Genomic DNA, 144,179 nt, shown 5'->3' on the forward strand with positions numbered 1-144,179 from the left:
TAAGTTTGGTTTAAAATCTTTCAATTTATTTAAGAATGACTATCTTATTGGAAGTAAAACTTTATGTGATGGTTTCTACAAGTTTAAACTCAATAATACTTTTGTTAAAACCTTAATGATCTTACATCATCATGTAGGCACTAAATGAGATTTAGTGGATGCGAATTCTGCTTACTTGTGGCATAAACGTTTAAGTCATATACCAAGGAAAGAATGCAAAAATTAGTGAAGAATGAAATTATTTCGAACTTGGATTTTACTGATTTTGGAGTGGTTATTGATTGTATTTTATGTAAAGAAACAAAACACACTAAGAGTGGTACCACAAGAAATATAGAATTTCTTGAAATTATACACATTGATATATATGATCCTTTTGATATTTTATCTTTTGGTGGAAAAAGTTATTTAATCACATTTATGAATGATTTTTCACATTATGGTTACATTTATCTATTGCATGATAAATCTCGATCCGTGAATGCACTTGAGATGTATATTAAAGAAATTATGAGACAAATAGATAAAAATGTGAAAATTATAAAGTCAAATAGAGGTAGTGAATATTATAGAAAGTCTGATGAATAGAGATGATGTCTAAGTTCATTTGCTAAATTCCTTGAAAGAGATGGCATTTGTGCTCAATATGTGATGTTGGATACACTGCAATAAAATAGTGTAGTGAAAAGGTGTAATCGTACTTTAATAGAAATAGGTATGAGTATAATAAGTTATTCATCTTTACCATTATCTTTGCGGATGTATACATTAAATATTTCTATGTATTTATTAAAAATGATTCCTAAAAGGTAGTTTTAAAGATTCCCTTTGAACTGTGGATAAGAAGGAAATCTAGTGCACGATACCTGTATCTTTGGGGTTGTACAATAGAAGTAAGAATTTACAATCCACATAAAAAAAATGGATTTAAGAACGACTAGTGGTTATTACATTGGTTATGCAGAGAAATCCAAAATGTGGCACCCCCAAAACGACCCCCGATTCGTTAGGGTCACCACAGTTACATTCCCTTGTAGCATACTACTTTGAGACCAAAGAAATTTTAACATAACTTATAATATTTGGGGGTTTTCATTTGTTTTCTTTACCGGTCCCTGCGCAAATAATACGGCGGAAGCATAATTCGACTACCCTTCATCAAAATATAAAGTGATGCACACCATACTAAAACTTTCATAATTTAGGCCGAACACTTTTATTTATATAAGGGATGGACTGTGATAGTTGGTACAACAAAACACCGAGGTCTTTTTGTGCCTGGCGATTACCCAAAAGAAAACCAACTTCTATCCTTGGATATCCTCTGCATCCATCCATCACCCATGTGTCGGCGTCCCAAAAATGCATCTCTTGCTACCCTCGACTCTAGGTCATATCCAGTCAGGTCTGTTGGCCGGTGGTGGTGGCAGCACCCTTAGAAGGCGGCCATCCATACGGACGAGAACTAATATGTACTCCTGGTGAATAGGCCCGGCAGAGAGGCCTACCTCAAAAGTCAGCAAAATCCTCACGCACTCGAATACCAACCCCTGTACCCAGGATGACGGTGCTCTGACCACTCCCACTGTAGGTCAATCAGGAGTCCATAAAACATACAAGGAGTCGCAGGCAGCAGTGGCATTTTTCTTTTAGTCTGAAATGTTAGTCTCCAAGAGGGGTGAGTACAACCACTCAGCAATAAAAGATCCATTAAACTATATTATGTAGAAACTCTAACCATCCAGATGCATGCAAAACACATATGTCATTTTTATATATATACATGCCATCAAGAGTTTATTTACTTGCACCACATTCATAAAAACAATTCAATGCCATAACGGACGCATTTTCAATACCATATGAAGCCACTCAATTTCATAAACAAATTCTCATATCATGCCACATGCACACACATGCACTCCTTTAATGTACCGGATTTTAGCATTCAAAGAAAGGTTTCATTCCCCGGGGACTAGTGTTTGCATCCCTCCAGGCTTTCTCACCCAACTTGGCATCGCGAGACCCTCCAACACAAACCTCCGGGCATCCAGAGCGTGTTCCGTCACACCCCTGGGCATCTCGCACCCCACCTGGCATCACGAGGTATATCTAGGGCTCGCCATGAAATTGGTTGCCCCTTCCCTCCGGATTTACGTACAATCCCTACAACCGGGCATCCCGAAACTCCCGAGGACCCTCCGGCACAAACCTCCAGGCATCCGACGGCGTCGACTCACTCGACCCTTGGGAATCCCGACACTCTCGGGGCATCGTCGGCTCACACCTCCGACGGTAACATCCACATCATAATATACATCTCATTACAAAAATACATTTTGATGCAATGACGTCATGGATTCCATGGATCTATAAGACCTTATCAAATTTTCCAATGTCTTGTGATATGCTGAATGCCACTGCATCTATCAAGTGAATAACAACTCAAGATACAATGACTCGTAGAACAAAATGAACAGTTTCATAGTAAAACGGTGTAAAGGCCAGAATGCACGCTTTCAATAGAGATTTCGAAACAACCAGCAAATGACCATGAAAAATTCTGAAATTTTAACACGTTATAATTGAGATCTAGAGGAAAAAGTTTCATTAAGGACACTAAGCCAGGTTCGTTATGTATAATGAGTAGTAGTTCACACAACTCAGTTCAGGTTTCTTTTATCACAGAATAAAATTCAACAGAAAGCATTGCATATTAAAAGAGGTTTAAGCCATCGTATTGATTCCGAGAAGTTCTGATAAAAATATATACTCTAGCTCATGCAATTCCTCGCAACTTCCGTGAAGAAATCGGGATCAAATTCATATTAGAACTCTTCATAAAATTTCACAAAGTTACAGGGTTACACATGAAATTGCACTGGATCAAGCGAATCCCATAAAATCCCACTCCCACCGTGACTATCTTACTTCCACAAGTCTACTAAAAGTCATTCTTTCATCAACAAATCAACAGGATCAAAATGTACACAAAACCAAAGTAATTCCTCAATCTCATGGTCCCGCTCTACTTTGATTACCCACAATTTAACATTCTACTTTCAGAACTCAATTGTTTCCAAGTATATTGCACCATACTGGACAATAACAACATCACATTATATAGATTAATGGACTTTCACTTGCCTCGATGTCCTACGATTCCATGGCGTGTGGTGAGACGGTGAGGAGTGTGCGGCTCGACGGCGGCGGCAACGTGCACGGACGGCAGGGACTAATTTCCTTCCTTCCCTTGCCGACTCACTCTCTCGCTGCTCACTCACAACCTTTCTCGCTCACTCTCTCTCGATTACTCCTGGTTTTGCTCAATCTCTCGATTACCCACTTTCACGAGCACAAGATCATTGGTTTTGCTAAAACCAGTTAACAAAAGAGAGGCATGTTTCGGTGGTTGCAAGGGGAACGGACAGCTGGAATGGACATGTCTTCAGCAGGCCTCCTCGTGCATTTCGCTGGCTATCCATACGCCAGCAACGTGGCATCATCCAGCCAAGCTTCAGTCAACATCTCTTCCAATTAGTTGACTTGAATGTCGACTATTAAGGGGTCTTCGGGTTGTTTTGGGCTAGTAGATTAGTGGACATGCGGTCCTTCAATAACAAGGCCCAAATTTAAAAAAAAAAAAAAAAACTGATCCTTAAACTTGCACAAATATGGAGCATTCTCGGTCCCATGGTCTTGGTGGTTCAATAATAATTTATCAAGTGTACTTATTCATGACTCAAATCCTTGTATAGAGGAAGAACGAGATTGCACGGTGTTTCAATTTCTTTTCTTATCTCATGTGCACTCAAGTGGTATAATTGTGTCGAGTCATCAAAAGGAATATATATCAATAGTCTATTCAACGATCGGACCCTTAATAAACATAAGATATTGGTCCGTTGATGGAATCAAACAATGCTCATGCAAAATACTAATGATACCATTCAGCGATACTTTTATTGATCAGTCACTGCCGTTGCACATCATGGTTTGCGAAATTCTCGGGTGCCACAATCCTCCCCTCCTTAGAGGATTTCGTCCTCGAAATTAGGCATTACTCACGTGTTTTCAAATAGGTGAGGGTATTTCTCCTTTATCTCGTTCTCACTCTCCCATGTGGCTTCCTCCACATCGTGATGTCGCCATAATATCTTAACCAATGGAATTTTCTTGGTCCTGAGAATTTGCTCCTTTTGATCCAGTACTTGTACGGGTTCTTCAATGTACCTCACTTTCTCATCCACTTTGATGGTTTCATGATCGAGTATATGTCCTGGATCGGGCTGATACTTCCTCAGCATCGACACATGGAATACATCATGTAGGTTTTCCAGCTTAGGGGGTAACGCTAGTCGATAGGCCACGTCTCCTATCCTTTCAAGTATCTCAAAAGGTCCAACAAATCTAGGGCTCAGCTTGCCTTTCACTCCAAACCGTAATATTCCTTTCATAGGGGATACTTTAAGAAATACATAATCTCCCACATTAAATTCCAGAGGTCTTCTATGCTTATCTGCGTAGTCCTTCTGTCGACTCTGGGCAGTTTTAAGTCTTTTCTTGATAATTTCAACAACTTCAGTAGTTACTTGTACTAGCTCAGGTTCTGTCAATTTCCTTTCACCTACTTCACTCCAACATACAAGGGTCCTACATCTTCTCCCATATAGTGCTTCATAGGGAGCCATGTCTATACTTTTCTGAAAGCTATTATTGTAGGCAAATTCTACTAGATGCAACTCTTCATCCCAGTTTCCTCTAAAATCAATGACACAAGCTCTCAACATGTCCTCTAATGTCTGAATTACTCTTTCTGTTTGTCCGTCCGTCTGTGGATGAAAAGCAGTACTAAATTGGAGTTTAGTTCCTAAGGCGATTTGAGACTTCGCCAAAAATTTGAAGTAAATCTTAGGTCTCGATCAGATGTGATCATTACAAGAACACCATGTAAGCGTACTACCTGATTTACATATATCTCAGCGAGTTTATCCATCGAGTATTCCATGCGAACGGCTAGAAAATGGGCAAACTTAGTCAAGCGATCTACTATCACCCAAATAGAGTCGTGACCACTTGATGTCCTTGGTAGTCCTTGTACAAAGTCCATCGTCACATGTTCCCATTTCCACTCGGGCACTTCCAATGGTCTCAATAATCTTGCGGGTTTGCGATGTTCCACTTTCACTTGCTGGCATGTTAAACATTGGGAAACGTGTTTAGCTACATCCATCTTCATGCCATTCCACCAAAATTGTTGGCGTAAATTTCTGTACATCTTTGTACTACCCGGATGAATACTATAATTACTCCTATGTGCTTCCAACAGGATTTCTCTCTTCACTTCTTTATTGTCGGGAACACAGAGTCGTCCCTGGCATCTTACTACTCCATCCTCAGAGATTTGAAATTCTGGTCTTTTTCCTAAAGACACAGCATTTCTTATTTCCACAATTTCCGGGTCAGACTCTTGCAGCATCTTAACTTTATGAATAATTTCGGGTTCAATCCTTAATGCAGTAAGCATACCGGTAAGGCGATCTATTTTCAACTGAAATTTGAGTCTGCTACAGACTTTAACAGATTCCATTCTGTCATTCTTAGACTGGCCATATCCATAGCTGACTTACGACTAAGAGCATTCGCCACCTTATTCGCCTTTCCTGGATGGTACCGTATCTCACAATCAAAATCTTTCAACAATTCCATCCACCTCCTTTGTCTCATGTTCAATCATTGAATCTGTTAAAGTCTGTAGCAAACTCAAATTTCAACAATTCCATCCACCTCCTTTGTCTCATGTTCAATTACTCCTATGTTCAACTATAATTACTCCTATGTGCTTCCAACATGATTTCTCTCTTCACTTCTTTATTGTCGGGAACACAGAGTCGTCCCTGGCATCTTACTACTCAATCCTCAGAGATTTGAAATTCTAGTCTTTTTCCTAAAGACACAGCATTTCTTATTTCCACAATTTCCGGGTCAGACTCTTGCAGCATCTTAACTTTCTGAATAATTTCGGGTTCAATCCTTAATGCAGTAAGCATACCGGTAAGGCGATCTATTTTCAACTAAAATTTGAGTCTGCTACAGACTTTAGCAGATTCCATTCTGTCATTCTTAGACTGGCCATATCCATAGGCGACTTACGACTAAGAGCATTTGCCACCTTATTCGCCTTTCTGGATGGTACCGTATCTCACAATCAAAATCTTTCAACAATTCCATCCACCTCCTTTGTCTCATGTTCAATTCCTTTTGTGAAAACAAATACTTTAAGCTCTTATGATCTATATAGATTTCGAACTTTTCTCCATACAAATAATGTCTCCATATTTTCAAAGAAAAAATTATAGCTGCCAATTCTAAATCATGGGTTGGGTAGTTTAATTCATGGGGTTTCAACTGCCTTGATGCGTAGGCTATGACCTTGCCATACTGCATCAAAACACATCCCAGTCCCTTGTGAGACGCATCATTATATACCGTGAATCCACCAGATCCAGATGGTATAGTTAGAATTGGAGCTGTGGTTAAATTCTTTTTAAGTTCCTGAAAGCTCCTTTCACATTCTCCATTCCATTCAAACCTGACATTTTTCCTAGTTAATTTCGTCAATGGGCCTGCAAGTCGCGAGAATCCTTCAATAAATCTCCTATAATAGCCGGCCAACCCTAAGAAACTCCGTATTTCAGTCGGCGTTGTCGGCTTCGGCCAATTTATTACCATCTCAACTTTTGTAGGGTCTACTACAATTCCACTTCCTGATACCACATGTCCGAAAAATGTTATTTGGTCCAACCAAAATTCACACTTGTTGAATTTGGCATACAACTTATGATCTCTCAAGATTTGCAATACTATCCTCAGGTGTCGCTCATGCTCTTCAGGTCCTTTAGAATATATCAAGATATCATCAATGAAGACAATCACAAATTGATCCAAATATGGCTTAAATATCCTATTCATTAAATCCATGAATGCTGCTGGTGCATTCGTTAATCCAAATGGCATAACTAGGAACTCATAGTATCCATAACGAGTCCTAAATGCAGTCTTAGGAATGTCTTCTTTCCTTATCCTTAGCTGATGGTATCCTGACCTTAAGTCAATTTTAGAAAAGACTGAACTTCCTTGCAGTTGGTCAAATAAGTCATCAATTCTAGGCAAGTGATACTTATTCTTTACAGTCACCTGGTTCAGCTGTCTATAGTCAATACATAAACGCATCGACCTGTCCTTCTTTTTCACAAAGAGGACTGGTGCACCGCAAGGTGAAGCACTTGACCTAATAAATCCCTTATCAAGCAACTCTTGTAGTTGCACCTTCAACTCCTTCAGTTCCATTAAGGCCATCCTATACGGAGCTTTCGATATTGGTCCTGTTCTAGGCATTAACTCGATCTCAAACTCAATTTCTCGTTCCGGTGGTAACCCAAGCAATTCTTCAGGAAATAGATCCTGGAATTCTCCGACCACTCGAATTTCGTCGAGTTTAGTCTCTTCCTGAGTAAGATTCCTTACTACTGCCAGGTATCCTTGACATCCTTTGTCAAGTAATTTATGAGCTTCTATCACCGAGATAATGGCTATAGAGGGGTCTGTTCGATCTCCAAGAAATTCAAAACTAGACTAATCCGGAAACATGAACTGAATCACTTTCCTGTAGCAATCTACTTTTTTAGCCTGATATTTATGGAGCCAATCCATACCTATAATTACGTCAAAGTCATACATAGCCATCACCACTAGGTCTATTTCCATATCCCTTCCTCCTATTGTTATCTTACATTTTATACACACCAGTGTAGACAACACCATATTCTTTAAAGGCGTAGAAACACAAAGAGGCATCTCAAGAGATGTTGTTTCAATTTTACTCAACTGTCTATATCTTTCAGAAATAAATGAATGCATAGCACCCGTATCAAATAAAGCATATGCCTTCTTGCCATTTATAAAAATCGTACCTGAGATAACATTTTTGGAAGCTTCCGCTTCCTCTTGGGTGACCGCATATACCCTTCCTTGCGCTGGTGGCCTCTGTGGATTCCTTTGTGGATATGGTCCAGCAGTACGCTGTTGCACTCGTCGCACCAAGTTGACATTCGGCTGCAACCCAACTTGTGGACAATCCCTCTTAAGGTGTCCTACCTGTCCACAACCATAACATTTCGGTTGTCCATTGCAAGGCCCTAGCCCATGTTGCCCATCACACCTTCGACAATCATCACTCCGATAAGGTGCTTTTCCTAGATTCAGGCCATCCCTAGCTTTTCCAAAGTTTCCAAAATTCCCTTTTTTCTTAGATTCCCAGGTCTGACTTTGACCTGTATAGGGTCTCTTACCCCCGTCGGATATCACTAAAGGTCAACTGTCTCTTCGACTCTGATTGCTCCCTTACCAATTCTTGCTCCACCAACTGTGCTCTTTCATAAATCTCATTATAATCTCTTATATTCAAAGGCACCAGTTGTTTCCTGATATCAGTCCTCAGCCCTTTCAAGAATCTCTTAGCTTTTTCCTCATGATCCTTAATCAATCGGGGAGCATATCTGAACAATTCAGAAAATTTTGCCTTATACTAGTCCACTGTCAACTCCCTTTGTTCTAGCTGAACAAATTCAATGATCTTCTTATCCCTGGCACAGTCAAAAAAATGCTTTCTATTGAAAGCTCTAACAAACTCGCCCCAATTTATATCAGTACCTGGTGGAAAGATCATATCTCTTGAAGCTCTCCACCAAAACTTTGCATTTCCCTCCAGTTGGTACTCTGCCAAAGTTATTTTCTCAGCATCATTATAGTCCAACAACCGGAAAATTCGTTCCATTCCATCTATCCATTGTTCTGCCTCCTCAGGACTTCCTATTCCACTAAACTTAGGTGGTTTCAGCTTCAAAAATTGTTCCACCAATCCTTGAGGGCGACGTTCCACTCCGGGTTGTTGTTGCGCTTGTCTTTCCATCAGATTCCTTATATTGGCTAATGCCTGCAGGATGTCTTCCATTCGGGGTTCAGCCCTTGCAGCAGAGGCTTCAGCCCTCGATGGATGAGCACTTCCAATTCGTACCATGATTTTCTTGCAGTTTCCAAGCATTTGCCTCAGGAATAATTTGAGACTCCCTGTCTCCATTTAAAAGCAACTACTACTATATAAGTAACATAAAAATGTTACTGGCACATAAAAGCAACTCACAATCGTTATCGGTATTTTACGAGTGAACTCAATCACTCGTTATTCAAAGTTAGTCAACCATTATTGGTTAGTATCCTAAGGTGTGCATCATCCTCATATTCCTCATTTCCATCTGAGGCTCCTTATCACTCCATATAAACCATTGCTCAGATACCAACTGCTGTGGCACCCCTGAAACGGCCCCCAATCCATTAGGGTTGCCACAGTTACATTCCCTCGTAGCATACTACTTTGAGACCAAAGAAATTTTACCATAACTTATAATATCTGGGGGGTTTTCATTTGTTTTCTTTACCGGTCCCTGCGCAAATAATATGCTTGAAGCATAATTCGACTACCCTTCATCAAAATATAAAGTGATGCACACCATACTAAAACTTTCATAATTTAGGCCAAACACTTTTATTTATATAAGGGATGGACTGTGATAGTTGGTACAACAAAACGCCGAGGTCTTTTTGTGCCTGGCGCTTACCCAAAAGAAAACCAACTTCTATCCTTGGATATCATCTGCATTCGTCCATCACCCATGTGTCGGCGTCCCAAAAATGCATCTCCTGCTACCCTCGACTCTAGGTCATATCCAGTCAAGTCCGTTGGCCAGTGGTGGTGGCAGCACCCTCAAAAGGCGGCCATCCATACGGACGAGAACTGATATGTACTCTTGGTGAATAGGCCCGGCAGAGAGGCCTACCTCAAAAGTCAGCAAAATCCTCACGCGCTCGAATACCAACCCGTGCACCCCGGGATGACAGTGCTCTGACCACTCCCACTGTAGGTCAATCAGGAGTCCATAAAACATACAAGGAGTCACAGGCAGCAGTGGCATTTTTCTTTTAGTCTGAAATGTTAGTCCCCAAGAGGGGTGAGTACAACCACTCAGCAATAAAAGATCCATTAAACTATATTATGTAGAAACTCTAACCATCCAGATGCATGCAAAACACATATGTCATTTTTATATATATATACATGCCATCAAGAGTTTATTTACTTGCACCACATTCATAAAAACAATTCAATGCCATAACGGACGCATTTTCAATACCATATGAAGCCCACTCAATTTCATAAACAAATTCTCATATCATGCCACATGCACACACATGCACTCCTTTAATGTACCGGATTTTAGCATTCAAAGAAAGGTTTCATTCCCCGGGGACTAGTGTTTGCATCCCTCCGGGCTTTCTCACCCAACTTGGCATCGCGAGACCCTCCGGCACAAACCTCCGGGCATCCAGAGCGTGTTCCGTCACACCCCTGGGCATCTCGCACCCCACCTGGCATCACGAGGTATATCTAGGGCTCGCCATGAAAATGGTTGCCCCTTCCCTCCGGATTTACGTACAATCCCTACAACCGGGCATCCCGAAACTCCCGAGGACCCTCCGGCACAAACCTCCAGGCATCCGACGGCGTCGACTCACTCGACCCTTGGGAATCCCGACACTCTCGGGGCATCGTCGGCTCACACCTCCGACGGTAACATCCACATCATAATATACATCTCATTACAAAAATACATTTTGATGCAATGACGTCATGGATTCCATGGATCTATAAGACCTTATCAAATTTTCCAATGTCTTGTGATATGCTGAATGCCACTGCATCTATCAAGTGAATAACAACTCAAGATACAATGACTCGTAGAACAAAATGAACAGTTTCATAGTAAAACGGTGTAAAGGCCAGAATGCACACTTTCAGTAGAGATTTCGAAACAACCAGCAAATGACCATGAAAAATTCTGAAATTTTAACACGTTATAATTGAGATCTAGAGGAAAAAGTTTCATTAAGGACACTAAGCCAGGTTCGTTATGTATAATGAGTAGTAGTTCACACAACTCAGTTCAGGTTTCTTTTATCACAGAATAAAATTCAACAGAAAGCATTGCATATTAAAAGAGGTTTAAGCCATCGTATTGATTCCGAGAATTTCTGATAAAAATATATACTCTAGCTCATGCAATTCCTAACAACTTCCGTGAAGAAATCGGGATCAAATTCATATTAGAACTCTTCATAAAATTTCACAAAGTTACAGGGTTACACATGAAATTGCACTGGATCAAGCGAATCCCATAAAATCCCACTCCCACCGTGACTATCTTACTTCCACAAGTCTACTAAAAGTCATTCTTTCATCAACAAATCAACAGGATCAAAATGTACACAAAACCAAAGTAATTCCTCAATCTCATGGTCCCGCTCTACTTCGATTACCCACAATTTAACATTCTACTTTCAGAACTCAATTGTTTCCAAGTATATTGCACCATACTGGACAATAACAACATCACATTATATAGATTAATGGACTTTCACTTGCCTCGATGTCCTACGATTCCACGGCGTGTGGTGAGACGGTGAGGAGTGTGCGGCTCGACGGTGGCGGCAATGTGCACGGACGGCAGGGACTAATTTCCTTCCTTCCCTTGCCAACTCACTCTCTCGCTGCTCCTTCACAACCTTTCTCGCTCACTCTCTCTCGATTACTCCTGGTTTTGCTCAATCTCTCGATTACCCACTTTCACGAGCACAAGATCACTGGTTTTGCTAAGACCAGTTAACAAAAGAGAGGCATGTTTCGGTGGTTGCAAGGGGAACGGACAGCTGGAATGGACGTGTCTTCAGCAGGCCTCCCTGTGCATTTCGCTGGCTATCCATACGCCAGCAACGTGGCATCATCCAGCCAAGCTTCAGTCAACATCTCTTCTAATTAGTTGACTTGAATGTCGACTATTAAGGGGTCTTCGGGTTGTTTGGGCTAGTAGATTAGTGGACATGCGGTCCTTCAATAACAAGGCCCAAATTAAAAAAAAAAAACTGATCCTTAAACTTGCACAAATATGGAGCATTCTCGGTCCCATGGTCTTGGTGGTTCAATAATTTATCAAGTGTACTTATTCATGACTCAAATCCTTGTATAGAGGAAGAACGAGATTGCACGGTGTTTCAATTTCTTTTCTTATCTCATGTGCACTCAAGTGGTATAATTGTGTCGAGTCATCAAAAGGAATATATATCGATAGTCTATTCAATGATCGGACCCTTAATAAACATAAGATATTGGTCCGTTGATGGAAACAAACAATGCTCATGCAAAATACTAATGATACCATTCGGCGATACTTTTATTGATTAGTCACTGCTGTTGCACATCATGGTTTGCGAAATTCTCGGGTGCCACACAAAATGTATAGATTTTATTGTTCTAATTATAGTATGAGATTTGTTGAATTTGAAAATATTACGTTAATTGAAAATGGCGACATCATGCGAGTGAAAGAATGCATGATGCTTACATTCAAGAAGTAAGGGTGAAATTTCCTATATCCAAAATTTATAAAGTTCTTGTTTCTAATATTATTGTTCAACCCAATAATAATCAAGAATAACAAATAAATGATCAAACATTCCATAATTAATATGTCAGCATTGAACCAACAATAGTTGAGTCACAAGAAAGAGTATTGAGAAGATTTCAATGAGAAACGAGGTCGACTATTTCTGATAATTATGTGATTTATTTACAAGAGTTAGAAATTGACTTAGGAATTAAAAATGATCCAAGTTCATTTCCATAAGTCATGAAATGTGAAGATTCTAATTAGTGGTTTAATGTCATGAAAAAAGAGTTTGAATCTATGCATCAAAATTACGTCTAGGACCTTATTGAATTACCTAAAGGATGTGAAAAGGTTGGGTGTAAATAGGTTTTTAAGACTAAGCGTGATTCAAGAAATATGTTATTGGAGGCAAAAGTTCCTCGTCTCTCCTCAACGATTCCACCATACCCTGGAAAGTCAATGAACCTTTTGTAGCCTTCCCAGTGACTAACCCGTCAAGTAAGTAGGGTTATTGGCACCCTTGGGCAGGCTGAGGAGCTCCGTTGTGTGATTGCTGTCATTCGTTAGTAAGTCGTGCTCCACCACTACAATTACTTGGGGCATTAGGCTCCTTTTTGGTATCATATTTATCTGTAAGACGTGCAGCAGTGATAGAACTCCCAAACAGAAAGTAAAGTTGCAAATTAACTGAGGAAAAACTTCTAAACTAGATGCTCAAACACAATGGGGGAAGGCCTAGATCTGAGGTGATATTTTCTCCTTAATGTTTCTAATTACAGTTTATCGTTTACCTATTTTGTCATTGGAACACTTTTTGGTTCACTTGCTAGTAGACAAAACTCAGAAGTGCTGTCCATTTGCAAATTTGGTTAGATGCAACAAGGAAGCTAGTTCCTCACCCAGGTATTACTTTCAAGGATGGTTCTCATGTGTGGAAGATATGAGTGTGAAAGTCGTCTGTTTTTTTTCCCTTTGGAGAAGGATAAGTTATAGACTCATCTCATTTATATGTGAGGAAAACTACTGACCTTGCATCAGAAATATGGCCTACAGACGTATTATTGGACCAAGCATGAGTATGGGTTCATGGCAATCATTTTTTAATGGTGGTGTGGTTCTGGTCCTTACTGATTATGCTGGGAGAATAATGGCGGCTTTGTTTTTAGTGTTCTTTTTTTTTTTTTTTTGAGCAAATGTTTTTAGTGTTGTTTGGGCACTAGCTTTTTGGCTGTCATTCTTTTGGCTCTTTTTTAGTTTAACTAAAAAAGAAAAATAAAATTGACCGGTTCCTAAGTAAACCGTAGAACCCATGACTAGGTGAGTTCCTAGTTCTAAGTATACAAGATAGGTTTTAGGTTTCAAAAAATGAAGAACCGGTTTTGACAAGTAGATTACGGTTCTAGGTAAAACCTAGATGAAACTTGAACCTGCTCACTCCTAATATATATTATGTCTTGTGGCTTCTCCGGTTAGATACCATGCTTGGAGCTCACTGAGTTTTGTTTGGGGCAGCTCAGACTTGTGGATGGTGATGAGGCTTAATTAGTTTTCTCTATGTTTATAAGATGTACAATGTTCGCTTTTCCCATGATGATGGTATGGTACATTTTATATATATATATTAGATACGGTGAAATTTGAGTATAATTTTTCAAACTTTATTACTTAATCTTCAAGTATGTAAACAACTTGAAATAATAAAAAAAAAAAATGCGATGAATCTCCAATTTAAAAGCAGGAAAGACAAAAGAAATCGTGTTATCTAAGGAGGCAATCAAAAAAAAAAAAAAAATTGCTCTAATTGGCCTAAAAAGTTATCCTGAGGTCATGCAAAATTTACGAAAGTGACAATTTTTCATCGCCTTTATCCCAATTTTTCAAAGATCTGACCCAAGGCATTAAAATTTTATCGCAAGAAACCAAGTTGCCGCCGTTTCCAAGGCTGCGATAGCTTTCAACCGGTGAGTGGAAGACATACATTACACAAATATGGACGGTATAAGTACGTTTGATAACTACATAAAATTTATTTTCCTAAAATAAAAATAAAAAGAATACGAATGCATTTAATGTGACCCATAAAATTTTTTGTGACATGGAATTTCTTCTAATTTTTTGATAATGTTTTTACATTTTTTTTTCCTTTCTTCTTCTTCTTCCTTCTCTAGCCGATTGTTGCGGCAGCAAGCAATGGCAACCAGCAGGGGCATACAACGACAACCGGCAACAACGGACGACAAGGACCGGCAAACGACTACAAGTGGCAAAGCACGGCGGGACCAGCGACAAGCGGCGGCGACGAGTGACAATGCTTCAGCGGTCAGTTAGAAGAGAAAGAAGAAGAAAAAACAAAAAGAAAAAAAAAACTTATTCCTAGAATTTATTCCCGAAAACAAGAAGCTTTTTTTTTTTTTTTCTACTTCTTGTTCCTATTCTAAATCTATTCCCTAACAACTTTTCTATTACAAGGAATAGAAAAACTAACTAATGTTATCATTCGGACGACAATAATAGACGTTATTTGCATGGCAACAACAATTGTTCTCGAGGAATAGAAAAATTAATTGAAGTGTAGAGTCTGCATGGCAACATTTCTATTTTTCTATTTTTCTATTTTTTTGTTCCTTGAATAGACTTATCACACTTTTGAGAAGTCTCACCACCTTTATAAGCCTCTGCGAATAATGATAGACACAATGGTAGAAATAATATGGGAAAATTACCGAAAATGTCCTAAAATTTTAACACGTGTGCCAATTTCAATTGAATCCTAAAATTTTTTAGATTTACCAATCTCAAACCTTTCAATTGTGCTAATTTAATTTTAAACATTTTGACGATTTCCTAATTTAATCATTCCAACTAATTTTGGTCAAAATCATTGACGTTGATGATAGTTGTGTCACATTAGACGATCGACGTTAACAAAGATAATATTTTGCATTTAAAAAAAAATCTAATTTTTTCTTTTCTTTTATTTTCTTTTCCTTCTTTTCTTTCCTTTTCTTTTTTTTTTTTCTCCATTTTGCTCCGACAATCACTGAGCCTCAATGATAACCAATGACTGGCCACAGGTGAGGGCTAGTGGGGTCAACTTCGTCAGCTTTCACTAGGGATGACCTCATCAGCCACTATTGAGGCGAGACCTCATCGGATATGGCAAGAGTTGAGCCTCGCCTTCCCTAGTGGCTAGGCGAGGCTCAACCTCGCCGGATGTTGCAAGAGCAACCGTTGCCCAAGGCTAGCAACCTCTGTCGGCCTTGGTTGAGGCTCAATGATGGCTAATGGAGGGAATATGAGAAAAAAGAAAAAGGAAAAAAAGAAAAAAAAAAAACTGAAAATTAAAAAGATTTGCAAAAAGTATCAACATCAGTCTTGGCTGTGTCAGACTACAACGTTAGCAATTTCTGACCAAAGTTAGTTAGAATAACTAGATTGGCAAATTGTCAAAAGTTGAGGACTCAATTAATACAATTGAAATGTTTATGATTAAATTGGTATAAGTGCAATAAGTCTAAATATTTTGTTGGTCATTTCCCTAAAATTCTAGGTATCAAACCAGCCTCGAGTTTGACAATACTAATAGAAGACTAGAGCCGTAAGCTAATTTGGTTGAGTAATTATGTTTGTCTGGGTGTGATGTACTTTGGCAAACGTCCTCGTGCATATGATTACTTTGTTAACCTATCCTCTGCAACCTATATCAATCGGGAAAAATTAGATTTTATGCACTAAATAAGTGTCAAGCTTGCTAATTTTGAAGGTATTCCCCGCTGGCCGAAAGCCATGGAGCATAGATTCAACTTCATTAAAATAACACGTCAACTTAGAGTTAGAGTAATGTTAATCTCAATCACCACGTTAAGATTACTACTCCCTTTCATTTTATAGTCGCCACCGAATATATCTCCAACAGAAGTGTTTTCCCTTCTTTTTGCCAAGTTGCGACGATGTTTGTATAGTTGCAACAGCTTTCTCGCCAAGAACTCGATGGACAGATTAATGAACAAATCCCCAGCAGTCATGCAAACGTTGACACCAAAACCCAGCAGTTTTTCAAACAAACGATCACACTAAATGCTTAGAGCTATCTCAGAAACATTAGCTCAATCCTCACTGATCAAACGGAGACAACAATATCACCTCAACAACCCTGCTATTCTAACATCTATGAGATGGTAGTGTTATAAAGAAACAGATTAAGAGTGCCTGATAATGAATCGAAGTCAAACTCAGCGTCGGCAATGAGCTTTGCACATATACCTACAGTCATATAAGCAAGGTCCACCACAGTGGAGAGGGCAATCCAATCTCATTCCTTTGCACCTTCCTTTAACCATGCACTGAGCAAACTCGCCCATCACGTACTCTTCCTTGTCATGCATCCATTTCCGGTGACTTCTGTGTCTGCTCGATTTCGGCTGCCTGCTGCAACCCCACTTCCACCAACTGCCACCACCACCTCCTCCTCCCCAACCCCATCCAGTGCCTCCACCACCACCACCTCCGCCGCCCCCGCCACCACCGGCCCCATATCCCCACGAGAAACCTCCTCCACCACCGCCACCACCTCCTCCTCCACCCCCCCCACCAGTGCCACCTCGGTAATATACTGAGTCCCCATTTTTTACCACTCCTTCATTGTATGTCTTGTTATGATCTACTTGCCCACGGCCCAAAGAGAGTTGAGTGATTGCTGAAGAAGTGGCGTTTTGTGCTGCTTCATCAGATGCCGTGATGTGAATGATAGCAATGGCAAGAAAAAATAGCAGAGAGCAGGACATTTTGGCAAGGGTCAACATCCTTTTTGGTGAGTCCAATTGTGCAGATCCACTGGACATGCATATTCCTAGTTGACATATATAAGGACTACAGGGAAAATGGTGACAGCTAGATTACCCCCAACCGTATCCCAGATCTCTAAGAAAGCACGAGTGCGAGAGAGGGAGGTAACTTATGGTGCACTTTTGTCCCCACCTGCCATTACAGTGACCAGCGCACGCTTCAAGGTACATAGATGCTATGCATATTTTACAGTTACACCAATTTAAGGAGTATGATTGGTGCCAATAGCCACCACCATATTGGGGTTACATAAAATATCCTTTTAATCACAGTTATGTGCCCATGCCATCATACTACCAACCTATCTTCAGTAAACAAACTAGACAACAACCAATATGTTATGTTAACTACAAAGTATATAATTCCCAGCGTGTAGCTCGACGTATTGAATGAGAAGCTAGTGACAGGACACGTGACTCTGAAGACATGTATTATAGTTATCAGAAAGAAAGCTAGACCAGGGACCACTGATAATCATTTTCCAACAATATGAGTACAGTAAACTTGAAGAAGAAGCCAACCAATCAAATGACAAGAAGATCAAACATTAGATCGAGCCTATGGAGAGATATATGCACCTTTTACTCCTACATCGTCCCCCCTCTAAGACGCATTAAAATGCAATTATTAATAGAAAAAGCTATTTTTAGAGCGATTAAGATCCCCAAGGAAAGATCCGATTGTAGAAGTGCTCGCCTTTTCCAGCAACAGAAATTATAGCGGAGAAACCAATAACTTGGACGATTCTTTATTAGATTTGCATTACCGCCAACTTGATAAACATGACCACTTTTAATATAACGAAAAGTATAATCACCATCTTTAAACTTTTGACTCCTTGATGAAGAAGCTGAAAAGTCTTTATCTCCCCTCTCTCCTGTGTCCATCATATTCTTCAACTTTCAGTCATGGGAGAGGGTTTGAATTTGTTTCACCCTCTCCTCCATCTGTTGTTGATTTTATTTTTCTTATTATTATTTTTCTTTTTTCTTCTTACCTAATCTAAATATGTGAGTTCTCTTTTCTCTATCTAATTCTAGAATTGAGAGTTTGAACTTTCCTAATCTAGTTCTAGACCTAGGAGTTCTTCTCTCCCAATTTAGATAGGCGAGTCTAATAATATTTCAGGGAATTCAATATTCCCATGCTCTGTCCAGGTACACAGTATTCCACCTCCAATTTAGATTAGGTGAGTCTAATAATGTTTTAGGTGTAGTATTCTAGGTACATTTTTGTTTCGCACCATACCTAAAGTAAAATTTTTAACTTCGCATAAAGAATTCAATGCCTCACGCGGTAATCTATGTGAAAATTGTGGAGTACGGTTTTTCGTCTAGTCAGCAAGATTAATACAAATATAAAAAGAAGAAAAAAAATACGGATCAGGCAACATTACGTGAGACCCTCGTCAACAAAAAGCGTTGAAAAATTTATGTAAAGAAAAGAGCAAAATCTTACAAGTCTGGGATCATCATCGTCTACAGCTAAATAAATAGCAAATTCAACAAATTCAAAGTTCAATAGAGTACCAGCTACCTGCTAGAGGGAGTTCAACTCCAACCAATATTGCCACAAAACGGCCACATCAACCGTAAATATCCGACGGTTGAGGATAGCCCGACAGGGGCGACCTGAGAACACATCCGGCACGATGCCAAGTTGCAGCACATCAGAAGTCGATGAACATGCTCGATGTGATCTCATATCGCTCCTGTGGGGCTCCTCAGCCAAATTATGCACTCAAAATTCCATGGCACCGCGGTTTTTCATCTGTGTATCCTTTGGACTTTAAATAGGATGGAGATGGAGCTGACGATCTAGTACTACACCAAAATGTACTTGAAATTTGAGTACCTGCGATTCCCACGCTCCTAGTGAGCGAGCGTGGACTGTGAGTACAAGTTTGTACTTTGAACACTATTGTACTGGAAAATCATCTAGCTCTCTTATGGGAAAAATTGCACTATTGCAGTACTCTGTTGAAAATTTCTTTCTTTGTTTGAATCCCGAGTGGATTTTTCCATTTTATAAGATGTGGGTAGTGCCTCCATGAAAAATCAGAAGAAACATTGTCCAAAAGAATCCTAAATTTATTACATCTTTATTGTCAATTAAGTTCATTAATTTTGTCAAAAATTACTAACATGAATAATAATAATAATAATAATAATATCACATAAGATAACTCACACAAATGAGAACATTTTTAATATTTTTTATTTTATTTTTTTCTTTCTTCTTTATTTTGTTAGTGGCCGGCCATCAACCACAAGCGATGGCCGGGCTAGGTGGCCTTGCTTGGGCGAGGGTCGCCTTTGCTTGCCATGAGGGAGCCATAACTAAGCCTCACTAGGCCTCGTCCTCACCCAGCTAAGCCTTGCTTGTGGCGAGCGAGGGTAGTGGTCTGCCACACAAAAGGAAGAAGGAGGGAAAAGAAAAATTCTCACGGCCCAAAGAAAGAGGTCTTCTCTAGAGATACAAACCAGTAGGAGTCGCATAAGCCCCATGATCCAAGATAGTCTCAATCAGCTGAACCCTTCTATCCTACAAGACTTGTCAATATCTATTTTTGCCTTTTACCAATATATATATCCCTTTTCGCCAAAGAAACAAATTGAAGTCAATTTTCAAGAGATGACCATGAGCATCTTAGGCTCCCTTTGATAACATTTTTATTTCTCTCAATTTATATTATTTTGTTTTTTGGAATTAAAAAAAATACAAATCCGTTTAATAACGTTAATTAATATTTGTACTCTTCGAATAGAAAAGTGGCTGGGGAATAAATTTGGAACAGAAACAATAAGTAAAAAAAAGGTAGCTTTTTATTCATAGGAACAATTTCTACAAATAAGTTATTTTCACTTTTTCTTTTCTTTTTCTTTTTCTTCTTTTCTTCTTACGTGCAGGCCGCCACCCCCACTACCACCTACCGTCGGCTGACTTGCAGATTGCCAACCACCAACGATTGCGACTACCATTGCCGTCGCCCACAACTGATGACTGTCGATGGCACCACCTGCCGGTTGGCCACCATCCACCATCGATGACCGCCAACGCCGTCGTTGGCAACCAACCATTACCGCCGACCACCACAACCTGCCGTCGATGATCACCAATGATGCCGCTCACCGCCTGCCACCAACCGTTGCTGCCAACGCTGCCACTAACCAACAATCAACCTCGGCGATCGATGGCGGCTAGCGGCGGGTGATGGTCGACAGCGATGGTGGTGGTAAGGAAGAACAAGAAAAAAATTATAAAAATTCTACATTACAAAAGACTTCGTAAATCATACCAAACGCATTCATATTCTTTTTCCATTCCGAGAATAGAAATTTTGTGTAGTTACCAAACACGTTCTTTTACTGAGAAATTGTTTTGGGGAATAGAAATAGAAATATAATATTTTTGAAAAGAAATTGTTCCTTGAAATGGAAACATTACCAAATGCACCATTACATTTTCAATGGAAAACAGAGACCGTATTATCAACAAGATCAATAGATGTAATGGCTATTTTTATCAAGAAGGGAGGATTTGCGATCTTTGCGTAAGATAACACATACATAACACAATAAAAAATGATTAAACATGTTGATTCATAGAGAAGAACGTCGAAGAAGAATCTCAAAATACTGCAGTCTGCTGCAATACTTCCTAAGTATAGCAATCCTTCATTCCTCCACCTTACTTAGATAGTCTTAATACATTTAATGTAAGGAAGTTAGCAACATTGATGTCGTGCAGCTAATATCCAACGTGTTCTCCTAGTTATGCAATTCAAATTTCCTTCTGTTCACATACAGCCACTTTTCATGCTCCCCAGTTAAAACATTGTCCCAAACGGATACATGCTGCGTATGGCATGACATCAGCCATATTACAAAGTACATTATGGAAACATGATGGCAAGAGTGCTCTTCTCCGAGAGTACAAAATTCAGATAAGCCAACGCAAACGGGAAAGAATGATGAATAATGCTGGTCAACAGCAATGCTCGTTCAAAAATTCGGCTATAGCTGGCCACCACAATGGCCGCCCTCGCCAGATCTACGTGAGGGTGTGCTGCCCTCGCCAGATCTTCATGTGGGTGTCACGGCTCTTGCAAGCCCAGCCAAAAGCAAAAAGGGAAAGAAAAAAAGAAAAAAAATTCAAAATTAAAAAAAAAAATGCAAAAATGGTATACATCAATACTGCCCATACCATGTAGAACAATCAACGTCTACATCAATAATTTCCGACCAAATCTACTAATGAGACTATATTGAAAAATCGTCAAAAGATTTATAATTAAATTAGCCAATTAGAAAGTTTTGAACTAAAATGGCAAATATACAATATGTTTAAGAATTTTTAAACAATTTTCCTCTCCAAAACAAATGCTGGAAAAATGATGGGAACAATCGGAACTTTTGAAGCAACTCAGCCGGTCCTAGGCCGAGGCCCTGTTTTGCTTACTACAATTAGTGTAGCACCATTTTTTTTTTCAGGGCTGACTTCGGAGAGTATCGCTGATATTACCAGAGGTTGGTTGGTGCATTCGGTAAAGTATTCCAATAACTGGCGCATAGCAATAGCATGCAAGATCAAATAAGCATTGATTACTGGAATCTTATAGAAGTCGATAATTTTGTTTGGCAATAGGTAATTCTATATGTTAGTAAGTTGCATAAATAACTATTTGTAGATTATTGAAAGAGTCGGCAATTTTGAAACAGTTAAATTTATGTTGATAACTAACTTAAATCAATGACAATGAGGAGCCACAAAAAAATCTTCTTAAAAAGCAGTGCAGCTTCGAAGGTAACATAATTTTATCAAGAGTAGTCAATTGTACAATATCCAAATTCCTACTGAAACTGATGCCTCCAAATTATCATGGTCAATATCAGCCTGTTTGGCATGGGTATATTTTGCTACTATTGCTGCACAGAAGATAATAATAAATAGAAAGAAAAACATTGCCCTTAGGAAATTGAGGCTGAAAATTGGGAAAACTTCAATGGAGGAGTCAACAGTAAGAAAATTAACACGAGCGTACTCTCGGCCAAAGTAAGTATGTATGATTACATGGACTCTGGTCGCCATAATCGACTTACACGGATCAGTGGAGCAACTAATATCAAAAACAAAATTGTTGCGGCCACTGCAGTGGAAACTTACAATGAGTTCTGTACAATTATGTCAACAAGCAACATTGCCATTAGAAGACCACCATATTTCCTGCATGGAGGGTGGAAGAGCCAAAATTCCGATGCTTGCCATCAGCCACATTACTCAAGCGAAATCCACGATTTGGAAGCTGGTTTATAAGGAGAGTTTCCAGCTGGCAAGCCACGCTCTTCCCTGGAACTACGAAATAAATGAAAGACGCATTCTGCATTCCTTCCTTTGACCGATGTGCACGTATCCTGCCCTCAAGATCATCCGTCTAGGCAAAAAGCAAACATGTTATTGAGCTAAGATTGACAATATTGTCGTATAGAGAAAACTCCCAAGTACCAATGAGAAACTATAATCACTAACAGTTGTGGTCCGCAAGACAAAATGATATAACATGCCCATCCCCATTACGTTTTTGCAGAAAAACCAATACATTGGGAAGTAATCAAATGGAATGAAAATATGATTATTCATCATAAAGAAAAAGTTTTAGATAAAAAGGTCACTAAACTCCTTGGTGCACTCACTATGTTGTGAAATTCAAAAAACAAAAAAAAAAAAGTTACATACAACACAGTAGTAAGCATAATCAAATTCAGAATCTTTCCATGCAAAAAGAGATTCGAACTAGAGGTGGAAATGGGGAAATGGAGAAGGCAGAAGAAAGGTAATCGCCAGCTAAAAACATGGAATGTGCGAAGATAATTGTAAGAGGTTTGGTAACTTTACCATATATGGACAAATTTGGGACATTCCTAAAAGTGAGATCAATCTACCATTTTTCAGTTATATATTAGATTAGTGCTGGAAACAAATTACCTCTCCGACATATATCCTGTTGTCAGGTCTAAACATGACATAGACAACAGAAGCACCTATTGCAGATGGAGGTGGTTGTTCCCTAGCAGCCACGGACACACAGTGTAGTTCAGGAACTTCCAGTGGGTTCTTCAGCTTTTGGAGCTCCATCAACTTCTTTTGAACTATTGTTGTAACAGCTTTCTTGACATCTTGCTGCAGGGCTTCCATTTGCTTTGTTGATTCAATCTCATGATGGAGGGTGTCTGCTCCAATGCGACTTAACTGAGGATGGGCCTTATCAGAACCTTTTACAACTTGTGCAGACAAACTATTTCCTTTCAAGCCATCCATCCCACAAGATACTTCTTTCTTGTGTTGCACATAAAGTTCTTCCGCTCTTTGTATTATTGTTTCAGGAATTCCTTCTTTCTTAGCTGTCTCAAATGCAAGGCTTTCTTGACAAATTCCATCTACCAATTTCCAAGTTGGCTTTGTCTGCCCATCAACATACGTTGTACCCATGGCTTTGTGCACTGTGTTCTTCGTATTCAAAGGCAAACTAAATATTCCATGCAAATGAGTGGATATAATACCCAGACAACCAATCCTATCAAGAGTTTCAACAATACTGCCAGCAATACAAGTCCCTTTTGCTGTTTCAGTTCCTCGACAGATTTCATCCACAAGCACAAGGCTTCTTGAAGTTGCTCTGGTAATAATAGATCGAATCTCAGACATCTCCACCTAAGACAATTGAAATATGAATGGACTTATCAATAAGCTCATGTGAACATGCACATTGGTGCCCATACATAAAGATACATGTGCACAAATGCTATTTGTCAGGATCATCAAACAAGCACATGGTAGTCCCCGCCCTAATAATAAATCACTATTTTTAGTTTTAATCATTTTGGTTTTGGCCAGACAAGAGGCACTTCTCCATTGTTCTTGCCTCAACTGACTGATTGCCAAATTCCTTTCCCCATTCAGGAGCACCTTCATCACCACTGGTAAAATGAATAATATGGGATTTATTTGTCCTTGGCAAGTTATGAAAAATTCCTCCTAGAAAGAAAAAAGTTCCAAAAATTCCTGGCATCAAAATGAACGTGTGAATGCACTACATAACAATGATATCACGCCAAAGAAAGATACGGTAAATGGCACAGGCATGATACGGTATGTGTCAAATTGGCACTACACAACAATAATATCACGCTAAAGAATGATATGGTATGTGTCAATTTGGCACGGGCGTGTGGTGAGCACAAAGAATTCTTTAACCATAACTAAAGAGAGAGAGAAGTGTTAGCCCAAGAAGTGAACACCTGAAACGAGCTTTTTCCATCAGCAGGACTATCATAAGATTTCATATGAAGCATAATAGAATCAACATGTGGAATAAGAGCCGACTCTGCTGGGACCATCAGTCCACAAATTCCAAGTAGAGCAGCTGCACAAATTGATCGCAGCAAACTTGATTTACCACCACCGTTAGGTCCTGTCAAGAGAAACAATGACTGCATATCAACTGTATTGTGTACTGCACTGCCTTGCGCTACATCAAACCAATAAGGAGACAGGCCAACTATTTTCAGCCTATTTGATCCATCTGAAACTTCCACATCCTGCATTCAACAAATGTAAATGTGATTCAATGCTTAGGAACCAGGGACAACAAAAAAAAATTATGCACAGGGCCTCCATTAGGACTTTCCTTGACAAAAACAAGCCAGTAGAAGAGCCAAATGAATACAGGTGACATCATGGAGTAGAAAAGCATACAACATCTCGTGTTTCTCATCTCCATCAAAAGAAGAAAGAAAACAAAACCCATGTCTTTATATATAGACCAATCAAACAAGTGAGGTTATGGCATAGAAAGCATTCAGTTAGATTGGGTCACTTAAAGAGGAAAGGCAAAAAGCAAGACACATTCATAAGGGAAAATTTGACCCAATTAGGCAGTATTAAGTGTCAAAAAATACTTAAGGTAGAAATCGAAATCCATCTTCTTCCCTTAGAACATAAACAAGTCATGCTCCAAGTTTAACCTCACAGCAAAGCGAGCCGACCCAACCCTCAATGTTCACTTTAACAACATGCTGGCTTAATAAATGGACATATTTCACCTTGCATATGGAAATAGCACCAAATGGACCCAATTATAAATGATACTATACTCATTCTAACACAGAAGCATAACGCAGATTGCAGACTTACTTCTGGTGTTACCTTAGACTTAGAGAAGCTGGCAAGGGTGGGGAAAACCCATTTCCTCCTCCTCCCTTCACTGAAATACAAGAATCATTACAAGCCAAATCAGTATGTAGCAGAGTGAATATATTAATTCTTAAATACCCAAGCATGAGCCTAGTTATAAATATTAGTTAGATGTACGTCAGATTATGAGAGAAATTAAGGAAAAGAACCATTTAGTACCCTTTCAGTACCTAATCTTGTTCATTTTAAGAAAGATTTTTTTTTTTTTTAGGCAATGTGTATTGATTTTATACCTATCCGCTAACATGTACATGGCACCCTAAAGCAGGAAACATGTGTAGCTCAAAATAGTTAAGTAAGTTCATTGACAAGACAGTCTGCTTTTCCCTGTATTCTTCTCTACCGAGAAATGCAGGGATAAAAGAAAGAAATCGTCCAACTTTAACCCTTTATGCAGAAGTGCTATCAATCTGTCATCGCGTGTTATTATTGGAGTTGCCACAGAGCACAAGCCTTGTAGACAATAGTTACAGATTGTATATAGATGTCCATTCCAACCTCACGTGGGCAAACAATGCTTTTGCAATAACAAGCAACATGGAAGCAAAGACAAGAACATTTGTCTTTATCTGCAGCTCAGCAGAGAGTCCCCGCAATAATTCCAAAACCCTTGCTTTAGCCTTGTCACCAGCCTCATGGTATCTAAAGAAGAAACATTTTGAATATTTTTGCGGTTAAAAAGGCTTAAAAAAGAAAGAACACAAAAAAGAAAAATGTTCTCCTGGATAAAAAGGAACAGCTACCTAGCCAAGGCCTGCTCCACCTTCAATGTAGTAAACCATTCCTCTCCAACCTTTCTACCTCTTGAATCTGCGGCAGGCTTAAGCTGCTTAATTTGATCTTCCCCTGGAGTACCAGCCCAAACTGTTGGTGCAAACCGTTTTCCCTTAAACCAAACTGCTTCATGTTCTCGAGAATATGTAATTTCTCCCTTTGGACCCCCAAGTGGAGCCGTCATAGACTTTATTCGTAAAGTGATCGGGACGAAATCTTCTTCAATCTGCAATCATCTTAAGCATCTGAATATTAAAATTGGAAAGGCTAAAAGAAGTCTGCAAAAGTTCTGGAAGAAAGTCACAAGTCATGGAAAAAGGGGAAAATTACATTAATCACGCTTGGAGGTTAAAGAGGTTCTAATGATCTCACTGCTAGTATCAAAATTAGGTTTGCCTACTTTAGAATTAAATTGACCCCTTTTAGTACAAAAGGATCCACTTATCAATGTTATCCACTCTACATGGTGAAATTAATGGCTATGACATCCAACTCTCTCTGTAGTAGGGCCACTACTGCTCCCTGCTTCACTCCCCAGTTTGGAATGCCTTCTCAAAGGTTTAAGGACTTGGGCTGGGATAGATAGGTTGACCAGCCACCACCACAAAACTGAGGTAAATATGGCTTTTCAGGTAACACTAACTGAAGGCTATATATCACAAAGGTGCCTGCAGTCAAAATGACAAAGGATCTGCTGGAGAGGTGAAAGAGATCTGCTCTCTCATTCTCTCATTCCCGTGTCCATCCTCATTCCCAGAAAAAGGAAAGGGGTGTACTCATGTCTAAGCAGTTGAGTTGATGGAAGACAAAATATCCTTCAGGGATTATTTAATATAAGCAAGACAAAATATCGTTCAGGGATTATTTAATATAAGTTTAATATCTCGGGTGTTCATTTGTTTCTACTGGTATCAATTTGCAAAACCAAAATCCAACAAATGGATGAAGACTGACTATGGCTGGAGTTTGCATAAGATGCACTTACTCCACTTTGAAGTTGCTAATAATGCACCATAGTCGAAAAGCTAAATGCTAGGAGAGGCACAGGTAAACTCACAATCAAATATTGCCTGCATAATAGTCTGGTCAAGGCTGTATAACAGGGAACATGTGACTGCAAAGTAAGAATTGGTTTCCACCTAAAGAAAACTAACTTCATAACAAATAACTTTTATCTGACCAAATTCACATCATCAAGGCCTGAATTACCAAACAAATGTTGAGTAGCCGTGCACATAGAAGAAGCACTTACGTGTATGTAAGGCACATACAGCCTAAATACTTACAGCTTTGGACAAGGCCCCTGCTGCCCGTTCAACCTCTGCAAAAGCTTCTTCTACATGTATCATTTTAATGCGCCCTTTCCATGAAGACTCCATGTCCTCGAAAAATTCAGCGGGAACAAAGGAACAGGAACTAATCTTTTGATCACTTTCACCATCTAGAGAGATCATGCCACCAATTTTACTTGATGCCCATTCACATTCAGAAACCTGGAAAACATCCATCCAATTAATGCATAAATAACCAACATGCGATCATTATAAATCCCAGCTATCCATGAACTGGAATGAGAGAAAGAAAGAAGTCTGAGATCAGCTGCATGAATTATTCAGTCATAAATGCACTTATAACCCTTGAGTGTTGCACGTTGTATATCTTAAGTCTAATTATTTTTTCCGCTGGAGTGAAATAAGCATACAAGGTTAACTTTCATACGTGAAGTGTCACCTTTGTTTGATTTAGAGATAAAAGTACAACAATATAAGCATCGACCAATATATTTCACAAATCTTGAAGGGGAAATTTCAACATATCATGAATTTCACAAGAAAGAATATTTCACAAATCTTGAATATGTTTGCAGCGCCACTTGATTAATTATTTGACTATGCAAGGAACAGAAAATGAGATAGCCACATAACCGGTGAAGCAGAGAGCAAATCACAACCTTCTTGAGTTAAAGGGTCTCGATTTGATAGTCATTAACACAGACTAAGGCCATAGAAAGGTCGAGTGAAAGCTTAAAATCAGTTCAGAAAAGGAAAACAATTAAAAATGATAGAAAAATAAGAAAAAGAGCGAAAGCAAACGACGCAAAACAGTTTAAAAAGGACAAATTACATCAATAGCCCAGAAGCTGAAGGGCACATAAGAGTAGCAGAGATAAAGCAACACCAGGAGATGGGCTATAAAGCACTAATGCCCGTCTCTTTTTCCACATTTACTGGCTAAACAGCTAGAGATATTAAGACACAATTTTTGCAGCGGATAAAAGGGATGCCATAAAGTTTTGCTTTAACCAAGCTGGAAACAGTTAATAATATACCATCAAGCAGGTGTGGATTGGAAAATACTTTGCTATGCTTAAGCTTCAGTAGAGAAATAAGTACGCCCTTTGACTGCTGAAATAAATCTTCTACAGATTAGTCAGTGAGGATTTTAGTTTTCATTTATATTATCCAATTTATAAGGAAATAGAATTCTGAAGGCTGCAATTTGAGCAAGATCTATAAGATCGCAATGACCCTAAAGTTTATCGAGTAGGATCCAAGTTAAGGACTAGTTGGTTCATCACGTCTTTCATCACAAGCACAGTTCGAAAATAGCCATGTCTTTGTCTTATCCTCCAAAATAACTAAACAGTGTATCCATATCATAATTAGAACCTAAGACTCATTAACAACAAGATGATAAATTAGAAACTAAGACTAGTTCTCTGGTACACGGAAGGCAGAGAAAGACCAGATAAATGGACTTCACTTTCTTCTCTGTTCTACTTTTTAATCCCCCTCCTCCGGGCAAAAAACCAGCTAGAGGGGCTCAGCTCCTATGAAAGAATGAAATGTCTCATCAAAGAGTCATTAAAATGCACATCTAGAAGTCCTGAATAAGAAAGAGCTACACATTTGAAATGTCTCATCGAAGAATTGTTAGTTTGAGGTCGGACCTCTTAAAGGGTTAATCGAATAATTTATAGAGACCTTGACATAGAATATAATGAAAAATGCATTGGCTTCTTCCCATGCAAGGTGCAGGCTGTCTACATACTAAAGCCTCAGATCAACCACAAAATATACTGTGCACATGTCTTAAACTTGTTTATTTGCATATATTGTAATGTGTAAGGAACACCAAGTTTCTTCCAATAACATAGTCATACAGATAAATAGACATGAATATCCACAGATTGAGAGCTTCATAGAACTCACTAATGTCTGAAAGTCGACTTTTAACCCTGTTGCAACCCATGTTGGATCCATTAATAGCTTTAAAATTTCTCTGAGCTCACAATTTCTGTACATGTGCATTACTTCATCAAGAACATTTTTAATTCTACAAAACTCAATATGATTGGCCTCCCTCAGTTCAAGTAGCTTCACAAGCTGCATAACAATGAAGAAAACTTTCATTAGGTCCTCCAGGCCTACCCTAGCATATGTGAGGTATATAAACAAACATATCAAGTAATTAATTTGAATTATGAAAAATCGAAATTGCAACTTGCAATTACTTAAATTATAAAATTAAAAAAAAAAAAAAAAAAAAAAATCAAGCAACACATGTCTACAAATTAATGCTTCAATGCTCCACATCTTCATCCGGCCACCTAAAACAAGTAGATAACTAAATACAGCTTTTAACTGCACACCAGCATAAAGCATGACTGCAGCGACCTTAGTTATCATGATGCTTCTTTAGAAAGACACAAGTAAAACACACAGAATTAGCAGACCTCAATCATAGAAGAAGAAACTTGAAGGGCAACACATTAAATGGAGGGATGGAACTCGAATACTCAGACTGATAAAAGCAGAAACGACAATTATGAACATATCACCTGTACACAATCAAACAAATAAACTAGAATCTAGCAACCTAGCATTGAATAAATAATTATTGTGAGAAAGATGGGGATGAAAAGTTTATTATATGCATGCAGAAGTTCCAATAAGCACAAGAACTTTGTAGAAAAGGAGATGAATAAAGACATACTGCCAAACTACTAAGAAGCCTGATAAAAATGAGAATTGACCTTTGCAGATGAGATGCAAGTAAAGTCAGGAATTGAGCAATTTATCTCGTTCATTAGTTTGCAAGTAGCTGCCCAAACAGTAGAAACAGCAGGACTTAGCACAGAATCTTAAACAACAATATAAAGAAAACATTATTATTGAAATGCTAGTAAATGTTGACAAATGCAAGATAATATTGGAAGAGAGCTGGTCTCCACATTCCCCATTAATTATCACCCTGAGAATAGAATTGTTACAAGATGGCACAAACTTTCTTGCCAAATGTAATGCTACACCATGAAATCCATGCACAGAACTAATATGCACCTATATTCCGTAGTTATCGCACATATAGTCTGTTTGGTATAGCATTGGTTGTTCTGTGCTGTGTTGATAAACATACATTTAGCGACACATCTTTTCAAGGTGTTGTGCTGAGGCTATGAACAACTAATGCTTTGGCAAAAGCCACTGCAAGATTACTATGGTTATCAAATGATGAGAAGACCTATAACATTGTTGTAGAGTTGTTACCAATGATTATATTTATATTGTTAGAACGTTTGCAATAAACCTTTTTAACCTTGTACTAGTAGGAGGAGGAGTAATAGCAGTAACAATAACAACAATAATAATAATGACAAAGTTGTTGTTGTTAGTATTATTATTTTATATGTCTTATTATTCTTATGATTGCTGTTATAAATTAACATAAACATGCTATATTATTTCATATTTCTAAAAAAGTTGCTATAACTTTCCTTCCCTTCTAGGGAAAGATATTAATGAAAATTTGAAATTTATAGAACTATGATCATTGATAGTCTTGATCCTTGTAGAGTGGAAAAGGGACTCTACTGGATCTGCACGAACCCCCTGAATATTAATATAATTAATACTTGCTTTTATTATTTTAGAGTTAACATATTTATATTATTATTTTGTTTTTAATTTCAAATTTCTAGAAATGCATTTGATGACCAGAAAATAGTAGGATTTTCATAAGGGTACCTAATAGAATCTTCTTTGTAAAGTTTAAAATTTATAGCAATCAAAGCCACTAGAGGCAGCTTTTGGAAGTTGCTGTGAAAGTACTACAGTTGCAAAGGTGCTGCAGCTATGAGATATATACCAAATGCCTCAAAAAGCAAAGCACCCCATTTTATAATTGTGGTAGCTAAGGAAAACCTAAAATAAGATCTATTGGTCTATCTTTGAGTTGTCACCCAAGAGATAGTGGCGGTTTCTAGTGTGATCAGGTGATGGCCACTGATATTGGATCACCGGCGGCTGGACAGTCATGATCTGGCCATGTTTTTTTTATTTTATTTAAATAATGACTTAATTTATGTAAACTATGTTTTCATTTAAGCTAGTCATTTAATGAACACCAAACATCCAACAAGATGCTACATGCCAATGTTTAATCTTACATGTAGGAAGTAGAAAAACAAGGTTAAAGATAGAAAAGAACCAAGTATTTGTCTTCATAAAATATCTATCCTATTTAATAAATCCCAAAGACGGAACATAGCCTTAGATCTTCTATTATCTTTCCTATCATAAAATTAAATTCCACTCATTTGATTATCAAAAAATTGTTGAAAATGTCAAAACCACCTCAAGTACTTTTTCTCAAGTACAATTGATTCTTGAGCATTTACAATGTACAAGTATTCTAATATGCACCGCTCTCACTCTAAGTTGATAGATAACCCGAAGAAAAGCAATTGGCCTAATATCTAACGAAAAAAAAGAGTTGGTCTTTCAACGAAAAAAGAATGTCCAACAGGGCATGAGAGTAAAATTCGCATAGACTAAGAATGAGGTCTTCTTGAGATACCACACCAGGAATAAAAGTGAAATCATTCATGTAGTTTCTCATCACTCCAAGATAAGGCCATGAAAATGTATAAGGATAAAACAAAAATTTGAAAAGTACATATATTTACACAGGCATGTCCAATACCATACTCTATAGATTTACATAGTGGGGGACAGATTGCTGGAGGATGGAAGTTTGAGAAAGGGATAGAGAAAAGCACATTTAAATGTTCTGTTAAAGTGAAAGGACCATCAACCTAGATCCACCATTGTTCAAGAGACCACTTTCTATGAGTTGATAGCACTCATCCAACTAGTAGGAATCACAATAAGCCCCCTGATCCAAGATAGTAACAAGCATCTGTATCCAATCCTTCTATCCTATGAGACATACAATATCCATTTCCGCCAGGGATACAAAATGAATTTTTTTTTTTTTTTTTTTGAATAACGAAGTGAAGATGTCACAAAGCTTAGGAGGACATTTTCAAGTGATCCCATTTTCGCCAAGAGAAGGGGACTATACAACTCTAACTGCCAATTCTTGATTAAATCAACAGTAAAAAGTATCACTATTCCCATTAATTTTCAAGAGATGACCACAAGCATCTACCTTTTCCTAGGAAAAAGAGATCTAATGATCCATAAGTTTAATACAAAGGATGCAAACCATCAAGCAAGGGACTTAGAGTACATCACAGCACCTTGAATTGTGATTGCAATCTCATATGCAGGAGGATTAAGAAGAAGATCTCTAACATACCTGGCAATCAACAACAAAGGGGGCAAAAAGAAAACACGTGCATTAGGAGAATTTATCCTTACTTGCTTCATAACAGACACTAGCAAAAATATTAAATGGACTTCCATGAATTATGACTTGCACTAAAACAGGTTAATTGGATCTGCTTCTTTATTTAGATGAAGTCTCGATGAAGAAGAATCTCTTTTGCAAGCTTCATATCTAATACAAACATAAATGTAAGTAGTTAAGCAAGCAAAGGCTCAATTAAAATGGGTCCATTCATCACATCTTTATAAACCACTTCTAAAGTCAGCTAGTCAAAATAACTGCAGTAGCTTTTAATCATAGTGGGTGTTACCATTGAAAATCAAACTACAGGCCATGTCTTAACCATCACTAGTACTTAAATAGACTTTAACGCTTATTAGTAACTGACCGTTCCTTATCTGACTACCATAAAAGTAATATCATCTGATTAATCAAACAGACACCGACTCACCACCTCTTAATCAATGCTACAGCTACAGAAGGACTTCAGTGTCATGTAAGACAGTAATATTAAAGAATCATTTCAAATTCAAATTTGTAAACCAAATGGACCTTGCGAGCTATATGTCACTGAATCCATGTTAGTCCAACAAGATACACTTGTCAAACATTAGAAAGTTTGTAGATCCAAATAATCCTTTTGTCACACTTATCTAAAATGATTACCAATGAATCAATCCATACTCCATAAGGCCAAGCTTAAATCCTTCACTTTCCTGTAGTGTTGTATAGAAGAAAGCATGATAAACTGTGCATGCTCTGCTGACAGCTGACAAGGCCCACTGAGGGATTATTCTGGGATGATTATACTAAAGTGTAAATTGGCCAACTTACAGTGCAGACAGACCAGTGCAATTTGATGGGAGCAAAACCTTCAACAAGCAAGGTATGCCTTCTGTTGGTATGGCACCTGTAAGATGCAGTTGCATAATCATTACACACAGTACAACTCAAATGTGCAAAACCTTCACAGCATCAAAATATCCAGACCAAATTAAACCAACCAATTTGTGTTGCTGTCCCCAAATGCAAAGGCTGAGGTCTGTTTTCTGAAGACACGGTAACATTTCTAAATTTAACTTCGTTGTCAAGTCCATAAAGCTCCTTTACCTAAAAACAGAAAGAAACTGAAATGAAATAGAACAGTTTCTCATTAACTTTTGGATATTAGCCCAACGTGAATGTAGCACTGAAGAAAACCTTAAACAGAAGCTCAGGCACCAGATCGCCTTCCATCCATTCAAAGTTTCTGGAATTACATTCCCCCCACAATAAGCCTCCCTCGCCATATTCTCCCCAGCGGAAAGTGCCTAAAAACTTCCACATGTCAAATTATTGCAATAAATAATGGCTATTGTTGTCAAGAAGATAACAACTGTCTATTACAACAACAAAAATGAATAAACATGTACATACATAGAGAAGAATGTCAGAATAATCTCAAAATACTGTAGTCTACTGCAATATTTCCTGAGTATAGCAATCCTTCATTCCTCCACCTTAGATTCTCTAAAACATTTTATGTAAGGAAGATTAGCAACACCGCTATCACGCAGCTAATATCCAATGTGTTCTCCTGATTATGCAACTCAAGTTTTTTCTGTTCTGTTTATGTACAGCAACTTTTCACTGAGCCGACAATCTGATCTTAAAACCACCCTCCTGATGCTTGCTGCCAGCAATATTGTCACAAACAAATACATCCTACATGTGACATGAAATCTGTCATATTGCAGAATATGGTACAGAAACATAGGGCAAGATTGTTCCTCTCCAGCAGTACAAAATTCAGATAACCAACACAAACGGGAAAAACTGATGAATATCCCAAAAGGGAGGGATGCTGGTCAACAGTTTTATAAAATTAGGCAGTTTTTAAACAACAAAGTTGTAGTACTCAGCAGTTCTGTCAAGAAACTACTTAGGGATATAAGGGAAAATAAAAATATTCGGCCAAAACAGTAAAGGCTAGTGCTACGTTAATTCAAGGGGCTTTTGCTTGTTTAAGTACTGTCCAGATGCCTTTTATCATCTTTGGAAGGAACAACTGAATAGTATACCAGTTCACTCTTAGGCTTTGATTTTGTTGTGTTTTTTTTTTTTTTTTTTTTTTTTTGGGGGGGGGTAATGGGTAAGAGAAGGGGCAGAAAATTCATAGAAATTTTAAATTTCTACCCCAAAAGAATTTCAAATTGTCATCCATTATCTCCCCCACTTCCCATCACCCCCTCTCCCGAAACAAACCAATAGAGTAGTCAATATTGACTGGATGCTCGAATAGAGGCATCAAACGCATGAAAACCAAAAACATTCTGTTAGATATGTATATTCCAAACAATTCTTTAACAGATTTTCTCATACCCTAAGGAAATAAGCTATGCCACTTGACACTAGCATACCTTCATATATGTCATCATTTTCTCTTCATCCTTTTGTGATAGGCACATGATAGTGTGCACAGATTCCCATCTCTTTGTAAGATTATTAGACAAGCTATTTGGCACACGATAGTGTAGGACCTGTTTGTTTATGTTTCTTCCAAAACCAAATAATTTTTTTTTTTTTGCTTTCCCACCAGAATTTCAAACACTATCTGAGTTTTGAAAAATTATGAAGAAACTGCATGTAAATCTACATGTCAACATTTGTATACTGAAGTTTCAGGTGTTTTAGGTTAGAAAAAAAAAAGTTGAAAGTACATCAGCCACAAGATTTAGATTAAGCAAAAAGCAGAAGTCTATCCAGACATGCCCATATGCTTCTGCTAACGACATGGCTTGCTGAATGAAACCACAAAACAAACACATGTGAAACTCAAGTTATGAAGAAAAGAATTCGGACCAAGCAATGCATCATTGTAAAGGACAAAAAATTTCATTGACAAAACAAACAGGGACCCTGAAGATGCACATAGCTCAATGAGTGCTTTTAAAATTATATTCTTCAATAAGTTAAGAACAAGGTCTAACCAGATGAATTCTGCCTCAAGGATGTATGCAGAAATAAATGGTGGTACTGGCAAGTTCGCAGTTTTGTAACCAGGGCCTCTTCAGTTAGACCGTCCTCCAGCGAATATGTCTTCATAGTCTCTAAAACTAGAATCATGGAATATCCTCTAGCTGACCGAGATAAACCTGAATTTTTAAATATAAGGAAAAGTGAGAACTACATTACCTTTCATGCCAATTGCTGTGCATAATGCCAAAGCAAAAAGCATTCATCCAAGAGAGAAGTCACACCACAAAGGGAGGACAAAGGAAAGAGAAAGAACATGCAGGTTATACATACAAACAGCATTGCATCATAATTGCCACTCATTCCAGGATGTGAAGAAATCACTGCCTTAAAAACATGATTTTTCTGTACATTTACCAGTATCTCAAATTATGGGCCTCTCAAGGAGAACCCCAACATCTATGAGATAAATTGCTATAAAGATGGGTAGAAAAGCACTTAATGGCACAATCCCACATTATCCAAACAATATGGCCTCTGGATCCAGTAACTAACGCATTTTTTTCAACACAAATAAACTTATGAATCTGATGAATACTTACATTCTTCTTAACGAACCAAACTTTTATTAAATGGAAAAAGTTTGTTCAGGATTAAAAAATTATTGGTCAATTTATCAAATGGTGGTATTCCAGTTTTTGAGAGAATTATTGTGCTGGCTTATATGACTTAGGGGTTGCAGAACAGGCTCCCAATGAGATATGAGATCATAAGTTCTTCATCCAAAATCTTCATATGCTACTTATGAAGATAGTGATAGTCGTTCATTTCTTCAGTCTTGCTGTTTTTAAGCAGTATAGGAGTCATGCTCTGTCTCACTTAGCAGTAGTAGTGAAGTATGTCTTCTTCATCTCTTCTGATATTGCATATTTCAATGGACCAAAACAGTTTCTCTTTTAATAATGCAGAATAATAGATACGTAGGTTATGTGCTTATTGACCATCTATAAAAAAAGTAGCTTAAGAAACCATGGAAAATTGAGGCTTTATGCTGCAATAAAGGCTAAAGGTACCCAAGAATCGTAGAAATTGTAACAATTGACTTTATGGAAGGACAAGTAACACGCGCTTACCAATAACTGGCATTGGCTCTGGAAACTCCAAATCATGATCAATACCAACAAGCCCATATACATAGGGACTACCAGGATGAGCATGCCTAAAGACAGAAAAAGAGTGAGGAGAAGAATTTGCACATTGAACATTGAGAGACCAAGAATAGATGATGAGATAGCAAAGGATACTATTGTATACATGGATGGGCCCACTCATAAAGGCTTCATTAAATTTCAAATTGTAAAATACTTTTACTCAACAACACGTATCAAACAATATATGACTATATCCTTTGCTCGCTCTGGGGATTACTCAACATCATAAGGAAAAGGAGAAGCCCCACTCTCTCCCATCCATCAGCAAACTCTTTTTTTACAGCAAATCATCAGCTTTGACATAATATCAGCCTATGGTATGGACAGCAGAATGTGAGTACTTATCTCAAGTATAAAATGGTGTAACAAATTTTGTTCAGCTGGCTTCAATCAGTCAGTTAGACATTTGATCAGCAGAGTACGAATAGCTATCTTAATTTAAGGTTGCCCAAGTTGACAGACACTTATTATCATATCATCCTAAATTAGAACTTAGGATAGCTGACTTTTGTTTCTTTCCTGTAGTTCTCATTCGATAAGAGATTAGGAAATCCTGTGATAATTAAACTTTACTCAATGATGAAGTGTACGAGGGCAAGCAACAGTATTTAATCTCTCTTTGATTGATCAATGTGTGATATTCCGAATCCTCATTATATCCAACCAAATGTGTATGGGAGCATCATAGTTTACAATCTCCGTGACATCCTTCTTCACTTCAATATCCCTAGTGGATGCGCACCTCCCATTCAGGTAAAGCATAGGAAAATTTAGCTGAAACCCATGGCTATGTAACCAGCAACCTTCTACTCCAGTTTTAATTCTATTCACAGCTGGTCTCTATCCACCTCAAGAAAAGAGAAACAAGAAAACTAGCCTAAAAAGATGTCCAGAATCTAATGCAGATCCTTGTTGTACAAAAGAATAACACCACCACTACTGCCAAAAGCTGTTAAAAGTCAGAAAGAAACCCTACAAATGCTTCTACTGGCTGCCTCTCATATAACTTCCTAATCATCTGTTCTTGGATATAAATAAATTTTCTTATCCACACATTCAGACATAACTTGGTGAATACTTACTCTTTTTCCTATACCAAATTTAATCTGAATTAAACCTTCTATAAAATGCCCGCACATCTACTCAAGCATCTCTACCTCCAGCACACTCATTTCACAAGTACAACGGAACAAGATTGAATGAGAAAATTTTATCCAAAAGATCACTAAATCACTCTGCACTTACCCTGATATAAAACGACTCTTCCGACATCGAGCTTGAGTTGGACCCTGAACTTCTTCTACTATGCACTGAATAAACCAAAGCCAGACACTTCAATGAAAAGTCAAACCAAGGCAGGTATATATTACATAGCCGAGAAACATATGCTTTTCATACAACTTTACCAATATACATACAGACATCTGAAGATGGACTACTAGGAAAGAAAAGAACAAAACATAGTTCAAGCAGCAGCAAGCAGCAGATATGTGAGGCACGATCATGAAGGCTAAACAAGTTGGCATTGAAGATCATGAATCACCAACTAGAGGTCATAGATGAAATCACTGAATTTCCATGTCCTTTTGCAATTGAGATGTAGCCTTTTGTTTCAGAATTTGTTAAAAAGTGCCCCTAAGACACTAAACAAGATGTGTTAATTATGCTTTGAAACTTATGGTTTTAGTATGACATGCGAAATAGAAAATAATTTTCTATCTTCAATGTTCTCTAATGTGTATTTAAAATTGTTCTTATGTCTTTTTATTATTAGGTGCCCTTTGGGCACTTGTTAACAAGACCCTTTTTTCTTTCACCAAGTTCTTCTCATGCCTCTGCATTCGAACATCACATTTGGACACATTAAATCAGCAATCAAAATTTTCAAACAAAAAAGCACTATCATATGAACATCAAGCTATATAATCGTAAGACACCTGAAAGCTAGGTCAACTGGATCAGAAGTCTAAATGCCATGCCTTGAAATCATATAGTAAAGTGAAAATATAGAGGGAAAAAGAATAAGCAGAAAACTGGTAAAGATTCAAATACTAACAAAGTCTGATCCAATGGGCAGACCTCTGCTAGACATGGCCCATGTATGAGAGATGGCTGATAATTCTAGGCTTTTAAAACAATTACCAGATGAGATTTACAAGTACATCCATGGCAAGCATTTGGGACTTCCATGCCTCGTCTGGAGAAAAATCCCCATAGAATATGGACCATTTGGACGTGAATTATTGACCATGAGCACAGCAGTATTATTTAACCATGCCAATGGAATGAGAACCACGACTAAGTATTGCTCTTTTATTTATTTGAATTGGCCAATTATATATATATATATATATATATATATATATATATATATATATTATATATATATATATATATATTTGGTGCATGATGAGTCAATTAATAGTGGCATAGTTCATGGTGACATAAACAAGATCTTGTTTTGGGTTTATCTCAAAATGAAAGTCAGCTACTTCTTTATATGAAAAAAAGAGCTTAAGTTCAAGAACATGATAGCAGAGTCTGCAAACTATGCAATCCGAGACCATGTCATGCAAGAGCTATAGGTAATAAACATATGAAAATCATGCAATCAGAAAATAAATCTGGATATCCAAAACAACCCCCCCCCAAGCGCCGCCCTGGGGGTGGGTGGGTGGGTGGGGCGGCGGGGTGTTTTGCTGGAGGCATGACTCGATATAGGGAAAAAGACAAGAACAACAGCACCATGATCAAATATCCATAACAACAGTAAAAATCCACTAGACTGAGGAACGGTTTCCTTAGGCACATTGAGTAGCACAAGAGAACAAAGTCACTGATTCTTACCACAGAAAAGCCATTCCGAGTGAGGTCATCCAGAGTTTGTCGAAGATTCTGCAAACAAATCATTTTCAAAATCAATTGAATTCTTTTTTTCAGAAAAAAATCAACAAAAATGAAAGACAAAATGAACATCCATAACAATTGTGCTATGCCTGCAAAACTTCATACAGAATCTTCTTAAACATCAAAAGTAGTTTTAAGGAAGAGTATCATGATCAAGAAGTAGCTGTGATAAGCAAATCTTTTTATCTATTAAGTGCTTGGATTTGTTCCATCCAGTCCAATTATATGACACCTAGAAAGCACAGGAGGTTTAATTCTGCTCCATCTGTTCTGAGATTGAATATATTAGCCAGTTCTTTTCTTAATAAAGGAAACTGCAGTAGGATTACAGGGAGTTGCAATAATCTCTTTGATTTGTATTAGATGCTGCATGAATGTCATAACCCATGTAAGATTTTATGGGACCACTACCAGCTGTTCTAAAATCTTAAAGGTGTGATTTGTTATTAGCCTAAAGCATGGAAATATTCAATTGGGGAGGCAAATAGGGGCATGGAAGATGTGATCAAGATCTCCTAGCTCTGATACCATGTAAGATTTCATGGGACCAATGGCAATTATTATAAAAGCTTGAAGCTGTTAGATGAAGGCATGGTTTATTTTTTAAATGTTCTAAAAACCCAAAAGGGAGAGTGGCTTGGATGGCACCATTTCCTTTTATTTGGATGGGCATAAAGGTTTTAAGGGTTATAGCAAAGACATCCAACATGGGTACCTGCAGCATAGATCACCGGGTACACAGAATAAAAACAGACACACAGAATGGCCCTTGTGTAAAATGGGGTACAATAGAGGTAGCCTTCTTAGTTTATGTTGTTGAAAACAAGATTATTTTAACTTCTTTTTAGGAAAATAATCATACCAATGTACTTGATGCATAGCTAAAAAATTAGCATCACTTATTAAAACAAGAAACTCATAAATAAGTATATGCTCAGAACTTAAATTTGTAAATTTGTTAATATTTCATCCAAAATGTTGGGAACATTGATAATAATTAACAGCATTACTGGCGTAGTCTCTTTTTCTATTTTTCCTTTATTTTATAGCATCCTTGACAGAATCCAGGTCTGCCCATTTTAGTGCTTTGAATTGTTAATTTCCCATTGAACAAGCATTTCAAATCAAGGATCACTCTGAAATAAGTATTTAAGTATATCATATTAACCATGTTATAAGTCCACTAGGCCGTCAATAAACTTCAACAACATTCACGTTGAAGTTGCGTGCGAGACCAGTAGTTCTAAAACTTAAAGTGTCAGAGAAGAGAACAGCTCGCTTTATAATTTATATCTTAACATTCAACACACAGGAAGGCCAGTAGAATGACCAAAGCCCCACGTGTCTAAACCTGATAACTGATGGTGGAAGACTTTGTAGAAACCAATAATGTGTAAAGAAGTGAACTTCATAAACAAGTGAGAAGGAAGTATGAAGAATCAAACTTGAGACTATTGGCTTTGCTATGCATCTGTGTGCATGTTGTGTGCCAAAATATTTTTTCTAAAAGCTTCAGCTATTACAGAATGGTAAAGAAAGTTAGAAATCCCATCCATGGTGTTTCCATTGTATGGAGCGTCTACGCTCGAGCAGAAAGGTAAAATACAAGGAACTCAGATGGAGAGAAAAAGAAAAAGTTACGATGAGAACAAGTTTTGATGAGATGACCTAAGATGGCCCTAGTATGATCATGCTGCTCTTGACACCAAGTCATTTTGCTATCAAAGAAGATGTCGCTTTATTTTAACACTAGATATCTATCGTTAAAAATTCCACAATCACGCAGAGAGCATGACCATTTACGTATCAGATAAATAGCAAGAAAAGTTGAATCATAATCCCAAATTATATGCTATAATGGCCCATCAGCAGAGGAAAGTATCTAGCAAGCCAAAATTGATAACGTCAAAGACATAAAAAGACATGCACATACAATAAAACAATACCATGACAGGGCATCCAGCCCTGGGAATGCTATCCGAGCGCAAGCCACCAAAAGGATTCAGACCAGCATATTCAACAAGAATACAAGCATCTATCCCGATTGCCTCATAAAAATCTCCAACCTAAGGGAAGAAAATGATCAAATTATTGTCATGAGAAATGCCAAACGGGTTATTGCATTTCAACTTGAATGGCACCACAAGCACATTTAGGATATGAACATACTCTGCATAGCAAAACTTCTCGAGGAAACTTTGACTTGAACTGCAATATTTCCGAGTTTAGCGACCCTTCTTTTAGACTACATAAAACACAACCGGGGTAAATATCAACTTACTCTTAGATCAACCAGAAGTATCTATCAAACCATCAACAAAGACGAGGAAATATATTCATTTATCTGCCAGTGCAAACTTGAATAAGAAAAAAGAAAAATGTTGTGTGATCTGGACATCAATTAATTCCAAGCAAATGGCAGGACATATCCAGTAATGTCCCACAAATCCATGAAGAATTGGTTGTCTTAATTACCAAGGTTCTCCCATTGAGAAGATTCGTTTGATCCATAGATAGTGCATATGCACACTTTAATTCACAGCAAGCCTCAAAAGCATAGAAAAACGGCATATCAACACTTCCACTCAACTTGAACTGAAATACTACGGTCACAGCTTCTTCCTACATGGCTAAGAAAAGTTTATAGTAACTTATGGATACTGCTCACTAATTCACGAGACTCAATGATAGGGAATTTAATTGATGATAGACAGTAAGAATAACTAGCCCACTCAACACGTGTAAATGAAAATTGACAATGGATGATCTCAAATATGAATTATTGAAGGTGCAAAAGGCATTAGGGTTGTATAACAGTCTAAAGAGTCCGCTGGAGATACTTTCTTAGAACCAAAAATAGGATCCCCTGATTTTGCCCATTTAACCACCATGTTTTATTTTGAGACTAATCCACTCAGTACAAGAAACAAAGACCTGCTTTTTTCCCAATTATAATAATTTAACTCATTTATACTTTTTGGTCTTCCCCATTTATATATTACTTAATTTACCAAAAAAAAAAAAAAAAATTTACTCATCAACCAAGTTGTCTACACAAGCCTATCAACATGTCACTGGTCCATGTTTAATCACCAAATATAGAAATGGAGAGTCAAAACCTTGCTGGTATCAAATTTCCACATGCAGAGAGCTAAATAGGCTCAAAAGCAGCGAATGCATATGATAAACGTTGCTAGTGAAATATGGCATTTTTGTTTCTGAAAAAACAGTTGTGACCAGGCAAACGTAAAGTGCATGACTTAGAATCATGAAAAATCACCTTCCATTTTTCAAATTAACATTAACACCTAGCAAATTGGAATATACAAGCCTGCTGACCAATTGGACCGTGGAATGCTTCCTGCAAATCTGCAACCTCTGCAGAAAAAGATATAACACAATGGGAATCATTCTCTTTAGAACAGGAAGGAAAAACTGTACAAGCCACTGAGAAAGAAACTCCAAGCTCGTATTCGATATAATGATGCTTCAACCGGCAAACCTCTTTCCACCATTGCATGTGAGAAATGTATTTGTCATCAAGGATGTCATCAGATGTTTTTCTTTTCTTGGTAGATTTTGTGCTTCCCTTCAAAGTCTTCTGGTTTCGGTAACATCGGATTTGCAAAAGCTGTCTGCTTCGGTGTGAATAACTAGAAAGTGCAGTTTGAAACAGAAACAGAAACAGAATTAACTCATCTTGAAGTTGTGAATTTATAGCAAATTCATGCATAGATCCTATTGCCATGCAGACTACTAGTCAAATCAAGATTCATGCCAAAAATGGATCCCATTCTCCACTGAGAACCAAGAACCAAGGTCACAAGAGTCAACTACTAAATTCAATAACCTTGTGGTATAACTACAGTTAGTGAATAATAGGACGACATTTGAAACCAGAATATAGAATGATGCAAACTCTAGTGCGGTCGGTGATTTGAAACTGATTAGGTGATTACCCACATGATAACATGCTAGAATTGAGGATTAATGCTGCACAATGTCCAATTAAGTCCATGAAGAGAGTAAAGGGATGCGACAACCGCAATTCAACATGTGCCCCTATATTCCCAGTTAACTAGAGAGCGACCGAATGAACAATGAGGCTGGCATTGCATTGCGATGTCCATTCAGCTTTCTGCGGAAAACCCACGTCTCCACAGCAGAAGGCGCTACTTTCGCTACGACTCTAGTCCCGTGAGAGCACGCCCTCGTCAACCGCAGGCGCTTGCCGAAACACTTCCAAACGAACAACAGTTACCGAACCCAAAAAGGAAAGACAAAAACACACACACACACACCCAAAAACAGGGGTAGAGAGAGAGAGAGGTGTTACGAGGAGGGTGGCGGGGCGCCGACCGAGCAGTGCCTGGAAAGAGGCAGAGGAGGGCGGAGGAGGAGAGACAGGGACCGCCATTTGGGCAGCGAAACGACGGCGTTCCGGGTCGCGAGCCAGCACATTTTCGGTGGGGGGCGTCCCCCTTCGCTTCGCCCGGCGCGCTCTCGCCGCCGCCGCCGTCCAACGGGCTCCGGCGAGGGGACTCCGTTTAGGGTTTTACACGAGGGGGCCGAACCGATGAACTCCCCCACCTCCAGTCCCGCTCAGTCGCGCAGCTCCTTTCCCGCCACTACGGAACGAGAGAAGCTCAGACCGGAAGGCGAGAAGACAAAAAGGCTTTGCTTTTGCTGTATCTTCGGTCTCTGTCTCTGTCGTCCGTACGATCCTAGGAGAGGCTCGCTCACGTGCGACAGCGCGTGAGATTGTCTTGTCGGGGGACCTAATGCGATCACCGCCGTTGATTTATGATTTGATTTTTTATCTACCCGGAAACTTTTCAAAAATATACATGCCCATAAAGTTCCTTTTGTGGAGGCCATAAATTATTACAGAAGTTCTAAATATTCCTACTTTTAGATTAGAAACTCTGGCTGTCTTCGCTCAAGTCATCTTGGTTGCAGCAACATATATTGGTGTACTATATCCGGAGAAGAGGATTAATATCCAAAAAAGCTCTAAATTAGTACACGTGTAATAAATTTACTTAAAACTAATTTTTTAACCATAAAAAATCTCAAGATTATACATTTATAACTAATTTATCCCAAGTTAATTTTCATTAAATTGAATTGATATCACGAAAAATCGCAAAATTAGTACGCATGTGACATCGGAGGATAAAACCTCAAATTGGTATAAACACCAATTATCGCATTCATTTAACTCAGCGACTTGATAACAAGTGATAATATGATTTGCTTAAGAACGAATTATAAAATTTGCTAATTTTTTGTTCTCCTAAAAAAGAAAAACAATATCGACAAACAAGATCTACGCAACTCATCCTTTAATGCTAAAACTTTGGAAATATCCCTAAAAACAAAAGAGACTGTTTTCTCGATAAAAATTGACGACTTGCAATTATAGGCATGACTTCACATGCAAGCATTAATCTTCCTATATCTGTTCTATATAAAACGTCACATGGCTTGCAACTCTCCACCGATTTAAATGCTCGTGTCTGTTACCGACATGGTTGCCGTAACCAATCGAAGAAAAGAAAAACAAGGCATGGTCAACTTCGTACCGGTAAAAGTTTACATTCATCTTTGGATGGGTGTATTGGGTGGTTCCTTAAGTTGTGTTTGGTCAACGGATAAAAATCAAGATAAGATATATTTTATCCTATCTCGCGTTTGGTGGTTGTCTAGGATAGGTAAAGTCGGATATATACGGGATATAAACCGCATAAAAAAATTTGAGGGAATGAGATAAGGTCGGATAGGATTTATTTTATCCAAAACATAAAACTAAGCTTTTTTTTTGTTTCTCGTTCACCCACGACTCTCTATTTTTAAAGATTGAAAGCCTTCTTCAATAGCTCCCGATTCTCATAGAAATAAAACCCCTTCTTCCTCCGCAACAAGACCCGCCGGTCGCCCTCCACCCCTCCCAATCAATTCCCCCACCACAATGTTTTCCCCGCTTCGATTGCACCCCAGCCGCCGAGGCCACCGGCGCCCCGATCGTCCCTGTTGCCCCGGGTCCGAGCGGTCGTGGCCCGTTTCGGCACAGTGGGGATGCAGGGAAAGTACGTGAATCCTTTTGTTGTGTTTTTGACTTTTTTTCGTGGGTTAGGAGTGTGGTGTCCCTTTTTTTTTTTTTTTTGTTTTTTGTCTGCTTGCTGTTATGGTGGGTGGGATTGATTGAGGCAAATGTGGCTAATTGCTTGAGAAAATTGAAGCTTTTCAGTTTTCGTTTGAGCTCCAGAGGATGATTTTGGCTGGGTCCAGCGGTTTGGATCGTTGCAGTTTCCGCTTTTATTAGGGCGGCGTTCGCGAGCGCGGTGATTTCTACCGGAGGTTTTGACTGGCGGGGAAGAGGGAGTTGGTGGTTTGGCTAGGAGATTGGGGTTAATTGAGTGGAGGAAGAATTTAGCCGTGGAAATCGGAACGTGGGGTTGGCATCACCGTCCTTGTGCCTTGTTTTTCCTTTTTCTTTTTTTTTACGTGTTGAGTTCGATTGTTATGTAATGGTGTTGCAGGCTGCGTGGAGGTGATGCGGTGATATTAATCAGCGAGCTTAGTAAAGAAACTTTTAGTACGGGTCCGTAGTGTTCATCGATTGGAGCATTACGGCGTAAGCAAGATAACTTTGCACGTAGGTCCGTGAGGGACGTGAGGGATTGGATTGTTACGTGAGTGGGCGAACACTCTCGTGCTTTGCATCTATTGTTTTGAGGTTAATTTGTAGCGCATTTGCTGTTCTGTTAGTGTTTGTGTTGAGAATATCCGACTTTAAATCCGTAGTTCACCAAACAATTGATAGGATATGAAGAAATTCATGGATTTCTTATCCTATCTTATCTAGTCCGTTTAGAAATTCAGATGACCAAATGCAGGTTAATGACACTGTTTTGACTAGGATAGTGATGATCTATCAAGCGGGGCGCGACCCGTTTCATGCCTTGCTCGATGGAGGGACGGCCTGGGGAATTCAACTGTGCTGTAAAGCCCCATAGAAGGGGACGAAACTCTCGGCCAGCCCAAAAGGCCATCGTACCTCATTAACTTTGGAAGAAGGAAACCGGTTCAAAGGCCAAGTGATGAGATGTTTCAGTGGCTTCGTGGAGTAGATTTTAGACATTACCGTGTTGAGCTTTCGTCCTCAATCAAGTGGTCCATTTTGCACGTATGGTCTTAGCAGTGAGTTCGCTAGTTTACAGAGTTCGAGTCGGAATCTGGAGTGTCGGGACTTGATCAATCAGATGTTTATATTCCAATATCAAGGCAGCCAAAATGCCCACCGGCTAATTACTCGCCACTCTTGTTCTTCATGATTGATGCTTGATTCAGCAACAGTTTTATGTTCACTATTAGTTTTATGTGCTGTATTCCTATTCCTTGGCGTGATCCATGGCGCACAAGTCTCGACTCGTTTGATATCGTTTTCACTTATCAATTATATCCACATTACATCTTTTCAGCAACTTCTTTTTCATGTCGGGCACTTGTTTCGTGTTTTCGTGCCATAAGTAATATGTCTGCAGCTCCGATGGCCCACTGTCGATTTTTGAAAGACAATCACACGCTTTTGATCTAGATAACACTTATTTTTAGGTGCTTTACCATGACCATATGCTGCTTTCGGCTGCAGACCGGTTTGATGGACTGCCAATAAGCTTAGACAGCGATGCGCCAATGGTTCCCTGGCAGGATCAATACTCAAGTGGAAATTTGCTTGCTGAAGGGACCCGAACAGGCATCAACCAAAGTTGTGACCTTTTCAGCGGCTACACATGGGAAGGAAAGTTTTCTCGCGCCCTGGGGGGCTTCAGACAAGGTGAACCAGACCATATGGAGCAACACATCCTTATGGATCAAGATTGGCATTTTAAAGGTTCTGCTACACAGAATAATCCTTAACAACATGAACATCTTCAACAACCGGTGCATCCATGTAGGACATGTCGGTCTCTAACCTTACAAGTACAGCAGATCTGTGATCATTGATATGCTTCTTCCCAGCCAAAATATAGTGCTGAGCACCTTTAATGGAAGGCAACCCCTGTTAAGGAACCAACCTATTTCTCTGCAATGAAGAAGCTCTCACCAAGTACCAGACCCAGTGTAATCCAGACAATTCTAACTCTTGAGACGATTAACAAAGAGATGACTCATGGATTGGAAATCTCAGCAGGTTTTCATATAAGTCATGGCATCAGGACTGACCTCGTGTGCATATTGCACTTGGCACCATCCGAGCTATTGATAATGAGATTAACAGCTCCAGTAACTGAGGAGAGCTTTCAAATCCAATTTCACACCAAGTTCTCAAGCCAAGGTGCACAAACAACAAGAAGATGCGTGTGCTGTGATTAGAAGCAAAGACAGAGGAAGCCAAAGACCAGCTTCATCCTCTCAAATGAGCTAAGCCGACACGTGTGCGCATAAACTAGATCACAAGCTTTGTTTTGCCGGAGTGAGCGCAAAAGTCATTGGCTGTGAAGATTCCTCACTTTGCAGATACAAAATGTTTTGAGCTCAATAACAGCAGAAGCGAAGAGGAGCAGATGTAGACGAGCAGATAACCAGATGGGGAAAAACCATGAGCAGTGACGAAATGAGTAGCGAAATCGTGCCGTTTGAGCCGATAATCGAAAACCTCAAAAGACAAACATGTAAAAAGTCTTAGAATACTTCAAACAAAGTAACAATACGACTGCTAAAGCAACATAAGCATAAAAGCATCAGAACATGGCAAACAAAGTATGGAAAACACCTTCAAAGTTTCTGTAGCTGAAGAGACCGAGCCAATTACATGTGGCATCTATGCACCCATTGCTAAAATACTTGTAGAAGCCATGCCAATCCAAGTTCCTAACTACTTCACTGTCAGGACACCAACATACGTAACTCAATCCTCAAACCAGGCTACATAGCCGAAGGTTCAGCAATTAGCAACTCCATTTAATATAAGCCATGCGCTTCTACCAAGATGCAGCCTTAATCCCTGCAGAAATGAAATAAATATTATACTCCTTGAAAGGCATGGAATCTAAACCTTGACATACTGGAGAAACCCAATGCTCTAAGCCTACTATTAAGGGGTATCATTTATTGGAATGCACAAGAAAAAAAAGAAAAAAAGTAGAACCTGACAAAGACTGACAACCCAAGTCATGTTCCCCAAGTAACGTTCCTAGATAGTTCTCTAACAGCTAGTGGTTCTATTACCACGGGACTGTCACAAAGTAAAAGTGTCTACTGGTGAACTTAAGGCCTACCCATTGGCATAAGGGGAATCACGAGAAGCACGGCGCTGCGGAGGGGAACGGCTATAGCTGCGGTCACGTCGAGGAGGTGTGATGCTGCGGTCACGTCGAGGAGGCGTGATGCTGCGGCGGCGCAGAGATCTATCCCGGGGGCTGTAGCTCCTGCAATTTTATGCAGGTTGGATGAATATACTCACATAAAAGAAAAGGCCAAATGTACGGACAGCAAACAAAACATGTAGAACAGAAAGTTCTATAGGAAAAATCAAAGTATGACACACACTATGTTCTATCAAAAAGAATAATCACCATTGTGATCTTATTCTCCTAATCTTGTTCAATTGGAGACTTTTACCATAAAACACAAACAGCTTTTATATACTGTAAAGCATGGAAAGAGTAGATCATAACATAGATCATAACAGAGCACAAAATGAACTAGAAGCAGTATTAAAAACCTAGATGACTGTTCTTAAAACATGTGGCCAGCAATGGCGATTTTACCAAATATCAACCACCACACTTTGCACTTCAGGGGTCAAAGCCATGGGGTTGGACATCTCAATCACTAAGCTAGCTGCATTAGACAGATGCATCAATCAAATTTCATTTTTTACAGTTGAATACAAAAAGGCCAAGATCCATGCTAACTCTGCATATCCTTTCCCCGTCCAAAATCTGCTAATTCTTCCTCTCTCAGCATTTCAGTGGGTCATCTAGAAGCATTATTTCATTCCTCAATCTTTATTTCTATTTTTCATTAGTCGATTTCCATCCCCCTTTTGATTATCATGGTACAACCACTGCCATAAGAGCGAATCAATCAGATTGAAAGTTTTGTTTTTCTCTCAAAGAGTTATTTCAGTCTAGCTTTGTTTCCCATTACCATAGTTGAGCTTTTTCCCAAATGAGAACTAGAATGGACATTTCAATTTAAGTATTGCCAGCAAATATCATCTGAACACAAGACACTGGGACCCCATCAAGCCCATTCTACAAAAAGCTAAAACATCATCAAATGATTGTCAGCAGAGACAATCCTGTTAGAGTGAAAAATAGAGCGTTGACATTAAGGAATGAAACTAAAACACATTGCAGCATAATCAGAAAATTAAGCCAATCACAAAAAATAAATAATTCAACAGACCTTCTCCCATAACTGGGGCTCCTACGCCGCCTAGGACTGGGGCTCCTATGCCGTCCACTTCCCAAGCCTCTTGAACCAATGCGCGAGCGACACTCTCTGGCAAAATGACCTGGCTCCCCACACTCATAACACTTGGAGTCCTCACCTCCGCCAAAGCCACGTCCACCACGCCCACCGCCACGGCCTCCACCACCCTTGTTGTGAGAGACTTCCACACGCCAACCATTCTTTCCTGTATATACAGCATTAATACATGGAGATTCTCAAAAGACACAAGCACGTCATAAGTGGGATAATAATGTAAGTAAGATTAAACTGTAGAATCACCAAAGGATGTCCATCATGCTCAACTTCACTTTTCCTTAGTAAATTAATTAAATATGCATTGCTGAATTTATCAATTCCTCCTTAGTCTGTTTCAAACCGAGTCCAATGACACACTCTAATATTTAAAATGCCCAAAAATTACCAGCTCCTTGACTATATGAAGAAGTGAAGAACAATAAATCACAGATCAATGCATGATGAAGACAGAGATGGTTTATTGAAAAGGCTCTCCCAGTATAAGATTCGAGTATGCAAATAACATTTCTAAAACAGCAGTCAACTAAATAAACAATGTCTGAGCCATCGTAACTAGACTAATGTCTGTAACCAAGCTTTCATTCATAGATCATTTATACATGCTCAGATTTTCTTGTCAAAAAGGTTTTATTTTTTAAGCATGGTGGTAGTAGCATTTCAACCACAGTTCTCTAAACAGACACTTCAGCTGCAGCTTGTTTAATTCGCCGGAAAATACAGCTACTCCCCAAATGAAAAAGTCTATACCAGTCACCTGTACAAACTATCCCAGTAAAGATCACAGAAAACAATTGCCATATGAAATTAACAACTTGTGAGTGCATACAATGGAAGAAAATTTGAGAGATCTGAGCCAGAGACGAGGGCAGGTCAAAGAAGACGTCATACAAAGAGGGGAAAAGAAAAGGATATTTTTACCGACCATCCAATGAACGAATAGCATCTAGAGCATCTCTTCGATCATCAAACTCGATAAATGCATAACCCGGCGGCCTCCGAGCAACCCAGACACTGCATTCATACCACCCAAGAAATCAAAATCTAGCACTGCATCAATCAGCAACACTAAACAGTAGACAAAAATGAAGGGTTTTGCGCAATACCCACAAAACCCTAACCGATAACGAGACAAACAGAAATAGTCAGCAACGAAAAAGGAGGAAACCCAAGCAGAAAAATCCATCCTTTAGGTCAGAATCACCTTCTAAGAACACCGAAAGTACGGAATTCGTCCTCAAGATCCCTCTCCGACACCCGCGGGTCCAAATTCCCGACGTACACTCGGGACATTGCAGCAGCCACCAGCTTCAAACCTCCACAGCCAAAAAAGCGAACAAGATCACCAAAAACAAGATCCCAAAACCACGGCAAACCACCTCCCGAAGCAAGCACCCAAAGAAGGAAACGACAAGAAAAGCAAACACCAAACAGATTCAAGGGTCGGAACGAAGACAAAGCAGCAGCTCAAGCACGAGACACGACCGGACATTTCGCTTTGAGTTCGAGACCAACGACCGTACCTAGGATTCCGAAATGAAACGGACCGCGCGAATCGAGGCTTACCTCTTCAGAGATTCTCTCGACGATTTCGAAGGGGGATCGACTGCAAGTTTGAGCGCTTCTTCGATGTCGCGACCTCGGTGAAGAATTGACGAAGCTCGGCGAGTCTCCTCTGGAGATGTCGGCTCGAGACGAAGACGTTGGGCCTCGTCACGCTCTGGGCCTGCCTCGGTTTGAATGTGGATATGGGCCCTTGGAGGGCTCGACGCACCGGGCCTGTTTTTGTTTCAAGGGCTTCATATTATGGCAATATGTATAGGTATGTATCTCGAGGACTCAAGAGAAGAGATATGAAATAAAGATCTCTGTCCGAGCAGTGCATATGGCTTTTTATTGAATAGGGCTCGAATGACCAAGCTTTTTGAATCGACGTGACGCCAGTGTAGAAATCGATGTTAAGTGGTTATGCAATTGCCAGATCACCGACAGCAAGGATGCTTATCGATGTCCACAGTACGGTCACCGATGTACTATGACAATTGGTCAACAATTGACATTCAGATAAATTTAGATAAGTGTTGAATGAAGAAACTGAAGAGGTGAAGATGTCGATTAATGGTTAAATCTAGTTATGATCAAGAAGTCATAATTGCTTGTAGATAATGCCAATGTGCAATCATGGAGAGTGATCGTGGAGCCTAAAATTGTGGAGATGTAGCTAAGCAGTGGCAACTGAAGAGTTTGTATCCACTTGTAAACAAAGTCAGACGTGAAATCATAGAGTGTGATCATGGAGTCTGATATTATGGAGATACGGTTGTAACCATTAATCTAAATATTGGAACCACTTACCCCTTATTAATTCACCTATAAAGTCTTACGTGATCAAATCTCCAAAGAAAGTATGAAAGTTTTTCCATGATATTAGAATCTTACGTATTGAACGCTAGCAATAAATGAGTAAAACATAGACACCTCCACATTATGGTTTTCAATGCTTTGATCGCTTGATTTTGGATGTTGCATATTTGGGGTTCAAGTCACTACATGTCCTACTTAGCATGACTTGGCACGATGCTTGCCACCCTATGCATGGGGTGGTACTCGGTATATGTGGACAAAGCGATTGATTTATGATCATGAAATTAATTAAATAGAGAAAATTTCGATATCCATTATTATTTGTAAGTGAAAGTATTGAGGTATGGTTCATACAAGAAGGCATGGGGTCCAATTCCTCGATGAACGTCGCGGTCTAAGGTTAGTCCGACAGGGTTGTAGGAGAAGTGCCTTCGTGATGCCATAGGACATTTATAATTTGAGGTGCATATTTTATTATTATTAGATTTGTGCTCATGAATAACTATCGATTATATGAATAATCTCTTTTTTTAATAGTTAAGGGTTATAATATATAATACAATGTGTTAATTATGATGGAATTAGGATAAAAAATTTTGGTGTCTCAATTTTTTCTTAACTCGTTTTTGTTCTTTATTTCTTCTTGAGCGGCCGAATCATAACAAAATGAAGGCAAAGGAAAGGAAGATAGACATGGTTAAAGACCTCACGAGGACTCAGGAGCAATCTATGAAGATCTTTTCATCGCCCTCGGTCTTGGTCGTTTTTAAATTCGTCAATGCGCAAGTCGTCGAGCAGATGACATGATTGCAAGAGGCCAAAACTATCAAAGTGAACGGTACAAATCGCTTTGTCTTTTTCTCGATTGTGTGCAGGAAGCAACTGATGCTGCCCTTAGCATTGGGGTCCTCCGCACATGAAAAAATCTCCGCGACATAATGTAGTATTTATTGGACATGGACAAGTCCTTAAACTATCCCGTTTATCGGAATCAACCCCAAACGTAAAATGGGGCAATGATAAATCGCCGAGGGCATTTTGGTTAAATCGCTTTGTCTTTTTCTCGATTGTGTGCAAGAAGCATTTGATGCTGCCCTGAGCGTTGGGGTCCTCCGCACATGAAAAAATCTCCACGACAAAATGTGGTGTTTATAAAAGTGCTTTTGTGCACAATTTTCTCTGTCTCTTCACGTGAAAAAATCTCTAGAACAAAATTTACTGTTTATAAACGTGCTTTTGTGCACAGTTTCCTCTGCCTCCGCGCACGAAAAACTCGCCATGGCAAAATTTACTGATTACAAAAGTGCTTTTGTGCACAATTTTCTCCGCCTTGTCGATGCCACATAAGTCTCGCCACGTGTATCTACTTTTGTCCATAATTTTCAAGTCGTCTCATGCTGACGTCACGTGGGTGACGTGTGAATCCTTCGTTAGGAGGGTCGGCTGGCTAGCTAGGGTTTTGCTCTTCAGGTTGTGTTGGATTTTCTTGGGTGCTCCTTCCTTGGAGATCCTGAGCTGGGACTCACAACGAAGTCAATGAATAGGCACATGACTAGAGTAAGCTATAAGTCATTGTCAATGGCTATAAGAAATGCTGTCAATAGTGGTTCACGCTAAATAGATTATATGATTGATGATTGTCGATAAGGATATTGATTAAATGAGTCAAAAATGAATTACCAATCAAAAGGCCGCAAAAAGATTGGATACTTAGAGGGTATCGGGATGTAGATATAAAATTTCAAATTTGAAATCACTAATGAGTGGGGCTACAAAGACCAATAAATCATGGAGCAAGAATGGATAAGGACATAAATAATCAAAACACAACTTTAAAGGAGCAATCACTTGAACAAGATCATGGTATTGTTAGAGTATGGGCACAAAATTCTCGAAGATGTAGAGACATGGAGACATGGCTACGACTACAGGAATTGCTCTTACATGGTTATGGCATGAACACTATATATACCATCATTAATCTACTGTAGAACTTGCAAGCGCACAAAAGAAAAAAATGTTATCTTGCAATTACTCTTCAATTGATGCATCGTAGTTTTAATTTCCAAACTCGTGTCATAGATTAAATTCTAGTGTGTTTTTTAGCTATAGGTTTCAGATTTCCGTCATCACTTAAATTCTAGCGTTGCCTCTTCATGTTCTCAAACTTTGTCATCAATTAATTCCAACATAATTTGTATACATTTAGTTCTATTCATAGTGGCTACATTCTCAAGTTTTGTCGATATAGTTTGTGTACATTCAATTCCTTTTAAAGTGAAGTTATTGATTATCTTATCAATAATAAAAGAATAATTTGCACATGATTGGTAATATCCGAGCCAGTGCTTACCTCAGTGAAAAATTTTCAAGCTCAATGAGTCCTCCAGAGATTTCGGCTCACCGGGCCTGCTTTGGTCTGAATACGTATTTGGGGCCTTTCATCTCTCTCGCTCAATCTCAGTATTAATCTTATCAATAATAAAAGAATAATTTGCACATGATTGGTAATATCCGAGCCAGTGCTTGTCAAAAAAAAAAAAATCTCAGTATTAATAGTTCTGACGTCACTCCTTCATCTCCCCCTTCTGCAAAAGCCGACAGATCGATCCTCTCTCTCTCTCTCTCTCTCCCCTCGCCCTCCAAACGTCCGATCCTCTTCCCCCTCTTCCTCCCTCTCTCCATGCGTTGATCCATCCAATCCAGCGGTCGATTTGTCCATCGCCTGCACATCGCACACGTCGTCTTTCTTCTCCCCCGGCTCGAGAATCACGTTGCCGCGAGTGGAGCCCGTGTGTGAGGGAGAGTGGAGCCCGAGTGGTCCATTAAGGTTGGCGGGTTTCGGGGCCTTATAAATGGCGGACAGGGATGGGTATCCACCAGGTGAAAGACGCTGCCTTTGTCTAGTGGGGAGAGGGGGGTACGAATGGAAATTATCACTATCTCAGATCCATAGTCACATCTAGATATCGCTATCGATTTTTTCAAAATTATCATTATAATGATCATTTAGAGGTTCATTATTTGAACCTACATCTTCACCAATACTTTTACTCTCATTAGGAACAACGACCTTCTGATATTGATAATTTTGAAGAACTTAACTGCCTTTTTTAGATGCGGAGCAAAATTGAAATTGAACTTAAAGTTGATCTCTTTTTTCAGGAAATTAGGCCTGTAAATGGATATGCACATGTTTAACAGCGACGGAGTTTCGATTTGTTAATCCTTTTTTGTCATTATTCAAATTTCTCAACATGAACTCATGGATTTACATTATGAGATGAACCATGGATGGGAATTCAACAAAGAACAAGAAAACAAGAACTCGCCATGCTTCTTTATTTCCAACACATAGCACACAGCACACAGCACACAGCACACAGTACACTGATGACACAACACAGGAACTTTCTTCTTTTCCTCGAAAGGAAGTGGCACTCCATGTCCTCAACGGGGCGACAGTGCTCGTAGCTCCCCTAAAGGATGGTGCATGAGTTCTCGCTCCCCAACTCATCAAGCTTGTACGTGCCCTTAAACTTGTCGTACAGCCGTGGCAAGAATTTGGTCCATTTATGCCCCTGCAAAATCGATACATGTATTCTCTCATGCCGTCATGGAAGTGAGATTATGTAGGAAGGAATAAGGATGAGACGAATTAAAGACAATTGAATCGGATTATGTCACAGTGATTCTGTCCACTTGAGGTGGTGATTTCGTGCGGTTGTGAGAAAGAGGGTTCTTACTTTGTCATTAGCTCCTTGCGCCATCCCAGGGGCGGTCCTTGCCTGCATGACATAGTGTTCATAGGTAAATACATACTTAAAGACAATTGAATCGGATTATTTCACGGTGATTCTGTCCACTTGAGGTGGTGATTTTGTGGGGTTGTGAGAGAGAGGGATCTTACTTTGTCATTAGCTCCTTGCGCCGTCCGAGGGGCGGTCCTTGCCTGCATGACATAGTGTTCATAGGTAAATACATACTTAAAGAGAATTGAATCGGATTATGTCACGGTGATTCTGTCCATCGGATTATGTCATGGTGTTCTGTCCACTTGAGGTGGTGATTTCGTGGGGTTGTGAGAGAGAGGGATCTTACTTTGTCATTAGCTCCTCGCACTGTCCCAGGGGCAATACTCACCTGCATGACATAGTGTTCATAGGTAAATACATACTTAAAGACAATTGAATCGGATTATGTCATGGTGATTCTGTCCACTTGAGGTGGTGATTTCGTGGGGTTGTGAGAGAGAGGGATCTTACTTTGTCATTAGCTCCTCGCACTGTCCCAGGGGCAATACTCACCTGCATGACATAGTGTTCATAGGTAAATACATACTTAAAGACAATTGAATTGGATTATGTCACGGTGATTCTGTCCACTTGAGGTGGTGATTTCGTGCGGTTGTGAGAGAGAGGGATCTTACTTTGTCATTAGCTCTTCGTGCCGTCCCAGGGGCGATTCTCGCCTGCATGACATAGTGTTCATAGGTAAATACATACTTAAAGACAATTGAATCGGATTATGTCACGGTGATTCTGTCCATCGGAATATGTCATGGTGATTCTGTCTACTTGAGGTGGTGATTTCGTGCGGTTGTGAGAGAGAGGGATCTTACTTTGTCATTAGCTCCTCGCACTGTCCCAGGAGCAATACTCGCCTGCATGACATAGTGTTCATAGGTAAATATATACTTGAACTTGAGCGATTACCTTTTTTCCTGCTAATAAAGAATTAGGTTTTCTTTTCTTTTCTTTTTTTGGGGTATGGCAGATGCGAATATCATGTCTGGGTTTTGTAAAACTCATTCAGCTTTCGAAAATCGCTTTACAAACCATACAATTATCTTCCGGACCAACTTACGCGAATCATGCCTATACATGTTGTCTATGTAGTCGGGGTGCAAATCTTTTTGAAGGAGAAGATAGTGCTTTTGATCTTGTCATTAGTTCCAACTCGATAAAAGTAAGGTGGACATTCCTCGTTGGAGGTAATTTTTTTGAAAATGTAAATTTTAGTAGAGTGTTGAATTTTCTGCATCATATATCCTTATGAAGAATCAAGATCGAACGTCTATTTAGATTAATTTAAACTACAATCTTTACCTCTTGACCGCGTACATCAGTACTAGGTTTGTCTATCAATAGGTGTTTATACTCGTCGTGGCTGAGGACGTAGGAGAAGGTTTTTAGTTCCTCAAAACTGAGACTTTTGCTGCCGTCCTTGTCCAGCTTTGCGAAGAGATTATCAGGGTTGAAAGCTTGGAGCCCGGCAACGCTCAGGAAGGTCTTGAACTCGTCGATACTTATGTCGCCGTCCTCGTTCTTGTCCATGTTGTTGAAGAGTCTCGTCGCCTCCTCCTTCTGGTCATCCGTCAAGCCATCGTAATGAGCAGATGCAGCCTCGCGAAGCTCTGCTATATCTATGTCTGCCAAGACGGGCTTACTTAGCTCGGTCGGCTCGGTCGGCTCGGCCTCCAGGTCCTCCTTCTCTCTCTCCTCTCCATCTCCACTGAATATTTTCTCCTCCTCCTCCTCCTCCTCCTCCTTTGCTGTATCTATGTCTGCCGAGACGGGCTTACTTAGCTCGGTCTGCTCGGTCGGCAAGGCCTCCACGTCCTCCTCCTCTCTCTCCTCTCTATCTCCACTGAATATTTTCGCCTCCTCCAAGGACTCGGCCATCCCTCTCCCCCTCTCTCTCCTTTGCCTTTCTCTTTGAGGATGTGTGCAAGTGCTGTTTCTGTGGAGGTTATTGAAGTATTTATAGAAAATTACAGTCGAGCGTTCCATGAGTTACACGCACAAAAGAAAGAAAGAAAAATATGTGAATGATTATTAGATTTTTAATGTGTGTACGATCAATGTGAATGCATGTGAAGCACACAGAGAGGAAGCAAAAAAATTCGTGGACTTCAATTTGGACGTACAAGTCCCTACATTTGCTAAGAGCAATCTTACATGGGCGAGCAAATCTTATTAAAACATTTTTATTATGTGAAAGAGTTAATTTTTTCATTGGATATTTAAAAAAAAAAAAACTTATAGTCCAATGCATGGATCCCACCGATTTCTATCTGATTGAAACTTTCTAATATTTTTATTGCCCCCATCTAGTGATTTGTTGGACATCTCATGAGTCACGTCAATTGATTAAATCCAAGCTTTTGGCATTTACGGATGATTATGACTAAGAATAGTTAAAATTCAATTAGTGATATTCGAACTAGTGATTTCTAATTTTTAAGCTGAAAATCTCCTTACGTTATGACCAAGAATTCTTTTTTCCTAACTATTTTGTTCTCTGAGCAATGTCCATAACGGTATGTAAGTGAAGAGTACTAATTCAAAACCTTGAGAAAACTAAGATAGTGTAGGGGAATGTGCATCAGGTTGATTCAACTCGAGAATCCTTGCTTGGACCTATTAGTTTAAGATCAGTGCTAAGGAAAATTGGTTTGGTTCCCAATACCAACTTGAAAAATTGAGGGGCAAATTGTTCGAGGCGAAATCAACAAAGGCCCGTAGGACAGCGTTGGCTTCTTGACGGGGCCACCAATGCGGACAATTACACGCGTCATAAAATCTTTGCAATTCCAATAATTGAGGTCTATGCCTATTGAAATCATTAAAATTCAAGACAAGACAGCACTGACGTGCCTTTAAACCTGTTCCTAATTAAATCGGTTTTGCAGCATCTTTAAAAGAATAAATATTTTTGCACCCATAAAACCGAACCATTCTCTTCAACATGAACAAACAACAAAATAATCACTTGACTGACATATATTTTATAGCAAAATTATTCAACTTTTATATCATATCATATAAATTATATTTCTGCACAAAATAAAAATGAACCAGTTCTCGAGTAAATTCGACAATAGAGCCGCAACTGGTTGGAAATCAACCCACCTGTGTTGGAAAAATATCTTCAAGTGATTTTGATAATGTCCAAACTATTATCAATATAATATTTACTGTGAAATGTGCAGATGTTCATACCAAAAGATTGCATAATATCCATGGTGTAATCCAATGGAAGGAAGTATGTCATAAGTCCCGATACAATATTTCCGTAAATAGTATAAGTGGACTTGAAGATAAACAAATGTCTATGTCGAAGTTGTAAATATCAAGTCTTTGGTGCTATGGTAACCTCGTACATTTAATGACGTTTGTTGGATTAGCAAATTAGCTGTTGAGGCTTTGGAATCATCCAATAGTAGAATCCAGATGAGACCAATAATCAAGAAGTTAGGTTGTGTGACAGGTTTGTTAGAGACTACATTGAAGGGACATCAACACATGCTATTTGTAGGTAGCGTGCAAATGTTTGGGAAAAAAGACTGTATGGACAATTGTATCTCTGGATAGTAGCTCGACGGTTATTCTAACGGCTCTCTGCTTCTTCAGTTTGCCTCCAACGGATGGATTGAAGATTTGTTACAAAGAGCAACATACCAAGATCTAAAGATTTATCGCTATGTTCCAAGTGATACGCTCTCTTTGAACTATTCTTTTAGCATTGTATTCGTGCTATTTAAGTAATTGTGCTAAGTATTAAGCGGACAAGAGCAAGAGCAGCATGTGATCTATCTTGTAAAAGGATCAATACTTACTGATTGTAACTTCCTCAGCAAATTACTAGTCCAATCTAGCTCAATTTGTAGCTATTAGTCTCAAGAGTGGACATGGGCTATGGGATAGAGCCGAACCACTATATTTCACTCTTACTAGCACACAGTTTCAACATTACATTGACCTATTCTTTACTCAGCGCCAGTTAATTTTCACGAAAGATTGTTAAGTTTTCTAAAGCAACCTATTCACCCCCTCTAGATTGTATTGTTAGCCCCCAACAATACAAACCCAATCACTCTTGAGATAGAGGCAATCTAGAAAACTCAAATTAATTTCCAATTAGCAATGAAAAATTGAGAGCACACAGCATGAGCCTTCAATGATTAATTGCCATAATTCACAATTTTTGTGTTTAGATCATGTAGGGATCCAACTATAGGATTATTGAATTTCATACTTGACAATCTATATAGTCTATTAATCTCGAGGAGGAGATAGAGAGTCATTCCAAAATTTGGGAACAATTTACTTTAAGATAGAGTGAATTTAATGACTATTTTCTCAAGCCAATTCCAATCTCAAATTTCTTTCGAGTTCCATATATTCAAACGAATCTCAGAGTTGAAAACTCTATGATGAAACGGGAAATAAATGAGTCATTGAAACAATAAGTATCCTCTTTCCAATTTGATACCAAAGCCTTTTTCTTGTTGATCTTAAAATATTTTGTGGATAAATAAGTCTTTTTAATCCTTTTATATGATCGTCTTCAATTGCTTCGATCAAGACCGGGAAGCTACGTATTGTAGCTGGGGAGGAATCCAATATTTTAACCTGTTAAATACAAGTGTGAAAAAGAACAGATGGAGTCCAAGTCAAAGTCATGCTTGGGATCAAATCGACCTGTGTTACATTGTAAGGAGTAAGCGACATTCTCCTCTGCCCTTTTTGAAAAATCAATGAAGATTCCACCACAAGCCTCGTCTGCAATAATAGTATAAAGCATAGCTAGCAGACATGAAGATACCACGAGATTCGGTGGGTTGTTCTGTCTCTCTCCCCAGTTTCCAAGAAATCAGAGTGCGATTACTTTCTTCGAATTTAAGCGCCCGCGTAGTTTAACCCAGACATGGAAAAATGATGCCTTATTCTGCGATGCTGTAGAGTCCAGGCCAATTTCGATTCAAAGAGGCCTAAATTATTAGAAAAACCTCAAATTTTAAGTATAGTCGCAATTCCACTCCAATTCTTTTTTATCTGAGAAAAAAAATTCAATTTTAGATGTAGCCCCAAATCTATTTCAAAATTTAGATTTAGTCCTAAATTTATCTCGAATTTTGTTTTGCCTAAAAAGATCACTAACTTTTAATCTATCCTTAAATCAACATTGTGGTTATTCCTAATTGGGCATGGTGTTTCCACATTGATGACAAATCTACATTGATAAGGCGACATAGAAAATTATCTTCAAATTAAAACTGCTCTAGGATATAAAAATTAATGACCTCGTGGTCATTGAAGTGATTATCTATTGTTATCGTTTAATTAATAATATAGGTGGTAGTTGAGTAGAACTTGAAATCAATCCTATAACCTGTGACACGATAGGTTTCAAGATATGTAGGATAAATTCCAAATTCAAAAATAAGGAATTTGTTTCAGTAGATAGGTTCCAAATTAGATGTGACATCCGTATGGAAATTAGAATTTTGAAATCACCCGCCCCTAATTGATTTACCTCCAAAGTCCTACATGGTCAAATCTCCAAAGAAAATATACAAGTTTTTCCATGATATTAGAATCTTACGTATTGAACAATTGCAATAAATATAATTAAAACATAGATGCCTCCACATGATGGTTTTCAATGCTTTAATCGCTTGATTCTTGCGTACTTGGGGTTTGAGTCACTATGTGTCCTACTCAGCATGACTTCAGAATGATGCTTGCCACCCCATGCATAGAGCGGTACCCAATATATGTGGACGGAACAATTGACATACAATCATAAAATTAGTCGAGCTGAGAAAAATTCTGATATCTATTTTTATTTGCAAGTGAAAGTATTGAGGTATGATTTATATTCCCCATCAATAAGGAGGCACGGAATTCTACTCCTTGATGAATATGAGGGTTCGAGGGAAATCTCAAAAGGGTCATAGGGACAGTATCTTCGTGACGTCCTTAATTTAAGTTCATTTTTTTTATTGGAAATTTAGATTTACCGATTTATAATATCTTATTATTATTATTTATAATTGAGAGCTGTAATATAGAGGTGTAATATATTAATTAGAGTAAAATTATCATAAAAATTCTGATACCTCAATGCCTCTTTCGCTCGTTTTTATTTTTTATTTCTTCGTGGCGGTGTGTCGAATTCTAATAGAAAGAAGGGAAAGGAAAGGAAGATAGGCATCGTTAAAGACTTCGCGAGGACTGAGGAGCAATCTGTCGAGATATTTTATCGCTCTCGGTCTTGGTTGTCTCTAAATTTCGTCAATGCGCGGGTCGTCGAGCGGATGATATGATTGCAAGAGGCCAAAACTGTCAGAGTGAACAATAATCACTTTGTTTTTTGTTTTTTCACGACATGTCCTCCCCACTTTAAAAAAGTAAGAGAGCTTAGCAAGTGACGCCGGAGCTGGTCTCTGTCTCTGCAATGTGCTTGCCAGCTTCGAACGAAATAGAAAGGATGCGTCTCTGAGGCAAAAGCTACTTTTTGCAAAAGCATATTAACTTTTGTGCACAATTTTCTTCGCCTATTTAGACGCCATCAAGTCTCACCACGTGTATCTACTTTTGTGCACAATTTTCAAGGCGTCTCATGCTGACGTCACGTGGTGACGTGCGAACCGCTCTGTCAAGAGGGTCGGCTAACTCGCTAGGGTTTTGTTCTTCAGGTTAGGTCGGATTTTCTTGGGTGCTCCTTCCTTGGATATGCTGAGCTTGGACACACAGCGGGTCGATGAATAGGCACGTGACTAGAGTAAGCTATAAATCTTTGCTGGCTACAAAAAAAAAAAAAAAAAACGTTGTCAATATTGGTGTACAGTGATGATCATTAATAGGTTGTCAAATAGTTGATTGTACACAATGATATTGGTTAAATGGGTCAAATGGATTACCCATCGAAATGCCACAAAAAGGCCGAATACTTAGAGGGTGTCAAGATGCGGTCATAAAATTTGGAATTTGAAATCAGTGATGAGTGGAGCTATGAAGACCGGTAAATCATGGAGCAAGAATGGACGAGGTGAAGGATCAAAACACAATTTTAAAGGAGCAATCACTCCAAAATAACATCATAGCATCGTAAGAGTATGGGCACAAGATTCTCAAAGATGTGGAGACATAGAGATATGGTTAAGACTGTAGGAGAATTGCTCCTAGAAGGTGATGGCATGAGCACTATATATACCATTGTTAATCTACTAGAGACCGCCCGAGCACAAAAAACAAAAAACAAAAAAATAAAAATAAAATAAACAAACAAACATGTTATCTTTCAACTACCCTTTAATTGATGCATTGTAGCTTTTATTTTTAGACTTGCGTCATCGATTAAATTCCAGTGTGTCTCTTAGCTGTAGATTTTAGATTTGCGTCGTCGTTTAAATTCCAACATTGCCTTTTCATGTCTTTAACTTTGTGGTCAATTAAATTCTGGCATACTTTGTGCACATTTAGGTTTGTCCATAATAGCTACATTCTCAAATTTTGTCATTGTTCAAATTTCAATTAGGGGTGATCGGTTTCTTGTCTGGTTTAGTTCCACCTAAGAATTGGAAATCGGACCATGAGGACCGATTCCAATTTTTTTTGGGATTGGGGATCGAATCGGACGGTCCTAGGACCAAGAACCAAACTGGACCGACTAACCGATTCAGTTTAATAGAACTGACCACTAGAGGTGGCAAATGGGTGGGACAGGTCGGATATGGGTCGGGTCGAAAACGGGTCAACTCATATTTGACCTATTTAACCCGTTCTGACCCATATTCTTATAGTGTAAATCTAGTGACTCATACCCGACTCGACCCATATTGCTAAAACCCACTAATATTCTAAAAAAAACCCGCGCTCACTATAAGCTATATGCTAATTGGATAAAAACCTCAAATTAAATTAAAAATAGTAAATAAAATAAAAAATGTTAAAAAAGCCTATAAATTGAAATATTTATGAAGAATTAGACTATGCACATGCTTCTCTTATTTAAAGTGAGCATACTATTGAGCAACTGAAAACTGCAATGTGAAACTAAGTATTAGCTATTTGAACACTATCTAATGAAACATTCGTGAAGGGAAGAATGAAAATGGTCTTTCGCAAGTCAGATTTATACGAGCTTCATCAAATCTGGAATTGAAAGTAAACACTTCTCTTAATAAGAATCTCATTTGCTCGTTCAAAGAAAATAGTTCTATAGCTACATTTGTAATTCAAACAAAATTGTCCACTCTCTTGGAAATCCTAGAAAGATGGACAAAAAGATGTACTGCTCAAAAACTTCTTCACATACAGTTATCACCTTCCCTCCTTCCAGACTAAGTTGACTTCATACTGGTCAACCAAGCGCATAACATGACCAAGTCCCAAATATGATGATATCTTCAATTATGAAGGTAGAAAATTCTAAACCTGATACCAATTATAGTTCATCTTTTAATAATGAGATGAAACTCTTCTTCTGATTAACACATAACTTTACTTACATATGCCTCTCCAACCCGCAAATCCCCATAAATCTTCTCCCCCTCCATGTCATAATGAAACAATGTAAAAATGTTCACATGGACTAATTAAGCATAGTACAACTTGTTTATGGTTGGCCACCCCTAATCAGTTTCCTAAACTGTGAAAGCTTCTACAGAAATCTGCAATTTACCAAGAAGTCAACTGCCATATCAGAGGAAAAACATGGTACAAGTACAGAGAAGGCACCTTATAACCAAAAAGCTCATAACATGCCTGTCGAAACACTGAAATTCGGTCTGCAAATACAGTCTTGTACCTATGCCATATTGTATCATCCATGAGACAATGAATATGGAATATTGAGAACAAACGTATCATGTAACACAAACCTTTCTTCACGCTTCTCAAGTGTTGCAATTTGTTCTTTTAGCTAAGTTATCTTTTCATATATTTGGCAATCAACAGATTTTGCAGCATTGCCTACAATTTACATGTGCAACAACACAACAAGAACAAAAGAGCATTTAATTATGCACCACCAAGCTATAGCTTTTCAAATAACGTAAAATCATTTACAACCCCAAACCAAAATTTCATCATACGGAATGCAATAGGCACATGAATTTCATTAATCCTGTTGCATCAGCATTTAATGTTTGGATATATATATCCATGCGCGCACGCGCACATTTCAGCACATTGTTAAGAATCTATAATATTGCAAGAACAAGACAAAAACCATTTTAACATGCTAGTATGAATCTGGAGATAAAAGAGATAATTTAATAGTGAACTTTAGAAATAAAAGAAAGTACCTAATGCAAATAGTCTTGGAAGTCAACAATGAGAGACTCGTCCTCAAGATCTTCCTTAGGCGGAACTCCAAATAACCAATCTCTGGTGCATAGCTCAGCCTCCACATTTTTAGGCGAAATGTTACTACGATATTTATTTAGGATGTATCCTCCAATGCTAAAAGGCTGACTCTGAGGCAACAGTAGTGATAGGAATACTCAATATATCACATGCCATAAGAGATAACTCAGGATATCAATGTGAATTAGCTTTCCAATAATCAAGGACATTGAGATTAGGGGATTTTTTTTCTATCAACCCTGGGCTCCTCTAAATACAAATATGATTGTGATTTAGTAGATTGCAAGCTAAAGTGTTCACTCTCAAATGCATCATACTCATCAAGATTGTCCCCAATGTTTTCGACAATGTCCTCAACTGAAATGTTACCTTGACTAATTGAAGATGCAAAGCGATCATCTCTTGATGTAGAGGTCACATATTCATCAAAAAACATATAAAGCTTTTCTCAAATGCTCCATACAAATTCCACATGATCATCCATCTCCAACTTCAAATAGCAAAATTCTAACAAGTGTAGCTTATAGCGAGAATCTAATACAACAGCAACAGATAAGACAACACTGTAACACTTCCAATATTTTTCAAACTTCTTTAGCATTGCCATAGCCATAGATCTAATAGCTACATCCTCACTACTCCTTGCATTTATCAAACGAAGCTGAATCTGCCATACTCTATAGAAATATAAATTCGCCGTGGGATATCTAACTCCAGAGAAGAGAGTAGAAATATCATAGAAATGTTGCAACAAGAATACTATTTTCTTGGCTCTAACCCAATCCTCAAGTGATGGACATGTAAGAAAGTTAGAATCAATTAGCTTCAAATGGGAAAATGCATTTTCAAAGACCAAAGCACCTTCAAGCATTAAGTACATAAAGTTCCATCTAGTAGCTACATCTTGACGTACTTTTTTACCCGTCTTCAATCAAGACTGTGTTATCACTCAACAAATTTTGCTCTCCTCCCTTGTGTAGCTCTCACATATTTGACAAATTCTCTAAAATTTTGCAATAATCCATCAATCATCTTTAGACCTTCTTGGACAATAAAATTCAGAATGTGTGCACTACAACATACATGAAAAAACTTCCATTACACAACAAAGAGGATCTCATAGAATGTGTACTTTTCCAAATATCAATCATACTGTCATTGTATAATGCATTATCTAATGTGATACTGAAAATTTTCCTCTCAATGCCCCACTCTCTCAACAAAGTCAGCAATTTTTCCAATAAAATGGCGCCATTGTGTGGAGGTGGCATGTAGGAGAAGCACAAAGCCTTTGCATGCAATTCCCAATTCTCATCAATGTAATGGGCAGTGACGGTCATATAATGATTAGTTGTCACAGAAGTCCACAAGTCAGAAGGTAAACATATTCTGCTAGAAAGTGACATAATATTTGATTTCAAATTTCTCTTCTCATTCTCATAAACTTTTACCACATCACTTTTTGCTGTATTCCTCGACATGTGCTTCACATTGGGATTAAGATAACTAAGCAATTCTCTGGTAGCCTCTTGCTCTACAAAAGAGTATGTTAATTGTGTTTGACTATTGCTTTTGCTAGCTTGCTTCTAAACACAGTTTGATCAAACTGTTCCGTGGAATCGTCAACGTTGGCCTCTCGATTAGGACAAATATGTAAATGACACAACAAATTTTTTGTCTCATGGCTAGCCATGTAAGTTGATTCGCACTATTTGCACTTGGCCTTTTTTTTTTGCCATCCTCTGTGAATTGTTTGAATTTAGACCATACAGTAGAAGTACATTTTTTCGATCGTTTAGAGCAAGTAGAGTTATCTTCCTCATCCTCATGAAATAAGGATGTAGCTCTACGCCTCTTGGACCCTTTTGTTGTTGAATATTCTTCTTGATCCTCGTTAGATCTTGACATGTCAACTAATTAGTTAAAGAAAATGTGAATTAGAACAAGTTATTTACTCAAAGAGAAAATGACATGTTATATTTCTGTTTAACACTAAAAGAAAACATCTCCAACTTTCATTCTTCTTTAAGAGTAGAGAACAAAAAAGAAAACATGCAACCAAACAAGCAATAACAATCAAGTGATTGTGAAACATACTAAGAACAGAGACGAGGAAAGAATCGCATGCATCAATAGCAAAAATTGAGGAACTCAATGTGTCAAAAATTTATAAAGACACTTCTCTAAGAACAAGCATTGCCATCCCAACCAGTCCGAACCCTAGACCCAACTAAAATCAACTAGAAGAATAAGATATAAGCCAAGAACTCGTTCAGCTGGAACAAAGTTGTGATTGTGCCCCATTTAAGCCGCAAAATGGCAGAACCCAACCCTAATCAAACAATCTCTACTTCTAAAAACCCTTCAGTTCGAACATGGAAGCTGAGGAAACGTCATTTCTCCTATGCAAATTCTTCATCATCTTTCACCACCAGCAAATAGACTAAGAACAGAGTTAAGAAAAAGAATCACACGCATCGATTGCAGCAGCAGAAATTTTCAAGCTCAATGAGTCCTCTAGAGATTTCAGCTCGAGACAATGACGTTAGGTTTCATCAAGCACCGGGCTTGCTTTGGTCTGAATACGTATTTGGGGCCTTTCATCTCTCTCGCTCTATCTCAGTATTAATAGGTCTGACGTCACTCCTTCATCTCCCCCCTCTGTAAAACCCGAGAGATCGATCCTCTCTCTCTCTCTCCCCTCGCCCTCCAAACGTCCGATTCTCTTCCCCTCCTCCTCCCTCTCTCCCTCCGTTGATCCATCCAATCCAGCAGTCGATTTCTCCATCTCCTGCACATCGCGCACGTCGTCTTTCTTCTCACCCGGCTCGAGAATCACGTTGCCGCGAGTGCTTGATTTTGAGACTCCGATTATCTGGGGGCCATGAGTGAGGGAGAGAGGAGCCTAAGTGGTCCGTTAAGGCTAGCGGGTTTCGGGATCTTATAAATGGCGGATACGCCGAGTATCCACTAGGTGAAAGACGCTGCCTTCGTCTAAAGGGGAGAGGGGGGTGCGAATGGAAATTATTATCATCTCAAATCCACCACCACATCCAAATATCGCCACCGATCTTTTCGAAATTATCAATATAATGATCATTTAGATGTTTATTATTTGAACCTACATCTTCACCAATACTTTACTCTCGTAAGGAAAAACAACCTTATGATATTGATAATTTGAAGAAATTATCTTCACCAATACTTTACTCTCGTAAGGAATAACAACCTTATGATATTGATAATTTGAAGAAATTAACTGCCATTTTTAGATGATGCGGAGCAAAACTAAAATTGGACTTAAAGTTGATTTTTTTTTTCACGAAATTAGGCCTTTAAATGGATATGCACATATTTAATAGCGACGAAGTTTCGATTTGTTTCTCCTTTTTTGTCATTATTCAAAATTCTCAATATGAACTCATGAAGTTACATTATGAGATGAACCATGGATGAGAATGCAACAGAGAACAAGCGAACAAGAACTCGCCATGCTTCTTTATTTCCAGCACGCAGCCTACAGCACACAGCACACAGCACACAACACACAACATACAACACACAACACACTGATGACACAACACAGGAACTTTCTTCTTTTCCTCGAAAGGAAGTGGCGCTCCATGTCCTCAACGGGGCGACAGTGCTCGTAGCTCCCCTAAATGATGGTGCATGAGTTCTCGCTCACCCACTCTTCAAGGTTGTACGTGCCCTTAAACTTGTCGTACAGCTGCGGCAAGATTTTGGTCCATTTCCGCCCCTGCAAAATCGATACATGTATTCTCTCATGCCGTCATGGAAGTGAGATTATGTAGGAAGGAATAAGGATGAGACGAATTAGAGACAATTGAATCGGATTATGTCACGGTGATTCTGTCCACTTTTTTTAGGTTGATTTGATTCTGTCCACTTGAGCTGGTGATTTCGTGCGTGTGTGAGAGAGAGATGGATCTTACTTCGTCATTAGCTTCTCCCTCCGTCCCACGCCCGGTTCTCGCCTGCATGACATAGTGTTCATAGGTAAATATATACTTGAACTCGAGTGATTACTTTTTTTTCCTGCTAATAAAGAATTAAGTTGTCTTTTCTTTTCTTTTTTACAGGTATGGCAGAGGCAAATATCATGTCTGGGTTTTGTAAAACTCATTCAGCTTTCGAAAATCGCTTTACAAACCATACCATTATCTTCCGGACCAACTTACGCGAATCACGCCTATACATGTTGTCTATGTAGTCGGGGTGCAAATCTTTTTGAAGGAGAATATAGTACTCTTGATCTCGTCATTAGTTCCAACTCGATAAAAGGGAGGTGGACATTCCTCGTCGGAGGTAATTTTATTGAAAATGTAGATTTTGGCAGTGTTGAATTATCTGCATCATATATCATTATGAAGAATCGAGATCTAACGTCTATTTATTTTAATTTAAACTACAATTTTTACCTGTTGACCGCGTACATCAGTACTAGGCCTGCGTTTTAATAGGTGTTTATACTCGTCGCGGCTGAGGACGTAGAAGAAGGTGATTAGTTCCTCAAAACTGAGATTCTTGTTGTCGTCCTTGTCCAGCTCTGCGAAGAGATCATCAGGGTTGACAGTACGGAGCCCGGCATCGCTCAGGAAGGTCCTGAACTCGTGGATACTTATCTTGTCGTTCTTGTCCTTGTTCATGGTGTCGAAGAGGCTCCTGGCCGCCTCCTTCTGGTCCGCCGTCAAGTCCTCGAAGTGAGCAGCTGCAGCCTCGCGAACCTTTTCTCTATCTATGTCTGCCGAGACGGGCTTGCTTAGCTCGGTCGGCAAGGCCTCCAAGGCCTCCAAGGCCATGTCCATCCCTCTCCCCCTCTTTCTCTCCTTTGCTTCCCTCTTTGAGGATGTGTGCAAGTGCTGTTGCTAATAGCAACTTGCTATGGAGGTTATTGAAGTATTTATAGAAAATGACAGTCGAGCGTTCCACGAGTTAGACACACAAAAGAAAGAAAGAAAAATATGTGAATGATTATTAGATTTTTAATGTGTGTACGATCAATGTGAATGCATGTGAAGCACAGAGAGAGGAAGCAAAAAAATTCGTGGACTTCAATTAGGACGTACAAGTCCCTACATTTGCTAAGAGCAATGTTACATGGGAGAGAAAATCTTATTAAAACATTTTTATTATGTGAAGAGTTAATTTTTTCATTGGATATTTAAAGAAACTAATAGTCCAATGCATGGATCCCACCGATTTCAATCCGATTGAAACTTTCTAATATTTTTATTGCTACCATCTGATGACTTGTCGGACATTCACGAGTCACGTCAATTGGTTAAGTCCAGGCCTTTGACATTTACGGATGATTCTGACGATTCTGACTGAGAATAATTAATACTCAATTAGTGATATTCGAACTAGTGATTTCTAATTTTTAAGCCGAAAATCTCCTTACATTAATACCAAGAATTCTCTTTTCCTAGCTATTTTGTTCTCCGAGCAATTTTAGTCTCCACCATACCTTGAGTGGGTGTCCATAACGGTATGCGAGTGAAGAGTACTAATTCAAAACCTTGAGAAAAGTAAGATAGTGTAGGGGAATGTGGATAAGGTCGGTTCAACTTGAGAATCCGACCGAACTTGCTTGGACCTAGTAGTTTAAGATCAGTGTTAAGGAAAATTGATTTGGTTCCCAATGTTAACTTCAGAAATTGAGAGGCAAATTATTCGAGGCGAAATCAACAAATACCCGTAGCACAGCGTTGGCTTCTTTACAGGGCCACCAATGCGGACAATTACACGCGTCATAAAATCTTTACAATTCCAACAATTGAGGTCCATGCCTATCGAAATCATTAAAATTCAAGACGACACAGCACTGACGTGCCTTTGAAGCGGTTCCTAATTAAACCGGTTTTGAAGCATCTTTAAAAGAATAAATATTATTGCACCCATAAAAATTGAACCATTCCCTTCAACACGAACAAACAACAAAATAATCACTTGACTAACAAATATTTTATAACAAAATTATGCAACTTTTATATCGTATCATATAAATTATATTTTCACACAAAACAAAAATGAACCAGTTCTTGGGTAAAATCGACAATCGAACTGGACCTAACTGGAAATCAAACCACCCATGTTGGAGAAATATTTTCAAGTGATTTTGATAATATCTAAACTATTCTAAATATAATATTTACAATGAAATGTGCAGATGTTTATACCAAAAACCTGCATAATATCCATGGTCTAATCCAATGGAAGTAAGTATGTCATAAGTCCAGATATGATTTTTCCGTAAATAGTATAAGTGGACTTGAAGATAACCAAATGCCAATGTCTATGTCGGAGTTGTAAATATCAAGTCTTTGGTGCTATGGTAGCCACATACATTTAATGATGTTCATTGGATTAGCAAATTAGCCATTGTGGTTTTGGAATTGCACAACAGCAGAATCTAGATGAGACCAGTAATCGGAGAATTTATGTTGTGTAATAGGTTTGTCAGAAACTACATGGAAGGGACAACAACACATGCTATTTGTAGGTAGAGTGCAAATGTTTGGGAAAAAAAGACTATATGGGCAGTTCTATCTCTGAACAGTAGCTCAACGGTAATTCTAATGGCTCTTTGCTTCTTCAATCCACCTCCAATGGATAGATCGAAGATTTGTTAGAGAGAGCACATACCAAGATCTCAACATTTGTCACTAACTATGTTCCAAGCGATATGCTCTCTTTCAACTATTCTTTTAGCATTGTATTCGTGATATTTAAGTAATTGTGCTAAATATTAAGTGTACAAGAGCAAGAGCAGCATGTGATCTATCTTGTAAAAGGATCAATACTTACTGATTGTATTGATCACCTTGTAGCTATTAGTCTCAAAAGTGGATGTGGGCTTCGGGATAAAGCCGAACCACTATATTCCAACATCACATTGACCTGTTCTTTCCTTAGCGCCAGTTAATTTTCACAGAAAACACAAAATAATTTCCAATTAGCAATAAAAAATTGAGAGCACACAACATGAGCCTTCAATGATTAATTGCCATAATTCACAATTTTTGCGTTTAGATCATGGAACAGATAGGGATCCAACTATAGGATTATTGAATTTCATACTTGACAATCTATATAGTCTATCAATCTCAAGGAGAAGACAGAGAGTCATTCCAAATTTTGGGAACAATTTGCTTTAAGATAGAGTGAATTTAATGACCATTTTCTCAAGCCAATTCCAATCTCAGATTTTTTGCGAGTTCCATATATTCAAACAAATCTCGGAGGTTGAAAACTCTATGATGAAACGGAAAAAAAATGAGTCCCTGAAGCAATAAATATCCTCTTTCCAATTTTATACCACAGCCTTTTTCTTGTTGATCTTAAAATATTTTGTTGATAAATAAGTCTTTTTAATCCTTTTATATGATCGTCTTCAATTATTTCGATCCTACTCCTTGATAAATATGAAGGTTCGAGGGCAATCTCGAAAGGGTCATAGGGATAGCATATTCGTGACGTCCTTAATTTAAGTTCATTTTTTATTTGTAATTTAGATTTACTGATTATATATAATATCTTTTTATTTATTTATTTATAATTGAGAGTTGTAATATAGAGGAGCAATATATTAATTAGAGTAAAATTATCGTAAAAATTCTGATATCTCAATGTCTCTATCGCTCGTTTTTATTTTTTATTTCTTCATGATGGTGTGTCGAATTCCAATAGAAAGAAGGGAAAGAAAAGGAAGATAGATATCGTTAAAGACTTCGTGAGGACTGAGGAGCAATCTGCCAAGATCTTTTTCGCTCTCGGTCTTGGTTATCTCTAAATTTCGTCAACGCGCGGGTCGTCGAGCGGATCATATGATTGCAAGAGGCCAAAACCGTCAGAGCGAACGGTACAAATCACCTTGTTTTTGTTCCCCATCAATAAGAAGGTATGGAGTTCTACTCCTTGATAAATATGAAGGTTCGAGGGCAATCTCGAAAGGGTCATAGGGATAGCATATTCGTGACGTCCTTAATTTAAGTTCATTTTTTATTTGTAATTTAGATTTACTAATTATATATAATATCTTTCTATTTATTTATTTATAATTGAGAGTTGTAATATAGATGAGCGATGTATTAATTAGAGTAAAATTATCGTAAAAATTCTGATATCTCAATGTCTCTATCGCTCGTTTTTATTTTTTATTTCTTCATGATGGTGTGTCGAATTCCAATAGAAAGAAGGGAAAGAAAAGGAAGATAGATATCGTTAAAGACTTCGTGAGGACTGAGGAGCAATCTGCCAAGATCTTTTTTCGCTCTCGGTCTTGGTTATCTCTAAATTTCGTCAACGCGCGGGTCGTCGAGCGGATCATATGATTGCAAGAGGCCAAAACTGTCAGAGCGAACGGTACAAATCACCTTGTTTTTGTTCCCCATCAATAAGAAGGTATGGAGTTCTACTCCTTGATAAATATGAAGGTTGGAGGGCAATCTCGAAAGGGTCATAGGGATAGCATATTCGTGACGTCCTTAATTTAAGTTCATTTTTTATTTGTAATTTAGATTTACTAATTATATATAATATCTTTCTATTTATTTATTTATAATTGAGAGTTGTAATATAGAGGAGCAATGTATTAATTAGAGTAAAATTATCGTAAAAATTCTGATATCTCAATGTCTCTATCGCTCATTTTTATTTTTTATTTCTTCGTGATGGTGTGTCAAATTCTAATAAAAAGAAGGGAAAGAAAATGAAGATAGATATCGTTAAAGACTTCGCGAGGACTGAGGAGCAATCTGCCAAGATCTTTTTTCGCTCTCGGTCTTGGTTATCTCTAAATTTCGTCAACGCGCGGGTCGTTGAGCGGATCATATGATTGCAAGAGGCCAAAATTGTCAGAGCGAACGGTACAAATCACCTTGTTTTTGTTCCCCATCAATAAGAAGGTATGGAGTTCTACTCCTTGATAAATATGAAGGTTCGAGGGCAATCTCGAAAGGGTCATAGGGATAGCATATTCGTGACGTCCTTAATTTAAGTTCATTTTTTATTTGTAATTTAGATTTACTAATTATATATAATATCTTTCTATTTATTTATTTATAATTGAGAGTTGTAATATAGATGAGCGATGTATTAATTAGAGTAAAATTATCGTAAAAATTCTGATATCTCAATGTCTCTATCGCTCGTTTTTATTTTTTATTTCTTCATGATGGTGTGTCGAATTCCAATAGAAAGAAGGGAAAGAAAAGGAAGATAGATATCGTTAAAGACTTCGTGAGGACTGAGGAGCAATCTGCCAAGATCTTTTTTCGCTCTCGGTCTTGGTTATCTCTAAATTTCGTCAACGCGCGGTCGTCGAGCGGATCATATGATTGCAAGAGGCCAAAATTGTCAGAGCGAACGGTACAAATCACCTTGTTTTTGTTCCCCATCAATAAGAAGGTATGGAGTTCTACTCCTTGATAAATATGAAGGTTCGAGGGCAATCTCGAAAGGGTCATAGGGATAGCATATTCGTGACGTCCTTAATTTAAGTTCATTTTTTATTTGTAATTTAGATTTATTGATTATATATAATATCTTTCTATTTATTTATCTATAATTGAGAGTTGTAATATAGAGGAGCCATGTATTAATTAGAGTAAAATTATCATAAAAATTCTGATATCTCAATGTCTCTATCGCTCGTTTTTATTTTTTATTTCTTCGTGATGGTGTGTCGAATTCCAATAGAAAGAAGGGAAAGAAAAGGAAGATAGATATCGTTAAAGACTTCGTGAGGACTGAGGAGCAATCTGTCAAGATCTTTTTTCGCTCTCGGTCTTGGTTGTCGCTCAATTTCGTCAACGCGCGGGTCGTCAAGCGGATGATATGATTGCAAGAGGCCAAAACCGTCAGAGCTACAAATCACCTTGTTTTTGTTCCCCATCAATAAGAAGGTATGGAGTTCTACTCCTTGATAAATATGAAGGTTCGAGGGCAATCTCGAAAGGGTCATAGGGATAGCATATTCGTGACGTCCTTAATTTAAGTTCATTTTTTATTTGTAATTTAGATTTACTGATTATATATAATATATTTCTATTTATTTATTTATAATTGAGAGTTGTAATATAGAGGAGCAATGTATTAATTAGAGTAAAATTATCGTAAAATTCTGATATCTCAATGTCTCTATCGCTCATTTTTATTTTTTATTTCTTCGTGATGGTGTGTCAAATTCTAATAAAAAGAAGGGAAAGAAAATGAAGATAGATATTGTTAAAGACTTCGCGAGGACTGAGGAGCAATCTGCCAAGATCTTTTTTCGCTCTCGGTCTTGGTTATCTCTAAATTTATTCAACGCGCGGGTCGTCGAGCGGATCATATGATTGCAAGAGGCCAAAACTGTCAGAGCGAACGGTACAAATCACCTTGTTTTTGTTCCCCATCAATAAGAAGGTATGGAGTTCTACTCCTTGATAAATATGAAGGTTCGAGGGCAATCTCGAAAGGGTCATAGGGATAGCATATTCGTGACGTCCTTAATTTAAGTTCATTTTTTATTTGTAATTTAGATTTACTGATTATATATAATATCTTTCTATTTATTTATTTATAATTGAGAGTTGTAATATAGAGGAGCGATGTATTAATTAGAGTAAAATTGTCGTAAAAATTCTGATATCTCTATGTCTCTATCGCTCGTTTTTATTTTTTATTTCTTCGTGATGGTGTGTCGAATTCCAATAGAAAGAAGGGAAAGAAAAGGAAGATAGATATCGTTAAAGACTTCGTGAGGACTGAGGAGCAATCTGTCAAGATCTTTTTTCGCTCTCGGTCTTGGTTATCTCTATATTTCGTCAACGCGCGGGTCGTCGAGCGGATCATATGATTGCAAGAGGCCAAAACCGTCAGAGTGAACGGTACAAATCACCTTGTTTTTGTTCCCCATCAATAAGAAGGTGTGGAGTTCTACTCCTTGATAAATATGAAGGTTCGAGGGCAATCTCGAAAGGGTCATAGGGATAGCATATTCGTGACGTCCTTAATTTAAGTTCATTTTTTATTTGTAATTTAGATTTACTGATTATATATAATATCTTTCTATTTATTTATTTATAATTGAGAGTTGTAATATAGAGGAGCAATGTATTAATTAGAGTAAAATTATCGTAAAATTCTGATATCTCAATGTCTCTATCGCTCATTTTTATTTTTTATTTCTTCGTGATGGTGTGTCAAATTCTAATAAAAAGAAGGGAAAGAAAATGAAGATAGATATTGTTAAAGACTTCGCGAGGACTGAGGAGCAATCTGCCAAGATCTTTTTTCGCTCTCGGTCTTGGTTATCTCTAAATTTCGTCAACGCGCGGGTCGTCGAGCGGATCATATGATTGCAAGAGGCCAAAATTGTCAGAGCGAACGGTACAAATCACCTTGTTTTTGTTCCCCATCAATAAGAAGGTATGGAGTTCTACTCCTTGATAAATATGAAGGTTCGAGGGCAATCTCGAAAGGGTCATAGGGATAGCATATTCGTGACGTCCTTAATTTAAGTTCATTTTTTATTTGTAATTTAGATTTACTTATTATATATAATATCTTTCTATTTATTTATTTATAGTTGAGAGTTGTAATATAGAGGAGCCATGTATTAATTAGAGTAAAATTATCATAAAAATTCTGATATCTCAATGTCTCTATCGCTCATTTTTATTTTTTATTTCTTCGTGATGGTGTGTCGAATTCCAATAGAAAGAAGGGAAAGAAAGGAAGATAGATATCGTTAAAGACTTCATGAGGACTGAGGAGCAATCTGCCAAGATCTTTTTTAGCTCTCGGTCTTGGTTGTCGCTCAATTTCGTCAATGCGCGGGTCGTCAAGCGGATGATATGATTGCAAGAGGCCAAAACTGTCAGAGTGAACAGTATGAATCGCTTTGTTTATTTGTCACGATCGTGTCCCCCCACTTTTAAAAAGGAAGAGAGCTTTGCAAATGACGTCGGAGCTGGTCTCTGTCTCTACAATGCGCTTGCCAGCTCTGAACGAAATAGAAAGGAAATGTCTCTAGGCGAAAGCTACTTTTTACAAAAGCAAGTCTACTTTTGTGCACAATTATCTCCGCCTCTATAGACGCCGTCAAGTCTCACCACGTGTATCTACTTTTATGCACAATTTCAAGTCGTCTCATGCTGGCGTCACGTGATGACGTGTGAACCGCTCTGTCAGGAGGGTCGGTTGACTCGCTAGGGTTTTGTTCTTCAGGTTAGGTCGGATTTTCTTGGGTGCTCCTTCCTTGGATTTGCCGAGCTTGGAATAGGCACGTGACTAGAGTAAGCTGTAAATCTTTGTTGATGGCTATAAAAAAACCGTTGTCGATATTGGTGTAGAGTGATGATCATTGATAGATATTGTAGACAATGATGTTGGTTAAATTGGTTAAATGGATTATCAATCAAAACGCCACAAAAAGGCCGAATACTGAGAGGGTGTCAAGATGCGGTCATAAAATTTTGAATTTGAAATCACTGATGAGTGGAGCTATGAAGACCGGTAAATCATGGAACAAGAATGGACAAGGTGAAGAATTAAGACACGATTTTAAAGGAGCAATCACTCGAAAATAAGATCATGGCATCATAAGAGTATGGGCACAAGATTCTAAAAAATGTGGAGACATTGAGATATGGCTACAACTGCAGGAGAATTGCTCCTAGAAGGTGATGGCATGAGCACTATATATACCATTGTCAATCTACTAGGGACTTTACGAGCACAAAAAAAAAAAAAAAGTGTTGTCTTTCAACTACCCTTTAATTGATGCATTGTAATTTTAATTTTCAGACTCATGTCATCGATTAAATTCTAGTATGTCTCTTAGCTGTAGATTTTAGATTTGTGTTTTCGTTTAAATTCCAACATCGACTTTTCACATTTTTGAACTTGGTCGTCAATTAAATTCTGACATAATTTGTGCACATTTAGTTCCGTCCATATTAGCTACGTTTTTAAATTTTGTTCTCAATCAAATTTTGATTAAGGTTGATCAGTTTCTAGTCCGGTTTGGTTCCACCTAGGAATTGGAAACTAGACCATGAGGACCAATTGTCACACCTCGAACCCTGAGTGTGCGCACATCCCTCGGTAGTCGATAGAAAGCGACGTTTCCAGGACACATCACCAACCCATTTATTTTTATTGCACATGCGGAAGCGATTTACTAATCCCCTAACCACAATAAACATGGGATAGAAAAGTAGGATAACAATTCATTACAAGCCACACTTTCATAAACAAACCAATTTATAAACATATGCCATCTCTAAGATCCAAGTACAGGAGATCTATCTCCAATAAGAACTATTGAGCTATCCATGCTTTTGACCCTTCCGCCTCAAGCTCTAAGTTCTTCACACTAGGGACCTAAAAATGGTTATACAATAACCAGTGAAATATAAATCTTAGTGAGTTCTTCCCCTAAGCCCTCGGTTAGTACACCAACTCAACTCGGGGTATCTCTTCAGAACTACTCCACAAACAACCAACGACCCACAACCAGCAACCAACAAACAACAGTCGATTCGCATACAACCTTACCTGATATGCCATACCCTGCACATTATAACTTAGCACAATACACGCACTGCACATGGCCATTAGATGATGACGTTCATCAATCACATGTGAATCGTGTCACAAGCGATCTTACTTGGCCATTGCCACACCCTTCACGTTATCGATTCATGTGTGCATGTAATAAACAATATTATCCACTCAGGCATTCCAATTACTTTCGGCCATATGGGCACAATACTCGACACACAGAAATACGGTCACATAGGCATGACTTATCACGCGTTCCAATTGATTATTGCCATGCAAGCACGATTATCCAACTTAAAAAATGAGAAGTAGAAATTTTCTACTTTTTTATTTCTGGAATAAAACATAAATAAAAACTTCGCTCATTGCTCGCCTTCATGGCCCGCAGCCATCGCTCGCCTCCCGTTGCTCGCCGCTTGTTGATGTATGATTTCTACATCGACACTTTCAATTGATTAAGGATATTTTTATCTCATGAAAGAGTGGAGCACAATGAATGGAAAAGAGCATGGGAGGGAGATATCTAAGAATGCCTATGAAACAAATTTCTATTCCGAAAACATATATTTTGTATCGTTGCCAAATACATATCTCTACTCAAAAGGAATAAGAAAAAAAAATTATTTCTAGCTAGAAATTGTTCTAAAGAACATAATGGTTATCATTTGCATTCCTAATACTTTTAATTGCCTCTATATGCTGATCCGTTAAACACCTTGCAAATCCCATGAACCGGTTAAATCCATACCTTTGAGTCATGCTACCTTGACCAATAATTTTTTGCACGTCAGTAATGAGATTCTAACCGATGACCTTTTAATATCTATACTCTGTTCGTTTTGCGAAAAATGTGGCGTTCTTGGAAAATATTCTCCAAGAAGCCATTTTGAAAATACTAATATTTTTCGATGTTTGACGAATAAACTAGAAAATATTTTCTGCCGTTTAGTATGGAACAATTGGATTCGATTTTCCTCCGTGCACTCATTTTAATATATTTTTCATTTTTTTCTAAAGAGTTGATTTTTTAATTCTTATTTTCTTTCTACTTTTTTCTTTTTATTTTTTGTTTTTTCCTTTTACTTTTTCCCCCTCGTTCTTCTACAGTTAGTCGCCGCCTCGCTGGCCATGATGACTGCTGGTGATTACTTGAGGCTCGCCACTCGCTAGATTGGCGAGTGTGAGTATCGAACTCGAGGCTCACTAGAGGCTCTCGCTCACTAGTGGCTGGCTGTTGGCCGTTGACCGGCCCAGTAAGAAGAAAAGAAAAAAGAAAGAAAGAATAAAATGAAAAAGAATAAAAAATCCAAATTTGAAAAAAAAAAAAAAAAAGTGGAAACTAGTAGGAGTGAGATAAGAAAAAGTGAATGAGAAAATTATATTTTTTAATTTATTTATTTTTCGTGAAACAAATGCCGAAAAATTGGGGTAACGTTTTTTAAGAAATTGATTTCCACGAAAGAGACCAACTGTTAAATTAGAAATCTCGTAACACCCCAATCATTCACATCGACAACTTGACAGATGAATTAAGCACGCGACTAAGCTAGTGATACCGTCATCAAGAATGACGGTGAATTCTGAACCACAAGTGCTCTTTTGGATCATGCTAGCCAGTTCATGAGGAGGACCATTGGGAAGTAGATTTAACAAAATATTATTTTGGAAGGCCGTAAAGGATTCGCAAAAAATAATTCGCAAATGAAGGTGAAAAAAATTAAGTTTTAGACTGTATTTGTTCATAGAAGAATTTCTAGGCTATGATCAAATAAGTTAGCATAGAAAATGTAGGGAATGTCTGTAACTTATTTTTTGTTTGGTAAAACATTGGATATCATGCTGGATATAGTTTAAATAAAAAATTAAAGCAATATTACTTGATGACGTTAAAAAAGTAAAAATAAAAAATAAAAACTGGGAGAAGAAATTGTGGGTGGCTATAGCGATCTGCCGTTGTTGCAGTGCTTAACCCGATGGTTCACATTTGTCCCAATGGTTGCCTAAGGGCATATCTTTAGTGAGATCCGATATCTCTTAATTATATGTCTCTAAGATGCATTATAATCTCGTATTTAAGAGATATTAGGCTATGTCAACACTTCCCTCCCCACAAGTCCCTCCCTTACACGTGCTTAACTCGACTTAGCTATTGAAACTATGTTAAACTGTTTAACCCAAAAATTTAAATATGGTAGCAAGAAACTACATATACGTAAGACACATTATAACCATGTATTTAAGTAGAACTATATTGAGATATAGATCTCAATCTTGATCTCGACCTACACAAGCGACCACCGTCATAGTGGTTGCTTTTTAGTGGCAACCACAATTTGTGGTGTCTATATGTTAATGAGACAGCCACCATCGTGGTGGCAGCCTATCAAGGACATAGTGCTAGGTCTTATATGTTGTCCAGGTGACCTATTAAGCCTTTAAGATTGTATACAGATTGGTAGAAACACAATGGTTTTAAAACTCATGCTTAAAAAAAAAAAAAAATTAGAGATGATCGAACCCGAGGACACTTTCTCTTTTTACAATTTGATACCTCAATTATTTTCCTTCGATTAAATTTTTCAAGCTTTTAAAATTGATATGAGTACGTGATCGAATAAGGGGAAGCCTAGGTACCGAATTGCACTATAAGGAAATACTTAGATACTTGTGGTGTCATTACTCTAAAAAAGTATCATATACTTTTTATTTGTATAAAATAAACTCTATAATTATCTCTATGCATGTTTACATTACATACAAGTGAACATGAAACTGCCGATATCTATTGTACACAAATATTATTATCGAGAACATAGTGATCAGCGTCTTGCCGCTAAACCGGATGAACAAGTCCTCCTGTTCTAAGGAATAATTTTGCGGTCAACAGTAGACCGCCACTCCCCATAAAACTGATCGTCTTCTTGGTATAACTCATGACTTGAGTTCGTGCGAGCAAAAGAGAATAAACAAAAGCAATTAATAGCCTTCACTTTGACATTTTTGGCCTGTATGGTTGTAACTTGCAGTTGTTAGAGAAAATGTCATCTAAGGCTAACCAAGACACGGTGAGGAAAATATCTTTGCAGATTGCTCCTTAGTCCTTGTGAAGTTTCTTAAACACGTCTATTTCCCTTTTCTCTTCTTCTTTTCACTAATATATAAAGACGAATATCCGGACATTTTTCAGTCCGACTGATCCCGTGACTATGCGTAAATCGGTAGCTCTGCGTATATCGAGTACCGCTCCGTGCATGGGGCAGCAAGTGTAGCTTCGAGCGTATGCTGAGTAGAAGACACATCAACTCAAACCCGGAATGTGCAAACATCCAAAACCAAGCGATGAATTTTGATCAGCAAGCCGTTTTTAAAACTAGTAGCTTCTTAGAAGATAGAAAAAATAAATAAGATGACGAAAAACAAAGAAATTTTTTAAATTAGATACACTGTATAATAGTAGAAGAATCTTTTAAAAGGGAATAAAAACAATAAAAAATGGGGAGTAGGTAAAATAATCAAAGTCCGCTTTGTTTCCCCCTCCTTCATTATATCTCTATGCTCAAAATAGTTCATCAACGAGTGTGCATGACATTAGGAGTGTGCAAAAGAATCAAGATTTGCTCGGAACCAGACTGGACTAACCAACAATCAACGATTCTCAGTTCCAATTTACTGGAACTGGTGAGTACCGGTTAAGTTCCCAATTCCAAGTGTAGAACTGTCCACTTGCTCACCCGGACCAAAACGGTACACACACAAACATAATTTTTTAAATTTTTATGTAGAGCATCTATGTGTTCTTGATTTTGATGTACTTGAGTTTGAAGATGACCAAAGTGAGTTCAATTCCATCTTTGGGGGTGTTATAGATGAAGCCAAATATTTTTAGGGGCTTTTTTGTCTTTTCTATCATATTTACTTTTAGGTTAAAAGTAATACCTTTATATTAGCGATGGTAAGACGCTAGCCGTCAAGACACTGAAAAAGAAAATAGAGAGGCAAGAAAAAGAGAGAAGAAAAAAGTGAGTTTTTTTTTTTTACGAGAGTTCTCAATCTCTTTGTGCCCTGATAATGAGAGAATATCATCGATGTATTCCAACTTTTTTCGAAGTCTAGTGGATTCGCAGAGTGCCTCTGCATGGAGACGTAGCCCATGTTTGGGTGAACTTCGTTAACAAAATTTCTGGCGTGTTCTTCTGATTCTGTTATTTTATTATTATTATATTATGTCTGGTGAATTGTTTGCGAGTGTTATTTTTCTAGAATCGACGTGTGACTTCGTAACAAGGGGCACTTTTAGCGAGTTCAATTCCATGGGCCAAATTAAAAAGAGTGGAAATTCTAATGGGTGTTTCCTTGACTGGGCAAATGACTTGAGTGTTCGAGGCATCTCTAGTCCAACATTTTTCAAACCTGAAAGGAGATGACAATGGGTCAAGGGATTGTTCACCATAAGTGTTGAGAAGGATTGCTTCATGCTCCAAAGCAATTGCAATGAGGTGAGTAACGATGGCTTTCGAAAGCTAATGACGTCAGTCTATGTTGGAGCTGCACATGTCAACCGTTCAGAACACCCATGAATGAATTTGTTGGGGACATTTTGACCGGTTTCTAGTTCCAGTTTTTCCCAGTGAATTTAGTGGGTAGCTCCCAACCAATCACTCGTACACTACATAATGAGTTGGGCCGATTTGTGGATCCACATGCCTCGCTATAATGCATGTTCTTCGTCAATTTATGCTCGTGTTTTCCGAAATTCCCATTCGAAACCCTATGTATCGTTACTATTTCTGGACTCTATCAATTCGTCCCTAGCGCGTGCCTGAGGAAACTCCTAGGATTTCACATCAATGGAAAAGTTTGGCACCTCGATGTCGGCACAATTCGCAGAGTTAGAAGCCTTCGCACAAAAGGGCGTTTGATGATCGAGGGGGAAAAAGAAAAGATCGACATGCTTCTTTATTTCCAGTAGTAAACGCACAATACACTAAATGGCAATACAGAAAGTCTCCAACGGGTGACAATGCTCGCAGTTTTCCTAAACAATGGTGCATCCAAGCGAAGCCCCCAACTGGACCACGTCCCCTACCGCCTTGAACACTTCCAATACCTTGTTGAACTGGTCCAAGGTTTTGACCAAGTTCCGACCGCCAGGTTTCGGCTGCATGACGAAGTGCTCGTAGGCAGATACATAGTTGAACAAATACTGTAGAATAATCACTATTTTCTTCGCCAGAACTAAGTTTCCTTTGCACGAATTTTATAGGGTGAATATCATGTTTTAAAACTTGAGCAAAAAAAATTGATTCGGCTCTCAACAATCGCTTTTTAAAAAACGCGTGATTATCTTCCAGACCAACTTGCGAAAACCCCCTTGTCGGAGATGAGTTTTATCGAAATGCAAATTCTAGTTGAGTTTTGAATTTCCTCTATCATAAACCATTTCGTTGTAATGGTGCAGTTGGACGTTATATATATGCTCGGAGTAAACTTGTGAACCCTGCCTACCACTCTTGTGGATTAATCTTGGTCGTCGCATGTGGAGGAGGACGTGATTTAGTATCCCTCCTAAATTTAGAAAAATCAAGATCGAATATCTATGTATTATTTTAATTTAAACTATAATGTTTACCTGCCCACGGGGTGCATCGGTGCTTGCCCGGCAGTTCAATATTTCTCTGTACTCTTCACGGCTGAGGATGTAGAAGAAGGTGAGCACTTCTTCAAAATCGAGAGTGCCGTTGTTGTCCTTGTCTAGCTCTTCAAAAAGCCAACCAAGGTTTTCGCTTTGTAACCCAGCAAACGTCAGGAAGGTCATGAACTCGGCGATGCTTATGCTGCCGCTCCTGTCCGCGTCCATGGCCACGAAAATTTTTCGACATCCTGCTTCTTCTCCGTCGTCAAGCCCTGGTAGTAGAACAACGCATTTACGTGGACCCTTCTCATATCCATCTCTCTCTCTCTCTCTTATTTCTGTCCGAGGATGTGTGTAAGTGCCATTGCTATGGAGGTAATTGAAATATCTATAGAGAAGAATCTCAGTTGACCCGTGTATTACACGAACAAGGAAGAAAACAAGAAAACAAAAAGTAAAGTGCAAATGAATTTTTGGATGGGTAAGTACATGCAATGAATGTCTATGGATGCAAAGCGAGTAGTGAGGCAGCAAAAGAAATTCGTGGACTTGAATTAGGACGCGCAAGTCCCTACATTTGCTGACCGAGCAATGTTACATAAGCGAACAAAATTCTTATTAAATCCTCTTTACTACATAACGTGTTTATCTTTTATTAGGCATTCGAAGAAACTAACGATCCAATACATGGATCCCAATGGTTTTTAGTCCCTTTATTTCCATCATCTGGAGGTCAGTCGAGCACATCGAATGCTCTGGGTGAGAAGAATACACGAACAGGAAGGAGAAACAGAGAAGATGAAGAAACAAGCTTGACAAAGATGAAGACTCAAAAGGAAATGATCTTGAGCTTCTGTATTAGGTTCTCTTGCTCTTCTGAAAAAGAGAGAGAGAGCGAGAGAGTAAACTTTTATAAAGTTCTTCTTGTGTTCGTTCTTTGTACATTCCGTATTTATATGCGAGAAACAAAGCTTGTACAACTGTTTTAACAGAAATGAAAACAGAAGGAGGGAAAATAACAGAACATGGAAAATATTCAGTTTTGACTTAAAACTGAATATCTATTATTCAATGAGCACGTGTTGTTGATGTAACTCATGCTTTCTTTGTTCTTCTTTTCTTTATCCTCGCAAGTAGAGTTGAGTTTATCGTTTCCATCCTTGATCGAATCATTAGCACCAGCATTTGTTACTGCACTTCCCAAGCCAGCAGTCTGCCTTGTCTTACTTCCCCGTTTGCACCCGAACTTAACTCCCGTACATCGCATCTATCTTTGACTTTAATTTGAACTTCTTTACTTCATCTTCCTTGTTTCCATTCAAGCTCGGCTCTTGATCTCCAGCACTTGTTTTCGACTTTGGCTTATATGCTTTAACATCCCCCGCAAATTGGGAAGGGGTAAAGTACCAATTCCCAATTTGGTACGAATGTCAAAATGAGCGAACTGTGAGATAGGTTTTGTGAAAATATCAGCAAGCTGGTGAGCGCTTGGAATATAACACACATTGAGAGAGCCGGAAGCAACCTTCTCTCGTACAAAATGAAAGTCAACTTCGATGTGTTTGGTGCGGGCATGTAAAATGGGATTAGCAAGAAGAGCAATAGCATCGATTATCACGAATAAACGAGTTGGTGAAGAAAGTGACAGACCAATATCACGAAGAACAAAGCTGACCCATGTCGCTCGGCGCTTGCGAGAGGCAAGGGCACGATATTCGCTTCGGTAGAAGATCGACTTACGTAGGCTGTTTCTTTGCTGTCCAAGAAATGAGATTAGAGCCGAGAAATGTACGAAGCCGCCAGTGGATCTTCTAGTCTCTCAGTGCAACCAGCCCAACTGCATCCGAAAACCATAGAGTTGTTTGGAACTTCGAGAGTGGAGAAAATACCACAGCTGATAGTTCCTTTAACATAACGCAGAACCCTCTTTAGGTTATTAAAGTCTGCAATAGTTGGTTGCTGCATTTTCTGGCATAACATGTTTGTAGCACAGGCAATATCAGGACGAGTCAATGTTAGATATTGAAGACCACCAACAAGACTTCGATATTCAAGAGGATTAGATAAGGGAATAGAATCAGATTGCAGGATATATGGTCTCTGGGATAGTGGAGTAGAGATTGGTTTACAATCAATCATTTGAGCTCGAGTAAGAAGATCGATTGCATATTTGGTTTGACAGAGAAACAGATCAAGAGAGTTGCGTTTAGCTTCAATGCCAAGGAAGTAGTGAAGATATCCTAGATCTTTCATGTGAAACTGAAGGCTTAGAGAATGAATTAAAGTCGAAAGTAATGAGGGTGAGCTCCCAGTTAAGACAATATCATCCACATACAGTAAGAGAAGTACAGTGTCTTGTCCATTACGAAGAATAAACAGAGAGGGATCAGTGGAGCTGCAGACAAAACCATTTTCAAGTAAGAAGGTACTAAACTTATCAAACCATGCATGAGGAGCTTGTCGAAGACCATAAAGAGATTTCTTGAGAAGGCACACATGATTAGGTGTTTGTGACTGTATGAAACCAGGGGGCTGCTCCATGTAAACTGTTTCAGTCAATGTGCCATGTAGGAATGCGTTCTTGACATCAAGTTGATGAATAGGCCATTGATTCATCATGGCTACGATAGAACTAACCGAATTGTAGCATGTTTGACAACTGGGCTGAAAGTTTCAGTAAAATCTACACCTTCTTCTTGGTGAAACCCTTTAGCTACAAGACGAGCTTTTAACCTATCAAGACTTCCATCAGATGCCAATTTGGTTTTAAACACCCATTTGCAGCCTATCACATTCATGTCAGTTGTTCGAGGAATTAAAATCCAGGTATGATTCTGATGTAAAGCATCCATCTCTTCTTTCATAGCTGTGTACCATCCTTGATTAGCTAAAGCTGACTTAACTGATCTAGGTTCAGCAGGGACTTTGTATTCAGCAAGACAAGCATATTTAGGATTAGTTTTGATAATTCCAGATTTTGACCGAGTCTCGCATATGGTGAGATGTAGGTGTACCGTGTGAAGTAGAAGTAGTAGGAGCATGGTTGCTATTGTTTCCACCGAAGTGAACAGCAGTAGGGATGAGTTATAGTGCTAGATATTTCCGATCTTGTGAACAAAGAATGATCCCGATGAGTAGGAACTTCAGCCTGTGTTGTTGTAAGGGAAGTAAGGTTGTGCTGTTCTTCAGGAGGCAAATAGGATGAAGTAGAATGATTGATGCCATTATTATGCAGTTGTTGTATAGAATCTTGTGTCGATGAAGAGATATCATTTCGGCCTCTTTGGATCCATAAACTTTACCTCTTCTCGTCCATAGTCGATATAGTGTTGTATAGGATGTGTTCTCTTGTCACACGGGTCTTAGTGAAAGGAAAGAGCCTTTCATCAAAGATAACATGCCTACCGATGTATATTCGACCCGGTAGTAGGAACAAGACATCCGTATCCTTTGTGACGTTCGCTATACCCAATGAATATACGGGTAAGAGACCGTGGATCTAGCTTGTGTTGAGCATAGGGTCTGAGACAAGGAAAACAAGCACAGCCGAAGACTCTGAGATGATCATAGCTCGGTTCTTTCTGATAGAGTCTACTATATGGTGATTGCATCTGTAGCTTTGGTGTAGGAAGCATATTGATGATATAAATGGCTGTTAGGAAAGCATCAACCCAATATTTTAAAGGAACTTCAGCATGATAGAGCATAGCTAGACCTAGCTCAACAACATGGCGATGCTTTCTTTCAGAAACACCATTCTGTTCTGGTGTATGAGGACAGGACACTTGTTGTTTAATGCCATGGCTATGTAAATGTGTCTGAAACTTGTGACTAACAAATTCACCTCCACCATCACATTGGAAGGTCTTGATTTTGCAGTCAAGTTGATTTTCGACCTGTTTCTGAAACAGCAATAAAGATGTCATAGAAGTCTGCTTTTGCTCTCATCGGGTAAATCCAGCAACCGAGAAAAATCATCTACAAGAATGACATAATACTTGAAGTTTTGAAATGAAATGACTGGTGAAGGTCCCTAGATATCGCAGTGCACCTTTTCTAAAGGTGTAGATGTTACAGATTCAGACAATGGAAATGGTAGAGCAGTATGTTTTGCAATTTGACAACTTCGACATATATTCTCGTATTCGAGTGTTACAAAATGTGATGTTGATTTTGCAGGTACTGCAGTGTTTTCGATTGTTGTGAGCTAAACGTTGATGCCATAGATCTTCTCCTAGAGCTCTGTGTCTCTGAGTTAGAAATGCTTCGTGGTGTGAGAATCAACTCGGTACAATCCTTTAACCTTCCTTCCAAGCAATGAGTTGTGTTGGTGTAATTGTCCTTAATGTATACACCGTTTATCAAAAACAAAGGAACATGGATAATCATCCGTTAGTTTCGATACGATAGAAGATTCTTCTTTATATCGGAACAATTAACACATCATTCAGAGGTAATGAATCCACTTTAGTATGCAACAATGTATCACCAGTATAAATGATAGGCAAGCATGATCCGTTTCCAATCATCACTGTATCAGTTCCATGATATCTAGAAGGATTATGAAGAATACCGGAGTTGGCTGTAATATGAGCTGTTGCACCCGTGTCTGGATACCACTCATTTCCACTTGAATCTTCGATGTGTAGGGCTACTAAGGCTGTTGGAACTTCCTCTGCTTGGTATGAATTATCGAAACGATACCAGCAGTGAAGTGCATCATGACCTGGTCTTCTGCAGATTTGACACTCCAGTCGAGTGTTTTCTTTTGGTTTCTCCATCTGAGCATTTTTATGGAGAGTGAAGTTTGAGGAAGGATAGGTCTTGGTATCTGTATACCTTTGAGCTGAGCCATTATATGGTCTAAAACCCTGACCAGACCCCAAAGCAGAGGAGGTATTAAGCTGGTTAAACTGTTGACTGCCTTGTTCATAGTTCGAAGTATTGTTTCTGTAATTCATACTTCTTCCAGGATAACCATAGTTTCTATATCTGTTATTGAATGACCTTCCTCTTCCAAAACTTCTTCCTCCTTGACTATATCCTCTTGTACTTCCAAGACTACTATTTTGCTGTACAAAATCTCTGTTAACCTCCTCTTTGTGTATAGCTTCATTCTTCCTTTGGCCATAGTATGCTAAGTTTGGATTGACCTGACTCGAGGAGTAGTTTTGTAGCCTTGTTTCAAATCTCTCCAAATGTGAAATTACTTCATCATATTCAGGTTGTGGCTTTAAACAATAGATTGTTGTTTTAAAGCTTTCATACTCAGACCCTAGACCTTCCAAAATACCGAACAGTTTTGTTAGCTCATCCACTTGGTTTCCCTATTGCATTCAACGATCACATACGACTTAAACTCTCCGAGATATGTTGATAAAGATCTATCACGTTTCGACAGGCTTGTAATTTTCCCCTTAACTCAAACTCCTTTGCCACAGATTTTTGAGTAAACCGATTGAGCAAGGTCTGCCATAGTTCATATGTCTTTGTATTTAGGCCAATTATTAGACTGAGTATGTTTTCGGAGACAGCACCACTAATCCAGGAGGACACTAACTGATCTGTCTTGATCCAATCATTATAATCTGGATTAGGGATCTCAATTGTTTGATTTCCTTCTTCGACCTGCAGTGTTTTAGCAGGTGATAGAACTTCTCCATTAACAAACCCAAACAAGTCTTGACTCCTTAAGAATCTATGAAACTGATCTTGCCATAGAAGGAAATTTTCCTCAGTTAGCTTGATGGTAACGAAATTCGAGATATTGACATGAATAGGGAATGGATATTTCAAGCTTCTTGCTGCCATTCTTTGTTTCCAGATCTTCAAACAGTTCTGTTTATAAACTCAGACTTTTGCTAGTTTAGAAGTATCGTTGTAGTACACCTATTTATGATGTAGATCTGGATGAGAATCAGAATCATTTACTCACAGATCTATGAAGCTTTGAATCCTGACTTCAAGTTGCTGTAGATTCAATCATACTGATGCAGCATCGAGGTGATTTCTCCAGGATATACAGCTCTGATACCATGAGAAGAATACACGAACAGGAAGGAGAAACAGAGAAGATGAAGAAACAAGCTTGACAAAGATGAAGACTCAAAAGGAAATGATCTTGAGCTTCTGTATTAGGTTCTCTTGCTCTTCTGAAAAGAGAGAGAGAGCGAGAGAGTAAACTTTTATAAAGTTCTTCTTGTGTTCGTTCTTTGTACATTCCGTATTTATATGCGAGAAACAAAGCTTGTACAACTGTTTTAACAGAAATGAAAACAGAAGGAGGGAAAATAACAGAACATGGAAAATATTCAGTTTTGACTTAAAACTGAATATCTATTATTCAATGAGCACGTGTTGTTGATGTAACTCATGCTTTCTTTGTTCTTCTTTTCTTTATCCTCGCAAGTAGAGTTGAGTTTATCGTTTCCATCCTTGATCGAATCATTAGCACCAGCATTTGTTACTGCACTTCCCAAGCCAGCAGTCTGCCTTGTCTTACTTCCCTGTTTGCACCAGAACTTAACTCCCGTACATCAGTATCTATCTTTGACTTTAATTTGAACTTCTTTACTTCATCTTCCTTGTTTCCATTCAAGCTCGGCTCTTGATCTCCAGCACTTGTTTTCGACTTTGGCTTATATGCTTTAACACTGGGATCCTCGTGCATCGGTTAAGTCAAGGTTTGCGCACGTGACTCTAATAAAAAATAATTTGTGCGAAATTAGTGAGATTCAAGTTAGTGATCTCAAATTGCTAAACTAATAAACTTATAATTTCCCAATTACCTATACCCACCAATTTCTTACCACGCCTATCGTTGCGTCGCGGATACGTTGGTTTTGATGGTTATTGAAGGATGAAGAAATTTCTCGCTTCCAGACGAGAAACTGATATCGTTCATTTTGACGGCTTTGACGGGTATGCTTGCAACTTGCAATAAGTCGCTTGACAACTTGGGGGCTTTGCTAATCATTTTTGAACACGTATAGCACGCATAAAATATCTAGTGAACTCAGTTTTATTTTCGCAACATTTTAATTGTCTTCGACTTCAGAAAGTGAGGAAAAAAAGGGGTCAAGTTAAGACTGAGTCAGACGAGGACGAGCACGAGATTGAGTCATGCGTGTAATTCCACCTCGTGCTCGTGCTCGTGCTCGTCTGCCTCAGTCTTTATAGAAGCAAAATCAACAGATTGCATCGGTCATGACGAAACAGTGCGCAAGCTAAGCTTATGTGTTTTCTCTCAAAAGTTATTCACAATCAATGTGCTGAATCCCTTTCGTCATCTTTTCTTTCCATTTGATAAATCTCTGTCACCGAACGGTTCAGAAGGTTTAAAATAATAAAGACGGTTTCTTTGGTTTTTTTCATCATCTTTTATTTTTGTTAATCTTGTCAGTTTTTTTTTTTTTTTTTTTTGTTGGTTATTAGAATATATATTTCCTTACTTGCATTTGATATTGTTACTTTTACAAAATATTCTAATATTAGTTCTTGCCATTGCAATCAATGGTCTGCATAGATCATCTTCCTCAATATCTTACATTCTATTTAATTAAAATTTCAATTTCTATACAAAATTTGTTGCTGTGATTATATAAATTCACTACTAAGCACTAACTTTCTCTTATTCTTCATCGTAAATCAATAAAAAAAATTACATATGCAATATTGAAAGCCAATTCTTTAGCATCTTATAGTCAAAATAGCGACATATACATGAAGAGCTTAAAAGTGGGTAAACTAGTTGATTTTCATATGTTGAATTAAATATGGAAGTAGTTTGATAAATGGCTTGGGTTGAGTAAGGGTAGGGTATGGGTCTGGTACAGATATTGGTTACTAAGTTTGTATTGCATATAAACGGGTCAATTTGGGTCAATCCATTTGTGACCCAACCCACCCACCCATTTGATGGCCCTAATTTACGTGCATGTAATCCAAAATTCCAATCACAACCTTTGTATCGCTACTATGTCCAAACTTTATTAATTAGTCTCTAGAGCATGCGTGAGGAAACTTGGATTGAAATTTGAAAGAAAGCAAGGAAAGGAAGGAAGAATATGGGAATATATTATGTATTTTCTCTTATGTATTCATTCAATGTACAATGTTCTACAATTATAGCACTAGACATGTACAAGGAAATAAAGTATATTACAAAATCAATTCCAATATTAGATTGATATTAATTGATCTAGCATATCAATCTAAATCCCAAAGAATATTGTAAACTTGTGTATATCTTTCAACACTCCCCCTCAAGCTGGTGGCTTGTAGATGTCTAAGACACCCGACTTTGCTTAGTAGATATGCACGTTGTCTTTGACATAGAGGTTTGGTAAAGATATCTACAAGGTATTCTGTAGTCCCAATTTCTCTTGTTTTGATTATCTCTTCTTGAATCTTCTCTCAAGTGAAATGGCAGTCCATTTCTATGTGCTTTGTTCTTTCGTGCACTATAGGATTGGATGCAAATTTGAGAGCTGTGTCATTGTCACAAATCAACTTGGTCAGTCCCTTTGTTTGTACCCCAAGGTCCCAAAGTAAGCCTCACAGCCACACTATCTCACAAGTGGTCTTTGCCATAGCTCAGTATTCTGCCTCTACTAAAGATAAAGAGATGCTTGGCTATTTCTTCGTCTTCCATGAGAGTAAGATTTTCCCAGCATGATACAAAATCCTATAATTGATCTCCTGCTCATCGAGCAAGTCATATAATCAACATAACAATAAGCCGTCATCTCCATGTTGCACTTTTTGGAAAGAAGAATTCCGAGTCCTAGGCATTTCTTCAAGTACTTAACAGCCTTCAAGGCAGCATTCATATGGGATTACTTTGGTTTATGCATAAACTAGCTGAGTGTTTGCACAGCATAACATATATATGGTTTTGTCATGGTCAAATATATATGTTTTCCAACAAGCTTTTGATAACCTGACGGGTCTCTAAGGATAGGATCATCTTGAAAATTTCCTTCATCATAGTCCACCATAATTAACTTGATATTTTGCTCGATTGGAACAACAGCTAGCCTGCATCCTAATAGATTTGCTTCTGATATGATTTCTAGCATGAACTTTCGTTGGCTGAGAGATATCCCTTGATAGGATCAGGTAATTTCTATTCCCAAGAAATATTTGGGTGATCCCAGGTCCTTTATGTGGAATGTAGAGTGTAAGTATTCCTTGAAGCTCCTTATGGCAATTGCATCGTTTCTCATAATAAGTATTTCATCAACATATATCATTAGATAGATGGATGACGTACCTCTTGTCCATGTGAAAAGAGTATAGTCATATTTGGACTGTTTGAAACCTGCTGCCTTGAGAGAATTCACAAATTTGGCATACCACTGCCTGGATGCTTATTTGAGACCATAAAGAGATTTGTGGAGATGACACGCTCTATCCTCCCCTTGTCTTCGTAAATCCTGAGGAAGTTCCATATAAATTTCTTCATCCAAATTGCCATGGAGAAATGCATTGTGAACGTCCATTTGTTGTAATGACCAATCTTGGAAAGCCACAACCAATAGGAAAGAGTGGACCATGACGTCTTTGGTCACTAGAGAGAAGGTCTCATGATAGTTAAATCCTTCTCACTGTGTAAACCCTTTAGCCACCAAGCGAACCTTATATCGTTCAATCGATCCATCGACTTGATAGTTTATCTTGTAAACCCATTTGCATCCAATTGCCTTACGATCGGAAAGCAAAGTCACAAGATCCCACGTATGATTTTCATTTAGGGCTTGCAATTCTACTGCCATGTCTTTTTGCCAGTGTGGATCCATGGATGCTTCATCATAGCTAGATGGTTACCGCTCTTCAGAGATGCGACTAATACAACACCTATGTTGCGAAGATGATTAAAGGAAACATAGGATGAGATAGGATAATGAATACCTGGAGAGTTATGTGCAGCACATACATAGTCTTTAATCCACGTTGATGGACATGTGGTGTGCCCTAAACATCAAGGAGGATCCTAATTTGGTGGTAAAGATTCTTCCATAAGTGGTTCCAGCATGGGATTTGGAACTTCTTCAATAGTCACATTCTCAAATCTTGGTGATGGAGAAATGTTTAGAAACCGTCTTATTGATTGTGGAAGTATAGTTGAGATTTTCGGGATTTCTAATCAGGACATATTTAGGATCTTTGAATGCATCTTCTTCAGTGAAAGAAAGTCGAGAAGTATTATGAGTGTCTTCTTTTGGGGACTGATCTTTAGCAAATGGAAACACATCTTCATGGAATATTACGTCTCTACTTATGAGGAATTCTCCTATAAAAGATTCAAATATACGATACCCCTTTTGAAGATTTGGGTATCCCATAATATACACCACTGAACACGGGGATCCATTTTGTCCCGAGGACCCACTGTAGTGACATAACATAAACACCAAAATATTCTTAGATGATCCAGTTCTAGCTTCTTCGAAAGAGAACTTCAAAAGGGCTTTGTCCATTTAGCATTTTTGTTGGCATTTGATTAAAAGTAAGCTGCCGTAACCACACAATCTCCCCAAAAATTATTTAGGATGGAAGCCTGAAACTTTAAGGCAAATTGCACCTCCAAAAGATGGCAATGCTTCATTTTCACTACCCCATTTTGTCGTGGAGTGTATGTGGAGTGTATGCACATGAACTTTCATGCAAAATGCCATAGGATGAGAAAAGAGAAGCGAATTCATGGTTGAAAAACTCCTTTCCATTATTTGTCTGTATCCATTGGATAGATCTTCCAAATTGGGTCCTAGATAAAGAAAAACAATTCTTTCAAGTTGGAGAAAACTTGACCCTTAGATTGCATATCGAAGACCCATGTTGCCCGAGAGTGGTCGTCCACGATACTGCGGAAATATCGAGACCCATCATGATGAGGTGTATGACAGGGTCTCCAGACATCAACATGAATTAGTGCAAAAATACTATTGGAATGACTCTTGCTAACTAGAAAAGGTGCACGTGATTGTTTTTCAAGTAGGTAGATATGACATTAAGAGTAAGGAAATAAAGCACTATGGCCCATTCTGGAATGCAAAAGGAAATTTTTATCATTGGTAGTCACATTACACAATGATTGTTTATTGGAAGAAATTTGAGATAATTGGAAGAAATTTGAGATAAATCTAAAGTTCTTGGAATGTTTGTCCAGAAAAATAGTCCTTAGAGAGATTATCCAAGCCCATCAGTTTTCTAGTCAAAATGGCCTAAAAGAAGTAGATATCAGCATAAAAAAAAAAAAAAAAAATCGACAAGAGTTTTTCCTTGTAGGCTCTGGACACATAAATGAGATTATATTGGAAATTCAGAAGATAAAGGACATTTCTTAGGGTTATTTGAGGACTGAGATTAATGATTCTTGTAGTGATCACAGGAGTAACGTTTCCACTTGACAGTTGCATAAAAACAGGAATATTTAAATCATCATGAATAATAGAAAAGAATCCCTTATCACAAACAATAGTCACTAGCCCTTGAATCGATTATCCAAGCATTTCTGGAAATGAAATTTATCAGGCAATGAGAAATAACTAATAAGCTACTTCCTTAATTAGAAATGTCCGATTTTAGCAATGCCTGCATAAGCTACTGATATTGCCCATGTGTGATAGGCTGATCATTATTTGATCCAGTGGTTTGGTAGGCTGCTATGGAAGATTCCTTCCCCCATTTTTCTTTTTCGCCGGGCTTACCATGCAATTTCCAACAGTTGTCAATGGTGCGATGGGGTCGTCTACAGTATTCACGAAATAATTTTTCTCCTTTTACATTTTTCCCATAAGCCTTTGATCCACCTAGAAAATTCGGATTGTTGGATACCTTAAAGCCAGCTCCTTGTCCACCAACCGATCCTGAGGAAGGATCGGGCCCCTTTCAACTGTCTGATGGCAGCGCACAATTTAGACCATCCATTCCAAGTCCCTTAAAGCCATGCGATTCTGCCCCCAACCCTAGCTCCTCTCATCGTAGATCTCTTTCTAGGGTTTTCGAGCCCCTTTCTCTTCTCTTGCCACAAGCAGCCTATCACGCCCTGAATCTCGAGGGTGCGCACAACCCTCGGTGGTCGATAGAATTTCACGATGTTCCACGGACTCGCCACTGACCCTTTTTCATTTTATTGCACATGCGGAAACGAATTAACTAATCTCCTAACAACAATATACATGGGATAGAAAAGCAGGACAACCAACTTCAAATCAAATACACTTTTATAAACACTTCAAGCTCCTGGCTCTTCATACTAGGAACCTGAAAATGGTTATTCAATAACTAATGAGATATAAATCTCAGCAAGTTCCACCCCTAAGCCCTGGTTAGTACACCAACTCAACTCAGGGTATCTATCTAGAACTATCCCACCACAAGCAACAACCAACAGTTGATTCGCATACAACCTTACCTGGTATGCCATACCCTACACGTTATAATTTAGCACAATACACGCAATGCACATGACCATTAGATGATACATTTCACCAATCACATACAAGTCGTATTACAAGCAATCTCACTTGGCCATTGCTACACTCTACACATTATCGATTCATGTGTGTGTGCCATAAACGATGTTATTCACTCATGCATATGATTAATGCATATAACAATTTCACACATCAATGCATCAATTCAAATCGAGCTATCGATCAATCGACTCAGTCGATTACATGTCAATCCGACCATTCCCCAGTCGTCTCACTTATTCAGTCTTAAATCTTACTCACGGCTCCACGAGCATAGTCTACCAAATTCCTTGGCTACAAATTACGATCCAAAGGACACTACCTAACTTTAGGTGGCAAATTATGGCCCAATGGGCACAACTTTAATAAGTGGCAGATTACGGCCTTATCAAGCGCGACTCTTATCGGGTGGCAATTTACGGCCCAACGGACGCGACCTTTGGCAGGTGGCAATTTATGGCCCCACGGGCGCGACCTTTGTCATGTGGCAATTTACAACCCAATGGGCGTGACTTCTATCAGGTGGCAATTTACGGCCCAACAGGTGCGACCGACTCAAAATTCGATGGCAAATCTCGGCCCAACTAGCACAGCCATACTTTGGCGGCTTTCAAGGATCAACTCACAACCTCTCACGGTCATATTCTAAATGAAAACCGACACTAATCAATTTTGGGATAAATCCCCACATACTCATCCACTCACTCAATCCAATCAATCAATTGATTCAAACTAGTCCTATAAACCAAATACGGTGCCAAAAGTCGACACCGGGCATTTTCAAGTTAAATACCAAAACTTCTCCAATTTCACTTAGTTCCACACTCATCACTCAATTCATGTGGATGTTTATGCAATAACACATCCAATCACTTCATAGGATTAAACACACATGAAATTAGACACTTTTCATTCTCGAGTGAATAGTGTTTTGTGAACAATAACTCGTGAGTAGTACCTCGTAAACATTAAATCGTGAATAGTGTCGCATGAACAGTAAAATTCCATAATTTAATAAACTATCAATTAAATTCAGAAATCATTAAAAGCTTTAATTAAAGCAACCATCAATTAATTAGAGCCAAGCATACTTAATTAACCACATAAACCACATTAAGCAAGTAAAGCAAGATTAAGCTAGACTAATGTAATCCATCCATCTAACCACCTATCTTAGGGCTAATAAAACTTAATTAAATCACTTAAACTAGAATTAAATCTAACTAAATCAACCTTAAGCAAGTTTAGGCACTAATCGAAGGATTAGGAGCTAAACTCACCCGTTAAGCGGGCCGGAGACACCGATGCGGCGGCAACGACGGAGACAACGCTCCAAGACCTCAACAATGACGATCCAAGGTGGTCCCAAGCTCAACACAACAACCACAGCTCGGACTCCCACGGAAAACACTGAAAAATAGCCTTGCCGGAGGAGAAAATGAGTTGAACGGCTTGACCGGAGCTCCAATGAGGGGTTTGGCTGGCAACCGGTGGTTCCTGGGATTCTTGTGGATCTTGTGGGTGGTTGGGATGGGTGGAGGAAGGATCGGAATAGGAGAAAAATGGCCAAAAACGTGAAACAGTGCAGGCTACAAACGGACCGATGGACCGACGACCGATTCCTTCACAGTGGTTCCTAGGCCGGCCGACATCTCTGTTCGGGACGAAATTAGGCTCGTTAGAATGGTCTGTCTCTTCCGGTCACGGTGATAGGTAGCTCGTTGGCTGATTCATTTGGGAAGACCACTTTTGACTCGATTCTTCACTGAAGGGTCAGCTGGAGCAGAAACTGGAGGAGGGGGAAAACGAGGAAGAGAGGAGCTCGTCCGGTTTGGAGGCCGAATGGGGGAGAGAGAGAGTGAAGTGAGGGCTGAAAGTACTCCTCATTAAGGCCATTAAATGGTTGCTTCAAGTTCCCATGTATGGTGACATCATCTTCTCTCTCTTCTCCAACCTTTTTCTCCCTACAACTAAGGGTATTTTGGTCATTACATTGCACAATCACCATTCTGTCCTTGGGCTGAAAATGAAGGCCGGGCCTAAGAAATGGGCTTAGAAATGAACAAGAACGGGCTTGGGAATTGGTTGGGCTTGATTGGGCTCAAATGGGCTTAAGGTTTATTAAAGGGCTTAGAAGAAGGAATAGTTGGTTTGGCCCAATGGGCTCATTTGCTTGACTTAGGCCCATTATGGTGGCTGTCCCACCTTGGGCCTAAGGTCCACACTGGCTTGGCTCGGCCCACTTCCTCACGGGCTTGCTTCCTCAGTCCGAAAATCCCTTTTTCAATTGCTCGGCTTCACTGGCTTTGTCAACTGTTGAAGCGGCTTCATCTAATGTCTGTCCCGGACATTCCCAATAATTCGAAGCTCAATCTTTAGTCCTCAAGCCATGTCAATTTCACCTAATGTCATTTTAGTCACAACTCAGACTGACAGGCGGCTCCAAGGATTCATGCATAATCGACTCGTGCCAAACCACATTTAAGAATTCCTATCTCTTCTTCTAAAGCTTATGTTTATATTTTGGAAAGCCCCGAACCTGTCTGTCATAAAAATTTCTTTGAACATGCTGCCTCTCAAAATGAATTTGATTTACAAAATGCTGATCATGTGTCTCTTACCCAAGTGTAGCTCCACAAATGATATCTCACATTATGAAGCTAGAATTTTCTGGGCCATCTTGAAAGGAAAGAATTTTTCACTGGCTCATATGATTATTCTATATACAGCTCGTGTGGCAAAGAAGAAAATTGGAAAACTGTGTTATGGTGCCCTGATCGCAAAGAATTTTTCACTGGCTGATATGATTATTCTATATATAGCTCGTGTTGCAAAGAAGAAAATTGGAAAACTGTGATATGGTGCCCTGATCGGTCTCATCTTAATGGCAAAGGGTATATTCATTGATGATGATCTCAAGGTAGACAAGTTGACCAATGTGGAAATTTAAAAGGAAACGCTGAAGAAGATAATGATCAAGCTCACTCTTCAAGGTTAGGAAAATCAATGTAATGAAATCGTCCATGTGGGACACGGAGATGATGAAGCTGCTCCATCTAGGCCCCAATTCCTCGTACCAGACAATGGAGATCAACAGCCCAAGGGGAGCCTAATTCTAGAAGCCACATGGATGAGATCTCCAATGCTAATCTCTATTAGGCGGTTAAGGAACTTCAGAAGACGATCCAAAATCTTTGATCCTATCTCATGCGTATAGAGCAAATCGTCCTCGGCCTTCAATGTTATAATAATATTCGCTCTACTCCACGACCATCAGCTCAAACTCCTCCCTCAACCCAAAAAAGATCCCACCGTTGTTAAATCGTTTTTGTATTTTTGTTTTAGCTACTAATTCTTGTTTCTATCCGCGATCCTACTAGTTATCAATGAACGTCCTTTCTTTATGAATGGTACTGGAATTCCCTGCGCTCATTATGTTATATTTTTTATTATGACAAAAAGAGCGAGAGTGTGGAATGTAATGTGAAATATGACTCTTGATACATGCTAAAATTATGTTGATAAGTAAAACCTACTAACAAGTGGTTATCATTTACTTTTTAATGCAAATCTCTATAATTAATTCATTATTCACATCTAGGGAATAGTTTGGTCATCAAAAAAAGAGAGATTATTGGAAAACATCCCTACAAGATTTTAATGATCACCAAACTATCCTGCATTTCTAATAGTTATAATGATGAATGCAGATTGTAAAACATGTTACCATTATCAATGATCCTATCAATCAGCATAGATGAGATACCTGTCTCTTAGGTGAACAAGCATTAAAATAACTTGGAAGGACCAATTGAGAGAGTAATCTTGAAAGTATTTAGTATCGATGAAGTTAAGGACATCATTGATCTAGATATCACGTGTCATTCGATTGGTATCTTCACTAAAGATGGTTAGCTCAATCATTTATAATCTACACTGGTGATAGTGTGCAATAGATTGAAGTAGTGATGCATTAGGTTTAATGATAGTCAAATATTTTCATTATTGGCAACAACTTATACCTAAACATTGACATAGGTAATAAAATATTTTTCGTTTAGTCAATTTTTTAAAGTTATACAATCATTTTTAGGAGCAGTATACATTGCTCTGTTTATCTTTTCCATGCATAAGTTGTTGGAACCAAACGTACCAGCCACCATTAGATGCACTGAGTGTTTGGGCTTGTGTTATGCCAACGTCACGTGATTGACGTATAAATCACCCCGTCAGAAGGTCGGCTTAGGCATGTTCTTCAGGTTAGGCTGGACTTTCATGGGTCTTCGGAGACGCTGATCCTGGGCTTCAGCAATCTCTTTCAGGCTTACCAAACGTCAGGTCTGATGTCTCCCTGAAACTCCGTGAGTAGATACACTACTCACTTCCATCCTCTCTCTCAATTCTAGTACCCAAAACTCGATTTTAGTGGCCATGTAAATAATTTTCAACTTATAATATGCTTACCATTGAAGATTTATGTTTCATTTTCCTTTATTTAGCTCTACAAGGTGCTGTCCTTCGACGGGATGAATGTTCCAATTCTGATAAGGAAGTAGTTTATGTTCGTCTTCATCCTGATCCGTCCTCATGCTGGTAATAATTGCCGTAGCACACCGTGGTCCGTACCCTAGACGGCTTAATACATATTTTACGGATAGACGAAGCTGACGAACCAGGCGCGGGCCTCCTCTATCGATTTCGATCATGTCTGCAAATCCTGCTTCCACAGATGGAATACCGATCTCCTCTACACCTTCGTCAAATCTTATGATCCCAAACTCTTGTACTTTGTTTCGCTTTTTCTTTTTTCTTTTTTCTTTTTCTCTATGCTGAAGCTAGTTTACGAAGATGCAATGTACTCTGCGACGTGTTGATTTGTGGATGCACATGACTCGCTTCAACTCTTGTTCTTAATCTATTTATGCGCCTGTTTTCTGAAATTCAGATCCAAACCTTGGTACCATTACTATGTCCGAATTTCCAAGACAGAATTTGCTCTATTTATTGGTCTCTTAGAGCATGCCCGAGGGAACTTGAATCGAAATTTGACAAGAACAAAAGAAAAGCTTCTTCATTTCCATTAATAAACACGCAGGACGCTGATACCAATACAGAAACCCTACAACTGGTGACGATGCTCGAAGATTTCCTAAAGGATGTTGCATACACTTTCGTTCACCCACACTCCAAGCTTGTAAGAGCTCTCTAACTTCCTGTACAGTTCGGAGAATTCGCTCCAGTTCCATCTCTGCCCCTGCAATCCAATTATGTATTCTCTCATGCCATCTTGGAAATCCACTATCAGAAAATTTGCTTTGTTGGTTAGTCTCTAGAGCATCTTGAGGCATCAAAGTTTAACAAGAACAAAGGAAAAGCTTCTTCATTTCCAATACTTAACACACAACACACAACACACTGGTAGCAGTACAGAAACTTTACAACTGGTGGCGATGCTCATAGGTTTCCTAGAGGATGCAGCATGCGTTTTCGTTCACCCAGATTCGAAGTTTGTACGCCCCCTGTAACTTCTTGTACAGTTGGGCGACTTCGTTTTTATTCCACTTCTGCACAACCACATCAATGGAGTTAAAAGACAATTGAAACAGATCTGTCACCGTGATTTTGTCTACTTGAGGTGGTAATTTTGAGAGAGAGAGAGAGAGAGATCTTACTTGTTTATTAGGTACCCGTGTCCGAAGGCCAAATCTCACCTGCAAGACATATTGTTCATATGTAAATACATACTTGAACTCGAGCAAATTTCTTGACCTAAATCTCAACTCTAGAGTGATTATTCTCTTATGCTAATAAGGAAATTTCTTTTTTTTTTTTTTTTTTTTTCAGGTATGCCGGAACTTAAATTTCTTTTGCACAATTTTCTTGGGCAAATATCATGTTTGAATTTCAAAAAATTGATTCAATTTTCTAAAATCGCTTTACAAACTACATGATTTTCTTCTAGACCATCTTGCGCAAACCAAGTTTTTACATATCGTCTATGTGATAGGGGTTAAAATCTTTATGAAGGAGAAAATAGTGCTCTCGATCCCATCATTAAATCAGACTCGATGAAAGGTACGTGGACACTCCTCAGGTAATTTTTGTCGGAAAAGCAAATTCTATTAGAGTTTTGAATTTCATAAACCATTTTGGAGTACTAGTGTAGTCAAACCTTATACCTGCTTGGAATAATCTTATGGGTCGTGCCTGCCACGCTATGGATTTAGTTTTACTCGTTGCACGCGGAGGAGGCGGCGATTTAAATATATCTCCTAAATTTTGAAGAATCAAGATCATATGTTCGTGTTTTTATTTTAATTTAAACTATAATGTTTACCTTGCGACGGGGTGTATCGGTACTTGGCCTGCTGTCCACTAGGTGTTTGTACTCGTCGCGGCTGAGGATGTAGAAGAAGGTGACCAGCTCGTTAAAATCAAGAGTACCGTTTTCGTCCTTGTCTAGCTTGGCAAAGAGCCAATCATGGTTGTCGCTTTGAAACCCGAAAAGGCCCATGAAGGTCACGAACTCGTCGATGCTTATGTTGCCGCTCTTGTCCGTGTCCATGGCCTCAAAAACCTCTCGGCTGCCTGCTTCTGGTCCTGCGACAGGCCCTTGTAGTGAACCGACGCAGCATCACGGACCTTTTCCATATCTATATCTGCCGACACGGCCTCGCCGATCGTTTGTATAATCATCTCTGTCGACGTGACCACATTGACCATTTTTGCCGCGGCCTCGCCGACCTTTTCTATATTATTCTTCGCCGACGCGACCACACTGACCACTTTTGCCGCGGCCTCACCAACCTTTTCTACGTTTTTCTCTGCCGATGCGACCACGCTGACTATTTTTGCCGATGCAGCCTCGCCGACTTTTTCTATATCCGTATTGACCACATTGACCATTTTTGCCAACACAGCCTCACCGGCTTTTTCTATATCCATCTTTGCCGGCGCGACCTCATCGACTGTTTTGACCGTCGTGTGACCTCGGGGTCCTTCCCTATATCTATCTCTTCCGACCCGGCCACGCAAACCTTTTCTGTGTCCATCTCTCTCTCTCTCTCTCTCTCTGGGGGATGTGTGCAAGCGCCATTGCTACGGAGGTTATTGAAGTACTTATAAAGAATCTCAGTTGAGCGTTCCCTGTGTTACCCTCACACAAGAACGGAAAATAAAAATAAAAATAAAAGCGAAGCGTGAATGATTTTTAGATTGTTACTGGTGAACAATCATCGTCAATGTCAATTCGTGCACTTCAATTAGGACGTGCAAGTAACATTTGCTGAGGGCAATGTTACATGGGTGAAGAAATCTTATTATAACCTTTTTTTACCATGTGACGTGTTAAATTTTTTAATTAAATATTTAAAGTAACCACTCATACAATGCATGGATCCCTTTGGTTTCAATTCGATTGAGACTTACTGGTATTTCTATTGCCACCATCTGGTAGTCCATTAAATACCTCACTAATCCCATGAATCATCAAATCCAAACTTTCGTTTTGTATAAATGACCCTAAGCAAGAATAGTTTGCATGTAATTAATGAGATTTGATTGGATGAACACCAATTTCTAAACTAGAAATCACCTAACCCCCAACCAAGATATTTCCTGTCAGTTGTGTTCTCTGAGCTCTTATAGTATCCACTCTACCTTGAACGTGTGGTTTAAAGCCTAGAGAAGAGTAAGAGGGAATCCGGAATGCACATAAGGACCTCAAATTATCGGTGACTGGTCTGGAGCACGAGAGGGGAGTTTGGTCGACCGAAGCACTTGTCTGAAAGGAAAGGCAAGTCTAAGAAGGTATATGATTATAAACCGAAGGTTTTATACCTTTTAAGGAAAAGATAGTTGTGATCTAGCATCCATTCGTTTTGCGGAAAATATTATATTTCGAAAATATTTTCCTATAAGTCATTTTCTAGGAAAATGACTTTATTTTCCTAAAGTGTTCGACCGCAACCTATACTTTTAATGGAAAATATTTTTCACCGTTCGTTAGCTAATTTAATTATTTGGGAAAATTTATCAAAAATTGAATTTTAATAATTTTAATTGACCAAAAAATTAGTTTTATTTTTAATATTTAAAAAAAATGATTTTTAATTATTTGTATTTTTAAAAAATTGAAATTTTTATTATTTTTATTATTATTTCTTTCTTTTTCTTTTTTTCTTCCTTCCTCCTTCCTCCTTCTTCCTCCTCCTTCCTCCACCGCTGCACGCTTGACGATGGCCGGTTGCCCGACGGCCAACCAAGATTCGGTCGCTAGATCCAATGAGCTTGAGGCTCGACCAATCTTGCTCGAGCTTGTGGCTCACCGGGCCGAGCGAACCTCTGGCGAGCTCGAGGCAAGGCTCGAGCCCCCGCCCGGCTCGTCGGATCCGGCAAGGCCCAAGCTCCGCCCCAGGCTAGCGAGCTTCGCCTCGCCCGATCTAGCGACACCCAAGCTCGACTTCGCCAGATCGGGCTAGGCAAAGCCTCACTGGCTTGGGGCGAGGCTCGAGCGGCTCGCGACTATAGCTGGTCACCGGCTTGCAGCCGCGGCTAGTTGCTAGCTCGCGGCTGCAACCAATTGCTGCCGTCGTGGTTAGCGACCAGCCAAAGCTAAGGAAGAAAGATGAAAATGAAAGAAAAGAAAAACAAAAAGAAAAGGAAAAAAAGAAAAAGAAAGCATAAAAATAAAACAAAAATGTGTTGATGAAAAGAAGAAGTTATGAAAATGTTTTCCACTTTTCAAAAGTTGAAAACATTTTCCTCATCTTTGAAGGTTGTTTTTTCCAATGATGGAAAACATTTTCCTTGAGTAGTTTATTTTCCGTGAAATGAATACCGGAAAATCCGGGAAATGTTTTCCTGAAAGTCATTTTCCGTGAAACGAACGGAGCCTTAATATTACATGATCTTGAAATTAGGTTGAAGAATTGAGAGTGCTCACACTAGGAGTCTTTAGATGACTTATTGCCCTAATTTCAGAGTGTCTGCATTTAGATCATGGAACGGGTAGGGATCCAACTAAGGGATTATTGAACTTTTGAATTTGACTGATTATAGTCTATCAACTCGAGGAGAGAGAGAGAGTCTTTGACTTTTTAAGATGTGAGATTATTTTCTTAAGGGAAAACCTAATCTCGAATTTATCGGAAGAAATCAATATGTTGTTACTTTCTTCATATGTAAAAGTCGTTATATTGGAAATGACCCAAATTTGAAAGATAGTTTTTTTTTTTTTTTTTCAGGGTGATGCTTTAGAGTTTGGGCCCGTTTTGACCCAAAGGGTTTCGTGCCTTTTTATTATTATTATGGAATTTGGCCTTAAAATTGACCTAAAAATGGACACTGTCTACCAACCATGACTTACACGTATATGGACTTTAATAACTTACTTACTATTAGAAATGTGTGTAGTGTACTTCAATGTGCCAAGTTATGTGGGGTTCACCGACAATGTCATACGTGATCAAATCAACAAAGTAAGTATAATTCTCTTCATGATAATTAGAATCTTACGTAACGATAACTTGTTTTACAAAATTGTAAAGAACACTCAGATTAAATATAAGTAAAACATAGAAGCCTATGCAAAAATTATTTTGTGTGCTTTAATCACTTGGTTTTGGATGTTGTGTATTCTGGGTTCAAGTCATGACATCTCCTACTTAACATAAACTCGAAGTGACACTTGCCACCCAGTGCATGGAGTGATACTCAATATATGTGGACATAGCAATTTATGTATAATTATGAGATTAGTAAAAAAAATTTAAAAAATGTGGATCCGTTTTATTTATAAGTAAAAGAAAACAAAAAGTATGTAGATATGTTTAAAAACTTCACAAGGACTGAAGTGATCTGCAAAGACCTTTACATCACTCGGTCTTGGTCATCTCTAAATTACATAAAAGATTGAGTGAATAAAACTGATCACGATACGAAATTTTTATGGAAACATGTGTTCTTTAGTGAGAACCATAGATTTTTCAAAATGAAAGTGCCTTTGATTTAATATAATTTAGTTTATGTATTACTTGCACGTTTAAATTGAAGGAGCTTTCAAGAACGCGACGGTTTGATAGAACTTCAACTCCTTGGCGAACTTAATGTGTTTTCACGGAAAAACATGTGCGGTTGTTCACTGTCGTATCTTAAAGGCTTGAGAAACAATTCCATCAAGCCTGTCCTGGTCTTTAACATCACGCCCACCCTTTTTTTTCTGTCCTTTGTCTAAGATTAGACGCCACCTTCTTGACAGCCCGTTAATCACCTCGTCAAGCGTAATCTGATACAGAAAAGGCCACAGAAAATCAACTTGTGCTTCTTTTCAAGAGAAGCGTAACCTATAATGTCTAGGAATACACTTTCCTTGAACCACTATCTTTCTGATAAATCATGTCTTCCTTGGTGGAGACATCCGTCACTGTTCTACGTGACTCGTGTTCTTCGTCAGTTTTCCTGTAGATTATCGCATCTTCTGCGAACCACGCACAAAACTTTCGAAAATGTTTAAAAGCACCATCCAATTTGTACAGGATAACGTCTCTTTGTGCCAAATGACTTAACTATTTATTCAAACGTTCCTCACGGAGCATGAAAACTGTTAATGGGATCAAGTTTTATTCCATTCTCAAACTGCTAATATCCACTTCTCAAAAACAAATTTAGAAAAAATTACGTGACGTTTAATACTTATCTTGTCAACGATAACTCCAGCCGTGAGAATCTTTTAGCCATTGTCTTTTCTTGCTCTGTTGAGCAGACGACGGTCTGTAACCCTCGGGCTTGTCCTTGCTCCTGCTCTGCCTGGTTAACTACCATAATGGCCGGACGAGAATGCAGGCTCTGTTATCTCTAATCAAACCTTTTTTGATCTGTTCAAGAATCTGTTCCTAATATTCTTCTACCTATTATACAGTAGATGTTATGTTTGTTTCTCATATTTATTGAAGCAAAATTATTGGAATACATTTCAGTATCGTTTTGTCGATACAATCATATAAGGAGAGGGATTCAATTATCGATCTACGAACTATATGCACTATTTTGGCATCCAATATCTCTATCACCGAACGTTTTAGAAGGTCAATTAATTAAGAAAGTTGTTGGCAATAAACATTACCCCTTAAAGCAAAATGGAGCCAATTTGCCTCCCGAAACCATAAATGCCCCAAGCCACATTAATTGATTTTATATTAAATAATGCCACATCAGAATTTTTTACGAGAGAAATTCCCGATGTCACTTAGATAAACTTTTTTTCTAAAAACAATTATAGTATTTAAGTGATCGATCAAAAAATTATGAGATCAAAATAAGCGTTGTGTGAAAGCTATAGTACTATCAATGTCCTTTTTTATTTTTCATAACTTAATTTATCTTTTTCCCCCTCTTCTTTCTCTAACACTGGCTCTTCAACTTCTCTCACTTTTCCCTAAATTTGTGGTTGGAAAAGATAGAGAAAGTTGTAAGAATCGGAATAAGCAAGAAGATTCTGACTTCATAACAATAGCACGTAGAGATATTGATAAAACATAAAAAGTTAATTGTATTTTATAATTACTCGATTGAGCAGCGGACCGTAGACCACCTTAAATGAATATTTATTATTTGATCTATATGTTCACATAAGAAGTACACTGGGAGCAATACATAACAGCCAAATATCCTTAAAAGGTTATGTTCTACTTCATATGTGTGGTTCTTAATCGACGTGCTCTTGCTTCTACTGATTTTTCCTTTCTATTTTCCATTGGGCTGACAATTTCATCTTTCTATAATTTATGATTTTAATTTTTTTTATTGGTAATTCACGATTTCAATTGAGAATGGTGATAAAATATCCCCTATATATTTTGTTTCCTCTCATGATGTGAGCTGATTTAAATATGCAGGTAACCCATTTTGAAGAATTCAAGAGAGTCTAAATTTACAATTGTTATTAAAAAAATGTGATTTCAAAAAGTTTCATCTTTCTACTATTATTCTTTTTCTTTTTTTAGTTTATTAAACACAAGTTTTACTTTCTCTAGATACTTTGTTATAATATTATGAAAATTTGGAAAAAGTACCAAAAAAAGTCCTAAATATGTTGCCTCAGTAACAATTCAATTATAAACTTTTAAATTGACCATTTCAGTCATAAACATTTTGTATTCGTACCAATTGAATACATTCAACTAATTTTGGTCGGAAATTACTAATATGGACAATGGTTGTTCTATATAGCACAGCTAACACTAATATGGATATTTTTCCATTTTATTTTATTTTTTCCTTTCTTTTGTCACTGGCCACAAGTCATGGCCAATGAGAATTGGCCTCGCTTGGGCAAGGGTTGCCCTCACCGCCATAGGTGAGGGTCAACCTAGCCAGGCTATACATGGACACTAGTGAGGCCTCTTGCTCAATCTATTGAGGCCAACCCTCACCCAAGCCAAGGTGGACTTGCTGGGCATTGCCTAAGCAAGGGTGATTCCCCACGAGCCCCACCTCAGCAAGGGCAATGAGGCACAAGAAGACATCATCAACAACAACAACAATAAGAAAGGAGGCACAAGCAACAGTAACAGTCACGTTTGCAAATAAAGCAATGTGAGGCGGATGCCAATGACAAATTAGATAAGGATCCTAAAGGACCTCTACTACAACTACGGCATGCGGTTCCCCATGGCTAACTAGATCTAGAGGATCTCTACTTGCCTTTGCCAATACGACAAGATCGAGGACAAGAATTATTCTACTAGTTCCAAAACCAAAAGGCCCGCAAGAACTAGGTGAGGCTCACTGTGCCTCGCCCGTGCTCAAGCGACACTCGACGAGGCCAACCCTTACCAAGGTGAGGGGCGGCCTCAGCATATCAAGCGAGGGTTGCCCCAATGGCGGTTGCCCTAGCCTAGGTGCAGCTCAAGGAGGCCAACCCTCACCTATGGCGGTGAGACCAGTTTTTACTAGCCATGGCCTGTGGCTGGAGTCAACGAGCAGCTACCAACAAAAAGAGAAGGGAATGAAAAAGTAAAAAGAAGAAAGGAAAAAAAAGGAAAAATCAAAAAATTACTAAAAATGTTCATGTCACAGCCAATCATGCTAAGTAGGATGGTCAGAGTTCACATTGACAATTTCCAACTAAAATTGATTGAATGAAATCAATTGATACAAATGAAAAACATTTAAATTGGTCCAATCAAAATATTTAAGACTAAATTGGTATCAATGTAGTAGATTTATGATTTTATTTTTTTTGTACTTTTTCCCATAAAAATTTCATTAGACAACTTCTGATATTGTTTCACTAATTTTTAGAGGTTCAAAATTACAAACAAATCTTTTATATCAGGATCGGAGAATTTTGATGGAGACCTTCCTTATCTTCATTTTTTCGATGTTGAATCCACCAAATTGAAAACATCAGATCAGATCTTTCTTATATAGTCATTGGAACATCACATTGACTCAAATTCAGTCATTGCTGTTTTTTTATCTTTTCATAACGTATGGTATGTCGTGCATGATATAGGTCGAACGCCTCTGGAAAATCGATCTGTGAAGCGCGCTCTGATGGTAAAGGTCGATCGAACTCACAAAGACGATACGCATCACGTCAGTATGCTGATGAGCACAGAACCAATCTCTTTGGAGGCCGAAAACCCTAGAACCAAGTCAACCAAACAGCGTTGATTGCGTATGTCATGCATATTGACATTTCCACGAAACTAAACCCACTATGATAAGCCATCAGACACCAATTGACTTTCATCCCCAATGCAAGTGCGGGTTAACTTGAGGAGGCACCATCATATTTTGGATTGGTAACAGGGCAAACCTATGATAATGTAAAATTTTCATTCCGAGATTTAGGGTGGAGTACAAGTTTGGTCCTCCAAGTTTACTTTTTTTCAATCAAGTCTCTTTCGCTTTGTCCAATCCCATCCTTCTGTCAAACACGATTACTTTATACCATCAAATTAATGACATTGTATATGTATTATTGCTGACGCAACGCATGTGATGACAATAAGCACCATTTAGCAAACACCAAGGACAAAAACTATGGGGGAGAGAGAGAGAGAGAGAGCTAGGGAGCTGGATGGGTTATCGGCTTCGCTCAGAAGATCTCATGATACCGATTGGATGGTATTAGTAAAAATGATCCATGAAAGGACTCGATTAAACAAAGTGAAAGAGATAAAAAAACCTGATCACATAAAAATTTAATTAGATGATCGAAACTGTACTTCACCTTATAATTGTTTGTGCAAATGATGTTTGCCATGTAGCTTCTATAGTTTAGTCAATCAAGTCATCTAATTTCACAGATTCTACTTAGAGATCGAATCAGGTTGAGGCTAAGGTTATAAATGGGTTGCCCAATTTTACCCCATTTTAACTCTCATTAAGTACAGACCAAAAAACCTCTTATAAGCATATTTAACTTGTATTGACCATAATCAATCCAATCCATTAATATGTAAACCCACCCATGGTCCTTCTTTAATCTTACCCACGAAAATATCAACAAGTATCATTCTTTCCCAACATATACTCAAGAAAAAAAAAATCAGTTACTTCCCAATTTTTGTTCAAAAGAAAGTAACCCTAATAGACCTACATCTGCTGTCGCCAGCAAACAATCATCGACACAAAACCTCATCAGGCCATTGACGCCATTAGACGGTCGTCAAGCCGACGCCAAGGCAGCTGGAACTCCTCTCTTTCTCTCTCCATCTCACTTGAGTGCGACCTCCATCAACATTCAAGACACAGCCACACTATAAGGTAGTGAGAGAGAGAGAGAGAGTAGGATTTAGTTGAATTAAAAATAGGTTAGGGACAATCACATAAATGCTCCAAAAACTTCGACCCAATATATAATGTTGTCTCTGATATTTTAATTTGTTTGATGTAATTCTTGAACTTTTGTTAAATATTCAATCTAGTCCTAAGACTATATAAAAATATCAAATGTTATATATTCATCAATTCAAGTTCAAAGAAAATATTGAACATTATCATATAATTAATGGACTGAATTGAATATGTATAAAAGTTTATGGATTATATAGAATAAATTAAAAATTCAAGGTCAACATTGTATAGATTATATTGAACAAATTAAAATTTTAGAGATAACATTATACATTGAACAAAAGTTCATGAATTATTTTTATCATTTTTCCAAAGGGTTGATTGAGAAACCTATCAAACCCTTAATTATACGCTTCACATTTTCTAGTTCCTAGTTGACCCCATCTTCTATTTTTAATAGTTTTGAGTAAAAGATTGGGTATTAGACCATTGGTCTTTTTACACTAACTTGTATGGAAGTGCAACTAATTCATTGGTTCATGTAAATCCTCTTAATCTCTAAGTTGATGCAAATTTACTCAACGCCTCGAGCAATGATGAGTGATATCCACATAGTGAGCTTGCGCAGCTGGATCAGGACTGGATTTGGTAGAATAGTGGTCTCATGGGTCCCATTTTCTTAACTATTTGAAGGCCTGACCATAGTCTTTTTTTAATATTTCATTTAATAATGTATCTAAAAATCAAAATATAGTATTCATGTACAAACAGTTCAACTACTCAAAGTTTAGACAAATAATACTCCCAGAAGCAATAGGACATTCTATTTCGACGAACTTTCAAAGTCAAGTCTATGAAAAGCCCATGCTTGTTGTTCTTATCCCAAAAATATTTTAGATTCCAAAATTGAATTCAAATTTCCTTTGCCGTCAACCATTTAAATTTCTTTTCTAAATTAATTCAAATCTCTCTCTCTCTCTCTCTCTCTCTCTCTCTCTCTCTCTCTCTCTCTCTCTCTCTCTCTCTCTCTCTCTCTCTCTCTCTCTCTCTCTCTCTCTCAAAGCATCAACTTAAATCCATTTTTATACACATGTGCATGTGTTTTTTTTTTTTTGCGAGATTATTTTAAGATATCTTAATATGTATGCCCTCGTAAAGTTATAGCTGTTACGCATTAGTAAAATTTAAAGTATATGTATTAGTTAAATTTATCAACGTTTTTCTTAAATTACATGTAAAATGGAAACTGGATGAGAAGAAGAAAGAGTAACTTAGTTAAGGAGAAAATAACTTTGCCCCTTCAGATTTAACAATTTGTCAAAAAATCTCTGCTAAAACCACGAGTTGCCTATTCACATGTGAAAATAATTTAGTGTTAGCATTGATAAGGTAAAAATATGTGAAATTATTAAAAAGGATGGAAAAGAGAAAATATAAAAAAGAATTTCGTTTCACCAATTCAAACCAAACCCGCTTAAAGTGGAGCAAGTGGCAACAAGTGAACATACATTTAGCAAGAATTCATTCTTTATTTAGATTAATTACGATGTAATTAAGATAATCTTGTTCTAGTCACCCACACAAATAAGAGTTAGCAACCACCTGTGGTATTTATTTTACCTTCCAAAAATGGCAGAAATACACAAAGAGAATACGAGAGATTTTACTAATGAAAGGAAATTGAATTCTAAATGATGAAAAAAAAATACTAACTGAAAATTATAAATTACAAACCGATGGATATGCATGAAATCGTGTCCTTATATGTTAGAACTTATTTGTGCATTTTCGGAAAAATAAGATGATGGAAAATGAAAAGTAAATTTTAAATTGAAATACATTATATAATAGCAGAAGAATCTACTAAAGCGAATAATAATTACAAAAAAAAAGTGGGAAGTAGGAAAACATTCAGAAGCCCGTTGCATTACTTCCCTACTCCGACTACTCTTCCTCCTGTCACTCCAAAAAACCCAAATTTCATCATTTTTCTATTTTAGATAAATGGGTAAATTAGATGCGCAAAAACTCTTGCTCAAGCTCATTCATCAAATTTTTCTTATAAAATGACCGGCTCATGCTGGAGCGAGCTCGGGCCAAGAATTAAACCTCTATTAAACATGTTTAATATATAGTTTAGGTCTAAACGAGCGTAGCAGACTGTCAAGTTCATGAAAAATAAAAATTATATCTTGGGTCAGGTCGATAACTCTCAACAGAACAATTTCTTCATATCATAAGGCCCAATGGGCCCTCTGGGGTTTTAGTCCCCAATCGAAGCCGGGCACTACGACTCTCCGTCTCACTCTCTCATTTGCTCCAAAGCTCCCCACTACGACTCTCTCATGGCGGACTCTACCAGCTCCTCATTAGTCTTCAGATACAAAGGAAGGAAACAGAGAAAATAAATTAAAGTTTCATTCGTTTAGCAGAAAATGAATAATTTAAAAAATACTTTTGTAAAAATAATCACTTATAACTCTTGAAATAGCTAATTGAGGAAATTTGTCTTTTATTGTCGACAATAATTTATGTTTTATTTTTATGGAAGATAAAAATATTTTTCGTTTATCATTTTCTTAACCTATTTAAATGATCATTTTAAGAAAAATATCACAAATCATTCATTTTTGGCAAACTACCATAGCTTAAAAGAAGTTATTGATTTAAGTATGAGTATTAATCTTTCTTCTCCTCTCTTTCTCACTCAACTAGGACCCACCCGCAATCGCTAATCTCACTCTACATGTTCCGCCATGAGTTTACTCTGTGAGCATTGCCACCCTATTCCTTCTCCCGCTCTCACTCGCAGTCACTCTATGAAAACACATTTCAAACACCGCCTCTGTTTCTTCTTCTTCTTCTTCTCTCTCTCTCTCTCTCTCTCTCTCTCTCTCACTTTGCCTTCGATCAGAGCTCGATGCGGCACTAGCTCAAATCGCAATCACAATCCATGGCGTCCTCCTCCATGATTTAGGATCGAGTACGATTTTGGTCCTCTAAAAATACTTTTACGCAATAAAGTCTCTTTCACTTCATTCAATCGTATCATTCCACCGGACACATGACATGTGATGATATGTGGTGATGGTGGATGTTGAGCGTCATTTAGCAAACATCAAGAACAAATACGATAGGGGTGGGTTTGTGGGATAAGTACTAAAAAAGTCCTAAATATATGGTATTGGTATCAATTTAATTTTAAACTTTTCGATTTGACCAATTCAGTTTTAAACATTTTCACATTGATATCAATTTGGTTCATTCAACCAATTTTAGTCAATCGGTGTTCATGTAGATGCCAGCTGTTTGACCAATGCTAACGTGACAATTTTTAATATTTTATATTATTATATATATATATTCAAGTTTTTATTCTTTTTCTTTTTATTTTCTTTTTCCTTTTTTTTTCTCTTCTTCCTCCTTAGCTTCCTTGTAGTGGCCGACAAGTCCCAACAAAGCTCACTAGCCACTAGACAGGGTTGCCAAGCCCTCGTCAACCACTGTACGAGGGTCGCCAAGCTCTTACCGACCACCGGTGAGGGTCACAGTCCTTGCCTAGCCGTGATAGCTTTGTCCAAATATGGTCGAGGCCAACCTCGTCATGGCCTCACTGCAGGCATAAGCGGCAGGCTAGCCTTGCCCAAATTTTGGCAAAGCCACCTCACCTAGTGGTTGACAAGCCGTCGGAGGCTTGTTGGCTATTGTCGAAGAATAAAGATAAGAGGAAAAAGAGGAAAAAGATAACGGAAAAAAAAAAAAAGAGGAAAAATTGTTTAAAAATTGACATGTCAGCGTTCATCGGCCGGTCGGTATCCACATTAGCAACGATTAGCCAAATTTTTATCAATGTAAAAAATGTTTTGTTGTACTTTATTAATATGTCCATGATGGGGTGTGATTAAGACGCATAGTTTCGTCTTGATATGTTATGATGGAGAGATATCATTTGAAATGGTATGAAGGAGTCATATAAAAAATTTAAAAAATAACCATTGGTTTGGTTGACAGAAAGAAGTTTAAGAAAGAAATTGTACTCTCTTCTTCTCCTCTTTCCATAAAAGCAAAAAAAAAAAAGGGGGGCATTCCATTACTCATTTACGAAGACAATTGGCATTTACGCTGTGGAAATTGAATGTTTTCCTCGTGATTACATTCAGAGCATCGTGAAGTTATATTGTTCGTCATTCACTCATAACTCAACGTTTGTTTCGAGGTTAGTCATTTTCTATCGATTTTCTTCCTACATTGGTATCAAAGCTCGATTAAGGTTTCTATCTTATTTTTCCATCAAATTTTCTCGTTTACCATTTGATATCAGGGTCAAGAGAATGAACTTTATATTGTTTGGATGTTTATTACTTGGAAATTGCAACATGAATCGTCGAAAACGAACCAAAGGGAAAAACAGGTTTAGAAGTCGCATATACCCATATGGTTTTAGCCACTTTTCAAAAAAATTTTTCGATCAAAATCAATTTTTGAACATATAGGGTGAAAGTATTTGTCGAGATGAGTTGAATGGCGAGTCAAGCATCACCAGAAGACTCCTGACACACCCGCACACGTGGCCAAAGTCGCAGCTCGTGGACGCCATGCATGCATCGGAGAAATGACGCGTGTTGACGTCATCCCACAATCGATAACCATCGGATGACATCATCGATGACATCACCACCAACGGCAATTGGCCAACCAGTGATCAACTGGCGATTTGACCCGAGACCCAACTCGACAAAGACCCAACCTAACCTAACCCAACCCGAGATAGAATTGGTTGACCGGTCAACCAGTTTGACTAGTTAACCGGTCTCCGATTGGACCGGCTGGACCGATCGGACCGGCCAGGAGCCTTAATGGCTTGTTGGACACTTAGGCAGCGTGTGTGAGCGCGTGGATGGTCCCATTGCACGTGGTCGGTGGCGTTTATATCATATGGATGTGCTCTATACTATGTTATAGTCGATATACATGTTTAAGGTCTTTAAAGGTACAAAAATGTGTATGAAACCCTAGGTACGCATATTTTTGAGATATAAATGCATTGTTTATTCCTTTTAACCAGTATTTTCTTATGGCTTTGAAAAATACATGAGCTAGCCTACATGAAAATGGTCACATATATGTTGTGTAAAGCTTGGTTCGATGATAGCATGTATATAGTTTAATATGCTTGCAATTTCTTGGTTCCAAGCGAACTAGAACAATGGTTGGAAATTCTTGATTTTTTCATTATATGTTAAATTACGATTTTGATTATAGTTGATGCATGATCTTTTTTGTACATTATTCACATCATGCTATGCTTTTTTTTTTTTTTTTTTTTATTCATGAAAAAATGTGGAAATTACATAAGATCATGTAATCATTTTTCTAGTGAGAGTTTGTAGGTTAGTAGAATTTGAAGGAGTTCTCACCTAGAACTTTAAATTTGTGCAAATTAAACTAATTAATGATAGTAGAACAATCGTACATATAAGCTAATTAGGAAGATAGTAAACTTTCGTTTCCGTGTCTTTTTTGTTGAATTATCATTAATTTAGTTTGTCTTTGTTGCAAATTAAATATGTGTTCTACTCTAAAAAATGTGCTTCTATTGATTTTGTGTTTATTATGTCAATGTATTATAGCAATTGATTATAGTTTCGGCATCCAAGACCACTATATTTAACCTCAATAAGGGAGAGAAACTGAATGGTGACAATTATAATATTTGGCACCGAAAAGTTCAGTACATCTTTGAGAAGTGAAAGGTTTTGGAAACCCTTAACCACACAATGGATGAGCCTGACATGGAACTTCAGTTCAGCACAGGAGAGATCAAGAAGCTTCTCAAGCTTGGAAAAAGAAAAATAGCATTGCTCGCATCACGTTGCTAAGTTGTATGCAAGATGATTTCATATGTGAGTTTAAAAGTTATAATAAAACTCAAACAATGTGGGTTATCTTAAAAGATAAGTTTGGGGGTATGTCTGCCACTAAGTTGAGGAGACTCATCATCAAGTTCGACACATACCGAAAGTACTCAAATGTAATGATGAGGCAGCATTTTCGAGAGATATCAAACATGATTCGTGAGCTAAAGTCGGTAAGTCACTCCCTTACTAATAAACAGCAAGTTCATGCTATTAGAAATTCTCTTCTTAACAATTGAGAGCATATGAAGATCAACATGATGCATAATGAGAATATTATCACTTTTGATGATATAGAGCATCATTTGGAATTAGAGGATGAGCGTTTAGAGGCTACGAGATCCTCTACCCATGCTTATGTTGCTAAATCGAGTTTGCGCAAAATTTCGGGTTTCAAGTGTAAAAGAAATCATCAATTCAATAACAAATGGAAAAAGACTAATCAAGCACCTAAGATGGCTAAGACCTCCCGACGCAAGAAGCATGGTGGGAAGAAGGACAAGGCCAAGATAAAGTACTACAATTATGATAAAATGGGTCACTTTGATCATGGATGCATTAAGTCGAAAGAGATACCTTATTACTCCATTACTTTAAGTAAGTAATGCTTCTGTTTTTAGTATTGTAATGCTTACTGAATCTCATCCAATGTGGACTATAGACTCAAGAGCAACAAATCACGTAACTAGAAATCGAGAAGCATTTGTGGAATATTTTCGAATACAACCTGGAAGAAGATAGATATATGTTGGGAATAACTTAAAAGTAGAAGTGAAGGGTATCGGCACATGTAAATTAATTTTACGTGATGGTTGAAGCCCATTTCTCAGTGAAGGAATGTGATAGGGTTAGACTCATACCCCAAAAGCCAAAAACTCCTTCTAGATCTAGTGATAAGCAACAAAGCACCAAGCTACATGCCAAATAGATATTGTGAAAAACTCATGATGGTTTTCATCCACACATGGACAAATAACAACAAAACACAAGTGGCTTAGGCCAACCGATCCTTTCCCTTTCTACTTTGAGTTAGTAGCAATGACAATATAGACATTTGACCTTACTATCTTCAAATTTCTCTTGCTACATGATCATTTACTCCTCCTTTTAAAGAGACATTCAACTTGAGAATCTAGTACGATATATTTAAGGTCACTTAAAGTTAGTAATGACTTCGATTGCCTTGACATTTCATTAACCAATTGCAGTTGTTGCTTTTTTAGATAGGGATTGGATTGGAATAATTGATAGGTTTTGGGCTAAATTGAAACCTGTTTTGTTTCAAAATGGACCACATGCAAATCTCATGCTACTTCAGCCATTGGCCTACATCTTGTTGGGGTGATTAGTTTGTCGCAAGCACTTAAGGTTTTTTTTTTTGGTACTTTGAAGACATTCCTCAACGAAAACCCTAAAGGGATCACTCACTCCTTTCCACTTTCACTTCTGCTCCAGACCTCATCTTCTTCGTCCTCCTCGTTTTCCTCTCCTCAACTTCGAGTTTTGCCCTCCTCTCCATGCCTCTCCGTCTCTCCTCTTTCTTCTCTCTGTAAGCCCCTCTCTCTAGCTCAGGTGTGTGATTGATATTAAAGTTTTGAGCTTTATTGTCGAGTTGGAAAGGGATGTGGTCACCAGAAGAAGAGGAGAAGCTAAGGCAATCATCTTTGAGTGCTCGAGTGCCACGCTACAAAGTTACGGAGAAGACGATAGTATCCAATGGAGCAATTGAAAAATTTACAATGAAATTTGAACCCGTTTCATTTCAAAATGGAATGCGTGCAAATCTCGTGCAAATCATCAAAAGGTTTATGACTAAATTAAAACAATTAATAGATTTTTAAGGCAAAATTGGAACTCATTTCATTTCAAAATGGAGTGCGTGCAGATCTCGTGCAAATCTCGTGCAACTTATCAAAAAGTTTTGGACATTCCTTTAGTCGGTATAATAACTTCATTGGTCGCCAAAGAGGAAAGTACTGGAAAAATATGTACTAACCTAACAAAAGAAGAAATCATAGAAATTGAAGAGTTGAGGCTTGATGATGAAATGGTTCCAACAGAAGGTACATTCCAATCTCATCTTGTTAGTTTCACCATTTAATTGAAAGACTTGGCAAGATGTCAAGTCTTTAATGACCGTAGTTTTGGATGACCAGATTTTACAACAACTATATATAGCAAGGAAAAGCAATATATCCCTTCCACATCTACTTCACTAGTAGTTGTTGGGATCCTTGGTGTTCTGTTACCATCATCTCTAACATTTTGTGCTAAAACCTTCTTGGCTTTCATGGGTGTAAGATATATAAGTGTCTTACTTATGTCTCTTGTTGAAATTTTTTTAACTACTAAAAATCTATTCGGGTGTAAAGTTCGATTAGATGATATAACATGTGAAAGACAAGAAGCATAATATTCCAATGTTGTGGGTGTCTCCGTGAAGGAATGTGATGGGTTAGACTCGTACCCCGAAAGCCAAAAACCCCTTATAGATCTAGCGATAAGCAATAAAGCACCAAGCTACATGCCAAATAGACATTGTGAAAAACTCGTGATAGTTTACATCCACACATGGACAAATAACAACGAAACACAAGTGGCTTAGGCGAACCGATCATTTCCCTTTCTACTTCGGGTTAGTAGCAATGACAATATAGACATTTGACCTCACTATCTTCAAATTTCTCTTGCTACATTACCATTTACTCCTCCTTTTAAAGTGACATTCAACTTGAGTTCTAGTATGGTATATTTAAGGTCACTTAAAGCCAGTAATGACTTCGATTGCCTTGACATTGCATTGACCAATTGCAGTTGTTGCTTTTTGGATAGGGATTGTATTGGAACAATTGATAGGTTTCAGGCTAAATTGGTACCCGTTTTGTTTCAAAATGGACCGCACGCAAATCTCGTGTTATGTTAGCCATCGACCTGCATCTTGTTGGGGTGCTCAGTTTGCCATAAGCACTCGAGGGTTTTTTTAGTGTACTTTGATGGCATTCCTCAGCGAAAACCCTAAAAGGATCACTCACCCCTTTCCACTTTCACTTATGCTCCTAACCTCCTCTTCTTCGTCCTCCTAGTTTTCCTCTCCTCAACTTCGAGTTTTGCCCTTCTCTCCATGCCTCTCCATCACTCCTCTTTCTTCTCTCCATAAGCCCCACCTTCTCTATCTCTAGTTTGTGATTGATGCCAAAGTTTTGAGCTTTATCGTTGAGCTGGAGAGGGATGTGGTCACCAGAAGAAGAGGAGAAGCTAAGGCAATCATCCTTTAGTTCTGGGAGTGCCGTGTTACGGAGTTACGGATAAGGTAGTAGTATCTAATGGAGCAATTGAAAATTTTACGACTAAATTTGAACCTGTTTCATTTCAAAATGAAATGCATGCAAATCTCGTGCAAATAATCAAAAGGTTTAGGACTAAATTGGAACAACTAATAGATTTAGGGTGTCGCGACCTAAATTTCAGGTACACCACCTAAAATTTAGGCTAATTGACTACTAAGTTTTAAGCTTAGCTCGGACTTTCCCAAGCCCATACCAATTCGCTACTTAGGTTTAAATTTTAAAATGCAAATGGATTTTATTCAGGAGTCACCACTAATTAGTTTATGGTAGGTCAATTAGACACCTAAGTAAAATAATAGGAAAATTATTTTATTCCTACGAACCAGAGATTTTGGACATGGGGACTTGATTACACTAGACTTCTTTAATGTCCTTTTCGGTACAATTTCTTTTTATTTTCAAAAAAAAATTTGCAGGCAGCTTAGATTAATTTTAACCTAAATTTCCATCATGCAATAGAGTGATCACACGGGTACTCAATTATTATTATACACTCAATGAAGCAAAAAAATTGCATCAAAAGAAATAAACACACAAAGCAAACAATTTTTTTGGATTTTTTATCTCGAATTTTAAACACGCACTTTAACTACATGACCTAATTTGACTAGCAAACAAATTCTAATTAAATGAACCTATTATGGAAACTATTTGACATGCACCTAATATTTTTGTATTTTTCTATTAAAATTCGTAATAAAAAGGAGACCTAATTAAACCATTTAAAATGAATAATTTTTTAATTTATTTTAGGGATTAATTTGACTTAAACCCTATCATATCTTAGAAAACTATTTTTTTATTAGAAAAATGAGATTATTAAAATCTGCAAACATTATTTAAGAGTCTATATATAAAAAAAAAAAAAAAAAGTCAATCATAATCTATTCCAAAAATTATCTAAAAGTGCAATCCTAAAGAAAATGCAATCCTAATTTACTAAACCAACACACTCCAATGCAAGATTTGATTTTGAGTTTTTTTTTTTTTTTTTTCAAGACAAGCAATTATCAGATAAACATTATATCTAAATTAATCAAGATATTCACTAAATGAAGGATTAAAATAACCGAAAAATAATCCGTAGTCTCACAGATTAAATTAACGATTATTTTAACTCTAACCATAACAATATATGAGAAAGTTCAAGATAATTAAAAATTTGATCCAAAGTCTTACGGATCAAATTAATAATTATAATGATTTAATAACCAAAACACCATCAAAATGCCCAAAAATTAATAGAATTAAAAAATGATCCACCGTCTTTCGGATAAAATTAATAATTACAATAATTTTGGGCAAAACCCTACGGATAATGCCTACAAGATTCTTGAAATGAATATTGACATCCAATGTTCTAATTCAAATAACCGAACTTAAAAAAAAATAATAATAATAAATAAATATATATATATATATATATATATATATATATATATATATATATAAACTACCTAAGGGGACTCAAGAAGACAATGGCGTCAACGGGGTAAGCACAGGCGGGACCAGCAGCGGGATGGGCAAGCAAGTCGCAGGCGGTGGCGCGACGCGCATCGGCGGATAGCAAGTGGAGTGATGAGGAGCACTGTAGGCGTCGACGGGGCAACAGCGGCGTGCGGCTCGAGCTCAAAGCAGCGGCAAAGCCTGCAATAGAGGAGGGTCTGACAACGTTAGGTGGCGCAAGCGTTCGGGCAACAGCGAAGGTGAGCGAGTAGCAGGTCATTAGTCGTCGGGTGCCGCAGGTGGAGGCGAGGCAGAGGTGCAGTCATGGGTAGGGCGCAAGTAGCATATCACGGGCTAACGGGTGACCAGCGGCGTCAGGCATTAGATTGCCAGAAGGAGGACAGTGGTGAGTGGGCTACTGTGGGGCGAGTTGCAAAAGGCAAAGGCGCGGTGGCTGCGACAATTGCAAAGGCGAGACGAAGTGGCGTCGAGTGAAGGCTAAGCGTTGAGGGGTCCGGCGCCCGGTGCCGCAAGTCGGCGGGCTGTCGCGTCGGGGGTGATGTGCGACAACAGCAGGGATGCTCAAGCGGAGGGCAGCGGTGCTCGTGGATTTCAACGGGCGGTGGTGCTCGCATGCTGCTAGTGTTGGACAAGCAGGGGCGAGAGCGTCAAATCGTTAGGCGGAGACGGTAAGTGAGGGCTTGGTCACTGTAGGTCGCGGGCGGATTCGGCTGTTGCAAGGCAGTGGTGGTGCAGTGAAGGGATCTCTAGCGATTGGTGAGACGCTGGCAAAGCAAAGGTGGTGGCGGAGTGTCGGTGATAGGCGCAAAGACTCAGGCTAATTATAGACGAGCGGGGGCAACGGAGAGCACGCAGGAGGAAACGCTGGCGTGACGTGGCAGGGACTGGTGGCTCGATTGCCGGCTCGACTGCCGGCATTGGGTGGCGCTGGCACGGTGGTGGTGTAAAAAGGCCGGAGGCGCAAGAGCTTGGTCCGGCGGCCTGGCAAAGAACGAACGGGGGAGGCTGTCAAGAGGCTTTCATGAAGAAGACAGTGAACAATCCTCTTTTCTTTTTCTTTCTTTTTTTTTTTTTTACTCTTTCTTCTCTACTATATGTCACTTCTCCCCCATTGTTCATGTCACTGTCTCCCTTGCTTCCGCTGACTTGCACTTTTTCTCCTCAAAAGCTTTTTTTTCCTTTCTTCTTTTGTGCAGATTTTTCAAAGGAACGAAGGGAAGAGAAGCCCCCCCCCAAAAAACCCTAAAAACGACGGAAGAAATTTTTCAAATTTTTTGTTGATTTTTCTAAATTCGCCCCCTTGTCACGAAAATTGTGGCTATCTTTTATAATGATTCCAGACGGCCGCTTTCCATGACAATTTTCGAGTTTCCATCTTCTATTGCATTAATTCATGACTGCAAATCAGAGCGTGATTTCGCGACCAACTCGATTTTGCTTCAATTCCTTCCATTTTATAAAAAATTTGCCCTTTTACTCACTTGATTTTCTAATCGCTTCCGCATATATCAAAATATGAATATTCATCAAAATTTCAAACTTCCATGCATAATCAATCAAATTGATTTTCCCCATTTTTTTTCCTTTTATTTGTTCGGACACAATTTTTATTTTTTATTTCCTTAGGGTTTACCAAAATTAGGTGTCAACATAGGGCAAAATTGAAACCTGTTTCATTTCAAAATTGATTACGTGCAGATCTCGTGCAAATCGCGTGCAACTTATCAAAAGCTTGGGACATTCCTTTGGTTGATATAACAACTTCATTGATCACCGAAGAGGAAAGTACTAGAAAAATTTGTGCTGACCTGATAGAAGATGAAATCATAGAAATGGAAGAGCCAAGACTTGATGATGAAATGGTTCTAGTAGAAGGTAAATTCCAATCCCATCTTATTAGTTTCACCATTTAATCGAAAGACTTGGCAAGTTGTCAAGTCTTTAATGACCGTAGTTTTGGATGACCAGATTTTACAACAACTAAATATAGCAAGGAAAAGCAATATATCCCTTCCACATCTACTTCACTAGTAGTTGTTGGGATCCTTGGTATTCTGTTACCATTATATCTAACATTTGATGTTGAAACCTTCTTGACTTTCATGGGTGTAACATCTGTAAGTGTCTTACTAATGTCTCTCGTTGAAATTTTTTTAACTGCTAAAAATCTCTTGGGGTGTAAAGTTTGATTAGATGATATAACATGTGAAAGACAAGGAGCATAATGTTCCAATTTTTTTGGTGTCTCCATGAAGGAATGTGATAGGATTAGACTCATACCCCAAAAGCCAAAAACTCCTTCTAGATCTAGCGATAAGCAACAAAGCACCAAGTTACATGCCAAATAGACATTGTTAAAAACTTGTGATGGTTTACATCCACTCATAAACAAATAATAACAAAACACAAGTGGCTTAGGCTAACCGATCATTTCCCTTCGGGTTAATAGCAATGACAATATAGACATTTGGCCTCATTATCTTCGAATTTCTCTTGCTACATGATCATTTACTTTTCCTTGGAAAGTGACGTTCGACTTGAGAATCTAGTACGGTACATTTAAGGTCACTATAAACTAGTAATGACTTAGATTACCTTGACATTGCTTTAATCAATTGCAGTTGTTGCTTTTTAGGATAGGGATTGGATTGGAACAATAGATAGGTTACGAGCTAATTGGAACCCGTTTTGTTTCAAAATGGACTGCATGCAAATTTCGTGCAAATCTTGTGCTACATTTGCCATCGCCCTGCATCTTGTTGGGGTGCTTAGTTTGTCGTAAGCACTCGAGGTTTTCTTTAGTTTACTTTGAAGGCATTCCTTTACGAAAACCCTAAAGGGATCACTCACTCCTTTCCACTTTCACTTCTACTCCTAACCTCCACTTCTTCGTCCTCCTGGTTTTCCTCTCCTCAACTTCGAGTTTTGCCCTCCTCGCCATGCCTCTCTGTCTCTCCTCTTTCTTCTCTCCGTAAGCCCCTCCTTCTCTAGCTCTGGTGTGTGATTGATGCTAAAATTTTAACCTTTATCCTCAAGCTAGAAAGGGATGTGATCAGCAGAAGAAAAGGAGAAGCTGAGGCAATCACCTTTGAGTGCTTGGAGTGCCACGCTATGGAGTCAAGGAGAAGGCCATAGTATCTAATGGAGCAAATGAAAAATTTACGACTAAATTTGAACCAGTTTCATTTCAAAATGGAATGCATGCAAATCTCGTGCAAATCATCAAAAGGTTTAGGACTAAATTGAAACAATTGGTAGATTTTTAAGACAAAATTCGAACCCGTTTCATTTCAAAATGGACTACGAGCAGATCTCATGCAAATCTCGTGCAACTTATCGATAAGCTTTGGACATTCCTTTGGCCGCTATAACAACTTCATTGGTCGCTGAAGAGGAAAGTACTGGAAAAATATGTGCTGACCTAAAAGAAGAAGAAATCATAGAAATGGAAGAGCCGAGGCTTGATGATGAAATGGTTCCAGCAGAAGATACATTCCAATCTCATCTTGTTAGTTTCACCATTTAATCGAAAGACTTGGCAAGATGTCAAGTCTTTAATGACCTTAGTTTTGGATGACCAAATTTTACAACTATATATAGCAAGGAAAAGCAATATATCCCTTCCACATCTACTTTACTAGTTGTTGCCAAGATCATTAGTGTTCTATTAACATTATCTCTAACATTCGGTGCTAAAACCTTCTTGGCTTTCATGGGTGTAAGATCTGTAAGTGTCTTACTTATGTCTCTTGTTGAAATTTTTTTAACTGCTAAAAATCTTTTGATATGTAAAGTTCGATTAGATTATATAACATGTGAAAGACAAGGAGCATAATGTTCCAAATTTTGGGGTTTCTCCGTGAAGGAATGTGCTAGGGTTAAACTCGTACCACGAAAGCCAAAAACCCCTTGTAGATCTAGTGATAAACAACAAAGTACCAAGCTACATACCAAATAGACATTGTGAAAAACTCGTGATGGTTTACATTCACACATGGACAAATAATAATGAAACACAAGTGGCTTAGGCGAACCGATCATTTTTCTTTCTACTTCGGGTTAGTAGCAATGACAATATAGACATTTGGCCTCACTATCTTCAAATTTTCCTTGTTGCATGATCATTTACTCCTCCTTTTAAGGTGACATTCAACTTGAGAATCTAGTACGGTATATTTAAGGTCACTTAAAGCTAGTAATTACTTTTATTGCCTTGACATTGCATTAACCAATTGCAGTTGTTGCTTTTTTGGATAGGGATTGGATTGGAACGATTGATAGGTTTCGAGCTAAATTGGAACCCGTTTTGTTTCAAAATGGACTGCCTCCAAATCTTGTGCAAATCTTGTGCTACGTTGGCTATCAGCCTATATCTTTTTGGGGTGCTTAGTTTGTCGCAAACACTCGAGGTTTTTTTTTAGTGTACTTTAAAGGCATTCCTCAACGAAAGCCCTAAAAGGATCACTCCTTTCCACTTTCACTTCTGCTCCAAACCTCCTCTTCTTCGACCTCCTGGCTTTCCTCTCCTTAACTTTGAGTTTTGCCCTTCTCTCCATGCCTCTCCATCTCTCCTCTTTCTTCTCTCTGTAAGCCCCTCATTCTCTAGCTTTGATGTATTATTGATGATAAAGTTTTGAGCTTTATCGTTGAGCTGGAAATGGATGTGGTCACCGGAAAAAGTGGAGAAGCTAAGGCAATCATCTGAGCACTTAGAGTGCCACATTATGGAGTTATGGAGAAGGCGGTATGACTTCACGTGTTTTAATTATGTCTTTCTGATCTCTCATAAATTAGAAGCATTAGACTACTTTGGTCATTATATAGAGATGGTAGAGAATCAGTTGAACAAAACAATAAAGGCATTGAGAACCAATCGTAGATGTGAGTATCTATCTGAGCAATTTAAGATTCTTTATAATGAAAAAAGAATTGTACGACAATTGAATAATCGTAGTACTCCGCAATAAAATAGGATTGCTGAGAGAAGAAATAAAACCCTATTAGAAGTGGTTAGGTTTATGATAGCAAAAGCAAATTTACTTATCTCGTATTGGGGAGATGCATTATTAACTGTTATCTATGTACTTAACCGAGTGCCTTCAAAACCAGTCACTTCCACCCTTTATGAATTGTGGACCTATAGGAAACTAGACTTAAGTAATCTACGTCCATGGGAGTGTGCAACTTATGTTCATAATTCTTCCCATAAATATGGCAAATTAGATTTTAGAGGGAATAAATGTATTTTTATAAGATATTATAAATACTTCAAATGGTACATGTTCATAGGTGAACAAGCTGATAGAAATATGACCAAAATAGAGTCACGATATGTCTCGTTCTTGAAGAACGATTTTTCTACTAAAAGTGAGATTAATAAAAACTTCTAATTATATGAGATGGAAGATCCTAATAATACACCCACTAATGTTATAGAGCAAAATAAAGATCTACATCAACATATAAGACCTAGTGGAAGTGTTGCATCACTTGACAAATTGAATTCAAGAAAAGTTCAGTTACGTAAAAATAATCATAAAAGTATTCTCCGTTGTCGTTTTGAAATTGAAGGGAAGCATTTATGATTACTTCGCAAAACGATGCCGAGCCTAAGACTTTTTAAGAGGCTGTCGCATCCTCTGATAAAGAAGAATGGAGAAAATTTTTGGAAGATGAGATGGAGTCAATGAAGGCAAATCACGTTTGAGACTTGGTTGATCTACCACCAAATCACAAGGTTATTAGAAACAAATGGGTTTTTAAGATTAAGCGAAGGTCGGATTGATCCATTGAAAAGTATAAGGTTCGTCTTATGGCGAAATGTTATACTCAACAAGAGGGTATAGATTATGAGAAAACATTTTCATCAGTTATAAGGTTTGTCTTAATACACCTTATCATAGCCATCGTTACACATTTAGACCTTGAATTACATCGAATGGATGTAAAGACGGTATTTCTCAATGGAGAATTAGATGAGGAAATCTATATGAAGCAGCCAATAGGTCTCATAGTTAAAGGTCAATAGCATAAAGTTTGCAAGCTTCATCGCTCAATATATGATCTTAAGCAATCATCTAGATAGTGTTATCTTCGTTTTCATCGAGTTATAACGACTTTTGGATTCACGACAATCAAAGAAGATCACTATGTACATGTCAAACGATCTGAAGATAAATTTGTGATTTTGTCACTATAAAAGAATGGTTGTCCTCCAGTTTTGAAATGAAGGATATGGGAGAAGCTGCTTATATATTAGGAGTTAAGATAAAAAGAGATCGATCAAGGAAACTCCTTACTTTATCACAAAAGTCTTATATAATAAAGATTCTTGAGCGTTTCAATATGCAGCACTGTAATCCCATTAATACCCCTATCATGTAAGATGAAGGCCTAAGTACTAAGATGTATCATAAGACTCCAGAAAAAAAAAAAGGAAATGGAAACTATTCCTTACGCTAGTGCAGTCGGAAGTTTGATGTATGATATGATGTGTACTCGACTCGATATACATTATGCCATGGGGTTAGTGAGTTGGTATCAATCAAATCCTAGTCAAGCATACTAAAAAGCAATGAAGAGGATCTTAAGATACTTAAAAGGCACCATGGACTATCGACTTTATGATCAAGGGAATGATTTACACCTATTAAGCAATTCAAACGTTGATTGGGGAGGAGACCTAGATGAACATAAATCAACTTCTGGATATGCGTTCTTGCTAAATGAATGTGCAATTTATTGAAATAGTGAGAAACAGATATGTACGGCCTTGTCTACGATAGAGGCAGAATTTATTGCATGCTTTATCGCAGTGCAAGAAGTAGTACGGCTAAAATATTTTTTGAAAATTTTAGCCATTGTCACTAAGGTTCCAAGATCAGTGATAGTTTATTGTGATAGTCAAGCAATCATTGCCTATGTAAAAGATCCCAAGTATCATGGAATGACGAAACACATTGACATAAAAATAACTTCATCAGAGATATAATAACGCAAAAATAAGTGATCCTTCAATACATTTCAACTAATAGAATGGTTACAAATCCATTTACGAAGGCTATTCCTAGAGATGTATTCTTGACCCACATGATGTCTCTAGGGTTACGTAGAATGTGATATGTAATATTTGTGGCACCCGAGAATTTCGTAAACCGTGATGTGCGACGGCAATGATTGATCAATAAAAGTATTGCCGAATGGTATCATTAGTATTTTGCATGAGCATTGTTTGATTCCATCGACGGACCGATATCTCATGTTTAGTAAGGGTCCGATCGTTGAATAGACTATCGACTTCGCTGACCATATATATATATATATATATATATATATATATATTCCTTTCGATGACTCGACACAATTATACCACTTGAGTGCACATGAGATAAGAAAAGAAATTGAAACACCGTGCAATCTCATTCTTCTTCTATACAAGAATCTGAGTCATGAATAAGTACACTTGATAAATTATTGAACCACCAAGACCATGGGACCGAGAATGCTCCATATTTGTGCAAGTTTAAGGATCATTTTTTTTAGAATTGGGCCTTGTTATTGAAGGACCGCGCGTCCACTAATCTACTAGCCCAAAACAACCCAAAAACCCCTTAATAGTCGACATTTAAGTCAACTAATTGGAAGAGATTGACTGAAGCTTGCCTGGGTGATGCCACGTTGCTGACGTATGGACAGCTAGCGAAATGCAGAAGGAGGCATGCTGAAGACACGTCCATTCCAGCTGTCCATTCCCCCTGCAACCACCGAAACATGTCTCTCTTTTGTTGATTGGTTTTAGCAAAACTGGTGATCTTGTGCTCGTGAAAGTGGGTAATCGAGAGAGAGTGAGCGAGAAAGGTTGCGAGTGAGCAGCGAGAGGGTGAGTCAGCAAGGGAAGGAATGAGATTAGTCCTTGCCGTGTGTGCGCGTTGCCGCCATCGTTGAGCCGCGCACTCCTCACCGTCTCACCACACGCCGTGGAACCGTAGGACATCAAGGCAAGTGAAAGTCCATTAATCTATATAATGTGATGTTGTTACTGTCAAGTATGGATGGTGTGTGCTAGATTTCGGTAGTGATGGGTTGAGAAATTGAGAAAATGCCCTGATTATCCATGTGTATTTGTAATCCTCATGAACTACATTGTGAGATATAGGTCTAGATGAGCCTTTGAAAGTAAGTAGACTGAGGTGTAGGTATCGGATCCCATTGAATCTGTGTGGTCCGACATTTTATCTTGAGAAACCTAGTAGTTTTGCCGATTTGTCTATAAAAATTTCTAATAGGATTTTGGTTATGGTTTCTTCATGAATGCTGTAAAGAATTGCCTAAACTATAACATAGATTATTGTTAGATTTTTCGAAACTCGGATGGTGGCAGAAAATTATTCTAACATGCAGTATCTTCCTGATTGAAAAGTGAACTCTGATTTGAGCTTGTAGCTGTGATATACGGTCTGTTGCGACTTATACATAATTAATCTAGCTTATTGTCCTTCATGAAACTTTTTCCTCTAGATCTCAATTATAACGTGTTAAAATTTCAGAATTTTTCATGATCATTTGCTGGTTATTTCGAAATCTCTACTGAAAGCGTGCATTCTGGCCTTTACACTATTTTATTTTGAAATTGTTCAATTTGTCCTAAGAGTCCTTGTATCTTGAGTTGTTATTCAAATTATGGATGCGGTGACATTCAGCATATCACATGACATCAAAAATTTGATAAAGTCTTATAGATCCATGGAACCCTGAAGGTCATTGCATCAAAATGTACTTTTGTAATGAGATGTATATTATGATGTGGATGTTACCATCGGAGGTGTGAGCCGACGATGCCCCGAGAGTGTCAGGATGCCCAAGGATCAAGTGAGTCAACGCCGGTGGATGCCTGGAGGTTTGTGCCGGAGGGTCCCCGGGAGTTTCGGGATGCCTGGTTGTAGGGATTGTACGTAAATCCAGAGGGAAGGGGCAACCATTTTCATGGCAAGCCCTAGATATACCTCGTGATGCCAAGTGGGGTGCGAGATGCCCAGGGGTGTGACAGAACACGCTCTAGATGCCCAGAGGTTTGTGCCGGAATGTCTCACGATACCAGGTTGGGTGCGAAAGCCTAGAGGGACGCAAACACTGGTCCCCGGGGAATGAAACCTTTCTTTGAATGCTAAAATCCGGTACATTAAATGAGTGCATGTGTGTGCATGTGGCATGATATGAGAATTTGTCTATGAAATTGAGTTGGTTTCATCCGGTATTGAAAATGCGTTCGTTATGGCATTGAATTGTTTTAATGAATGTGGTGCAGGTAAATAAATCATTGATGGCATGCATATATATATATATATATATATATATATATATATATATATATATATATATAAATGACATATGTGTTTTGCATGCATCTGAATAGTTAGAGTTTCTACATAATATAGTTTAATAGATCTTTTATTGCTGAGTGGTTGTACTCACTCTTCTTGGGGACTAACATTTCAGACTAAAAGAAAATGCCGCTGCTACCAAAAACTCCTGGTATGTTTTATGGACTCCTGATTGACCTACAGTGGGAGTGGTCAGAGCACCATCATCCTGGGGTGCACGGGTTGGTATTCGAGCGTGAGGATTTTGTTGACTTTTGAGGTAGGCCTCTCTGTCAGGCCTATTCACCAGGAGTTCATATCAGTTCTCGTTCGTATGGATGGTCGCCTTTTGAGGGTGTTGCCGCCGCCACCGGCCAACGGACTGACTGGATATGACCTAGAGTCGAGGGTAGCAAGAGATGCATTTTTTTTTTACGCCGACACATGGGTGATGGACGGATGCAGATGATATCCAAGGATAGAAGTTGATTCTCTTTTGGGTAATTGCCAGGCACAAAAAGACCTCGGCGTTTTGTTGTACCAACTATCATAGTCCATCCCTTATATAAATAAAAGTGTTCGGCCTAATTTATGAAAGTTTTAGTATGGTGTGCATCACTTTATATTTTGATGAGGGGTAGTCGGATTATGCTTCCGCCATATTATTTGCGCAGGGACCGGTAAAGAAAACAAATGAAAACCCCCAGGTGTTATAAGTTATGTTAAAGTTTCTTTGGTCTCAGAGTAGTATGCTTCAAGAGAAAGTGATTGTGGCGACCTTAATGGATCGGGGGCCGTTTCGGGGGTGCCACAATATTATAAAGGATCATTGGTTTATATATATGTGAACATATGTATTATACTTGTTTATTTATTAGTGATTTGATATTTTATCAATAAGTACAAATTCATACACCCCCGGTGAGCTACTGGTTTCTCACGGGTACTGTTCACGCGGATGCTCTCTACTAGTTTCTCGAGTCATTGTTCATCCAACTGATGAGCAGCTCATTTCTGGAGTTGTAGACATCCGTTTGAGCTGAAATTTGGAGGGTAGGTTCCTCTCATATGCCACTTCATTCCCACCAAACGAATTTGGCTGGGTTGCCCTATTTCTCCATATCTCGTCAACCTTAGAAATTCTACCGTTGCTGTTCATCTGGTTTGGTTTCCCACTCGATGGGGAGGAAATAACCGGTCCTTGGACACGTGTGCTACAGTGGAGGGTCCTAGACTTCCATCCTCTATTTCTTCCAAGCTGTTTCTCCTTCCTCAAGCTGCACGCACGAATTTTAGCTGCTCTGGGATCAGGATTCCGCTGTTCCCGATCGCTGGCTTTCCATTGTCTCTTCTCAAGTAGGGGGTGAGCTTGGTATTCGGAATTTCCTTCTATTTCTACCCCTGTTGTTATCAGCTCTTGGACATCCCCTGTTTTCGTCCACAACCCATGTTTCTCTTTATTCGAGCATCTCCTGCTGGTCTAGTATTCCGTTCTTGCTGGTGGGACTTCCTGTGATTATCTTTCGGTGGTTTCCAGATTGAAACTACCTCCTATCAGCTTCCCCCAGTACTGCCGAAGTTGCCTTGGTAAGCTATCTTCCTTCTATGGCTATTCTAAGGAAGATTGTTTGACTGCCCGCCAAGTGTTTGTTGCTTTGTCCTTCCCAATCAGCTATGTCTGGACATTCCCGTGGAGCCCGATCTGGTGGGAGGACCTCTGAGGTCCACTTCTCCGCTGCCCCAGGCCACCTTGGCCCCTCTAAGGATGCCTCTTCAAGTCGTGTGGACTTTGGGAAGCCCTTGCGGTCGGGCGAGCAATCGACAACAGCCCCAAAGGGCCACTTCTCGCACGGGTCGTTTGAGAGGTCGAAGCCATGCTCGATCCCATTCCAAAAGGCCGTCTGGCCCTGGTCATCAAAGAGGACATAAGACATCTCCCTCCCGTACTTGGGCCAATGTGGCCAAATTAGACGTCAAAGGTTATGATCTCTCATACTCCCATCCTTCCTTCATGGATAGCAAGCCTATTGTGCACCTTGAGGAAGAGATCTTGGAGGCTTTTGATCCTAAATGACATGAGTGCTTAGTAGGATATTACATTGGGAAGAAGTTTCCTTTCAAATTAATTGAGCAAACCTTAATGCGAACTTGGGGCAGCAAGCTGGTTGAGGTGATGGCAAACAATCAAGGCTTTTTCTTCTTCCACATTCCCGACCCCGGTTTTCGACGAAAGCTTCTTGAGAATGGACCACTCACGGTTGCAAGGGTCCCTCTTATTCTACAATAGTGGCAGCCCCTCATGGACTTGAAGAAAGACAACTAAATCAATGTTTTGGTATAGATAAGGTTGCTTAACCTACTCCTGGACCTTTGGTCTGCTCCGGCTATCAGGAAAATAGTTAGCGCGATTGGAAAGCTGCTATACGTTGACCAACGCACCGAACAGATGAAGATGTTATCCATTGCAAGGGTTTATGTGGAGATTTATGCTAATCAAGCTAGGCGCTCTACCGTGGATGTCGTGGTGAACGGGATTTCTCGATCTATCACCATCGAGTTCGAGTGGAAGCCAGCAGAATGCTCATTGTGTGGCACCTTTGGACATCACTGTGAGGATGTCCTTGCTATGGATACCACGGTTAGAGAGGAGCCTCCAGTTCAGCAAGCTCCCATGCCCCCGCCCCTACTCAGCAAACCTCTGGTCCTACTCTAAATCCGCTACCAACTCCGACTATTCCTGAGGCTTTAGATCAGGGTTGGAGTCAGGTCAGGGGAAAAAAAAAAAGTCTCAGCCCCAAAGAGCTGTTCCGCCTCCTGTCCGAACCTTAAAGACTCCTTCCTCTTCCCGAGCGCCTCCAACAAGCAACAAGGGCTCTTTAAAGCTCAAAGACCCGACCATTGCCAATCAACCACCAGCCCCTGCTCGCAAACGCCTAACGACTGTTGCGAACTCCAAGACGTTATCCCCCGTGCCCAGTCTGGTTGATGTGAGCTCTAGCTCCTTGCCGAATGATGCTATTGCGGAGGATAGTGAGAAGATTGAAAGCTCCCAATTTCAGTTTCCTGGATGCTGGTGGAGATTCGGTGCTATCGGATAGCTGCTATAACTCCGATGACGACTTACTCTCTCTTGCCTCATCCCCGAAGGCTCCGACAACCTCTAGGAAAGGTGAGTCCTTCCAGGAAAAGCTCTCGGCACTTCTCCTTGCCCCTCCTCCAGGCTCTACTTCGGCTACTTCGGTGGCTACTCGATGGAACCCCAGCAGACGAAGGTAGGTCTTCCGTCTCTTCATCTGTTGTTTTCTTCTCATCCGTGTGGCACCCTCAAAATGGCCCCCGATCCGCTAGGGTCGTCACAGTTCGCTTACCTTTCACTTGACCTGACAAAGCATCACTCTGATACCATAGAATTGTGATGGGTCCCTAAGTCCTGGGGGTTTATATTATTTAAATCGGTCCCAGCATAGTTCATATAAAGGAAGCATATTCGATATCTCCCTAACCTATACTCAAACTATATATATATATATAAGTTAGAGCCGAACATCTTTATTTACATAATTTGATCGGACATCATGAGTCGGTACATCAAAAGACCAAGGCTTTACTAGGCTCAGCTATAACCAAAAGTACCCAACCCCACAGCAGTCATGTACACCGGTCCATCATTCAATGTCGGCCATCCAAAAAGAAGCTTCATCCTCCCTCCATCGCACTCAGTCACACCCAACCTGGTCCGTCAGCTGGCGGCAGCAACAACATCCCCAGCATAACCTCGTCACGGCGGACATGCACGGTCAAGAACTCCTAAATGACAAGGCCGGTGGGTGATCCAACATCATACAAAATCAGAACCCACACACGAACAAAAACTAACCCCCGTATCTCGAGGTGATGATGCTCTGTACACTCAACCTCGACGCTGGTCGGTATGCCATAAAAAGTACCGGGGGTGACTGGCGACAGAGACATAACTCCTAGTCTGAAATATTAGTCCCCAAAATGGGTGAGTACAAGCACTCAGCGGTAAAAGATTCATCAAGCTATATCAAGCATTACTATTAATATCCAGATTCAAGTATGGTAGATAAAAACAAGAAATTAGAGAATAAGTATGTATCAGAATCATGAAATCCTTCAATGTGATGATAATGTAGTCCTAATATGTAGTGCAACATATCCAAGATAGACAAATCTCAATCATAGGGCCAAACTGAAATATCACGTCCCGTTCCATGCCATACACTCAGTCTTATATCCAAAACCCACACATTTATAGTAGAATCATTCATTTTATCATTCAAAAAGTTTCATCCCCGGAGGACTAATGTTTGCGTCCCTTCAGCATTCACATCCCTCCAGGCATCACGAAAGCCTCTGGCATTCAGCCACTTAGGGCCACCGGGCATCTGGAGCGAATCACGCCTCCAAACATCTCGTGCCCCACCTGGCATCACAAGGAACCTTGGGGGCCTCCCATGAAAATGGTTACCCCGGCCATCCGGAATTACGTACCAACTAGCATACTACCGAGTATCCCGAAGCTCTCGGGGAAAACCCTCCGGCATTCAGCCACTTAGGGCCACCAGGCATCCACAAGGCATTGACTCACGCAATCCTTTGGGCATCCCGACTCCCAGGGCATCGTTGACTCGAGGGTCCAACAGCAACAATTTAACATTTTAAATTTACAAGAATCCTTTCAAATGCCAAGAACAATCCATTTCATGCATTCACTATCCAATCTTAATATTGCACAAATATCCACAACCAGTACCATCATATCACATAACCATGACAAAACATATTCACTTTTGGGACATTTTGTGAAAAATCGAAAATAGAGCAACTCGATTTTACCATGCACAGTTCTGGTAAATATTTCGAAATAAATACTAAATGAGCTCGAAAAATTGTGAAATTTTGACATGTTATCAATGAGACCTTAAGAAAAATTTCGTGAAGAACACCAAGTAAAATTCCTTACGTATCAAGAGTAAAAATTCCGGTATTTCTTATTAACGTTCTGTAAAATTTCCAGATTTAACATTTCCGTATAAAATCATTTTGTCGACCAAATCTTGTCCATTTATGCTAAATTTTTGATATGTTACTCTTACAGATGTGCTCTCCAACTTTCATTAAGGATTCGAAGTCAAATTTTAGCTAGAAAATTCCAGAAAAAGCGAGAAATTACCGGAGGTCATGATGTTCTTGCGAAAACAGTTTACTAGCCTAAAGAGAACTATTCCTACCCTTGAGTCTCGGCATCCAACGTCCACAGCCAAGATTTACAAGCATATTACACCACAATACAGCCTCTTTACTTCCAAAATCCACCATAGCTAAATCCTTAAGTTCTCATTTCAATTCAAAAGCGAAATCCACCAAAACTTGCTCTATTTTTGCTCAATTACTTCGGCCAGCTTCATCTCTTTCATCAAAATCAACATGCAGCTCCAACTTCCACATTTTCTCACATCTACCAACTCCTCACTAGATAAAAACAGCAAGCAAAAATATAGATTGAAGAACTTCCACTTGCCTCAAGTCCAAAGCAACCGCAACAAGCAAATCAACAACTTGGGGCTCCGGGCGTGGCTCGATCAACGGTGGAGCTAGGCGGCATCCACAGCGGCAACTAGGACACGGCAGAAGACGGTCTTCCTCTTCCCCTTCATGGCCCGCACTCGCGCCCTCTCTCTCTCGCTCACTCACCCGAACTCTCTCTCTCTCTCTCGGTCTCACTCTCACTCTCTCTCTCTCTCTCTCTCTCTCTCTCTCTCTCTCGGCGGTTCCCTCGATCAATCCACCTCCCCCTCTTCCTTTTGATTGCTTAATAGCTAGCAATCATTACATTTTTGCATGCAAGAGACACTTGGCTCCAAGAGGAAGACAAGTGTCTTCAACAAGAAGACAAGTGGAGGAGGTGGCGTGGCCTCCATCCGGTTCTCCCCCCCAATGGGCCGACTGTTTTTGTGGGCCTCTTGGCCTGCTTTGGGCCCAAAAATTTTTGGGCCAAGACGTCCAATTTAAATGGCCCTTAGAAAAAAGAAAATAATAATAATAAGCCCATAATTCCTACACCACTTTAGGGCATTTTGATTTTTATATAGGAATCAATATTATATTCCCATAACAAATCTTACATAGGGGCTTCGGTCCAAGAGATAAATTAAGGTGGCCGATGATGTAATTATCCATATGGCCATTCAAAGACAAATTTCTTTTCCCTCAAAAATTAATATTTCGGGTTGTCGAAATTCTCGGATGCCACAATCTATATATATATTATAGTATGTATTTCGATTATTGGAATGTGAGAGGCATTCTTGATCTCCTGAGGCGAGCTGAAGTTCAAAATTTTGTGACTTCCAATGGCCTTTCTCTTATCGGTTTGGTTGAAACCAAAGTCCCGGACTCTCTTTTTGAATCCATTTCTGCTAGTCTCCTGCCAGGTTAGAAATGGGTAGCCAATTATAAGTTTTCTCCTAAGGGTCGGATTTGGATTGGTTGGAACCCGTCCTTGGTGTTTTTCAAAGTTTCTTCTTCTAACAATCAGGCAATTCATGGTAGCTTGAAGTTCTTTCAGTCTCGTCTTACTTGCTATGTTTCAATGGTCTATGCTAAGCATACCTTTATAGCTAGAAGACCATTGTGGGCTGACCTTATTCAAAAAAGTGTTTTATATCGTAATACTTCCTGGATAGTGGCGGGCGACTTCAACACCATTAGGGATCCCTCTGATAAGATTGGAGGCTCTGATGCTTGGATTCCTTACTTTGACGATTTCCACAATTGTCTGATCCAAGCTAATTTAGAGGATCTGAGATATGTGGGGTTTCGTTATACCTGGTCTACTTCCTCCGGGCCTAACCGTAAGGCTCAGAAGATTGATCGTGTGCCTATTAATGCAAAGTGGAGTCGGGATTTCTCCTACTTAGAGGCGTCTTTTCTTGCACCTGGAATCTCAGGTCACTATCCTATGGTGGTTAGGGTGATGCAGCCGAGAGTCATAAGAAAACCATTTAAATTCTTTGATTTCTGGATGAAGCACTTCTCCTTCCATGACATTGTTGCTCAAGTTTGGGAAAGCCCTTCTAAAGGTGTTCCTATGTACAGACTGATGTTCAAATTGAAGGACCTTAAAGACCGTCTGAAGCATCTCAATAGAGAATCTTTCTCTAACTTATCATATAGGGTCACTGCCGTGAGAGATGCTCTCACCAACGCCCAAATTGCACTTCAGCAAAATCCTTCTAGTGAGATCCTTGCAATCTTGGAAAGGAATCATCGAAGAACTTTTGTGGACTTAAGGAATAATGAAGAATCCTTTTTCAGATAGAAATCCAGGATCAAGTAGCTTAAGGAGGATGACCGGAATACCAAGTTCTTTCACCATTCCGTCAATAGAAGGCAGCTAAGGAATAGGATTCCTTTGGTCACGGATTCTTCTAGTAATACCATTTTGGAGCCTACCCAAGTGTAGGAGACTTTTGTTACTCACTTTCAAGAGCTTTTCGCCCCTATTCCCATGTCTTCTTGCCCCACCCTCCAAGAAATTCAGGAGTTTATTCATTGCCCTCTTACTGAAGATCAAATCAGACTTCTTTCTCGTCCTTTCACTAACGAAGAGATCCATCATACTATGTTCTCTATGCCTCGTGGAAAGGCCCCTAGCCCGGATGGCTTTACTGCTAAATTTTTTAAGCACAACTGGGAGATGGTTGGGCCACTGGTCACTGAAACAATTAAGGACTTTCTTACCACTGGGAGAATGCTCAAGGAAATCAACAATACCATCCTTGCATTGATTCCCAAAGTTGCTAATGCTACTTCTGTCAATGACTACAGGCCGATTGCCTGCTACAACACTATTTATAAATGCATCACAAAGATTCTGGCCAATTGAGTGGCCTCGGTCCTCAATGATGTCATTAGTCCTAATCAAAATGTTTTTGTCAATGGCAGGCGGATTAGAGACAATATACTTTTTGCTCAGGAGTTATTTGCTGGTTTCCATCTTCATCCTTACCAGCCTAAGTGTGCGATAAAGGTGGACTTACGTAAAACTTATAATACGGTTAATTGAGACTTCCTCCAGATGGTCCTCCAAGCTTTTGGCTTCCCAGAACATTTTATTCGGAATATAATGACTTGTGTTCGGACTCCCAAGTTTTATGTTTCCTTGAATAGAGAACTTCATGGGTTCTTCCCTAGTGGTCGGGGTTTGCGCCAGGGTGACCTAATTTCTCCTTACCTTTTCACCTTAGTTATGGAAGTCTTTTCAGGGATCCTTACTACTTGAGCCAAATAACTGGGTTTCAAGTTCTTCTGGAGATGCAAGCCCGTGAGCCTCTCCCATCTATTTTTTTCAGATGACGTATTCCTCTTTTATGGAGCGGAAATGGCCTCGGTTACTCTATTGAAGGATGGCTTGGACATGTTCTCTGCATGGAGTGGACTCAGGCCTAACTCAAATAAAAGTGAGATCTCTCTTGCGGGGGGGTCTTCGGATTTACGCAACGACATTCTCCTCTCATTGGGCTTCATGGAGGGGACCTTACCGGTGGAGTCTCTATTATCTCTTCCAGACTTGGCAAGGCAGATTGCGTTTCCCTTGTTGATCACATAACAAATAGGGTTCAATCTTGGACCCAACACTTCCTCTCTTTTGCCGGTCGTCTTCAACTTATAAGGTCAATTCTCCATGCAATTCAAGCTTATTGGGCAAGTGTGTTTACTATTCTGCTTGGAGTTTTAGATCACATTGAATAGACTTTGAGGAAATTCCTATGGAAGGGCCCTGGCCTAGGGAGAGGTGGAGCTAAGGTTTCTTGGGATGATGTCTGTCTTCCGAAGGAATAAGGAGAGTTAGGTATCCGTAGCCTAAGGGATTATAATAAAGCAGCTATGTTGAAACACATTTGGATTATGTTTATCGACAATGAGTCCTTATGGTATAGATGGATCCATTCGACCTTCCTAAAGTTTAAGAGCTTTTGGGTTGTCAAACAACCGACCTGTTGCTCCTGGGCGTGGAAGAGAATGCTCCACCTTAAGATAGGGTTTCGGCTTTACTTCCTCTGGAGGATTGGTAATGGCCGTTCCATCTCTTTTTGGTTCGACCACTGGCATCCAAGAGGGCCCCCTTCACCTCTTCTTTTCGGACTCCTTCATCTATAGCTCCAGTTTATCCAGACAAGCTTCGGTTGCGGAGTTACTTACACCCACTGGTCTTCCTATGCGCATGGTTTTGGAGACGTGGGAGTAGCCCAATCTCATTTTTTCTCAAGCCCCAAATCGATTATCTTGGGTTGGACATGACTCTGGATTATTCTCTGTCGCTTCTGCATGGAACACAATCAAGAAAAAGAGGCCCACAATCAATTAGGTCTCCTTGATCTGAAACAACTCTATATCCCTAAGACATTAATTCAATCTCTGGCTCATTACGAAGAATGGGCTACCTACTCAGACCTTACTACTCTCTCATGGCAGAATTGGGGACACTGTGTGTGCTTTTTGCAAATTGACGCCAGATTCCATTAATCATCTTTTCTTCGGATGCTTTGTCACAGCCGAGTTGGCTTTCCTCTAGGGTTCCAAATGCAAACTTCCTTGGTGCAATAGTTCGTGGGCAAATAACCTTACTTGGGCTTTAAAGTTCCTCTCCGGCAAGGACTTCTATCATTCTGTTGCACAGCTTTCTTTTGGAGCACTATGCCACCTTATTTGGAAATACAGGAATGAGATGCTTTTTAGGAATCATATCTTCAAGGCGCCGGCGGTGAAGAAGCATCTCGTTAGGATGGTGAAAGATATGGCTCTCACCTTCACCGACGTAGAAGACAACCCTCGAAACAGGAGACTTCAGCGTAGTTGGGGAATCGACCCTCGCATCTTCTGCTCCGATCGGGTGGCTCCATAGTCTCGGCTACTCGGCTCGACTTTTGGCTTCGCCTGCTCGCTGGCCGCAGCTTCTTCGTAGTTGCATTCTCGATGTGTCGATCTTTCTTTTGTTTGCCACTATTTTGGCTGGCTGGTTGCCTTGTCTCGCTTGGTTTTGTGGTGCTTGTCACCTGTCGTTGGTTGTTGTCCTTACTTGTGCGTTGCATTCGCTTTTGTTTCCTTCAATACCCTTCCTCTCACTATGCCTTGTTCGTTCTGAGTGTAAGTCTTGGTACCGTTTGCTTGTATATTCTGGTTAGCTTAATTAAATTATCATTTACCAAAAAATAATAATAAGTACAAATCCATTATGAGACTAGCATTAAGCACACATATATTATTGAAAAATATGTTAGCAAGCAGTAATTGACTCACTCACATAAGCAATTACCTCAAATGCTATAGTTAGCATGTTGAGATGAGACATTATATACGAATAAATGCCGAAGAGCAAATTTAATATATAAAATAAAATATTGCCTTGATTGGAGTCAAGATGAGGTATGTGATTTGTATATAATAAGACTGAACATGATAGTCTCACAATCATGTATACTAAAAGATGTCAAATGCAAGTACTTAATTGAGTGCTATAGAAAGCAAGCTGATATAGCACTCGAGCTAAATTTGAGTACGTGAGAAGCACATGACTATGTTTAGGCAAAAACCCGTATAATGGATATATTTAATAAATAACATACGCTCTTATAGAAAGAAAAATCCACTACAACATGTAATTCATACCACATACGCATTGTACGACTGATAAGGGAATGTGAGTTAAATTATCCTTATTTACTCAATGTGTCAGTCCTTGAGGTATATAATTTACCCCATTTTGTGCCCGATGTTACTTCTAACTATGTTCTTGAAGTGAAAGATCAATGTTGCTACTTTAATATGTTATTCACGATCATGTATAGATATGACTTTATGGAATGTGTTTAGGAAAGCAACTATTCTAAAATGAAGAGAGACATGAGTGCGAAGGAAAACTATTGTTCTTTTACATCAATCACATGTATCAACTGGTCGACCAATTATATCACCTTCTGTAGTTGTGGATATAATTGTAAACACATGGTGTTATGAGAATAGTCAAGTATAGCTTTTAAGGGATAGGTATACTAAGGTTGATGTAGCAAAATATGTTTGGGGCACTATGAGATATCAATTGTTTATTTCTTTTTAGAGTCATAGCCATTATGTCATCCCTAACAAGTACATAATTTGAGCTCCCAAGTGTAGTTGTACCATTGGTCCGATGGCTTTCTTCTTAGTATAAATTGTTTCTAAAGTTGACGAATGTTGAATGTTTTATATTCTTGATAAAGTGCTATCAAGCCCATCATATTCGAATGTGAGATATTGTACTTTATTAGTACGTCCATGATGAGATGCAATTAAGACACATTGTTTCGTCTTGATATATTATGATAAAGAGACGCCCTTTAAAAGGGTATGAGAGAGTTACATAAAAAAAACTT

The 144,179-nt window shown here is 38.7% G+C and overlaps 7 protein-coding genes across 21 annotated transcripts; all 7 read right to left on the reverse strand.

The window, feature by feature from the left end:
- Nucleotides 1-16,559: 16,559 nt before the first annotated feature.
- LOC108954425 (glycine-rich RNA-binding protein 1-like) lies at nucleotides 16,560-17,344 on the reverse strand. The gene has a single exon (XM_018860388.2). It carries the CDS (start codon nucleotides 17,342-17,344, stop codon nucleotides 16,793-16,795), a length of 552 nt encoding a protein of 183 aa, XP_018715933.2. The 3' UTR covers nucleotides 16,560-16,792.
- A 5,075-nt stretch (nucleotides 17,345-22,419) lies between these two features.
- On the reverse strand, nucleotides 22,420-44,796 carry LOC104414413 (DNA mismatch repair protein MSH1, mitochondrial). 2 transcript variants are annotated; one of them, XM_010025515.3, is made up of 22 exons: nucleotides 44,475-44,796; nucleotides 43,641-43,791; nucleotides 43,419-43,516; nucleotides 42,308-42,383; nucleotides 42,085-42,204; nucleotides 40,079-40,126; nucleotides 38,477-38,541; nucleotides 37,154-37,239; nucleotides 36,035-36,199; nucleotides 34,266-34,375; nucleotides 34,070-34,175; nucleotides 33,900-33,975; nucleotides 32,977-33,035; nucleotides 30,469-30,536; nucleotides 29,645-29,818; nucleotides 27,719-27,925; nucleotides 26,402-26,658; nucleotides 26,157-26,300; nucleotides 25,611-25,668; nucleotides 24,704-25,003; nucleotides 23,391-24,116; nucleotides 22,420-22,839 (listed from the first exon to the last, which is right to left on the reverse strand). In XM_010025515.3, exons 1-22 carry the CDS (start codon nucleotides 44,597-44,599, stop codon nucleotides 22,612-22,614), a joined length of 3,447 nt encoding a protein of 1,148 aa, XP_010023817.2. In that variant the 5' UTR covers nucleotides 44,600-44,796; the 3' UTR covers nucleotides 22,420-22,611. The 2 variants fall into 2 exon arrangements, with proteins under 2 accessions (XP_010023817.2, XP_010023816.2); XM_010025514.3 differs by having other exon boundaries at nucleotides 25,599-25,668; nucleotides 44,475-44,795.
- Nucleotides 44,797-47,993: 3,197 nt separating this feature from the next.
- Nucleotides 47,994-52,350, reverse strand: LOC104414414 (serine/arginine-rich splicing factor RSZ22). Of its 2 annotated transcripts, XR_720097.3 has the most exons (7): nucleotides 52,205-52,350; nucleotides 51,843-51,954; nucleotides 51,564-51,652; nucleotides 50,558-50,789; nucleotides 49,423-49,572; nucleotides 48,918-49,148; nucleotides 47,994-48,800 (listed from the first exon to the last, which is right to left on the reverse strand). XR_720097.3 is itself a non-coding variant. In XM_039317215.1 (6 exons), exons 2-6 carry the CDS (start codon nucleotides 51,929-51,931, stop codon nucleotides 49,142-49,144), a joined length of 567 nt encoding a protein of 188 aa, XP_039173149.1. In that variant the 5' UTR covers nucleotides 51,932-51,954; nucleotides 52,205-52,350; the 3' UTR covers nucleotides 48,724-49,141. The 2 variants fall into 2 exon arrangements, 1 of the variants encoding a protein (XP_039173149.1); XM_039317215.1 differs by having other exon boundaries at nucleotides 48,724-49,148.
- Nucleotides 52,351-56,214: 3,864 nt separating this feature from the next.
- LOC104414416 lies at nucleotides 56,215-58,754 on the reverse strand. Of its 12 annotated transcripts, XM_018861834.2 has the most exons (8): nucleotides 58,111-58,753; nucleotides 57,624-57,665; nucleotides 57,432-57,473; nucleotides 57,268-57,309; nucleotides 57,104-57,145; nucleotides 56,913-56,954; nucleotides 56,749-56,790; nucleotides 56,215-56,583 (listed from the first exon to the last, which is right to left on the reverse strand). In XM_018861834.2, the coding sequence occupies exons 1-8, from the start codon at nucleotides 58,684-58,686 to the stop codon at nucleotides 56,482-56,484; spliced, it is 930 nt and encodes a 309-aa protein (XP_018717379.2). In that variant the 5' UTR covers nucleotides 58,687-58,753; the 3' UTR covers nucleotides 56,215-56,481. The 12 variants fall into 12 exon arrangements, with proteins under 12 accessions (XP_018717379.2, XP_018717383.2, XP_010023821.2 ...); XM_018861838.2 differs by lacking the exon at nucleotides 57,432-57,473 and having other exon boundaries at nucleotides 58,111-58,754; XM_010025519.3 differs by lacking the exon at nucleotides 57,104-57,145.
- Nucleotides 58,755-69,532: 10,778 nt separating this feature from the next.
- On the reverse strand, nucleotides 69,533-71,065 carry LOC120295527. The gene is made up of 3 exons (XM_039316739.1): nucleotides 70,605-71,065; nucleotides 70,119-70,160; nucleotides 69,533-69,922 (listed from the first exon to the last, which is right to left on the reverse strand). Exons 1-3 carry the CDS (start codon nucleotides 70,989-70,991, stop codon nucleotides 69,821-69,823), a joined length of 531 nt encoding a protein of 176 aa, XP_039172673.1. The 5' UTR covers nucleotides 70,992-71,065; the 3' UTR covers nucleotides 69,533-69,820.
- A 13,602-nt stretch (nucleotides 71,066-84,667) lies between these two features.
- Nucleotides 84,668-85,792, reverse strand: LOC104417165 (troponin C, skeletal muscle). Its single transcript, XM_018861846.2, has 2 exons — nucleotides 85,367-85,792; nucleotides 84,668-84,895 (listed from the first exon to the last, which is right to left on the reverse strand). The coding sequence occupies exons 1-2, from the start codon at nucleotides 85,592-85,594 to the stop codon at nucleotides 84,773-84,775; spliced, it is 351 nt and encodes a 116-aa protein (XP_018717391.2). The 5' UTR covers nucleotides 85,595-85,792; the 3' UTR covers nucleotides 84,668-84,772.
- A 17,100-nt stretch (nucleotides 85,793-102,892) lies between these two features.
- On the reverse strand, nucleotides 102,893-104,928 carry LOC104414418. 2 transcript variants are annotated; one of them, XM_039316686.1, is made up of 4 exons: nucleotides 104,186-104,928; nucleotides 103,521-103,559; nucleotides 103,288-103,412; nucleotides 102,893-103,102 (listed from the first exon to the last, which is right to left on the reverse strand). In XM_039316686.1, the coding sequence occupies exons 1-3, from the start codon at nucleotides 104,411-104,413 to the stop codon at nucleotides 103,314-103,316; spliced, it is 366 nt and encodes a 121-aa protein (XP_039172620.1). In that variant the 5' UTR covers nucleotides 104,414-104,928; the 3' UTR covers nucleotides 102,893-103,102; nucleotides 103,288-103,313. The 2 variants fall into 2 exon arrangements, with proteins under 2 accessions (XP_039172620.1, XP_010023832.2); XM_010025530.3 differs by having other exon boundaries at nucleotides 102,893-103,412.
- Nucleotides 104,929-144,179: the final 39,251 nt, after the last annotated feature.

Source organism: Eucalyptus grandis, chromosome 7 (assembly GCF_016545825.1).
Source record: "Eucalyptus grandis isolate ANBG69807.140 chromosome 7, ASM1654582v1, whole genome shotgun sequence".
In the NCBI taxonomy this organism is placed as follows: domain Eukaryota; kingdom Viridiplantae; phylum Streptophyta; class Magnoliopsida; order Myrtales; family Myrtaceae; genus Eucalyptus; species Eucalyptus grandis.

Excerpts from the sequence above, each read along its gene's own strand:
- LOC108954425 (XM_018860388.2), bottom strand. The coding sequence starts at position 17,344 with ATGTCCTGCTCTCTGCTATTTTTTCTTGCCATTGCTATCATTCACATC.
- LOC104414413 (XM_010025514.3), bottom strand. The coding sequence starts at position 44,599 with ATGTGCTGGCTCGCGACCCGGAACGCCGTCGTTTCGCTGCCCAAATGG. Across the intron at positions 40,127-42,084 it reads GGGCTGGATGCCCTGTCATG|AATCTTCGACAAACTCTGGA; the intron begins GTATTGTTTTAT and ends ATTTGTTTGCAG. Across the intron at positions 34,176-34,265 it reads TGCCTGAGCTTCTGTTTAAG|GTAAAGGAGCTTTATGGACT; the intron begins GTTTTCTTCAGT and ends TTCTGTTTTTAG.
- LOC104414414 (XM_039317215.1), bottom strand. The coding sequence starts at position 51,931 with ATGTCCCGAGTGTACGTCGGGAATTTGGACCCGCGGGTGTCGGAGAGG. Across the intron at positions 51,653-51,842 it reads ACTTTCGGTGTTCTTAGAAG|TGTCTGGGTTGCTCGGAGGC; the intron begins GTGATTCTGACC and ends GTATGAATGCAG. Across the intron at positions 49,573-50,557 it reads AGCCCCAGTTATGGGAGAAG|GAGCTACAGCCCCCGGGATA; the intron begins GTCTGTTGAATT and ends ATAAAATTGCAG.
- LOC104414416 (XM_018861834.2), bottom strand. The coding sequence starts at position 58,686 with ATGGCCGAGTCCTTGGAGGAGGCGAAAATATTCAGTGGAGATAGAGAG. Across the intron at positions 57,666-58,110 it reads CTGATGTACGCGGTCAAGAG|GCGAGTATTGCTCCTGGGAC; the intron begins GTAAAGATTGTA and ends TATGTCATGCAG. Across the intron at positions 56,955-57,103 it reads TGCGAGGAGCTAATGACAAA|GCAAGGACCGCCCCTCGGAC; the intron begins GTAAGATCCCTC and ends TATGTCATGCAG.
- LOC120295527 (XM_039316739.1), bottom strand. The coding sequence starts at position 70,991 with ATGGACATGGCCTTGGAGGCCTTGGAGGCCTTGCCGACCGAGCTAAGC. Across the intron at positions 70,161-70,604 it reads CTGATGTACGCGGTCAACAG|GCGAGAACCGGGCGTGGGAC; the intron begins GTAAAAATTGTA and ends TATGTCATGCAG. Across the intron at positions 69,923-70,118 it reads AGGGAGAAGCTAATGACGAA|GGGCGGAAATGGACCAAAAT; the intron begins GTAAGATCCATC and ends TCGATTTTGCAG.
- LOC104417165 (XM_018861846.2), bottom strand. The coding sequence starts at position 85,594 with ATGGACGCGGACAGGAGCGGCAGCATAAGCATCGCCGAGTTCATGACC. Across the intron at positions 84,896-85,366 it reads CCGATGCACCCCGTGGGCAG|CCGAAACCTGGCGGTCGGAA; the intron begins GTAAACATTATA and ends TTCGTCATGCAG.
- LOC104414418 (XM_039316686.1), bottom strand. The coding sequence starts at position 104,413 with ATGGACACGGACAAGAGCGGCAACATAAGCATCGACGAGTTCGTGACC. Across the intron at positions 103,560-104,185 it reads CCGATACACCCCGTCGCAAG|GTGAGATTTGGCCTTCGGAC; the intron begins GTAAACATTATA and ends TATGTCTTGCAG. Across the intron at positions 103,413-103,520 it reads CACGGGTACCTAATAAACAA|AAGTGGAATAAAAACGAAGT; the intron begins GTAAGATCTCTC and ends GTGGTTGTGCAG.